The following is a 107,461-nucleotide window of genomic DNA, read 5'->3' on the forward strand; positions in this document are numbered from 1 at the left end:
GTTTATGATTATTATATATATATATATATATATATATATATATATATATATATATATATATATATTCATTCCTATATATGTTGGGATCCAACAATCATTGCTTGAACCTACTGGACACCTTATCAATGCCACCTAATTAAAATCTCATTAGTCCATTTCATGGTTTCTTGGCCTCGTAAATTCTCTTCCATGCCATCATCAGATTCACTGCCTATAGTAGAAATTCTGTAAACTGTGCTGCAGATGTTAAGTTAAACATGCTCGAAATTAATCTTTATCCTTTTTTAAAAAAAAAAATTAGCTGAGGGTCAGGGCCCAACTAATCCTAGGATGCATAAACTCTCGGGGAGGAGTTTTCTATATTAATAGAATATTTGGAAGTGTAATTATGATTGTTTTTTAAATGTTTTTTTGTATTAAAATACAGTTTTTTATTTAAAAAAATTATTTTTATCATTAGTACATCAAAATGATTTAAAAACATCTAAAAACTATTAATTTGAAGCAAAGAAAAAAATAAAAAAATTAATTTTTTTTTAAATCTTTTAAAATACAAAAATAAACAGAGTTTTCATATGCTTTTCTCACATTTAATGGCTCCATGAAATTATTTGCAGTTGATAAAAGTCGAACTTGAGATCTTGGATGGTCACTATGTTTTGAGGGAAAAAAATGCTTTCATTTTTTTTTTGAATTGTTTTAATATGTTAATATAAAAAATAAAATTTAAAAATTATTTTAATACATTTCTAAAATATATTATTTTAATATATTAAAAAAAACATTTTAAAAAATAATTTTTATGACTCTTGAAAACAACTACTTATTCACTCCATCTCGCCTATGCTTAAGGCTTTTGAATCGTACTAGTTGGCCATAAATTCCAGATATAAATCTTCTCAGCGAGAAATTTGTTCCATTCATTTACAAATGAATATTGGCACTGTTGGGAGGCTATTCTCCTTCTCCTCATTTAACTGTATCAATCTTTAAAGTCTCGTGTAGAAATATATGGTGTTTTTTCATCGGCTGAATTGTACGGAACTCCTGAACTATGAGAAATTTCATGGTGGTAGATAGGAATCATGTGAAGGTTGGTTGGCAAAATTTTAATGAAAAAAAGTCACAAATAAGTTATTTCATTCGCAATCAAACAATAATTCTATTACACCTCCTTCGCTGTTTATATAAAAAGCAAAACAAGTGCTTTTCTTTTTTTTTCTTTTAATTTTATCATTTTCCCTCAATTTTGTTTTTATAATTTTTGAATGCTAGCCCGAGTTATCTTTGAATCATCCAAGTTGGGTAGGTTATATCAAGTTAACTTTAATATGATTTAATTTTAAAATTAAGTTAGACAATGAAACGGTCGAGATTTTTTTCCTGTTAGTTTTATTATTTTTTTCTCAATTTTATCATCAGATATTTTTTAGCGGTCTATTGAGTTATATTTAGACCGGCCAAATCGACATATTATTTTTAGATATAACGAGGTTTACAATCATGCAATTTATTGCCGGTTAGATTAAAAAAAATTAAACATAAAGTTCAAACTTAAAACTTCCTAATCTAACTTCCTGAGTTTAAAATTAAATTGAATAAGAGTAGCTTCAACGTGATCTAGTAGACTTGATTGATCCAAAAGAAATCTAGTCGACTGATAAGAAAAGTATGAGGAGAAATTAAAAAAATGATGAAATTAATATAAAAATCCTCATAACCCAACTCCTTATCTAGTGCTAATTTAAAATTAAATCACTTGAAAGTTGCTATGTTGTGACATAGTTGCCTTGGGTAGTCCAAAGGCAAGCTAGTAAAAAAAATATGAGTTCAAAATTAAGAAAAAAATATGATGAAATTGATATAAAAAAGACCTCTCAATTGAACTTCCTGCTTTGTTTGAGTTTAAAAATAAACCATGTAGAAGTTAACTCAATATGATCCAACTAACTTAGTTAATTTAAAAATAACTCGAACAACTGTTTAAAAAAATATAATAATGAAATTAAAAAAAATATTAATAAAAACAGGGGTTGAATTAAAAAATAAAAAGTGGAGATTGGTTGTGAATATAAATAATAAGGCTCCCTAATAATTCTCATTTATTTTAGTATAGAATTAAATACTATTTTTATTAACAAATACTAAAAGACGTGGGGAAAATATTGTTCCCCATGTCATTACATACACAAAGATAAATCATACTGGATTGCTAGAGTGATTTGTTTTTTTATCTCTCTTTTTTTTTTCAATTCCACTTTTTATATGCATGAATTGATGGTCAATTATAACATCTTTATTTAGGAATGGCAAGGTTCAAAGAAAGATGACCAAACTATAAAGGCGGGTGAAAATGAGTGGTTGCTTCAAACTTGGGACAAAACGTTCACTTTGATCCTCAAACCTTTTAAATTATAAAGTTTTAGTTCCTCAAAATTCATATAATTCAATTGTAGTTCAAAACTTCATTTTACTTATTTTTGTTCCTTGGTTTGAGAGATGATAGAGAAAGTAGTCAGATTCTAGTGATAAAGAGAAAATGTTGCTGGATTTTGGTGGTAAAGAGATAAAGTTTCAGTTAACATCGATTTCGCTTATGAAAATTGACTATTTTAGTGTCAATGAGATTTTTTTTACGAGGGAGTTTAGCTTGGGTGTTATTTTTTCATAATATTGTCTAAAATGATAGATTTGAGCTTGAAAATAATTTTGGTTCCGGGTTGATTTTGAATTTCTAACTTGATTTTTTGGTTATTTCAGGCCATGTATATGTTTTTCATGGTGTCTAGGGTGTTTTTATGTCTTTTTGGTGTCAAAACATGGTTAATGATGGTTTTTTAAGGTGAAACACCTCAATCCTGACTTTTCAGTTACTAGAGATCATCAAAATCTAGGTAGGGCATGTCATGTGTCGATTGTTTTTATCTTTTAAAGAAATCAAGGGATAGACAATAGGTAGTCCACCCCATATAAAATGAAAAAAATAATTAAAGAGGCTCAAGCATGTAGGTTGCTCTATGCACGCTCGTCTAAGCCTTTAAAAGCCTAGGTGTGATGTGCCAACATGCCCGAACGGTCAAGCATTTTTTAATTTGTTATTTTTTAAAAAAATTGTTTGTACCAATTTGATCCATAATAATATGATTTTTTTTGGTTTTTATTGTTTTTTTTTTAATTTTTTTTGATTATTAATTAGATAATATAATTTGTTTTAGTTTGATTTTTTTTTAATTTATAACGATCTCAAAAAAAATCTGTTCCAAGGCATTTTTCAAAAAATCTCATGCATTAAATGAGTGACCTCATCGAAATATCTGTGATTTTAAAATCATGAATTCATGAAATATTTTTAATTAAATAACCATTAATCTTTTTTTAAAAGAGAAAAATACAATACATGGCAAGTTATAATGTTGTCAAATGATATTGGATATTGTTTAATAAAATAGACATAAATTATGGAGATTAAAGAGACATATCATTATATATTATATTTTAATAAAATAAAAACTTATTATAAATCTATTTTAAATACATAATTTATTTTATATTTCTGTTTTTATTTTTCTAATTAAACATGGAGATATTAATCAAATATAACCGTACTATTTTTAAACAAAATCTTAAATAAACCATTACTAATTTTATCACAAATCCTCGAAAAAAGTTTTCAAGAAAAAGATTTCCAAATTATATTTAATAAATTACATCGCTCAAAAATCTAAAAAGCAAAAGGCTTGTTTTGCTGACAAGTTAAAGAAAAAACAATATATCAAGAAAGTCTTAAAAAAAAAACACAAAACAAAAAAAAAAATCCAACTAAGCAATCAGAAAAGGAGAAAAGGAGCCAACATGGCCGGTGCCATCGTCCTTCGCGGATTTTTTTTTAGCCTTCTAAATTCTACCAGTCTCTCTCTCTCTCTCTCTCTCCATTGCCATCTCTCTCTTCTCTGCAACAAAAGGAAAAAAAAACAAAAAAACTTTCATTGTAATTTCTTTTTTAAACTCGTAGTTTTTCTTTCTTTCTTTCTTTCAATTTATCTGAAGAAACTTTATAAATGTCTGAAAAAGAAAAATAGTAATAAAATAAAGTTATAAGACAGGCAGGGAGAAAGAAACCAAATCCCCACAAATAGCAATAATTCACTTCTCTTTTCTTTTTCGTTTCTCCCTTTTCACAGTATATCTCTCTTTATTGCCAGCTCCCCCCCCTATTTCTAGCTCTCTCTCTCTCTCTCTCTAACCATCTCTGCGTTTGCGCATGCTCATCTTTTTGACGCAGAAATTTCCGGGTACGTGCGTATATTCTTTGACAGAAAGATGGACTCTGATTGTTTCTTTTTTTTTAAAAAGAAAATTATGGAATTCTGTTAGATCCCTTGTGATTTCGCATTTTATTTTATGTTTTATGATCTGGGTTTTCGTGATCTTGTTCAAATATTGGTGGGTTTCGTTTCTGTTGATGATCTCAGCTTTGATCTGATTGTAAGTTGGATTTTTTCTTGTTTTGTCTGTTTGTTGTTCTTTTGTTTTTTTGTTTGATGATCTTTCAATTTTGTTTCCTTGTATTGATTTGATTTTTTTCGATGCTTAATAGTTGATGATGATCATGTTTGTGCAACTATTTTTTTCATTTAGAAATGTTTTGATTAACTTGAGAGCATCATGATGATCTTAATCAAATATATTGGTCAATGGATAATCGATGGTTGATTGAGAAAAATCCCGGGTTTGTTATCAAATGATGTTTGCTTTTGATAGAAAACGACTAGATCATTGATTGATAAGGTTTGTGCTTTATAGTACGGCGATTCAAACTGCAGGCATTTGGTTATCGTATAGTGGATGGTGGAATGATTTGCTAAGACTGGTAGGGGTGTCATCTTTTGGAGATAGTTGCTGATCGAGGGTCTTATAGTTTTTGTTGTGATTCTATGTGAATATCTCTGATAGCGGTTGCTTAAGAATCAAAACAACCAGGGAACATCGTAGGTTGTTAGTGGATAGTATGAAAATGCTCTATATGTAGTTTTAAGAATCGGTCAGTTACAGAACTATCTGAAAACAGATGAAAGTGTGTATAAGAGAAGTGTGATTATTGCTGTTACTAGAAGGTTGATTGAAGATCCCCCAGAACTTGTGCTGACTTTGTTTTGATGCTTACGCTTTCAAGTAGAGATTGCACGGGGAGAAAAAGGTTATAGACAAGTTGAATTGATGGTCATGGTCCTTGTACAAAAGTAGTAGTTCCATGTTTTGGGTGTAACATGCAATGAGCCTGGTCAGGAAGTTTGAATTTGTCGATAACTTCTCACAGTTCATGCACTGTGAATATTGATTAATTCTGGACCAGCATTTGCAGATTTCTTAGAAGAAGAATTACAATTTCTGGTCTGAGATTATGAATAATACGTGATGCTAGGATAATAGCCACATGGTTTCTCATATCATATCTGGTAATTCAAAGTGGGTAGATGACTATCGTATGTGAAGGGCAGTGGGAAATGTAGCTCTGGATGTTGAGGGTATGGAATCTAAGGATTTTCAAGGATTATATAATGGGGGTTCTATTCATTTAATTCCTAATACTAACATTTTCTTGCTACATGAAGGATAGGTATTATGCTTCGAGCCAAGGCATGTGGGGATCCTGCACCTGCAGGACGTGCCAATAAGATGAGAGTTATTGTCAATTACTCATGTATTTCAAAACGGTCTGTCATCTTTCATAAATGGATGATGGATAATATGTAATGGAAACTGGGAGAGCAAACCATACAACCTGACTTGGAGCCTATAAGTTGATGGTTTTAGAAAAAAAATAAGAGGGGAAATCTAATGATTGTTGTGCCCATTGCTGAGGACATTATATTAATGGACAAACTTACGGATATGTGGAAAGAATTGGATGAATGCTGAGCCTTGCTGTGCAAGCTAAATGTTAAAGAAAAGAGGAGAAGATTAGCGTGATCACGTCTAACACAAAAGTTATTAAATCAGAAGTGCTAACAAGATATCCAGCAGTACACAAAAACTATAGTTAGATGCTTTTGGAAAGTACTGTATTCTTATTCTTATAATATCTATAGCACAGATACATTTTTAGCTTTTTGAATGTCATCAATGCTTGTTTGATACTTCTGGAAACATGTAGGATTCTCCTAATCTGCCCCCCTTCCACACAAAAATAAATAAAATAAGATAGAACAGGATACCCATTCAGTGTTACACTGCAGCTTTCCAATGCATTTCAGCCTGCCTCCATGAATGCTCTGGAGCCCCTGAAGTGGCTAATCACTGTGGTGTGAGCAAAGACATGCAATTGAGAAACTTTCTGCTCCTCTTAAGCGAACTCCTTCCCAAAGCAAAATAAATAAATAAAAATGATGATGATGAACAGATTAATATACCCTGTTCGTATGGTGTGGGGTAATTTTCATTTAAGATCTTTTGAAAGTATTTAGAGGGAATTCTGATCATTTAGAGTCCAAGTAGTGGAAAATAGTTTCTATTTGTCGGAGCAGTTCTTAGTTATTGACCATGAAATTTGATAGTCATGTAATTCCCCTGATTGATTTGTTCTGGATGCTGCAGTAAAATTATCTTCTTTGTTTGTGAATGGTGCAAAAAATTTGCAGCATATGTAATTTTTCCCAATTATTGATCTTTTAATCTTGCAACAGGCTCTTGTGCAATTTTCAAATAGCTAATAGCTGGGTTTCAAACATTATCCACTCAATTTTTTTTTCCATAAAAAGCAATTACAAGAAGGATTTTAGGCAATGTCTAGCTCTACAAAAGCTTTGGATCCTGCGTTTCAGGGAGTGGGCCAGAGACTGTATCCTATACAGAATAAGCAACTTCATACATGAAAATTTGTATCATGCATGTGCTATAACTTTTATCTTGTTGAATGGAGTTGTGAGTGTGTGACTTTTCTTGGTGAAATTTGTTAAAGGTTAAACATTCTCCTCCCTGTTACACTTTAACACATTTTATAGAGGGACTGAAATTTGGCGAATCGAGAATTTTCAGCCAGTTCCACTGCCAAAATCTGATCATGGAAAATTCTACATGGGGGATTCTTACATTGTTTTGCAGGTACTCTCTCTTTCTCACACTCTTTTTTAATTCTTGTGTCTGTCTTCTATTTTTCCTTAATTTGTCCTCAAATGTATCGTGAACAAAAATTTTGTTGGTGTTGCGGGTTTAATATTTTTTTTATCTATTTATTTCTTTTAGTTTCTGAACCAAAATATCTGCATTAATTGATGGAGTCTTGTAGATATCTTGCTTGAAGAGAGCATGTTAATGTATTTGGATTATTGTAACTATTATTTTGCTAAGGAGTGAATTCCTTTTGTATCCTCACTTCATCTAATGCTTGCTTGTCCCCTCTTTTTTTTGTAGACAACCCCTGGCAAAGGAGGTGCTTATCTGTACGATATCCACTTCTGGATTGGAAAAGATACAAGTCAGGTGTGTTTCTGACTTTCCGAACTTCCTCTTTAAGGACCTGGTTTTGCTATTATCTTGTCTTCACATATGATTTAAGAATTGAAATTATATTCTCACATAATGCCATAACATTATTACAGGATGAAGCTGGAACAGCAGCTATCAAAACCATCGAACTGGATGCAGTTCTTGGAGGGCGTGCGGTTCAGCACAGGGAACTTCAAGGACATGAATCTGACAAATTTTTGGCATACTTCAAACCCTGTATTATACCATTAGAGGGGGGTGTTGCAACTGGGTTTAAAAAAGTTGAGGAGGAAGCATTTGAAACACGATTGTATGTATGTAGAGGGAAACGTGTTGTCAGAATGAAGCAGGTATAACCATGTCAGATCTTGTAATGTGAAGTTCGCGAACCCACAATAAAATCTTCTCAAATGTGAATCTGCCACGAGACAGAATCATATGATTCTGGGTTTTGCTTGTGCAGGTTCCTTTTGCCCGGTCATCATTAAATCACGATGACGTGTTCATCTTGGATACTGAGAGCAAGATCTATCAATTCAATGGTGCAAACTCTAATATCCAGGAAAGAGCCAAGGCTTTGGAAGTGATTCAGTTTTTGAAAGAAAAGTATCATGATGGAACATGTGATGTTGCAATTGTTGGTAAGTCACCTGGATTTACAATTTCATATCACATTCCTCCTTTCCAGTCCTTATACTTTTCAACAGGCATACTTTATCCAGCCATGTTTTATTTGTTTTGTGCAATTCTAGTGTTAATATTTATTTGCCTGCTACTTATCTCTACATAATTGCTTTTGTGATGCTAGATGACGGGAAGTTAGACACTGAGTCAGACTCTGGTGAATTCTGGGTCCTATTTGGTGGTTTTGCTCCAATTGGCAAAAAGGTTGTCAGTGAAGATGACATCATCCCGGAGACAACTCCAGCCAAGCTTTACAGGTATTATGATCTTATATGGTTTTGTTTGTGTATCCTAGTAGAATTAAGAGATTTGAAAATTAATGTAGAGTTGTGATTTTTCCTCTTTTTATCTTTTATATTTGTTGCCTATACATGGAAATGTTTACTTCTGCTACTCATCATGTTATGAAGAAAACAAGTACTTTTAGCTGTCGTGTTTATGTTGCCCTTTGCATTCACATTCACATTCAGAACTACAGAACTCACTAATAAGCTGAAATATGACACTTAGTGAATCTGCACATGAGCTTAAAATAACAGTGTTAACTCCTTTACACACACTCCTTGTCATCCGTGTATCAATTATTGGTATGTTCTTGTTGGCATCCAATTAATTTTAATATGCTATCTATTTTTCTGGGATTTCTGGAATCTGTGGCCTAATAGTTGGCATACCATTATGTGTAGTGTATAGTTCCATGATGTCATGTTCAGTGTTATCATTGAAGAATGGAGGTATGCAGCCCTCATACAATAAATTTGTCATCTTTGTAATCTAGCTCCATATAAGCATCTCTTATTGTGCCTTCATTTATTATCTTGGTCTAGATGGTAGGGGTAGAATTTTATAGAAATAAATTATTCTACTAGAACTTCAGTGTTTCTCTTGTGGAGGGAATTGTGCTGTAAAAGACTCATCTGATTGCTATTAATTTCCATGACCTCATCAAAATTCAGTTTAACCTTGCACATTCATTTTTATTATCTTCAAAGAGTTAATTTCCTTTATTTTGGAAGAAACATGGGCACATTTAATCTGCTTCCAATGTTTTTATGATCTCTCTCACTTATCAACAGAAGCTACTCAATGCTAATTTGTAATCATTGATTCATGTAGCATTACTGATGGTGAGGTGAAGATGGTAGATGGCGAGCTGTCCAAAGGACTGTTAGAAAACAATAAATGTTATCTCCTTGACTGTGGTTCTGTGGTATTTCTTTGGGTTGGCCGTGTAACACAAGTGGAGGAGAGAAAAGCTGCTAGTCAGGCTGCTGAGGTAGAGACATGCAAATATTTCTTCATCAAAACAAGGATATGAAATCCCATCTCCAAGGCTGTTTTGCATTTCTTCTCTACACAAAATATGGGATCTCATTTCCAAACTATTTTTGCAGGAATTTGTGGTGAGCCAAAACAGGCCAAAAGCTACTCGCATAACCAGACTGATTCAAGGTTATGAGACACATTCGTTCAAGTCAAACTTTGATTCTTGGCCTGCTGGATCCGCGGCTCCTGGTGCTGAAGAGGGAAGAGGGAAAGTAGCAGGTAATGATCACATGCTGAGAGTTGAATTAAGCAACATGTTTTGGGTAACATTATTAAATTTGGTATACTGTGTAATGGTAGCTTTGCTGAAGCAACAAGGTGTTGGTCTCAAGGGTATGGCAAAAAGCGCGCCTGTAAACGAGGAAGTACCACCTTTGCTTGAAGGAGGTGGAAAGATGGAGGTTTAGTTTGGGTCCCTTAAATGTGTTTTGGGAATTTTTGAATCTTAAGCTTGTTAAAATCAATAATTCTTGGAACATTGAATTCTGTTTGGTTTGCAGGTATGGTGCATCAACGGCAGTGCAAAGACTCCATTGCCAAAGGAGGATATTGGTAAATTTTATAGTGGAGATTGCTACATCATACTCTATACCTATCACTCTGGTGATAGGAAAGAAGATTACCTTCTCTGCTGTTGGTTTGGAAACAATAGCATAGAGGTAATTTATATTGTTGAAGTTGGGTTAAGATAATTGAAAGAAGTATGGGTAGTGATGGAGATGTCTCCAAGCAAATAACATAAACGGTTGTGGAGGGTTCTTGTGCATGTAAAAACAGATACATTGTACATTCTTCCACTCCCTTGGCATCGTGCACACACTGTTTTGCTATGAATGTGAAACAAATGCAAAAATACCAACTCCTGCGCGATGTACTGCATTTTGACTTTGTTTGTTCACTATTTCACTCAAATATTTTCTTAATCACTTAAACTATGGTAGTTATCGATGTCACTTTGCCATGTCATGATTGCTGCACAGAAGAAATGCCTATAAATTTATCTGTTGATTGTATCGCCTTATATCAGTGGACTTCATTTGGCTAGTTTAATATCGAGTTCTGTGGTTGCCCAATCCAGGAGGACCAGAAGATGGCTGCTCGGCTGGCTAATACAATGTCCAACTCATTAAAGGGCAGACCTGTACAGGTACGATACAGTCTGAAGTTAAATTGTGGATATTGCTCCTATGACTTGCATATAATAGTTGCTTCTTGCAGGGTCGTATTTTTCAAGGTAAGGAGCCTCCACAATTTGTAGCACTTTTTCAGCCTTTGGTGATCCTCAAGGTGCACATTTTAAATCTTTTACAATTCCTGTGTTACAATTTAAGTCTAAATTATTATTGTAATGATGATTTTTTTTGTTTGGTTAGCTGTAAACAAATTTGCTTTGATTCCTCTTCAGGGTGGTCAGAGCTCTGGTTACAAGAATTCTCTAGCCGAGAAAGGATCGCCAGATGAAACCTACACTGCAGATTCTGTTGCACTCTTTCGGATAGGTGGAACTTCAGTTCATAACAATAAGGCAGTGCAAGTTGAAGCAGTATGTGGTCTGATCATTGAGCTTTTCTTTTCTGCTGATAGATTTTGTTTATCTTGAAGTCTACTATGAAGATATGTTAGTAATTTGGAGACCACAATTCTTCTATTCACTATGGTCAACAGTCTGTTACAGTTTTAGAAACGATCATCTTTTTTCCCATCTGAACAATTCAAAATTTCTCTAGTTTTTCTGTTAAGGTGAATAGGAAAGATCCAGCTTCACATTCCTTCAAAAGCTTTTTGAGTATAATCTTAATACCTCATTGCATCAATCACTGTTAAAAGAAAAGGAGTAGCACTAACAGTTATGTATACCCCATCAAATTATTCTCTTTCAGGTGGCAACATCATTGAACCCTGCAGAGTGCTTCCTTCTGCAATCTGGCTCGTCAATTTTCACTTGGCATGGGAATCAAAGCACCTTTGAGCAGCAGCAGCTAGCTGCAAAAATTGCTGAATTTTTGAAGGTACCATCCTTACTGGAATTGTAACCTTTCTGATTTTGTTAAAACATGTTTTCCTATTGGAAAGAATATCAATGGCTTGTTTTAAACGCTGAATTAAAAAAGTACCTATAAAACTGGAAAGTGATATAAAAATGATACCTGATATTTCAAATTTAGCCATGTTGCTTTTCATTTTATTGCACACATCAAAGGAAGTAGTGATATTTTTAAATCTGTAATATCAGATATTCTCCAATTTTTTAATGAATTCTTGATATTTGGATTTCACTAAGCAATTAGTTAATATTAAAATTTACCTTGGGAATGGGACCTATTAAATACGAATGCACATGCTTACACACAAAAATAGAGCTGCTGCACATTTAGTTAAAATTGCATTTCAATTGCCATGTGTCTCCTGTAGTTTCTCCTATTAAAGGTCTTTTTATTTGATCGTCATCTTACTATCACTTGCCTCACTAATTCAGCCAGGAGTTGCTTTGAAACATGCTAAAGAAGGAACTGAAAGCTCATCTTTCTGGTTTGCCCTTGGAGGCAAACAAAGTTACACCATCAAAAAAGTTTCTCCAGAAACTGTCAGAGATCCTCACCTGTTCGAATTCTCCTTAAATAAAGGTGACATTTCTAATTTTGAACCTTGGCTGATACTCTGCAATTTTCATTTATTTTCTTTCAAAATAAATCTGATCGAAACTGTCATCTGAGATTTTTAAGTAGCTGAAATAACATTCTAACTGGGCTTTTTTATGACCATTTTTGCTGCTATGTGGATTGCCAGGGAAATTTCAGGTGAGTTCTAGATTTTAAGTGCGGTTGAAAATTCTTGCTATACAGCTTCTTAGTGGCTTCTCATGTTCAATTGGGCAGGTTGAGGAAATTTACAACTTCTCTCAAGATGACTTGTTGACTGAGGATATCTTGATACTTGATACACATGCAGAAGTGTTTGTTTGGGTTGGCCAGTCTGTAGATCCGAAAGAAAAGCAAATTGTTTTTGATATTGGCCAGGTAGTGCTTAAACTGTTCTGCTTTTGTCAGATTTTTCCTGTCAATGTTACTGACAGTATATGTTCCTTTGCAGAAATACATTGAGATGGCTGTATCTCTGGATGGTTTGTCTCCATTTGTACCACTGTATAAAGTTACCGAAGGAAATGAAACATCATTCTTTACAACATACTTTTTGTGGGATCCCATAAAAGCCACTGTATGTACTGAATCAAGCATTATTTATCTTCTCTCAAGTCATATTATTTTGTTATCTCATTATTGAAATATTGTCATTGAGAATAGTAAAATCCAGAATGTTATGAGTGGCATATTTATGAAGGAGTTGAGGTGGGTGCTGTGCACGTGGATGAATTCCCAGGAATCCTGTTATTGGGTAGGATAATAGAAAATGTAGTTTGCATTACTTAACGAAGGCTTAGCTTGGTAGTACAAGTAGATCATTGATGGAATGCCTATATAGTCACCTCCAAACGTTTACACTAACATGATCAAGTTTGGTGAGTCTCATTAAAAACACAAAACTAAACAAGTTACGGTGGATGAAGTGAGAACTTGAGGCATCAGGAAGCTTGTGCGGAAGTTGGTCTCCTAGACAAGGGTAGAAGTTCAAGTCTTTTCACCATGTCAATGGGAATGGGATGAGAATCATTTATTATAAATAGGTTCTAGAAATAGAATCAAGGCAAAAGGATTTTTTAGTCCAATTGGATACAGTTAAGGGGACTATTCTACCTTGCCTAGAGTGTTTGTAAAAGTTTGTTGAATTCCACTTCACTCATACACTACATCTCCACAAAATCTAAGGGCTTCCCTATATTAAAAAAATCAGTAAAGGAACTTCAACACTAGCTCCTCTACTCTACTTGGGCCCGCCCATTATTAACCATTTACCACAAAAAAAAAACATTACACCACATGCCCGGAGCTTTTAACTTAAACAATGATGATCATGATTATGAAGACAAACTTGGGAGCTCAGAATCTGGATGTGTCATTTGTAAAAAAAAAAAAAGGAAAAGAAGAAAGGAAATAAAGAAACAAGCAAACGTGGTTTGATCTTAAGATTAATACTCTTGTTATTCACAAAATTCGCTTTGTTCACATATATCAAATGTTCAATAACTTGTTCTTTTGTTTGTATGTTTAAAAAGTTTGTCCTTGCATTGCAGGTTCAAGGAAACTCATTCCAAAAGAAGGTTGCATTACTCTTTGGATTAGGACATCACGCTGTGGAGGTAAATACGTCGCTTGATGCAAAAAGCTGGTACATAACTTGGCGATTGATAGATAACTGTACCATTTGTTGTTTGAATGAATTTAAACTAATTTTTTGTCTTTATAATAAAATGTCTTTATTTCTTTTACTGTTGAATGCTATGATGAGACTTTTCTGTAATCCTGTTCTCCCAAGTTTTTTCTCCACTATGTAAGTAGCTTCTCTTGGCTACTTTTCTTCTCCTCAATCCCACGAACTATGTTGACATTGTGTCTTTCGTCTTGCTGTTCTTGTTCTCCCTGTATGTGCTAATGCAGTTGAGTCAGGTCTTACATGCAATGTTGGTGTTGAAGTTGATGATGATGCAATGCATGATTATTTGTTTGCAGGACAAGTCCAATGGAAATCAAGGAGGGCCAACCCAACGGGCTTCAGCGTTAGCTGCCTTGTCTTCTGCATTTAATCCATCTTCTGGAAAGTCATCACATCTGGTAAATATTTTGTTCATGCAACTGAGTGTGTAAATTGCCTTCCATCTTTTCTCTTTGACTTTGTAGGAGTCTGCTTTCTGTCTCTTTCAATGTTAGCTGCACACTGTTAACTGAATACTGTTTTGTATGTATTCATATTTCTTTATTCAATGGGTTGCTTCTTTCTTCCCTTCTAGTAAACAAGTCATATGCTTTCCAAACAACTGACAAACCAACAGTGAGGAAGAGTATGGCTGGCCTTTTGTCCTTTCATGTTCTCAATAGGTCCATGGAGGTCACATTTTCTGGTTAATTAGAGTCTTGGTAATTTAGTAATTTTTTTTTTCATAAGTGGCATAATTCTAATTCTTTTGGTTTTCCTCTCTTTGACCGGAGTCAGCTGGAAATTTTATGGGTACAAAGCATTGTCTATTCATGTTTTGTTGCTTTTACGAGCATCTGCTGCCGATCAATGTTGTATATTTTCACCTAGAATTTGCATTTGGATGTATGGTTAGGTTTCTGACATTAGCTTCTTGCTCATATGACTTCTGTTTGTTTACATGTTTTTCTTGCAATTTCTTCGAAGCATGCTTGTATTATCGAAGCTCTCGTACCCAACAGTGATGATGTATGTGTGTGTTAAGAATTCATTTACTGAATCATTTTTTTGGCCTAATGACGTGGATGTGATTTGAGGTGCAGGATAGGTCTAATGGGTCCAGTCAAGGAGGGCCGACACAGAGAGCTTCAGCTTTAGCTGCCTTATCCTCTGCATTCAATTCATCCCCAGGATTGAAAACTACTGCTCCAAGGCCATCTGGGATTGGTCAGGGATCACAAAGAGCCGCAGCTGTTGCTGCTCTTTCATCAGTTCTTACTGCTGAAAAGAAAACACCCGAAACCTCTCCTTCTCGCAGTCCTCGCTCAGAAACTAACCTTCCTAGTAAGAAATCATCTTTTTGCGTGTTTCAGATGGCGGTATCTTAGATATGAAGAAATCACAGTTGCTTTTAAAATGTCTCTCTTATTCTGCAAGAGTATATTTTTTTCTGTTGAGAATTAAGAATCTCCAATTTAATTTGATCTCTCATATGTATATGAATTGAACAATCTAAGACATTGATGCACTTGTAGCTGAAGGGAAAAGTGAAACACAATCTGAAGTAGAGGGTTCTGAAGGAGTTGCAGAAGTCAAGGAAATGGAAGAGACTGCATCTGTATCTGAAAGCAATGGGGAGGATTCAGAAAGAAAGCAAGATACAGAACAGGAGGAGAATGATGATGGGAATGGTAAAAGTACATTCAGTTATGATCAACTGAAGGCTCACTCCGACAATCCTGTAAAAGGAATTGATTTTAAACGGAGAGAGGTTGGTCCTATTCTCAAATTTGTTACTTCACTTGAATTTGTTATCCGGATTGGAATTCAAGTTTTTCTCTGCTTGAATTTTCAGGCTTATCTATCAGACGAGGAGTTCCAAACTGTTTTTGGGGTGACAAAAGAAGCATTTTATAAAATGCCAAAATGGAAGCAGGACATGCAGAAGAAGAAATTTGATTTATTCTAGAGATCATATCAAGTCATTAAAGGGATTATTTTTCTACCCTTTTGTGCTCTAACTCAAATTTGCTCGATCATTATGGTCTCGACTGCTGTGTTGGAAAACTGTGCTTTCATTGGTGGTGAGCCATGCCTGGCTTGTTTTGTCTAGCATCTCACTAGTTACTCCTTGATGGAGTGTAGCAGTGATTAGTAAAGCGGTATTGATTGTGATTATGCATGAAGAGTGAGTTTTGCCCGTGTTTTTTTCCTTTAAATCTACCTCTGCCTCTTGTATTGATACCAGACTGTAGTCTCTGGCAGTTGGGAGGTCAAATTCTTTTATTTGGTCACAGAGTATCTCATTGGTGATTATTTGACTTTATTCTTCCCTCTTTTTAATCTTTTTTATTTGTTGAGAAAAAAGGGTGTATATGTACTGCACTTGTAATCAAATTCCAGTATACAGGAACCGAAAGTTTTTGTTTGGATGGAACAAGCATGTATGGTTGTGTGTAAAGAGTTATTCAGTAAGCTTTCATACCTTTCAGTCTTATTGCTATCATGCGATCTGTTTGTTTCCTTTCAGGTGCGCTCCCAAGTTTGTGAGATCCTTCAGTAATGGAGTTCTTAGGAGTCAGTTTTGCATGAATTTTTAGCTCTTTCCTTTTGAGTTATAATTCTTAAGTTGTTTTTCATAGATAATTTATGATAAAAATGAATATGGTAAAAAATGCTCAAAAACAATTTCTTAAAGAAGGAAGTGTAGCCTAAAATTCGTAAATTAAAAGGCTAAAAATCTCAAGTTCTTTTATTAAAGAGTCTTGTTGGCATGACTCTTGAATTTGATGTATTTCATAAATAATTTATGATAAAAATGAGTTATTTTGATTGCGTTAACATTATTCAGAAAACAAAAACCATCAGCTCGTATAAATTGATTTGTGGCGTTGGTATCTTGCTCCATGGATGGATGATCGTTGTCTTCTGATGGGTCTCCCCGTTTTTTTGGAGCTAGCCTCTACATTGGTGGGTTGATGCTTTGATGTAAATTAATTAAAAAAAATACTAAAATATCAAAACAATATTATTTAAAAAATATATATATATTTGGTTTTAACCATTTTAATCAAATATTAATACGTAGGTAAACCAAATCAATTATAAATTGATATTTTTTTAACACTTGGTTTAAAGAATTGGTTAATGGGGTCATAAATTGATCAACAAGATTTATAGTTAAAGTGTGATTTCGGTTGTTTTTTAAAGTATTTTTTACTTATAAATATATTAAAATAATATATTTTTATTTTTAAAAAATTATTTTTAATATCAGCGTATCAAAATGATCTAAGAATACTAAAAAAATATTAATTTTAAGTAAAAAAATAAAAAAAATTATAAAACTTAAAAATAAACAATACCTAATAGCATCGATTTATTCACGGGAACAAAACTTTGGGAGCTTCACGTACGTACAATCTTGTCTTTTAATTTTGAAATCCCAAGGAATGTTCTCGTTTACTTTTGTGCCCACAAAGCTAATTAGGTTTCACATGTTGCTTTATTAGGCCATAACGTTTACTTTTTTGCCCGCAGAGCTAATTAGGTTTAACATGTTGGATTATTAGGCCATAAAAGTTCTGTTAATTATTATATTTAATTAGGTTTTTAGGCAGTTTACATTGATTAAAATCTCCCCGTGACAATTAATTAATAGACTAGAACGATTATTTTGTTGATTATGTGAAGAAAGAGTCCCCTCCCAAGAGTCGTAAAGCCAACATCTGTGGGCTTAATTTTCTTCTTGTAGACATTCAATCACATGCCCACATCCTTTTGGAAAGTGATCAAACAAAATCCCCGATGATAATAACATAGAGTTGAATCATATTTAAGGTGAGTAAATAAAGCATCTATTAAGAAATTCTACTATACTCATACTCATGAAGTAATTAATAATAATCATGAGAAATGTAGCTTAATTGATCAGGTTCTGGATTTGTTCCCTAGAGATCACCAGTTCAAATCTCACAAACCTTAGAATCACTGAAAGCTTACATGATCGTTAACTTCAAGGCCCGTGGGATTAGTTGAGGTACGTACAAACTAGTCTGAACATCCACGTTAATCTAAAAAAAATTAACAATATTTATTTAATAGGAGATAGATTGATACGAGATGGAAAAAAATGAGAATTTTTTAAAAAAAAATAGATAAAAAATATTTTTATTGTCTTTTATAGAGTTGAGTATAGTTCTCTTTTTCCTTCCATTATTTATCTTATCATTTAAATTGAGTTCATAAAGTAAATATTATTAGTTATTTATTGAATGTTTCAAAAATATTTTGCCTTTAATTTGTCTAATTATTTTATCTTTTTTACTTGAAAAAAAAACCTCTCATGCTGATGATTGATGAGATGTAATGGATAAGAAACATTATAATATATCAATGTAGGTGGATCAAAAAAGAATGTAGCTCATTCTGGAGTCTGCACCACTAAGCCATCTTTATTGGTATTAAATTAATTAATTAATTAATTGCAAAGAATGTAGTTTGTGGAGGAGCGGCCTACAACCTTTCGGCCGAGTGTCATACCAAACCCTCTGTTGAAAGTAACATATCTCGAGTTTATTTCATGCTTGTTTTTGTGTTTTTAAACAAATTAATTTTTTTATTTTAAATTTTAAATTAATATTTTTAATATTTTTAAATTATTTTGATGTACTGGTATTAAAAATTATTTTTTAAAAATAAAAAATATATAATTTTAATGTATTTCCAAATTAAAAGTATTTTGAAAAGTAACCGTTATCATATTTATAAACATCTTTTTAGTGTGATTGGTATGAAAAAATATTAAATTAATATTTTTTAATTATTTTTAATAATTTTGATTTGGTAATTTTAAAAATATATTTTAATGTATTTTCAAACAAAAAGCACTTTATATGGTAACATCAAATATATTTTATTTAGTACTTTCTTTAATTTAATTTAAATTTTACCTTCATTTTTAAACTTTAAAAATAAAAAATAGGTGATCTCCCGGAAGTTGATCATATCGGAGCATGTGTGCTTCGTATTTTAGTTTTTTGAAAAAAGAAACTAATCCTTAGATTAGTTTGAAGATAACATTTGAAAAGTGAAACTATTCTAAAAATAAATGATTTTTTTAAAACTCAATTACAATACCCAAGTCTTTGGCGTGAAGAATGTGTTGGAGTAGATTGAAATTGAAAGCGATGGTGCTAATGTTCGAATAGGACCAAGTCTGATGTTTCTAGTTTCAACCCCAACGGATGCTTTAAGACCATTGATTATAGGAAATATCCAACCACCTTCTTTAACATGAATTGTCTACCTTAACTAAATCGAGAATGGACTCGTTCTTGCCCCCATGACAGCTACGAAGCCTCCTCCTAGGTTTGAATTGGACTGCACTGCACTTGAAACCCTTTTTTCCACATAGTTTAGTGATATTCTTGTGTCATTTTTAGGATATTAATATAAGTTTAATCCTGAAGGGTATAATTTAATTGGTTAAACTCTAGATTTGTTCTATAAAAATTACCAGTTCGAGTCTCATAGATCTCAAGGTCACTGGAGGTTTACATGGTCGTTAACTTCAAGGCCCATAAAATTAGTCGAGCTGCGCTCAATAAATTCAAACACTTATATTAATTAAAAAAAATAAAATAAAATAAGTCTACACTTATACCCCCCTCCCTCTCCAAAGGATGCAATTCTAAAAATTAGAAAAATAAAAGCAAAAGAGCATCCAAAGGAATGAAAACTGGCCATTCAGCAAGAATAAAGCTGCATAGTTATCATATTCAACGTGGCCTAACAAGTTAACTTGAAAACTCATTGCTTCATAGTCTAATTTGAAGGGGGTTTATCATTGAACCGAATTGAACTCAAGTGACTCAAGCAATTCAATCATGTTCGATCCATGCAATTAACTCGGCCAAACTCAATCCAGACCTGGCTTGGCCAATGATGTTATCTTTAGTATTTTTTTAATCTAAAATGATATTGTTTTAATTGGTTTAAGTTGACTAATCAACCCGCAAATCCACTCAATAAAACCACAATCCAAGCATCGAGTTGTGTCAAACTCCAAACCCGGTATCATAACTATTGCATTCAACTCACAGAGAAATTCCACAAATGGGGGGCTCCACTGAATTGTAAAATCTTTAAATTCATACAAACAATTACTACAAAAATAGTCAATATCCTGACAGTATTTCAAACAGCTAAAGTCACGAAAATGCAAGGAAACCTTCAGAAATCTAAACTTAAAGGACTAAAAATCCACAGGGCAGGAGTAGTAATCTTTAACATGTCAGCCCTTTAAGAATGGCAAAGAAAAAGGGACTAAACATACCGCACACACTTTTCCACTACCACCACGTACCCAGCAGCTCGTTAAACCCTTATCAGAATTCAGAACCTTATTTAATGCCATGTGAATACATTTACTAGCTAGCTAGGGTTTGCTTGGTTGGGCAAGAGCTGGCTATAAAAGTGAAAGCAAAGGTGCTTGATTGACACGTTTCATTGCTTTTCATGCCTTGAAATAAAACCTGAAGAAGAAGATCACAATTCAAAAGCACGTGTAGTTGCTTTACATTCTCTCCATCATCCGCTCCCTCTGACTTTAACTTCTTTCTGCAGAAATGAGCAACAATTCTAGCAATTTTTTTTTTTTAAAAAAAAACCCTATGCCTCAATTGCCGGGTTAACCCGTGATCCAGGTATTTTATCGTCTTGGTTGATTCGGATTTCAATAAAAATTAAGAGAGAATTAATTTAATAGGACTCGATCAAAAACTCAGACTGGCCTGTGACCCAGTCAACCCAAACAAAATCCAGTCAAAACTCATTAATATTATTTTTTAATATAAACCGAGTTGATCTAGATCAACTCTAACACCCAGGCCTGACCCGTTGGCATTTAAAAACTAAGAAATCAAGTGTCCAGCCTTTGCTTTCACCATTTTTTTGGTACAAAAGATCCATTCTCTACGAATGGGTGATCAAAGAGGGATCATTAGCGTGCGTAATTAAAGGTTATTTATAGCATCCTTTTTCAGAAAATCAACAATCAATTACATAAAGTAGGCAAACATTTAGGAACATAATTATAAAACGCTGACCAAAGCATCCATTTTTTTCTGTCTCCCACATTCGCATTAAACCTCTTTTTTTTTCATTATGTTTTTAAATTTAATATTTTTTTCGGTGATAAATAAAATCATGAGATCATCGTAATTAAGATTTTTTTTCAACAAACTCAAATATCATTTTAACAGTAAAGTAATCTTAATTACAATAAATCTAAGCTAAGCAATATTACAATACAGACTATTTAAAAAAAAAATACATTCAAATAATTTTTTTAATTTTTTAACATCAATATATTAAAATTATATAAAAAAAATTAATATCTTTTTAAAACAAACACAATTTTTTTAAAAAAAAAAACAGAAGCTACTTCAATCATAGTTCTAAAATTAAGGATAAATTTGTGTGGATTTAATAATTATGATATATTGTTCTTTAGGTTCTACGAGACAGAATGATGATTAATTAATATGGCCTTTTGACCATTTTCTTGTCATGCTTGCATCCTCCGGATTTGTTGCTGATTAACATTACAATTATAGAAAATTTTAAAAAATAAATAATATCTTCAACAATATCATTTACATCTAAAAACAAATATAATTGGGGATTGAGGAGAAAAACAAACAGAAGCACTTATGCAATTTTTTTCTCTAAAAATTAAATTATATTTCCTCCCTCTATAATTAATTTGCTAATTAGCAATCCATATAAGCAGAAGATTCTGCTTCGCGTGAACATATTTGTTTCATGATAATGGAGTTAATATCATGATTACTATTACCCCCACGTTGGATTATACTATAATTATTCCACAAAGACGAGTTTGAGCCAGTGAGTGAACTCATACCCGGGATTGACTCGGTCGATGTAATCAAATCAATGTTCTTCAATATATGCACATTGCCCACGAGTTGACTTAAAATCCCTGACTCGGTAACCGAGCTCTTCTTCTTGTGTTGCATCGCAACTCGAGCGATTTCTGTTAACATGGCAAGAGACAATCTTCGAATTCCCCGTGCTCCACCCATCAAAATAGCTGAGTTAACTTGAGAATGAGACTGAGCTTTCTCCGAGATTTTCCTATTATGCTTGCTTGAACCACTTTCTTGTTTTGTTCTTATATAAACTGATTCTGGACTCCGGTTCCTGACTCGGCCAAGTGGGTCGCTGAATAACACCAAATTTTTCACGTCCACTAACATTACATGCTTAAAATTTCTCCGAACTCGACCGAGTAACATTGGATAACAAGCCCACCTTCTCAAACTCATTGGCAAATGATCTAAAAACCCAGCAAGTGAGTTTTCCGGGTCAAGCTCACTCGCTTCAAAACCCACCACGGAGCCATAGCGAAACCAAGTCAACTCCCCTTCACCCTCTCCCGACTCACTGAAATTGCCATCACCATTAACTCGAATTCTCTTTCCCCACAGAGGCTCTCCCACCTGCTTCTTCTCGCTTTTCAAAAACTGACTCACATCAAAACTCGACGCCGACACGGAGTCATGACTCGTTCCGTTCAATTGTTTGTAATAATTAACGAGTTTCAAGAACGAGTCATTCTCTTCTTGGATCAGTGATTCAAATCTTGAAGCGAACATAGAAGAAGGAAAGACAAAAACAACGTCGCCTCTTGCTGTGAGACCTGACCGATGCAAGACTCTTAAAAAGAGTCTAAATTCAGCTTCATTGGTCTCTTCCATTACATGAGCAACAACAAGATCACTCATTGCCCTAGTCCCGCGCCTGTAAAGCTTGCCCATTCCTTGTAAAGCGAATAAAGAACGAAACTTTTCGCTTCCTTTATTATCTTTTGGCCTTCTTGAAAACATAGAGAAGTAACTGGCTTTGGCGGTTTTAAGCTTGTTTTGAGGCTTTTGAGTCAAAAACCTACGTGGGGTTTTGTTGATACTAATGGTGCTGGAAGGGTTGGGGATTGTGGGTTCAAAGGTTGAGAGAGTGAAGAGAAGGAGAGTGAGCAAGAGTAGAAGAGCACAGATTGAGATTGTGGATTGAGTCTTGGTGATGATGGGGTTGTTTGAGTTGGTTCTTCTAATTATTTTTGTTGAGTTGCAATTGGGGCTGGAAGTAGCTTGTGGTGGTGTCGGTGAGGAGGACGAGGAGGAGAATGGAACAGTGGAGGTGGCTGTTGGGGAGGGGGAGGAGGAGGTTTCTTCAGGGAAAAAGACGAGGAGGAAGCCCATGCCCCAATTTTCACCGCTGTTTTTGCAGCTTTTGGACTTTGCCATGATTCCCATCTCCCCTCTCTTTTTGTGGAGTCGATGAGGCTACAGTTTTGCCACACAAGCTTTGAGACCTGTTTTTAGCTATTAATTATTCTAATTTCTAAGGGCAAACCTTAAAAGTGCCTCTCGGTCTCAATTTTATACTCAAATAATTTTTATATCAAGTTTCATGAATTCTCTGCTAGATCTTTCCATCTATACTTGGTAATTGTTTCTCTACAAACTGTAATTATTATTTTCTTTGCAATAATTAATTTATTTTTGTGAGGAATTTAACCATTTTTCTATTAAGGAATTTTAATATAAGGCTGCAATTGAGAAATCAAAATTATATAGGAATAAAATTGATGTGAAAATCAGCTTCGGGTTTACATTTATGCTAACAGGCAGTCGAGAGGTATTTTTGAGGTCTTCCCTTATTATAATTAATCACTATTTGATTTGCTTGATTCAATGTATTTTTTTTTTTAGAATATAATTCAATGTATACTATTTATAGCTACAAATGATAGTCCGCGCCGCGGTACTAAAATCATAAAAAATCAAAAGGTCGAGAGTTGAATTAAATTGGACCAATAATTCAGGATCATTTTACCAATTAGCCTATTCGATAGCTGTCTTTGTTTTTTAATGTTTTTTTTTATTATTGACTAGTTTGACTGTCCGCACATCATGGGGCAGACTTTTTAAAATAAAAAAAAAATAAAAAGAAGAAGAAGATGTTAAGCGCGTTTTAAAAGGTAATAAAAATACGTGATTTGGGTTATAGATAGATTGGAATGAATAAGTTAATTTTATTTTAATTATATAATTAAAAAAATAATGATAAAAGATGAAGTAATTTTTTAAACAAAATATATTACAATAACCCGAGAAAAAAATTAAAAAAAAAACAAAAGATATAATTTAGTTCACATTCCATCAAATACAACAAGATAATATGGAATAAAAAATAACCTAAAAAAATCAGTTTTAGTTAACTAGAGTTAACATGAAAAACTTGCAATCCCAGTTTTCATATTTGAGCAAATCTAGGATATTCCATCATACATGCGATCCAATCTATGAGATCAGAATAAGTAAAAAAAAAAACGAAGTAAATTATAAAGCCTATTTTTTTTAAAAAAAATATCAACTCGTGCTGATTTTTCAAACCCGCGACCCGGGTTATTAGACCTGAAGCATCATATATAAAAAAACAATAAAACTCAATTCTCGATCAATCAGATATTAAATGATAAAAATGAGAAAAATAATTTTAATTATATAAAAGAATTAAAAAAATAAGGATTAAAATAATAAGGATTAGAATTGAAATGTAAAATATATTTTATATTTGATTGAAGAGTGAAATTAAAAATAAAAGTTAATTTAGTAAAAGATTAAAAAAAACAAAAAAACAAAAATTAAAATTGACATAAAAAAAACAATTTTTTGCATTGTTTGTGTTATTTCTTCGTCTAGGAAAAAAAAATCTTGTAATGGAATATGTATTAAAAAACTAGTTTTCTACTTTTCTATACAGGGAAATATTTTATTTGAAAAGTAATTTTCAGTTTTTATTTGAATCTAGTTTTCCAAAAACTTTACTTCGTATTTGGAAAACCCCTATTATTTATTTTTACCTTCCTTTTCAAGTAGAACATGTTTATTTTGAGCAAGTTTTATTGCCTAAAATTAAGGCCTTCAGATCACACTCTATGCAAATCTACCGTCCTCCCTCTCTGTTTTTCTATGCATTTTTTTACAGTAAAATTCACCATCCTTTATTTTAAGGGGTATTTTGCATCAAATTTATAAATAATATTTATTTCATGAAAAATAAATGCTAACAATTCCAATGATTTATTTTTCATGGATGGTGATACGAGTCTGCATGGCCCAGAGAGAGAGAGTAGCTGTTTGGGAGTGGAGTTGTAATTATTTTTTAAAGTATTTTTCACTCAAAAATATATCAAAATAATATTTTTTTTTATTTTTTAAAAATTAATTTTGATATCAACACATCAAAATAATAAAAAAACACCAAAAAATATTAACTTGAAGTAAAGTAAAAAATAAAAAAAAATAATTTTTTTCAAAAATATTTTTAAAATGCAAAAACAAACATGATATATTTATCAATTTTTTTAGGGCTAAAAATTCTACTTTTTTTTTTCAACGTCTCATAATAATCTTCATTGACTCTCATCTTTTATGGGAGACGCTTGCTATTTTAATTTTTAACTCCTTTTTCTTCTCTAAATGTTTGTCTCTTGTCCACCATGATTATTCTCTTCCTTCTTTAAATATTTATTTATTTTTTACATGATTTTCTCTTTTTTTCAATCTCCTAATTGAATCAAATAATGGAAACAAATTTTCATTATTCTCCAACCCAAAAAAATCGTAGCATTTAATTGATTATTTGATTGCTATGATCATGGAAAGCAAGTCAATTATGAATTGTTGAACTTTCTTTCTTCACCAGGAATGCAGCTTTAACCTTTGTAGATTGTTTATTAACAAAAACTCTAAACCCTTGGTAGTTTTATGGTAGCAATAAATATGGTATGTTGTAAGTTGTTATAGTGAAATTATTTTTTTATCTTTAGATGGAGAAAAAAAAAGCCAAATAAGGGTTATTTGGTCTTTTCAACATGTATATTGGTCATTAAAAATTTGTTTGGATGTGTATGTATTTTTTCCTTCTTTTTTACTCAATAAAAATACTTTTTTACCTCTCCAATCCAAAAACTTTAGAACTGTTGATCAAGAGCTTTGTAGACTTTTCACAATTCTCTTACTAGTAAAAATATTATTTTGCCTCAAAGATTAAAAAATTGTTGGGTTGTTGGGTTTATTTGGGTTATTCACTATCTATGTATGGTAAAAGTATGCATTTAACCTTTTAAAGTAAAAAAAAAGCTTTGCCTTTTAGGTATTTTTGTACTTTCATATGAATATTTTGTATAATTAATAGGATTGTGAGGTGTTTTGGTATTTTCACATTTACTTTTGAATCTTTAAATCATAAAAGTTATTGGCACGTGTTTAAGTGGCGTTCGCGCCATATAAGGAGCGCGTGAGATGTCACTTGATGGTTAAATATGGCCTTCCATTATCTTCCTGGATGCATAATCGTGTCCTCTCCCGGAGTCACCCCTGGCAGCTTATGATAGTTGTTTGTTTTTTTTTTTTCTTCTTTTTTATCTCCTAATAAATAAAGTACATCATTATCCTTTTTGTTTTTTATTTTTCAATTTCAGTCTTTTTTATTTTGTTCCTATTCTTTTTATCGAAGTTCTTTTTTTGTTTTTCAATATAGCACTTCAATTACAATTGTTCATATGTTTTTTTTACGGACCTTATTTTTTTAATTTTTTATTTCGTTCTTATTCCTTGTATAATTTAAGTCCTTATTCTTTTAGTTTCTTATTTCATTCTTATTCCTTTTATAAGAGTTTTTTTTTCAAATTTATTCATTCAATTACAATTTCTTATATGTTTTGTTTTTAATTTCAATCCTCGTTCTTTTAATTTTTTATTTCATTTTCATTCCTTTTATAAAAGCTTTTTTTTCCAATTTAGTCATTCAATTACAATTTCTCATGTGTTTTGTTTTCATATCGGTCTTTTTTTTAATTTTTAATTTTTTTCCATTGGCCATTTTATTTAATTTTTTAGCTTTTAATTTCATCATTCAATCAAGGTTTTTTTGGTTTTATTTTTTAAGTTTAACCCTTGTTCTTTTAATATGTTTTTTCTTTTATTAAAACTATTTTTCAATTCAATTTAACCCTCAAATTAAAATTTTTAATTTACCCTTTAATTATTGTTTTTTGTTCACCCTTATTTTTGTAGATCATTTTTTGTAATTGATTTTTTTTCTTGATTCATCCTTAGACATTTTATTTGTAAGGGTTTCGAATTTGTATAATTTTATCGTTTTGCAATATTTTAAAAAAAATTAGTTTTGCGATTATCTTCAATTTTTTTAGGTGAGTTTATCACCGTCTCATAGTTTAGGTCACAAGTATTGCATGCTATTTTTTAACATAATTGTTTTTAGAATCGTCTTGCTTGTGTTTTATTTTTCAATATATTATTCTAACTCGTCTATAATTTATTTTTTGTTTTATACAAATGAACTTTATTTTTCAAAATAAAAAATGTTTATTTTTAAATAATAATGTTGATGTGTTAGACCTTGCATAATTTTTTTTTAGGGCATGAGTTTATTCAATCAATTTTTTTTGTGTTTATCTTTTAGGTCATGAGTTTTTTATAGTGTGAATTTATCTTTTATTGATTTAAATAAAAAAAAATCAATAAACACAAACAGGTGATTGTATAACTTTGTGTGATTGATATTCTTTTGGTTATTGTTGATTTTTTTTGTTTATTTACATAAATGATTATCGATTTATTTAATTAGATATTTGCAGAGGATTTTTAATTTACACTTTGAATTTTTTTATGTAAAAAAAAAAATATTTAAGCAGCCCATGTACCTAGTATTTTTTTTAAAAAAGAATTTACAACCTGCGGTGGAACGCAAGTTAAATAACTAATGTATTTGAAATCATGTTTGAGCGTGTTTTAAAAGTATATTTAGCTTTAAAAAAATGTTAAATTAGTTTTTTTTTATGATTTTTACATGATCATGTAAAAAAATAAAAAATTATATTAAAAATATATTTTAAATAAAAATAAAAGTATCATACCTTGTAATATCAAACATGCTAAAGGTCCCCAAGAGGTGTAACATAATAACAAAGGGCTTGAGATCTACACAGTAGGTCTCGAGTTCGAGTCAGGGCGTGCATCTTTTATAAAAACCTGGGACATCCAAAGTTTTACTCACTAACTTAGACCTACAAAATATATTTTTCAGGGGATGAGATTTCCTCTAATCCAAAAAAAAATAAAAATCAAACATGCTAAAGTCTAAATTGTCTGCAATACTAAATTTATTGAGCCAACACCTAAAAAGTAAATTATACATATGGAAGTATATTAATTAATTTATCGTGGTCAAAGGTAAACAATAAGTTGTAGTCAAAACGTTGGAACCACGAGGAATGCAGTACTGTGACCTGCTGGGATACTTGAATTATGAATCTGTCACACGCATCTATTTACACAGTAATCGATCAATCCATCATTGGTATCTGTTCTTTCCTTTTAAGTAGCACGTGTTAATTTTAATCACGTTTTGTTACCAAAAAATCATAAGACTTGATTCAGAGATAGTCTGTGATTATATATTTATTTTATTTTTAAAAAATTATATTTTGATATTATTATATTAAAACAATTTAAAAATATTAAAAAAAATCATTTTAACCAAAAATAATTATTTTTTAAAATATAAAATTTCAAACAAACTTTTAATTTAACTCGATGACTTACTAATTTAGGATTTGGCTCGTTCTAATCGGTGGCAACACTCAAATATTTTTTAATGATATAATTTTGAAATTTTTTTAAATATCTAAATTAATCAAAGTTAACTTATCTAATTAACAATTCAAATACCCGCATTCCATTAACAACCCAAATACCAAGTGAAATAGTAATGAAGTTCTATTATTAGTTTGATTACTATAGATTATGTATTTATTTTTTTTTGCCTTCAATTTTTTTCTGAATGCATTTTTATATTTCCATTTAGATGCTCAATTTGTCAAATTTTGTTAAGGAAGGAAAAATTCAATGACAATTAACCAAAGTAAAAAACACGGAGAAACGTGATGTCCAACCTCAACCTCGGGGGAAACATTATTTTTCATCCTTTTATTTACATTTTTCAACGTTGATAGCCCATTTTTTTTTAAAAAAATCAATTTTTGTCATAGAATTCATTTTTCTTATTTTTCAATTGATGGGTTTCAAATATAAAAAAGAAGATCATTGTTGTAACATATTTTGATTATGAAAAATATCAATCTTGATATATACAAGTTTCATTCTATTAGGAGAGTTTGATTGTGGTTATTTTTGTCTATCTTTTTGGTGATTGGATTATAAACAATAAATTACTTATTATTTTCTTTTTTTCCCCATAAAAATATAGTTGTCTGCCCCTTACAGGAATTAATTTTTTTAAAAGCCAAGCTTGGCTGAAAGGTATACGCATGTTGGACCACTTTGTCTAAGCCATACACTTGACTTTTTATTTTTAAGTTTTTTAATTTTTTTCGCATTATATATATATATATATATATATATATTTTCATTAAACCCAATAAAATCATGGACCGGGAACGACTGTGAAAGTCTTGGATATTGCATATATACCTCTAACCAAGTTGTTTTCAGGGTGGATGAATTGTTAAACATGAAAGATAACTCTTTTCAAGGGCCCTGTTGACATCTCTAGACTCCATAATGTTGTTGTCATCCATCACGTCCTGATTCAAGAATTTTAACTCAATTTCTTTTCAAATCTCGCGCGCGAACGCATTGTTGGACATGCTTCCCCTCGTCTCTTAGAAATGAGTAATTCACGCGCAAGTGTCATTCGCATGAAATCTTTCCCCTCTTAGTCATCAAAGTTCTTAGTTGAATATTTGCTACCATCACTAAAATTTGCATCGACACTTGCTTCTCTTGAGCTCGCGCTCCGAGTTTTGCAGTGACTAATATACCCTCATATTTATCGGGGCTAAGAACTTGCTCCAGTGATCAGGTATAGGTTGCGTGTTTCAGCGCCGTTCATTTTTAGAGCTGGTTTATTCATTTTACTTTTTTTTTTAATTCAAGGAAGGAAAATAAAAAAAAAACGAGTTCATAATCTAAGTATAAGTTTAGTAAATTAGATTGCTAAATTAGATTGCAAAATCTAAGCCGAAATAACATATTGTCATGTGAATTATATTTTTAAAGATATCATGTTAAATTTTTTTTATTTGTTTTATTTTGTACATAGTAGCATCTTCAATTATTTTTTTAAGATCCAAAATACATTATTACTGCACGTCCAACTTTTATTTGAATCTGCGTGTTTTTGTTTTTTCTTTCATCCAAACCTTTTCTTTTCATTTGATTTTATTTTTTGTGCTCGAAATGTTTTTTTTTATCTAACCTACGTAGCGCTGGAAAATATATATTTATTATGCCAAAAGTTCTTCTAATCACACCTTGCGAAAATCTTCCATCCTCTCTCTCTCTGTTTTTTTTTTAATATAAAAGTTTTTGAAGCATTTTTTTATTGTGTAAAAGCCGTAATATTCCTTCCAAGAGGTATTTTGCATCGGATTTATAATATTTGTTTCGTGAAAACGAAAGGTTAAAAAATCAATATTCCTCGCATATTCTCAATTAATGCGCACAGTATAGTTGTTTCTCATCACATCTCCCCTAACCTTTAAGAAAACGGTAGCGGGAGAATATATAAATCCATTTACCATTTTTTTGGGTAATATTCGTTAATTCATCATTTGAACCGACCATATAAAAGCATAGGATATACAATTCATATGACTTAATTAATTCCCGTTGAAAAAAATATTGTTTTAAGAAGATACTCTGCCGACAAATTCGAATACTCGATTTAGAATATTTAAAAATAAATAAATTAAAAAATCCTCGATTTAGAATATTTTAAAAAATTAAACTAGGTTTTATTTGATTTCCCTGAGATGTCAACCATGTTTTACCTCACCAACTCCTATCTAGTTTGACATGAAATTCGGTCCCATCTAATAACAAGGCAATGAATACACGAGCTTCCTAACCGAAAACAAGATCCAGGGAGCCAAGATCGTCTCAGATCAATCAAATCATCGAATTGAATGGAGGAACCCAACGCTTGTGAAGATAGGAACGCTATTTTGACGGTGGATCTCAGGTAGAAGTTTCCATGAAACACAGACACACATGTGGTGCTCAAGGCTCTTACAGATCCATCCCTATCTCCTAAAAAAACATTAAAAAAAAAAAAAAAAAACAGAGGAAGAGGTTGTTGCCAGGAGCGCATGAATACTTCCGACAACGCACATCTACTCGACACCCTCTTAAAGATAGCCATTATAAAGCCAGTCCTGACATTGGGAACTTCAAATTTGCTGGCTGGAGTTAATTGAGCTTGCTTAAAATCTGACGCTTTTATGATCTCAGACCTTCCACTGGGCAAGGAGTAATGTGGCTGGAGCCTGTAGGACATGCCCATCTGCCCCAGCAAAGAAAGGCTCTCCGTGGTTTCAGGTAATTTTTGTTTTTATATTTTACAAATATTTTTTAAATATTTTTTATTTTTTTCTTTACATTAATATTTTTTTAATATTTTTAAATTATTTTAATACATTAATATCAAAAATATTATTTAAAATATATAAAAATATATTATTTTAATATATTTTCAAGTAAAAAATATTTTAAAAAGTAATTACAATTACACTTCCAAATACTCTCCGAAATACTCTCCGAGACTCGTCTCTCACCTTTACCTCCCAGTTAGAGCAATGGTTTGATGACTAATGACCCGATACGCTCCATGGTTATGCCGCTGGTTTGCTTACCCGATCAAGCTCGCAGTCTTGAAGAGCATTTTGCCGCCATGGATGCAAATGTCAAGCATCCGTTTGACAGTTGAATAAATGATATATGCCCATAAGCATGCATGCATATATATATATATATATATATATATTCAGTGTCATCCTCATAAACTATGCTTTCCTCTTCCCTGTAAAAGTAAGATTTGTAAATGATTTATAACACGTCCCTTTTGTTTATTAGTAATGGATGGTATTTTAAAGATTATGCACGGAATATATATAGTTGAAGGGACAGAACCCATAGCCCAGGAGTAGACCCAAGGTCAGTTGACCCATCAAGGAACTAGCCCACTTTTAAAGCTTCGCGTCTGGGCACATCGATAATGGGAGGTGCCTAACTTGGATCCGGATGTCCCTTGCCTGAAGGACAGGGACCACGTAGCGTGCAACTGGCTTTTACAAAGGGACGTTGCTTGCCATTTGTAAGAAACATGCATAGCCTCCAGGCCCTCCACCTTGTTCGGTTTGGTGGAGGCCTGGGGCCTGGCACTACACCCATCGCTTTCCCCACTCCAAAAGAATTCAGGATGTATGTGCGACTCGTTGTTGGTGTTATCAAACTCTTGGCCGTCTTGTTCAGTTTGCTTAAAATTAAAAAATCGAATCAAATCAAATAAAAAAGAAATTAAACGGAAAAAACCAAATAAAATCGAAACCAAACCCATTAAAAAATCCAAAAAATACTTCAAAAAACAATATAGTTTTTGGTTTTTAATATAAAATAATCGAACCGAAACCGAGCCAAACTACACCAAGACCGAACCGAACCAAATCCGATCAGTTGAGTTTCAGTTTTTAATATAAAATAATCGAACCAAACCAAAATAGTCAGTTTGAACTGGTTTTAGTTTTTTTTATTTTATAAAATTTCAGTTTGGTTGTTTTTACAGGTAAAAACCGAACCGAACTGAAAATGATCATCTCTAATCTCCATTAAATATATTTTTTTAATTTTTTTAAAACGATATTATTTTTATTTTTTTAAAAAAATAATACTATTTAAAAAATAATTCATCGAGTTTCATTTAGATGTAGATCAAATAATCAAAGTTTAACTAAATCAAATACATGATGCATACATAATTTTGAAGAAAAACTAGATTGGTATATGCTCAGATTGATGAGTCAGCATCAAGATGGTTTTTATAACAATAATAATGATGATAATAATGGTAACAATAAGTACGAGAATAAAAAAACATAAACGTTAAATTATTTGTGTTTTGTTATTGTAAAAGCTTATCAAAACTTCACTCATAACGGACATACAATCATCCATAAAATATGATTTATTTACCAAACCAGCCTTGAGGAGTAGCATTAACATTTTGTTTTGCTCTCTAGGAAATAATTTAACTCGTCCCTCCTCTAAAGACAAAAACATCGATCGAGAATCCCTCCTTGCATTTCTGGCTAAGTTGTTTTTTCTCTCTCCTACCCTCATTAGCTTGGTTGGAGAAAAAAGTTTCCATCCTTTTTTTAATTTACTAAATTTAAATTTTAAAATCAACACCCAATGCAATTTATTCATCTGATATATATGAAATATATAAATCTTTTTGGTTTTGGTGGTAAAAATATTTTTAAATTGGTTTGCGCATCAATTAATAATAATATTTTTTCTAGAGAATCTTAAAAATACACCAATCATGTGAATTTAATATGTTGAATATTTCTTTTCTAAACACAAATCTTAAGATTTGAAACAAAAAAAACCAATAAAAGAATTGAATCTCCCCGGCACTCAAACCAATCTCTTACCAATATATATGATTTCAATTAGAAATGGCAATTTAATATGAGTTGATAAATACTTACACTCAAACCCAGTGAAATTTATTTTTTTGAATAATTACCTTGTTGATGAGTAATGAATATGATATAAATTTTATAAAAAACATTTCAAAATCGACCCGAATCTAAACCAACACACATATATATGTAAAATATTTGTTTAAAAATCTAATATATTACATACATACATACATAATACTTGTCTTAAATAATAGTTAAAAAATAAATATCTAAAACTTGATAGATATAATATGAACATCAAAATCTCTTGCTTGACACGTAGAAGATGTTTGTTTACGCAGTAACTTTAGCTTTTAAAGTAAACCGTGTAAACTAAGTGTTTAGTAATATAAAAAAGCAATTTATTGTTTGGTGGGACCTATAATTTTTTTTTTCAAACCATCGTTTCGCACACAACAGCCGAGAGCTGCTCCTCGTGTAATTCACCTAGCAACGCGAGAACCAACAGTGCTAGATGAATTTCACGTGGCACTGTTCACGTGAACAGTGTTCACTGGACTGCGTCCGGTCTGGTAAAATAAAAATTTAATTTTTTTAAAATTGTGTTTTGCTTGAAAAACTAGTGTTTAATATTATTTAATAACACTACATAAATTAAAAGAATATCGCATGATGACTTAGCATTAATGGAATTTGATCACAATTTCAATTTTGTTTCTGATGATATTTTACCTAATTTTATTACACGCTCAAAAAATGATGGAAACTATAATCCTTATCAGATGAATTTCATACGTGATAAAATTGTAAATAAGTTAATGAAATAATAAAAAATATTTGATAAAAAATATTATTTATTTAATGGTGCAACAATAGTAATTAAATTTACAATATTTGAATTAAAAACTATCAATATTAATAAATATCTTTTTTAGTTATTTTATAACATCAATTTGAAAAAGCATATTTAACCAAATATATTAAATTATTTTTTATTCAACCACAGTTTTAATCAAATATATATAAATACCAAACTAACCTCAACCAAAAATACTTTTTATAAAATATTTTTTTTTTAAATTACAACCATAAAAATTATCACAATACCAAACAGACACGAGTATAAATACAGAATAACCCAATTCCTAATTTCAATAAATCCAATTGGGCTGGCTGCTCTCCATCAATCACCAGGCTCTAAACAAGGGCCCAACAAAACAGCATTAAAGCCCATTTTAAACCCGCCCAAATTGCATCATCTTCTCCGTTACTTCACAAAATCTAAAACCCTAAACCCTCTAACCCCTCAAAATTTAGAAACCACCACAACCACCACCCTTACAAACACGAAACCGGCAACTATGAAACATAAAAAACCTGAACCCGAACCTGAAACCCAATTGAAAAACGACACAGAAATCTGCCAACAACTACTCTCCCGATACTCCGCCTCTACAGCACCACAGCACCGCCACCTCTTGGCAACTGCCGCCGCACTCCGTTCCATTCTTACCGCCGAATCACTTCCTTTAACTCCCTCAGCTTACTTCGCTGCCGCAATCAACAATCTCTCCGATTCGAAAACTCTAGATTCCACGGCAATTGCGGCGTTACTTTCGTTTGTTTCGATTGTGGTGCCCTTGATTGAAGAGAAGGGGATTAAGGATGCGAAGGTGAAGGAGGCGGTGGCGGTGTTAGTGGAAGTTGCGGTGGAGAGAGAAGGAGTGGGAGTGGGGAGTTTGGGCTGTGTAGTGAAGTGCTTGGGTGTTATGATTTTAGGGTTTTGTGATTTGGAGAAGTGGGATTCTGTGAAAGCAGGGTTTGAAAGTTTGATTAAATTCTCCGTTGATAAGAGACCAAAGGTTGTGCCTTTTTTCTTAATCGTCAAGTAATTCAGTGATTAATGATTATTAAGTTTCTATTTTTATAAGACTGATTTGATTTCCAGTTTGAATCTTTGTTTTTTTTAAGCTGAAAATGAAGTAATTCTTTGTCTTTGATAAATTTGGCTCTTGCTTAGGTTAATTTTGTGTTGTTCCTTGAGAAAGTTGAGATTTTTATCAAAGCTATTATACTATTGTTACCGGGATAAATGCAGGGAAGTTGACGAGTTTAGGATTTTGACTTTCATTGTTTCAGGTGAGGAGGAGTGCACATGAATGTCTTGAGAAGGTTTTCAAGTCTTTTAGATCTTCTTCTGTTGTTAAGGAAGCTAGCAAATTGGTCTTTTCGTTGTTCAAAAATTACATGCCTGTAGCACTTACATTGAGTGAGTCAAGGATTTTTGATGAATCTAAAGAAGAAACATTATCAAAGCTGGAACATCTAGAGGTCATTCATATGCTAAATCTTCTGAAGGTTACGGTTCCATATCTCTCGGTTAAAATCAGTTCAAAAGTTTTGCCAGAACTAGTTAAGCTTTTGAGGTCTGATTTCTCAGTGCTGACGAGGCAGATTTTTCAAAATATTGAAGCATTTTTTGTGAGTTCAAGTGATGAAGTGATTGGTCCGCAGCAGGAGAACATTATAGACTCTCTTTCTGGGTATTTATCTCTGGGACAGAAGAATCCTGTGGACACTGTATTGTCTGCCGCCACCCTGCTAAGAACTATTTTAAATAAACTTGGAGCCGGAGGATCAAGCTCTTGGACGAGTAATGGGCATAAAATTTTTGGTTCTACAGCAGGTTTGCTTCTTGATATGTTTATTGGATCTCTGTTAACAGTGCTAGTATTTTTCTTCTTTGTTATTGTTGCAGACTTGTTGATTGCATACTATTAGGTCCCCTGACACATGTTTATACTGATTCAGGTCTTTTGACTGATGAGGCTACTGCATCACAAGCTTCAGATATAATGAAGGAGTTGATCAACCACTATATAGATCCAAAAGAAGTCGTGATTAATGAAAGTCAATCACTTGATGATTCAAGTCAAGAGAGTGAAGAAGCAAATATGATAAAATCAACGTGCGCTGTCTTGGAGAATATTCTGAATTCATGTGATGGAATTCCTAACGAACACCTTTTGGGAGTCATATCTGTTTTGTTCAAGAAGCTTGGTACATGGAATTGTTGTTCTTCTGCCATTTTAGCACAATTATATTTCTTGATTTTACACATAATTCTGTTGCTTGCTTCAAACTATTTTATGGTATCCAAATCTCTATCCTGGACAAATTTTTAAACTAGCATAACTTTAGAGGCCATATTGCCAGCTAAATTTTAAAAGAATAGCGAACTTTTATAGTTCTCCGAACAAAATGCAATGTTTTCGCACACATGTTTAATATTGTGTCTGTCATTGTCTCAGAATTATATGTTTACTTGCATTGTTTCTATGCATGATTATGTTTAATCTAATAAATGGGTAGAGCTCCTGCTCATCAACTTTGCTTTTATATTGCAGGAGATGTATCGCATATCTTCATGAAGAACATCATACTTAAGCTTGCAGACTTGATGAATGATGTTGGTCGTGATAAACCAGACACAAATCATGTAAGTGCTCATGGATGTTCTTGCAACTGTCCCAATGTTGATGGAGCGGTGGTGTCAAGTGACCTCTTAAATTTTTATTTCATCTTCTTTTGCTTGTACTATTTCTTCAGCCAGTGACAAATTTTTGGGGCTGTCAATCTGCCAATTTTGATCCATGGTTGAACTGATTTTATGTTAGCATTAATGGTACAATGTTATTTCTTTTTGGCCCTTAGTTATGGGTGTGAAGCTATGCAAAAGCTATATTCACCTTTTGAGCAGTCCTAAGAAACCAATATCTTTTGAGCTGTCAATTTGCCTAGTGCCTGTTAGATCTCTCTAAGAGATTTGACACGAGCATTGTACATTCAAGTCGTATCTCATGAGATGTTTCCTAGGAAATGTAACAAGATCATCATTTCTGTATATCTTTTGTTGTTGTAAACTCACTCCTCAATTCAGATATGCACGTTTCTTTTTAGTTGATAGTGTATAATTTCTTTAAATGACATCTACTGAATTGATTGCTGCCCTTTTTGTTGCAATTCCAGCTTCAAAATTGCATGGGATCTGCAGTGGTTGCCATTGGTCCGGAGAAGATGCTTATGCTCCTACCTATCTCTATCGATCTTGACAATTTTACATGTTCAAATATCTGGTTGGTACCCATATTGAAAGACCATGTTGTTGGAGCTTCGCTAGGGTATTATATGGAGCACATCGTGCCTCTTGCAAAATCCTTTAAGCAAGCTGGTCAGAAAGGTATGCCCTAAAAGCTTTAAGTAAATGAAAAGTTTGTCCATTCTGGCTAATTTTATAATGATGAACTCTAATGGGTGGCAGAAGTTAGGCAGTTTCAAATGATCATATTGCCCTTATTTATGATGTAGAGCTCTTGGTTTGATGATGAAGATTTGTGTTACTGGACCTTTGTGTTTTGCTGAACCTAAACTGATGCCTGCAGTCTGCAATAGAAACTATCCAGATTGATACATTAACTAGTCAGTGGTCACACAACTATAGCTGACAACTGTTTGATTTACTGATCACCTGTGGGGCTGTACTAGCTCATAACCATTCTTTAATTGTAATGCAACCGAGAGTTGTTCTTTTATCTATCATAGCTTCATCTTCATGATTTTCATTCAACAACAATTTGTTATCCTGTGAACATTTCAACTTCTGGAATATATATATTTTTAATTATTATTCCCCTTTCCCCTTTTTTTGTCCAGTTAGAAAATCTGTAATTGGTCAAGATCTGCAGGCTCATGCTCATGGCCTCTGGGGACTGCTTCCTGCCTTTTGTCGCTATCCTGTTGATACTCACAAAAAGTTTGGAGCTTTGGCTGAACTTATGATTACTTCTCTTAAGAAGTACTCCTTCATGCATCAGAATATTGCTGTTGCCTTACAGGTGCCTCTCTTTTCCCTTTATAGGTTCAAAGAGCTAATTATTTTCTTTCTTCTTTTGGTTTGGTTTTTTTTATTGGGATGCATTATTTAATTGTTTTTATTTTCTTTTATATTTGATTTTTTTATATTTATTTCTTTGGTTTTGCATAGGTTCTTGTGAATCAAAACAGAAGTGTGATGTTGTCTAAATGTGATGGTGGTGCCTCAAATGACAATGCAGTAAAAGATTCTGTTTTAGAGTGCCAAAATGTAGCCACTTATTCCAAAAAAACTGCAACCAAAAACATCAAAGCTCTGGCATCATGTTCTTCAAAGTTGCTTCATGCTCTAGCTGACTTATTTGTTGATTCACAGTCGGGGAAGCCCTCATATATAAAGGTTTCTTCCATATATAGTTTTTCTCCATCTTAATTTTTGTTCTAACATGTTTGATAGATGTATTCTTGCTGTATTTTCTCTAAGTTGAAAGTTTATTTCTTGGGATACAGAATTGACTTGACATTGATATCATGCTCCCCGTTTTCCTACTGTGCATTTTTTTCACTGTAGTTTACGAATTATCTCTGTTTCCTTTTTTCTATAGCATCTGTTTTTTGGCTTTCATCTTCTCTATAAATAGTGTTGGGTTGGGTGATGCCTATACAAAGTGCATGAATCCTAGCAATTTACCAATTGGATTTGGATTGGCTTACCTGGCTTTATGACCTGCCATGGTCACTACTGCCCCTGATTTAAGGTGGAGTGGTTCGATATTCATTTTGCTTGAGCAGTTTAAGTAAGTGTTGCTGCTCTTGTAAGTTATTTGGAGCTACTGGCATGGTTTTCTTGTCATACTAGCTAAAGATTGTACAGATATAAATCATTGTTGTATCTATAAACTTGAAGCTTACACCTCATAGACTGTAACCTTCTTTGAAAGTTTCTGGGCTCATATGATTCAGTCCCTAGGTAAGTAGGATAGCTTTTGACATATTCTGTAATCTCTGCATCTCTCTAAGTTGGTAACATTGAGTTTAGCCTTTTCAGTAATGTTTCTTAGTTGTGAAATTATAATTATGCTATTGTATACGCATGCCATTACCTTTTTGATACCAGTCAATGTCATGAGATATCACATATTGACTGATGGTATTTTCTCAGGATGCTATTGCATGCTTGGCTTCTATCAGCAATTCTTCTGTCACCCAGAAAGTTTTCATGTCACTGCTTAAGAGGTTTCGGTTTGTAACTGGTGAAGGTGAGTTTCAACAGCCCAAGAGTGACGGTGATGAATTGATTGAGGAAGAAGCACGCAGCTTGAATGTACAAGAGAAAGATGTACATAGGTAAACTGGAAAGTTAATGTCCTGCTTTAATACCAAACCAACCCACAACATCTAACACTATCTCATGAAAAAGATTTAAAAAAAAGAAACGAAAAGAAGAAATTGTGTTAAGGATGTGAAAGGAATTAATGAACTGGGTTCTCCTTGTCTTCTCCAAATTGCTATATGTTTCTTATTTGCCTGCCTCGAAAATGTATCTTATGTTTTTGGTCTTCTCCCTGACTCCCCTGAAATCTTGAAAATTGACGAGTCCAGTAAATCTACAGGTGTGTGATGATGGAGCTTGCATCTTCTCTCGTTGTTGGAGCCAAAACAGATTTCATTGATCTGATATATAACTTTGTTGTCTTCATCTTTCAGGTGACTTTTTCAACTTGAACATCTGACAACCTTCATGTACTTTTTTGTTTGTGGCCAAATAATTCTGGTCTAAAAATTCTTTTATGAATCTTTGACATTCAGGCTACTGATGTAACTGGTCATTGTGAAGCATACCACACCCTGAGCAGAATTTTACAGGTTTGGATTCGCTTCTTGGCACACTTCAATTATCATCTACAGAAGCTACTGCTTTGCAGACTTAGTAGCTTTTCTTTTTTATTTTCTGGTGCAGGAACACACATGGTTTTGTTCTTCTCGGTTTGTGGAGCTGATTGACTTATTACTTGGCCTGAAATCTCCTGATGATGTTGCAACTCTTAAAAATCGATTTGCTTGTTTCCATATCCTCATAGTTCATGCATTAGAGGTCAAGATCTCTGTTCCTACTTGTCTTCTTTTAGTTTGTCATATCTTCTTCTATTTTTATCTCTGTATTTCCAAATCTTATATTTTTTTCTCTGTAACTGGCATTATTGAATATCTCAACTCCCAAAAATTGAGCTCATTTAGAAAAGGGAATGAAATTTAATTATGAAGTGGCATGTGATTAATATCCTCTCAATGATCTCAATTTTTGAGATACATAAATTGATAGATGAAATGATACTTCATGCGCTGCTTGTTTGCTTTTCTTTTCTTTTCTTTTCATTAATATAAATTACAACATAATAATTCGAGATAAAATCCTCAAGTCATCATTTTCTTGTCAGGGCAGGATGAAAGAAGAGTTAAAAAGTCAATGTCTTGACTGTATAAGGAAGAGAAATAGTTTTACTAATTGATGGTGTTAAACACTTGAATGCCTACATTTTGAACTATGTTTCTTGAGGACCTTTGCTTGTTTCATGTAAGCCATGAAAATTTTTTCTTTGGAAAATAGCAATTGTAATTGGAAAAAACAATACAAAGCAGAATCACAAGATGAATGTAAGTAAATTAGAAGGCACTGACAATTTATGTTTCTAGCTGAAGAGCCTACATTTGAGAAGAGTTAAAAGTCAATGTCTTGACTGGATAAGGAAGAGAAATATTTTACTAATTGTTGGTGTTAAACACTTGAATGCTTGCATTGTGAACCATGTTTCTTGGGGACCCTTGCATGTTACATGTTAGCCATGAAAGTTTTTTCTTTGGAAAATAGCAATAGAAATTGGAAAAAATAATACAAAGCAGAAATCACAAGATGAATGTAAGTAAATAAGAAGACACTGACAATTTATGTTTCTAGCTGAAGTGCCTACATTTGTGGAGGGTGTCCATTCACTATCCACTGAAGCAAGGGATTGCAATGTCCCAACCTCTCATTTTTCACCTCCAACCCCTATTTTTCTTGCTTCACTGTCTTTCTTCCACACAGTGAAGAGCACCTGATGGGAAAGTGTCCATTATTAGTACTATTTAGATTGAATACAAGACGCCTTAATTATTAAATTTATTTGTATGCCTAAATTTATGTCTCAAACAAATTATTGAGAAAAGATGATTGAGAATTTCTAGAATTTGGCCTGAAGATTCTATACTATCATGCATTAGTGGCTGCTTTAAATCTAGTGTGCATGATCTTGTGAAGTCCTGTTTTTTTTTACCTTTTTCTCCTTTTGTAGTTTCTCTTATTATATTTATATCATGGACACTGGCAACTTTGGTTTGTTTAGCTAATTCACTTTCTTTGGAGGAGGCAGATGTGATAGTCATCCCACATAAATTAAATGGAATCTGAAATTCCATTAATTTCTTTAATATGCCTTTTGCAGATGAACTCAGAGGAGAAAAATACAAAGGCTTTTCTTATGCTCAATGAGATCATAGTCATCTTGAAGGATGTACGTGCTTTGCTTCTTCTTTTTTATTGTTTTGTAGTCCTGATTTCCATTTTTGAGTTAGGAATCAGAGGTAAATGAACTCTTGTGCTACTTTATCTGCTCCGTGTGTGTTATTAGCTTGCCAAAGCTTGTTAAGAGAATCTCTCTCTCTCTGCTCTTGATATATTTCATGTCTCATTCTTTTGTACAAGTAAACATGGTTAATGTGTCAAACAAAAGATGCACGTGTAGGTTAAGACATTGATTTATAGTTTTCTCGCTCTGTTTTCTTTATGTTAGTTTAAAATTCTTGGATGGATAAGTTTGCTAATGAACTTTACATAACATAAAATTAACTAACTATATATTGCACTACTTACCGCTGTTATTGGTTTATTGTCATTGAAAAAACAACTAGGTTATGTTTTGTGCTAGATTTTAAATTGGCATCCATTTCTTGTTAAATAAAATTCAAGAAGTGGTTTTTTTCCCCCCTTGTTATTCTATACTATTGCCATTGTATCAACACGTTTGATATTCAGCATGAATTATCAAAGTTAGGACACTTGTGGTTGAGAGCTAACTGCATGCATCTATTCTGTAACATGTAGGCAAGGGAAGAAGCTAGGAAAGTGGCTTACGATACACTCCTTTTTATAAGTTCCTCCTTGCGCAACTCATCTTGTGCCACTTCCAGAGAAGCTTATCAAAGACTGATCAGCATGGTTAGTGTGTCACCTGTTCTGCTTTAGTATTGTTAACGTGAAGCTTCATTTGTTGAAGGCTTTTGAATATGCTTACCATCGCTTTAGTTCATTGTTTTTCCCAGCATGAATGGCTAATATCCTGGCTGTCTATCCCTCTGCCTCCAGTTGTTTGTCTATGTTAGAAAGTCAACCTTTTAAGTGAACATTATCAATGAATTCAGGTGATCAATGTGATGCCATCATTACCACTGCAATTAAAAATGATAGTTTTGGGTGTTTAGATAACTTGTTTGCCTTCTAGATTTGTGGTGTACAACTTCCTTAGGTTCTGTATGTGGACTTCAAATTAGACAAATATTTTGGGATCCAATAAAGGGTAGATGGACGAATTACTTTGCAGGCAGGGAGTACCTTATTTAGAAATTTTAGATTGTACATTGAGTTGTTGCTGATATGCTAGTTTTCAGTGGTCTTTTGGTTGTGGTCCAATGATGAAAAATCTTGAATTTGACCATTGTCATGTTGCCATTAATAACTTAACAAGTGTCATAGCTGCTCTCTGATGAAGTCATACACTGCTCAGATAACAGGCTATCTCTCTGGTTCGTCTCCCTACATAACAAGTGGAGCAGTATCTGCACTGTCTGTACTAGTATATAATGATACAGAAATCTGTCTTAAAGTGCCCGATCTTGTTCCCTCTCTCTTATCATTGCTGCAAAACAAAGCTCTGGAAGTCATAAAAGTAAGTATTTGCTAGCTCTCTATCCAGATTGTTATTAATTTATTTAGATTTCAACAGTGTCGAAATAATTAGTAAATATTAAACAGGCTGTTTTGGGCTTCACAAAAGTATTAGTATCTTGCTTGCAAGCAAAAGACCTGCAGAATTTCCTATCTGACATCATCATTGGAGTTCTTCCCTGGTCATCTGTCTCTAGAAACCATTTCAGATCAAAGGCATGTAGCTCTGGCATTATGCTCTTATTGGTCTTCTTTGACATTCCAAATAATTACATGTTTACGTGACTTTGTTTATTGATTGTCTGTTCTGAAAGGTCCTCTTACATATATGATATATGAGTTTCCACAGGTTACAGTCATACTGGAGATTATGATACGGAAGTGTGGTTCTTCTGCAGTTGAGTTAGATATCCCAGAGAAACATAAGAGTTTTTTCAAGACTGTTTTGCAGGTTGTTTTTCTTTTCTAAAAACGTTGCCTTCTCAATTTGGTTTTATTTTAATTTCTTGAAACATTTTGATTGAGCTCAGATTCAGACCCCACATGTCAGCTTGTGCTGGCCAGATTGAAAGTTGCTATAATTATGTAAAATGTCTCATGAGCATTCAGACTAGTGGCAGGGACAGAGCAAGACTTTTGGCTCCCTTTGAGTCACCAAATGCTGTTTCAGTATGTAAATGATAATCAGTGATTTAGACCATTAATATCTGTTGCGAAATGCATCAATCATTTAACCTTCCTTGTTAAGTTAACATTTATGTGGGGACCATTTTCCCGTCTAGAGCCCTTTTTGTCCTTTATATGGTCTCAAATTTTGTTCTGGTGTTTTCAAACTATTCATTCATTTAATGAAAAAATACTCAATAAAGGTCATCATCTCCCGTATTATAGCATGACTTTAACTATCTAGAATATCTAATCCAATGTGCTTCATGCTGCTGAAATTTTTGTTTAATTTTAAATAAAGCATATTGCTTCTTTCCAATATCCATCCTTTGCAGAATCGCCATCATAAGTCAACTTCCAAGGAAGCTGGCACAAATGATACAGAAAAAACGCCTGCAGATATATCACCTAAGAGGTTTGATAAATCTCCTGTTCCTTTTGGTTTAATATTTGTTATTTCTTTTTGCTTGATTGCTGTCTGCAAGAGCCATGTCTCCCTAGTTGCTTCTCACATTCAAATCCCTGTTGACTGTGCTGCTGCATCAGGGTGGAGAAGCCAAAGAACAAGGAATCGGGTTCTGTTCCTGAGAGAACTGGTTCAGTGCATCCTGGGAAGAGAAAGAGGGAGAAGAAACACAATGAGAACCCTCCCACCTCAAGCAAGCCTGGTATATCAACTGGTGATGGTAGCGGACGTGAAGGGGCTAAAAGAGCTAGGCACTTTGAGCATGAAAAATCAATCAAGGTTCGGTCAGAGGATGGTTGGAAGAAGAGGAATTTTAACAAAGAGCAAACTGGTGATGGGAAAAGAAAGATGGAGCATAGGAACACGAACAAGAAAGGCAAAGCGTCATTTCGTGGACCTAGTTCTGCTTCAAAATTACACAAACCCCAGAAAGCATGGAAGAAACAGAAACTCAACAACTGAGCGGCACCCGATTCCATTTACACAAACTAGTGAAACTTGCGAGGCAACAGAAAATCAGCCTCTGTTGATGCCCATGGAGTCCGAACCACCCATGCTTCTTGCACTGAATAGATATTGACAGTTATCGAAGTTCCTCCTTGGGCTGCTACTTAGCTAGCGATAGTCATTTATCGAGAGGTGGCTATTGGCAAGCCATATCATTGTCCAAGGTTCGGTCTTTTTAGCTGAACCATGGACGTAAAACTTATATAGCTACTGTGCGTCCAATATACAAGCAAGATGGGTCGGATCCTTGAATTCTGCCGATAAAGGAGCTTTTGTAACTTATTTCCTTTGAAGGCATAGAAAAGAGCAGGTACTGTTGGAAAACACCCAACGCTTTTGCCCTTTGGTTTTATTTTGTATTTGTTACACACCAGTCATCACAGTGACAGCCATTTGGATGGAGATGGAGTGCCTATTTACAAATTTTGATGTATATCATATTCTCTTTTGCTAATAACGTGTTAAAACACCATTTTGTTCACATTCAAACTGGGTACTTTCCATGACTTGTTTAATATTTTTTAACCAGTGCAAATCTGACAATAACAGTGATGATGTTTTATAAATGGAAAAGTTAGCACTCAATGATTTTTTTATATATATATTTTTAGATTATTGTAATAAGTTGATATTAAAAATATTTAAATAATGCTATTTTAATATATTTTCAATAAAAAAAATTTTTAAAAATAATTTTTCATACAGATTTCAATTAAAACAATTGTATCTCAATCTATAATACAGATTTTAAACTAAGTTATTGTTGTAGCTAAGTGTAATAACTTTGATGAGATAACGTTTGTAATAATAAAAATAAAGTAATAAATGTTTATTCTCAGATAATTTTTTTTGACGAGGGCCAAAAAGGTAATTAGAAGTTGGAACTAAAATAACTGTAAACCCATTTTGAAAGGGTTTATCTATCCACGGTCCGAAGCTGTTTCTCTATCTCAACCAGAAATGGCAACCATACACCATCACCACCTCCGGCTCCTTCACAACCCAACACCACCAGCCTTCAAACCCAAAATACTATGCAAGAATTCCAAAAACGACGCAGCATTCGAGGAGAAAAAATCTGGGTTCGTGGACTACGACAAGGGCATACACCATGTGTCCACTCAAGTGAGTGGAATCAGGAAAGACCAGATTCCTCAACGCTATCGTATACGAGTCCAAGGAGACAGGTTCCAGAAGGACTGGTCTGTTTCTCAGGTTGTCCAGAAAGTTCTTGAACTCGATCACAAGTCTGATGATGTTGAAGGTCTCTTGAACCGGTGGGTTGGCCGGTTTGCTCGTAAGAATTTCCCTCTTCTTATCAAGGTAAACAAACCATTTTCCCTGCAATGCTTGTCTACATTCGTGGGACCCACTCTCATGAACCGGACCCCACGTGTGGGACTTACAATGATTTGTGAAATTGGCCCGCTGTAACTTGGACCCATAGCAGGTTCATCCAATGATCGATACGTTATTGTTATTATTTGAGAGTGTTTTTTTTGAGAGGTGATGGAAGAAAAGGGTCTTATTATTATTTTTTTTTTGGAAATGATGTAGGAGATAACGCAGAAGGGTTCAATTGAACACAGCATTTTGGTTTTTCGGTGGATGAAGAATCAGAGGAACTACTGTGCCCGTACAGATATTTATAATATGATGATTAGGCTGCATGCTAGGCATAATTGGACTGATCAAGCTCGCGGGTTGTTTTTCGAGATGCAAAAATGGAGGTAATGCTTTATTGATTTGCAGTGTTTTTACGAGGGATTTGATTGTTTTTAGGACAAAATGGAATATTATAGTTGCCAATAAGCAATTCCTGTCACAGTAGTTGTTGTGGAATAAAATTTGTTTCTTGGCACCTTTATGGCTTTATGTTTCGGGGGCATTTAGGTGCTTTAGGTGGTATTCAAAGGAACTGGACATCCCTTCTGTTTCTCTTGTGATGCTTGGCCAGTTACTTTCTAGTTTCTGTCCCTATGGAAATATCTGAAGCTTTCTACCTTGGTCGCTATATGGTTCCAAATTATTCTTTTTTCCTGCTAGGTGCAAACCAGATGCTGAGACTTGCAATGCTCTTATCAATGCGCATGGTAGATCAGGTCAATGGCGTTGGGCTATGAATATAATGGAAGACATGCTGCAGAAAGCTGTGTGTATCTGTTTTCTTCTTCTATAATTTATCTTAGTAGGTCTGACTTGATGTGAGCTTCCTTTTTTTTTTCATGTTGAATTGGAGTTGTGTAGAAATTTTTGCAATATTGCTTCATGCATTGGTCTTTAGGGATCCATCACTACAGCCATAAAAAATGACTTGAAAAATTTTGTTTTCTTCACTCTTTTTTAACTCGTTCCTTTTCTAAGTTAGATATTCAAGGAGTGGTGGGGTCTTTGATTGAAACTTATTGATGATAGCTTGATTTATGACTTATATAACACCCATGTATTTTTCAACTGGTGTGCATGAAGGTTTAGAATAGGCATTTGATTCCACTGATAGTTTGGATGAATATAATAAGCTCCCCTGAATAATTTCCATAGAAAATACTGCTGCCTTCCCTATATTTCTTAAATTTATCTATGTGTGTTAGAATAGTTTTTAAATCTGAGACCGTTGCTCAGTGCAGTGGTTAAAATCTTGTTCTTGCAACTTCAAGTCTCGAGGGAAGGTCATTTCATGTAAAAAATAGGATTATCTTTAGATTCTCCCTTCTAGGACCCACTTTGCTGAAACCTTAACTAAGTATTGATTTTTTTCCATGTACAAACCCGAAAAGGAATTGGGTAAATGACTTGTTATTACTTTCTTATGCACTTGAGTCATCTGAGATCATAAGAGATTTCTGAGTCCTTAATTGTACATCTGCAGATTCCTCCCAGTCGGTCAACATATAATAACTTGATCAATGCTTGTGGATCTAGTGGAAACTGGAGAGAAGCTCTGAAGCTCTGTAAGAAAATGACTGAAAATGGAGTTGGACCTGATCTGGTGACTCACAATATTATTTTATCTGCATATAAAACTGGTGCCCAGTATGCAAAAGCTCTATCTTATTTTGAACTAATGAAAGGTACAAATATCCGTCCTGACACAACAACCCTTAACATCATTATATATTGCTTAACAAAGCTTGGTCAATATGAGAAAGCCATTGGTATTTTCAAGTCCATGAGGGAGAAGAGAGCAGAGTGCCACCCTGACGTTGTAACATTTACAAGCATCATCCACTTATACTCTGTGAATGGGCAGATAGAAAACTGTAGGGCCGTGTTTAGTACCATGGTTGCAGAAGGTCTCAAGCCTAACACTGTTTCCTATAATACACTCATGGGAGCATATGCTTCTCATGGGATGAATAAAGAGGCATTATCAGTTTTCAATGCAATTAAAAATAGTGGACTTCGTCCAGATGTCGTATCGTATACATCTTTGCTAAACTCATATGGAAGATCACAAAAACCAAAAAAGGCAAGAGAAGTATTTGAGATGATGAAGAGAGACAAGTTGAAGCCAAATCTTGTCAGCTACAATGCAATGATTGATGCCTATGGATCTAATGGTTTGCTTGCTGAAGCTGTGGAAGTTTTGCGTGAAATGGAACAAGATGGAATCTATCCAAATGCTGTTTCAATATGCACTCTTTTGGCAGCTTGTGGCCGCTGTTCTAGGAAGGTGAATATTGATGTTGTGCTTCAAGCAGCTGAAAGGCGACACATTAAATTGAACACAATTGCATATAATTCAGCTATTGGAAGCTATATGAATGTGGGAGAGTTTGAAAAGGCTACTTCTATGTACAGATCCATGAGAAAAAGTAAAGTGATTCCTGACGCTGTTACTTTCACAGTCTTAATAAGTGGTTGCTGCAAAATGTCAAAATATTGTGAGGCACTTGAGTTTCTTTCTGAAATGATGGACTTGAAGATTCCTATGACCAGGGAAGCTTACTCTTCTGTGATCTGTGCCTATAGCAAGCAGGCAAGTACTCTGGCAAAATATGCCTTCTAACTAATCTACAGGAAATGGAAGGAGATCTCATTTCTTTTGCTTTTTGATATATGTTAGGGTAAAATCACAGAAGCAGAATCTATGTTCAACAAGATGAAGATGGCTGGCTGTTGTCCTGATGTTGTTACCTATACCATGATGCTACATGCTTATAATGCAGCAGGTCAGTTTGTATGAGACATGATTAGTGAATGGCGTGAAATAAATCATCTGCCTAGGTAAATACCTCTCTTTTGTTTCTGTCCAAGTACAGAACACTGGAAAAAGGCCTGTGCTCTTCTTCAAGAAATGGAAGAGTATAATATCCAACCAGACACTATTGCATGTTCGGCTCTGATGAGAGCTTTCAATAAGGGAGGTGATCCATCGAAGGTTCTCATTCTTGCAGAGTTTATGAGAGAGAAAGAAATCCCCTTAAGCGATGCTATTTTCTTTGAGATGGTATCAGCCTGTAGCATGTAAGTATCCACTCTATCTTGTAAATTGCCTTCATAAGCATGTTTGTCTGGACAGGATAGATATCCTTCTCTCTTGATAATACATCATTATGCTCATGTTCCCCGAGTAACTAGCACAGAAAATTTGGGTGTAGATTACGAGATTGGAGAACAACGATTGAGTTAATTAAATTGATGGAGTCTTCATTCTCTGTTGTTTCAATTGGACTTCTGAATCAGCTTCTGCATCTTCTGGGGAAAAGTGGAAAAATTGAATCTATGATGAAGGTACTCAGATATTTTTCACATGTCTATCTTATATTATGATAGTTGTATTTGCCAAGAAACACTGCATTGAAACCGTAAACAATTTAACTATCCCTTTGTTTGACCTCTTGTTAAGCTTCTTATATAATAAATAACTTAAATCTTGGGGGGTATCAGTAGTGAGAGCTAATTTACTTGCTACTTTTATTCGTTATGTTTTATAAGCTAATCTTGCTCTGCATCATCTATGAACAAATGCAGTTGTTTTACAAGATTATAGGATCAGGTGCTGAAATCAACTGCAACACTTACTCGATCTTGTTGAAGAATCTTTTGGCTGTTGGAAATTGGAGGAAATATATTGAGGTGACTTGTAATCAAATTTCTGTTGTTTCATACAAAATAAAATTTCATAACTTTTAAAAATAATAAATGTTATGGATGGTGTTCATTTCATCAATCTCCTATTGATAGATATGGTGGGTATCAACCTGGGGTTTCCTTAGGATCTTCTTACACTCATCTGAAGTGAGACCTGGGGTATCACAGGGTGTCTGTTTTCAAAGTCTTGAATCAATGTGTCCATAAGTTATATGAGGCATGCATTTGAACTCAAGCACTGGCACAACAGTATAGTGATTACATGACTGCACAAAAGTGGGTTGTTCTTTTTGAAATCCTACTATCCTAGTGAAGTTCCCTTTTCACAATTGTCCCATGAAAGGAGAGCATGCATTACTTCAATAATCAGAGTAGTGGTCAGTTATATGTTTTGAAGTTTAATGATCATAATTATAGTTAAGGAAATGTAAGTGATCAACGAGACTTAATCTGTCAGATTATGCTTCAATTTTTCTATTATGGACATGCAAGTGGCAGGAATCAGGACTAGCCACTTTGCCCCTCGCTTATATCCCTAAAAAATGGAGACCTGCTATTCTTGGGTTAAAATGCAATTCTATTTGATCAGAAAAACTTGGTGAATTCTTAATGCAGGTATTGGAATGGATGGAGGAAGCCAGAGTTCAGCCTTCAAATGGAATGTATTTTGACATACTCTCCTTTGCACAGAAAAGTGGAGCCACTTATTCTTCTATCATACAGGAAAGAGTTGGTATGCAAATACTTGTCTCCCACACAAGAGAATCATGTTTTGGAACACATGCTTCTATCTATTATAAGTGAAAAAAATATTTAAACCTAGTCATTTCATTGGGTTGCTGTTTCTTATTCTGGTCACTGATGTTTTGCAGAATTGTTGAGAAGAAAATCTGGGAATGAAGTCTCGACAAGCAAGGTGTGAGATCCTTCCTACTCTCCGCTGGTTAAATGGGGGGGGGGGGGGAATTAACCCATGCCCTGCAAGAGGAGTTTATGACATTTCCAGTAATATATCCAAACTGTGGAAAGATGATCATTTTTCACACGATGAGGAATGGAACTTTGGAGTAGGAAATGTATAACAAGAAATTAGTCACTGCAGTTGATGCTCCTGATGAAAGTTCATTGAGCTGGGTAATGCTAGAGCACTTTCTCAGTATGTCTATTGACCCCTGAGAGGTCCTTTGCTTTCAAAATGTCGTATTAGAATGCAGGTTATGTCTGTGATCAAGGATGATGCCAGAGTGTCTGATGCAATTGTAGCAGGGGATGGAAATGGCCTAATGTGAGGAACAAAAGATGATGGCAATACAAAGTCATTACTAGCGTCATTGCACCTCTGAGAATATGGAGTTCAGTAACAATGTAATGTCCAGTCCCATCAACATTGAGAATCTGGTTTACAAATGCAATCTATTGTGTTCTCAAGAACACGAGAGGGTTTCGATCCGATTTGGATTAAACCCGCCACTCAAGAGTAGACAATCCACCGTGGACAGACTGGTGATCCGGGCTGCTTTACTGGTTTAACGATGTCCTGTTTATGCCGTGATAGGTCGAAGACTATGGATACTTGTTTGCTCAGTGTAGTTTCTATCTAGTTTCTCTTTGGCGGAAAGACTGAAGCAAATGCTAGATGTCAAGTTAACTACACGACCAACACCATGGCTGGCATATGATCTAGTTCTGTAATGCATTGTGAGGCAGTCGTTGGATAATGCAGCTGGTGAAATAGTCCTGGTCTTTTGTCTTTAATATCTGTACACATAAAATCCTGAATTTGGTTTCTTTGTAATAAGAAAAGGAATATTTTTTTTATTAAAAAAATGAGTATCCCTTGATCTTTCTTTTTCTGGAATGTATTACGCATCTTGTTTTTTTCAAAAAAAAAAAATACTTATTTTCTTTCTCGTACTTATAATAGTTCCTCTCTGTTTTCTTTTCAACAAGTACCTCTCTATTTTGGTCTTGGATGAGCATTTCTATATTAAAATCTCTATATTTACGAAAAAATTATTTTCTAATAATTTTTATATTTTTTATTTGGATTTGAACCAAAATAATAATAATAAAAAATATCTATCAATTGCTATTAAAATTATAATTATAATTATTAACTCGAACTAGACGAGTATCCATCAACTTAGATTTAATGTTGTTGATCTCACCAAATCTCAAATCAGTTTTTTTATTTATTTAAAATAATATTCTTAATAAAAATTAATATAATTAAGATAAAACACTTCACCATCCTCCGAGAGAGGGGGGAAAAACATCAATCAATTGGTGCCCATTTTGCCTGAGAGGTTTACATGCTAGTCACCTAAAAAGCAGGCAAAAAAAATATTCAACCTTCGCAATAATTACGACTACGACGTCGTTTTCAAACATGACTCGAAGCACCTCCAAAACCGGACAAGTGGCAGTTGGCTTCCACATCCACCAGCAAGCATCCATATTCCACAGTCCAAACTCTTTCAAAACACTTTAAGTTACCGAATTACCCCTTTCCCCTCCTAGCCGTTATAACCCATTTCACCCTGTAACAACCCTAAAACACCATCGTCATTTCCAAACCGATCAAGGACATCTCCGTCATTTAATCTTCTCTCCCCTCTTTACTTCAGTGAAAAACCAACAGTCAAAAAGATGCTTCCTTTTCAATTCTCAATTTGTTAGTTTTTTTCTTAAAACAAATCATGGCGTCTTCTTCTGATCCGGTCCTAAAACCAGAAATCGGCGGCGGAGTATGTGGTGGCGGAAGCGGAGGATGCGGAGGTGGAGGTGGTGGAGGAGAGAGCTCAGAGGCGGCGGTGATAGCAAACGATCAGTTATTACTGTACAGAGGACTTAAGAAGCCAAGGAAGGAGAGAGGATGCACCGCTAAAGAACGTATTAGCAAAATGCCTCCTTGCACTGCTGGTAAACGTAGCTCCATTTACCGTGGCGTCACCAGGTATAAATATACGTATCCGTGGGTGTAAAGGTGCCTGTATACGTATGTACAAGGTTCTTTTTTAGGGTTTCGGTTTAAAGTGTTTATCTTTTTGTATAATTGAGAGTGATTGTGTTAGGGCAAAGTTGAAGACAGTTAGTTGCTTGTGCTATGTGTATTATGTGTTTGACAACACGTGTAAACGAGGGTTTAGAGGAAATAAATGGTTGTGGGAGAAAGTGTTGAGGTAATTCAGGAGATTTGGAAATGCTAATTTTAATAGGATATTTGATGCAAGGCTTCTGGTGGATCAATGTAGTAGAATGGGTCCTGGAAAAGAAAAGGATTGTTTTTTTTTTATTTAAATAAAATAAATGTGATTTTGGGTCATTTTGAGGGTACAGGGTGGTTTACCTTGGATTTTCAAGGGTAGTCAATAGCAACACAGAATTATGATTTGATGGCTGATCACATTTCTATTGTTTGGTTTGGTCAATAGGCATAGGTGGACTGGTCGATATGAAGCTCACCTTTGGGATAAGAGTACCTGGAACCAGAATCAGAATAAGAAGGGAAAGCAAGGTCTCTCTCTCGCTTCCTCCCTCCCTCCCTCTCCTCTTTCTTTACAATGCAATCATGGGTATATTATGAACTGACACTGGCTTTGTCTCCTTGTTGCGCTTGGAATGGTCGGCCGGGCTCGTTCTTCCAGTATACTTGGGTATGTTACTGGCTTTATACAATCTTTTTCTTGAAATATGCTCATACTTGTGCTCTTCATATTTATTGGATTCATTAAGTTCTACTCACTTGCAGGGGCATATGATGACGAGGAAGCTGCTGCTAGGGCATATGATCTAGCTGCTTTGAAATATTGGGGCCCTGGAACACTCATTAATTTTCCAGTGAGATAAAAACTCCAGTTGGACCTTTCTTAGTTTCTTGTACAGAGCTCATTCGTGTTTTTCTGTTTACTGATTAAGTTTTGTCACAATGTCCCGCAGGTTACTGATTACACGAGAGATCTTGAAGAAATGCAGAATGTCTCAAGAGAAGAGTATCTGGCATCTCTTCGGAGGTGTGTATCTAGTCTGAAAAACATACCGTTTACAGTAATCATGCTGTTTCTAATGGTGGATGTTTTCTGCAGAAAGAGTAGTGGTTTTTCAAGAGGAATCTCAAAGTACCGTGCACTATCTAGGTATGCTCTTGGAACCTTTTACTTTTTTCTGCACAAATTATCCTTTCATTTATGGTACCTTTTGCTCTTCCCTAAAGCATTCTTTTGGTATATGATTGCCTAATCACATATGCTTAAAATATTACTAATTTTTTGTTTCTGCTTTCAGTCGATGGGACTCATCTTATAGTCGTGTGCCTGGATCTGAATACTTCAGTAACGTAAACTATGGTAAGGTCTGATTTCTTAATTCAGGGATTCTCTATTTATCATTAATCAAGACACCAAATTATATTAAAGAATTCTGCAGTGTTATGTTGCCTTGCAAAATGGCCTTTTGACAATAAATTGGTGACTGAAGGCTCCTGTGAGTATTTAAATTCTCCCACCTAGTTTACCTCCAAAATTAATGCCATCTAAGGGCAATATTTCATTATAAGGTGCAGGTGATGATCAAGCAGCTGAGAGTGAATACAGTTTTTGTATTGAGAGAAAGATAGATCTGACAGGCTATATTAAATGGTGGGGTTCCAATAAAACTAGTCTGGCAGAGTCTATGACAAAGTCATCCGAGGATACAAAACATGGCTGTGCTGACGACATTGGCAGTGAACTTAAAACAACAGAACGAGAAGTGCAATGTACTGAGCCATACCAGATGCCCCGTTTAGGCTTATCTGTTGAAGGAAAAAGGCATAAAGGTTCTAAGATATCTGCTTTGAGCATTTTGTCACAGTCAGCTGCATACAAGGACTTGCAAGAGAAGGCATCAAAAAAGCAAGAAACTGTCATTGAAAATGATGAGAATGAAAACAGAAATAATATCAACAAGATGGACCGTGGCAAAGCAGTTGAGAAGTCCACAAGTCACGATAGCAACAGTGAGAGGCTTGGAGCTGCATTAGGAATGACTGGGGGATTGTCTCTTCAAAGAAATGTTCCATTGACTCCTTTCTTGTCTGCTCCTCTTCTGACCAACTACAACACAATCGATCCCTTAGTAGACCCCATCCTTTGGACATCTCTTGTTCCTGCTCTTCCTACTGGACTTTCTCGAAATCCTGAGGTAGGGTTTATTCTCGCTTAAAGCTTCTCAATATTTCTTTCTTTTTTCTTAATCTGCAATCCTCCATTTCTCTTGTGTCTATTTCCTTGCTAGAGTATAAGAATGTTTCTTTTAAAAAACTCTCAAGAAGATAAATTATTATAAATTTATGAGCAATCATAAATCAGTTTCAGAGGTCAGGAAAATTGTTGTCGTCTTGAGTGAGTTGATCGCTTCGTGTAGAATACCAGAGAAACATCATAGTGTAGAATACCAGAGAAACATCATCTATAACTAATATCCTGTCCGAAATTTGATCCCAAGAAAACTTGGTCATGTAGTTTCGCATGTCCTGGGAAGCATTAAAGCTGTGAGGTTTTCTTGGTAAAGCGTGGAATCAGACGGCTGGGTGCTCGCCTGTAGTTTTGAGATACACTAATACTACTCAGTAATCTCACCTGTCATTACAAGAGGACAAAATTGACACTATGGTAAAGCTCTGCCATGATTTATTGTCGCCTGTATAATTGCTTGATTAAATCCTTTAATGTTGTGATGCAGGTTACAAAGACTGAGACCAGTTCAACTTATAGTTTCTTTCGGCCAGAGGAGTGATGGTGTCTCAACTCTTACTCCGCCCTTTACAGGAAGGCAGATGTTCCTTCTATTTGGGAAAAGAAGAGCAGGAATTTGGGAGATTTTAGCATCAGATCCCTCAGAAAGCCAGATGTTCTTGTAACCTGAGGAAAAAAAAAGCAGATATTTGGAAGGTTTCAGTGTGAAAAATCCAAGGAAAAGTGTCCTAATTGCAATTTTTTCTTCCGAGATAAGGCTTTTACTTCTTTTTACAGGTTTGCTTACGTTTGTTTCAGAGAATATACAAAGACATCCTAATGTATATGTACATTAATCACATGTAGACTTTCTATACTCGCAGCTGATGTACACGAAGTTTCAGAATTCAGTCCCCCCAAGAAATATATATATATATATATATATATATATATATATATATATGACTGAATTTTATCTATGACTCAGAAAAGGAAGAACGACACATGTTTTGCGTAGAAATGAAAATGTTGAACTCCCGGCCATTATTGTTAAAATAGTGAGTTAACTAGTATAATTGCACGAGAAACATGAGCAAACTCAGATTAAAAACTCAGTTTGATTTTTTAAGTTTATTAAATTTATGATATAAATCAAGACATGTTCAAATTTAATTTTAAAACATCTACTAATCAGTTTTGCAAGATTGCATATATCTTTTAAACAATACATTGGATAAAACTGAAATTTTATAGAAAAATATTAAACACATGAAAATATATTGTGGTAAATTTTCAGGTTAAATGGAGTTCAGGAACATAATATTTCATAAAGTCAAAGTTAGTAGATGAATCTTGTCAAATATATCAAATTAAACATTTGTGTACTGTTTGAAACATATCTAGAGCTACCAGTGAAATTTCATTGCAATTAAAGTTAGGCTGAAAACTAGGTATCTGAAGCTTTCCAACCATATATTGTTGGTCCAGTAATTTATCCAAGTGAGAGAGAAAAGCATGTTTGAAATTAGAACTCAAATTTACCAAGAATATGCGGAAATTGAAGATTCGAAACCATATGGAGGAATTTTAACATGAAGACTTTTTTATTATTCTATTTTATTTATTTAATTTTGAATAATTATCTTTAATTTGAATTTTTTGGTATATTAGACATTGTTTGAAGATTTATTTCATTATTTAATTTATATTAGTTAATTACTAGTTTAAGTTCATTAACTTTCAACTCAAAAAAAGACTATTAGGTTCATGTGTACTTCCTATTCAGTAATTCTCATGTATTACTGAAGTTTTGTTCTAAGACTTTTTATTTCTTCATGTCATTAATTTATTAATTCATACTATCTATCTCTCTCATTTTATTTAGATTACTTATTGATTATAATATTGTTGATTAATTTTATCAGATTTTAATGTAATTTAATTTTTTAGTTAGAATTATCAATATATAATTAGTTAAAAAAACTATTTATGTTTTTATGATTTTACAATTTAAATTTACGATTCGTGTTTATATTGTATTTTTTATGTCATATAAAAAAAAAGCATCCATGACAACCTTACTCCCTGCATATAAAAAAAAATGGATTAAAAAAGAAAAAAAAATTGAATGTTCTTGTTCTAAGATTTGGTCTTGGCCAGTGGAAGACATGGTTGATCTGGACTGGTAAGATGAATAGGTTTTAAGCTGATTTACAAGCAACCTTTATCTGATAATTATCAAAAAAAAAAAACCTTCCTCTAAAAACTATACTTCTGATCTTATCGATGTCGTTGCTCTCCGTTCCTATTGGATGGATAACGCCTCCTCCCCAACTCAAAGACAATTTATTTCCCCCACAACAGAGGAGGCTTTGCCAAAATCTAAACCGCTGCCATGTGATAATTGATAGAGCTTATTATCCAACTAATCATTTTTTTTATGGCTGCGCGAGAATAGGCAGCCACGTCTATTGCGACTGCCCAAGTGTTGGTGGATTCTGCTTGCATATGGGCTGTGGTTGGCATAGTTAGGACAGTTATGGCTAGCACCAGCAGTGGTCTAAATCCATTACCTGGTTAGCCATTCAAGAGACATTATTCCATGTTTAAATTTGTAGTTCCATAGTCAGTTTTATCTTGAAAAGAGAGGTGGTATCTGCATTTTATAAATTTTCCTTAACTTTTAGTCAAAGTGGGATACTGATATTATCATAGCCCCTGGTCAACAAGCTTGGAAGCAAAGAGCATGTAACCCACATTCTCACCAATGGTGTTATTACATGGTTGGCTTCTCAGGAAGTGTTGCCTCACTAAGAAGAAAAAACAATGAGCACAGGGGCTCCCAGGAAGATGCACTGCAGAGATGATTCTATTAACATGGATTGAGGAAGCTCTTCATCACTTCATAGCAAAGCCACGTTTGCATGGAAAATCATATAAATGCCGCATTGAGAATAGTAGAGACAACTCTGACAGCCATTCTCGAGACTCAGAAGTGGTGGAAGGAAGGCTTGATTCAGCAGAATCAAGTGCTTAAGTTCCCCAAAAAAATGGGGGCATCTCAAATGGGAGATTTGGCTTTGGAACTTCCAATTTAAGAACTTCAATAGCTTGACTGATTTTAGGCCTCTGCTTGGCAGTTGGATGAACACTACACTATCCAACAATCAAATAAGGATTCCATCTCATGCTTATTGAAATCAATGTTTAACCTCTCACCAGCTGCTTCAAGAACATTCCCAGCTCCATAAAGCTCCCAAAACCATTCAACTAGGCCTAGATGTGACTCCTCATTTTTGTGTTTCCTTATCCCACAAGCTATTTCCAAAACTAAAACCCCAAAGCTATAAACATCTGCTTCTTTACCTGCCCTGCCTTGATAGTAAAATCCAGGAGCTACACAGCCAAATGTCCCCACCATCTTTCTTGTTTGAAGGGCCAGGTCAGGCTGGTCTAGAAACATGGCTGCACCAAAATCACCAAGAATGGCATTGCATTTTGAGTCCAAAATCACATTAGTTGACTTGATATCGCAATGCATAACACATTTCTTTGATTCTTCATGGAGATAAACAACGTTGACGACAAATCAAAAACTATATTGAACCTTGTCTTCCATGGTAGTTGCATGCCATTTCTAAGAAGATGATTGTTTAGACTTCCATTTGACATGTAACCATAAGCAAGCAAAAATTCACCTCCGTCAGTGCTCCAACCTATCAACAGTATAATGTTCCCATGTTCTAACTGACTCGTGATTATTAATTCAGTGGTGATTCTTCAGCATGTTTATATCCTCTGTCTATTTACAGCAACCTTATAGTTGGGATTGCTTAGCTATCCCTTGTAAACACATCCAGTACCTCCTTGTCCCAACATTCTCTTGCTTGAAAAAGTTATTGGTAGCAGAAACTAGATCGTGGAAATCCATCTCTTCTGTCAGAACTTCTCTTGCTAATTCTAAAATTGTACGAGGGCTTTTTCCATAGATTTTCTCTCTTCTTTGTCACTATAAGCCCTACTGCTATTGTCATCATTAGAAGAATACAAATAACAGTACCTAGTTTCCAGTTAACCTTACCTTCCCGTACCAAGCATTTCTGTAGATTTCTCTAGAAACCCCCAAGAGATTAGGGGGTCTATCTTGGTTACCTGAACTGGGATTCTACCGAGATGAACTTTCTTGTATGGATGTTGCTGTTGGAATGCACGAGAGACATCTCTTCGAAGTTACTTGTTTGAGGCAATTTGGGTTGACAGACGTTGTGTTGTACTCTGTTCTGTGTTTCAAGATAGAACAACATTAGTGATTGGAAGACTAGGCACGTGAAAGGAGAGGTCAGTAACTTGTTTGAAGTGTCATGAATGAAAGTTTTGCAAATGAGAAAATGGGTCTACAGAGTTTGGAAGGAGCAAGGCTTTGGATGCCTAGTATTTCAAAACATCAAGCACAGAGCAGCAGGTGGCTTGTGAAGGTCTTATTTGAGAAACATGACAGGAGAGTCGACAGCACGGCATAGATACTACCAAGAAATCTAAAAAAAATGGAGTTAGTGATGAACTGGCCAAAGATCCGAACATGGAAATGGGCACCCAGAAGTGTCCGTATCCCTTTATTTGGTTCTACGTGACAAAAACCGTTACTGAGGTAATATAAGAGAATAACTGAAACGAAGCATTATATACAAGAATTCAAGCGAACAACCAAAGAATGATTCTATCGGCAAGGAAGCAGCTTTCGCATTTCATATCATTGCCCATATATCTCCAAGTAATTAAAAGCTTTTGTTATTTCTCTACTTGGAATATCAGTGACATTTCCGAGGAAAAGCTTAGAAACTTGAGAATAGATAAAGTAATATGAAGTGGAAATCTTTGAAATGGAAGTAGATTTTGTAATCATACAAAGGTCAATAAAAACTTGACAAGCTTAATGGCCAATACTCGATGTAATGGGGGGTACATTTGAATCAGCAGGTGAAGGTACTAATATCCAGAGAGCAATACACATTCTTGTGATTCTTCATGGAGATAAAGAAATGCGAATGCAAAGTCAAAAGCTATATTGAACCTCACCTTCAGTGGAGATGTGTTTCATTTCTGAAAAGATGATTATCTACACTTCCATTTGATATATACACAAACCCGTAGACGAGTAAAAGTAAGTAGTCACCTTCATTGTCGCTCCAACCTATCAATTGTACAACATTCCAACTTAGTCATGCACTATTGATAAGTGTTGTAATTGCAAGCCGAGACAAAGAACCATATTGACTGCTGCAAGAACCTTACTAATTGTCGGATATCACAGAGATGGAGATGGAAACAAGATACTAGCAGCAGGGGGTGATTCCTGGGTACTCGTTGAAAAATTATTTGATAGAACAAATACAGCAGATCACACAATCTTTATGTCGTTGCTTATGTCAAGAAAAAATTCAAATCACCATAACAACATGAATTTCTAACCATGCGAGCTTCCTTTGAGTATCTTTTGTGCAGTTAATAGTATCGCAGGGAAAAAATCAGTGTATATGGTACAAAACTTTAGGGATGCACAGAAAACTGTGTCGTCCACTTTCTTATTACAGAAAAATCAGGCTCTTATTTCTTACAGTGAACTGTAAAAAGAAAAAAAAATCTCTTCCTGCGGTTGCCTATGGGCGATGTTTTACAACAGGTTTGCTTCTGGAACAGAACATATGAAAATTAAGCATGGAAAAAGCTCAACCGTCCGAATGCACTTGATTCAACCAAACACCAATCTCGATCTAGATGCAGTCGGCTTCATGAATTTTCTTTTACTGTTGTGTTATTTGAAATCATTTTCTCCATTGTTTGACTGCAGGCATCTGCAGTCGCCAAAATCTACCATAGCCGATCTGCATTTCCATGTATAGAGTCCAACCAGGGACGCCGTTTTCCATTTCCTGCATATTTCTTTTGTGTCAGCTGTTTTTCATTCCGGCATATTTTCTTCGTGCCAGTTGAAACATTTTTCTCCGTTGTTTGACTGTAGGCTTCCATGGTTGCCCAACTCTACCATAGCTGTTTTGCATTTCCACGCATCCAGAGTTCATCTCAGGGACACCGTTTACCATTTCCTGTATATTATGTCGATGTAAAAGGGACTTCGTCCAAGGGAGAAGGTGAGCATCCAAATCATATCCCACGGAGTTCATTCTGCATAGAAGATAAATGGCACGATCCTTTCCCATTTCACCCTTTCTACGGACAAGTTTTGTCAGTATTCGATTGGCAACCCGTCGTCTCAACAGGTAGCCTTTCTCGATGGTGTAAAGGAAAACATCAATTGCACGGTCTAGATCCCCTTCTTTCAATAGAAAATATATCAATTTCACACAACAAGGGGGTGTAATAACAACTTTGTACTCTTCAAGGATTAAGAATATCTTCAAAGCTTCACCTACCCTTCTTGTTTGACACAGCCCAATTAGCCAAATAGCATATGGACCTAAATCAAAATCTTTTAACTTGAAGTCCATCTCAAGCAAGCCTCGAACAGCCTTTTCCACTTCTTGCTTCTCAAAGTATCCTTCTATAGCTTTAATTGCTTCATCTTCCTGGCTACGAATGTTCCTGAGATACTTCAACCAGAGACTAAAAGCTCGTGGCAACTCCATTCTCCTGCACATCCAAGTCATCATTGTTCTATAAACTGCAGCATCAGGTGTACATCCATTCTTCTCCATCTGGTCAAAGACCTTGTAGGCATCCTCTTCTCGTTGAAACCGTAGAAGCCCATTGATAAGAGTTCCATACGTAACAGTATCAGGTGAGAGCCCCTTGAATTGCATTTCCCTGAAGAGTTTATAAGCACCATTAAAGTTGCCTAACTTGCAAAAACCATTGACCAGAATGTTATACGTATAAATGCCTGGTGCATCCCCGCTGTCAGCAAGTTGCATGAGAATCCTGTAGGCCTTATGAATCAAGCCTGAGTCACACAATTGCTCCACCATTTTTTGTAGGCTTGCTGAATCAAGAACGTGACTGGGCCCCTGAGAAAGACGAAGAAACAGAGAAGGATTTCTCCCTATCTCCATCTTATAAAACAGAAGGTGAGCTTTCTCGAGCTGGCCAGTTTTACAAAGTCCATCAATAAGGGAATTGAATGTAACTGCAGAAGGATAACATCCAAGCTTCTCCATCTCATTGAATATTTCTTGGGCATCCCTGGTAAGACCATTTCTACACATACCACTAATGAGAATGGAGTAAGTTTTAACATTAGGGAAGCAATCATGCCTAGAAATCTCAAGTTGTAGTGACCGAGCCTCACTCAAAAGACCCATATCACAGAAACCTTTGATCAAAACGTTATAACAAACAGTATCAGGAACCACACCACTATCTGTCATCTCATTCAACAACTCCAACGCATCCCTAACCTTCCCTGCTTCTGCTAACCCCTTCATCATTATTGTATACAAATAAACATCAGGCTTGACATTATCCTCGATCATTTTCCTATACAACAGTTGCACATCTTTATATCTCTTGGCTCTAAACAACCCACGAATCAAACAACTGTACCCGCGCACATCAAGCACATATCCGTCCTTCTCGAACAACCTTAACAGAGAAAAGGCCTCATCAACTCTATCTAACATACAAAACCCATTAAGCAAAGCATTGCAAGTAACAAAATCAGGACCGACCCCACTATCTTTCATCTTATCAAACAATCTATAAGCATCATCAACCCTCTTGGATCTACACAACCCCGAAATAACAACACAATACGTAAAGGCGTCAGGCAAAATACCTCTTTGTGTCATTTCATCAAACAAGTGAAGTGCATCCTTTACATTGCCACTCTTACACAACCCGTCAATCAAGATACTAAATGTAGCTACATTCGGCAAACAATTCAACTTCATCATTCTAGTATAAACAGTTAAAGCTAATAAAAGAAAATTCTTTTGAATCAAAACATCCAAAATCATGTTATAAGTGTAAACATCAGGCGTGCAATCAAAATCCCTCATTGACCCAAAAGTTTCCATAGCTTTATCAGTCAAACCCATCTTCAAATACACTTTAATCAACACAAAAAATGCATCGTTATGCACCTTTATGCCACCATTTTTAAGAGTTTCAAGTGTTTGACAGTACAACTCAAGCCCGTTTTGGTTAATGAGCAAGTCGGTGATTAAATCACAAGATTCCCATGCACGAAAACGCTTGAAATTTGATGCCCAGATAAAGAAACGAAAACCCAGTTGAGGGTTTGGTGGGTTTTGGATTATAGAGGTAACAATTTTTGGTGAGAGAAACGGGACCATGGGTTCTAAAGCTGGTTCCATTGGGTTCATAGTTTTAATAACGGTGAATACTTCATCGGAAATAGAAGTTTCTTGTATGGCTGAGGTGTGGAGGGATTGAACCCATGGCGGTTTTGGGTGAGAGAAATGGCGTTGAAGTAGAGAGTGGGGTTTCATGAACAGTAGAGAGTTGAGGTTCATGGTTATAGTTAGATGATTGATGGGTTTTGGGAATAATAATGCATGAAAGGGACATACCAGATTGAATTTGAGGTTGTTGTTGTTTTTCTGTTGGATTTGTATGACCAAGGTTTTAGTTTTTGCTTTCTGTTTCTTTTTCTATTTTCTGTCTGGCTAGTGAGAAAATGGTGGCAACGAGCAAACATCAAGCGTGTTTGGTTCTCTAAAACAGAGGGACTGTTGATTTCTGTCTCTCCATTTTTCCATGCCACTTTTGAGTTTCTTCTCTTGAGCAAGCAAAACAGGAAGTTAATGAGAAAATTATTTTGAAGTGTTGTCATGAAAAATAAATTTTAAAAAAATAAAAAATATATATTAGTTTAATATATTTTTAAATAAAAAATATTTAAAAAAACAATTATTGTTATAATACGAAACATTTTGTGTTTTCTAAAAATAATGTTTAATTTTTTCTTTATAACTTGCCTAGATTTTCAGATAATCAATTTTTTTTTAAGAAATATAAAAAGATAGGTAGTTTATCCCTGGATTTTCAGCAGTAAATTGATACATTGTCATCCTTGAAAAGACTGCCATATTTATTTTGGGATCAAAGTTTAGGGCATGTTCATTAATGAAAAACTATTTTTCATTTTCAATTCTAGTATTCTTTATTATTTTTTCTTTTTCAATAGAAAATTAAGAAACATGTTATTTGTTGAAAAAATTGTATTGAAAATTTGTTAAGAACATCTAAAATATGTTTTTTAAACATGGTATGAATCTAAAAAACTAGTATTTCAAAAATTTTATGAAGAAATATTGTACTTAAATATGAATATTTAAGTTCTAGTTTTTTATTGACTTTAATTTTCTAAAAAATAAATATTATTCTATTTCTGAAAAGCCTCTAGAAATTGTGGTAAAGCTTTTCTTTTTCATTTCATCACAACAAAATCATTCCCTCGGAATGGAAAGATTATATACATTTATGTAATCTTCTCCCATCCAAAGTGGATTTTTTTTCCTCATTTCCTCCCATCCTTGATTTTTTTCAAAGTCCTTTGACGAGGCTGGATCCAATGAAGTTTTTTTCTTTTCTGGTTTCGGCTGGTTTGTACGCTTTGATTAGGCCCTCGATGGATGCGGCCGTAAAGTGCTCATGCTTCGGCTGGTTAGTGTGCTTTGGGAGCCCAGTTAGCTTACTATTTCTCATTACAGTGTGTGCAGGCTCCTCCAACGGTGTTTGGAGAAGCGAGCCAAGTCTTTGCCGATGGATAGGCGTGTAGCGGTGTCAGATCACCGGTGGGATTCACGTGGATTATTTTATTTTATTTTTTTTATCTCTCATTTTCCCTCTCTTCTTTTAAAAAATACAAAAATTTCATTTTATTTCATTTTTTTTATTTAATTTAGTCCTCATTCTTTTTATTAATTAATGTTTGTTTTGCTTTTAATATTTATTTAAGTTTTTTTAAATTTCATTCCTAAACATTTAATTTTATTTTATCTAGTTTAATTCTCATTCTTTTAACTATTATTTTTTTATCTTTTTCTTAATGTATTTATGTTTTTCAACATTGTTCCTCAATATTATATTTGAATTAGCTTTTGTGTTCAGTTTTGTTTCTTATTATAAAGTATTAAATTAATATTTTTTAATAATTTTGATGTGTTGATGTTAATAATTTTAAAATATATATTTTAATAAATTTTCGATTGAAAATCACTTTTGTAAAAACACACTAAACCACTTAACTATAGAACAAACTCCCACTGTAGCAACAAAACAACAAAGCCATGCAGGTATTATATTGAGATTAGCAAGTGGGTTGATTACATTAACCTCAATTTTAAAATGAAAAAACAAACACATGCCAATGTTAACAATTCCAGTTGATTCAAAGTCAGTAATCTAAACACTCCTCCAACCCCTATTTTCACATAAAGTAGCCATGATATAACCGCGGTCAACGTTACACACCATTTAAATGCGGGTTGCCTTTTTTTATTTGGATTTCTTGAAACGCATGCACACAGTGAAAGTAATAAATTTAAATTTTTCAGGAGTCTCAAGGAGTCTCAAAGATCTTGTTGGACATATCTAAAGTTGTTTAAGGTTTATACAAAGATTATTTGGAGATTAGATATTCTTTTTAGCTTTGAATAATTACTTTAAGTCTAGGTTGTTGCAAATTATAAGCCGTTTAATTGTCCGACTTCTAACAATAATCTACATACATCATTTATCATAAATCTTTTAAACTCTTTTAGGAGAGAGAAATTGTTATATCTTTGAATACTAGCTATTTTCTTTTGTGTTTCATGTGTTTTTATACTATACTCTACTCATCTTATAAAATAAAAAATATAACTTTTAATTTATATAAAAAACTAAAAAACCCTATAAATAGCAAAATATTATTTTTCCTCTTAAATAACATCACATATATTATTATGGGCTAATTTTAAAAATTTATTCAACCAAGTCATTACTTGATTATTTTAGGTCTAAAATTGTAATTTCATGTATTAATTACATTTTAATCCTTAATTTCTAGAATTTATTTACATTTAAGTCACACTCCATTAATCATTTCATTTTAATTTTTCATTTCATGTATTAATTTCATTTTTAATCCTTAATTTGATTAATGAATCTCACTATGAACATTCAGTAATAATGTTTTGATGTAACAGAAAACTCATAATTATAACAACTTTATAGTTTTATATGCAAAATATTTTTGTTTCATGAACTTTATCTTTACTATAGATTCATTAATCAAATATTAGATTTATTAATCAAGTATAATTGAATGTTAAAGATAAAAAAGCCTATGTTAATAATAAATATGTTTTACATTAATAAAATGAGTGCTACATGTAACCAACCGATTAGCTACACAACACATCCACTAACATTTTATTCTTTAAATTTTACTTAAAAATTAGGTTGATGCAAAATATGATCAAATGTTGATTCGATTTTTATAGCAGTGGCTTTGATAACAATAAGTATCTCGCTCGCAACCCAAATTATGTCATTAGAATAAATCGATAAAAAAAAAATTATACAACCCTTTTTTATATTTTTTTTAAAAAAATCATGTTAACTTTTTTAACCCGTGACCCGAGTCATTAAAACTGAAACACCCAGTCTGTAAAAATCATGAAGTCTAATTCTCAATTAATGATATGTTGAAGGATGAAATGTTTTTTTTTTAAGAATTTCACTTATACAAAAAGATTTTTAAAAAATAGCAATTAAATAATGATAAACAAAATTAAAATACAAAATAATTTTTATATTTAATTGAAGAGTGAAATTGAAAAAAAAATCAATATAGTATAAGGCTAATAAAAATTAAAAAGGATCGGCTTAAAATTGACATAAAAAATAAAAATAATGTTGTAATTAAAAAGTAAAATTGAAAATAATGATGACTTTTACAAAGGAGCCAATAAAAAAACTAAAAATCAAAACAACAATGATCAAATTAAAAAATATAATACCATCAACTTGAATTGAATGATGAATTAAAAAACAATAAAACTTTTGCAAAACGGTCAAAGCAAACAAAAAAAATAGATATCCAAAGAATGAAGACCAAACTAGAGAATGTAATATTAGATAGATTGAAATTTAATGATGAAATTAAAAACAAATAAAACTTTTACAAAAGGATCAAGACAAAAAAAAAAGTCTGAAGTTGAAATATCAATAATCAAAATGATCAAGCTATAATTTTTAAGAAAAATAAAGAAAATAAGGGATAAAAAAGGTTCACTAGTGACAAACTAGATCACCATCAGAGACACGTATTGCACTAACAGGAAGAGAACACAGATACTCTTCCAACATCACGGCAAGAGAGCATTTTTTTAATATCGGAAGGCAACACACTTGCTGCCCAAAGGGCGCTGACACCTCCCACGCGCCCCTGGGTGTGCCATTTCCACACGCCCTTTTTTTTCGCCAAGTACAAAAGTGCTTCTAAATTATCTTTCTAATTACAAAAAAAAAACTATGAAGAAACAAAAACACCTTTTGACCTCATGCTTAATTTTTTTTAATTTTAAAGGTATTTTTATTGTTTTATTGCGCATTCTAATTGTTTATTGTTTTTAATATATAGTCAAACACTAAATTGTCCATCAATTTAAGCTGCAATAACGAAACAATATTGTAAAAATATAAAAATACCCCTTGATGCTAGATTTAAATTCTTTGTTTTCAAGGATATTCTAGTTATTTTATTGCACAATTAAAATAAAAAAAATGTTTATTTATTTCTAGTCAATTTAAAAATATCAAATGTCATTCCCAATCAATTTAAAAATAACAAATAAACAGTGTGAAATTTTTTGAAAAATATCAATATATCTATAGCTACAGTATTTTTTTATGACCAAATAGGTTTTGAAAATATCTACTTTTGGTGTGCCTGCGAAGCTTCCAAGGAATAATTCCATGGCATCATCCTCTACCCGTCGGCCACCAAAGGTGATGGAGGAAACGTGCCTTTTAATTTCTAAACCAAGGGCTAAGGAATGAGGTCCCACTCCACTCTCATACGTCAGCCAGTGCACAAAAATTTAGAAGGTCACTGAATTATTGATAGCACTAATCTTGTAAATTTCATCTTCTTCGTCTTTTATTAAAGTTCATAAAAAAGAAAAGTAAAAAACAGCCCACATACGATGCATTTGAGAAGTGGCGACCCGCGCCACAAAGAGACAAAATAATGGAAAATCGATGTTCATTAAATGGAGGATTCTATGCCCCTCAATATATGTTACTTTTCATTGCAATAATATAATGATTATTTTATTTTTTAATAAAAAATCTATAAATTTATTATTGGGATAACGAGGTTTCTTTTTCTATAGTTCGTTAATCATTATAAAATTAATTCGGAACAATTCAATTTTTTCGGTTTTAAAAATACAATATAATAACAACATTATTTTTAAAATCAAATGTTTTCAAACTAATATTGAGTAGCTCCGATTGGCTCAAAATTAATTAGGAACACTTCAATCTTTTTATTTGTTTTTTATTGGATTACACCAATATCATGAATAGATCACAAATGTAGTCTTTTAATGGGATGGGCTCGAGCTAGTGTTTTTTAAACTTTTTTATATTGTGTTTTTTGTCAATTTATTTATTATATTTATGTTTTTTTATTTGTAATATTTAAATTAAACGAGCTTATTAATATCAATTAAGTCAATGACTCATATCTTGAAGTTTCTATTTGCTTTTTTTATGAACGTCTATGCTACCTTAACATCCTTTCTAGTTTCTTCACAATGAAAAAAAAATAGAATGGCCCACGACGCACAATAAAAACTTGAATTTGAAGTTATATGTTTGTGATAGGTTCCACTATACAAGCATCCTACGGTTTATGACGGGATTATTAGCTTATGCTTGGAGTTGAAATAATTTTTTAATATAAAAAATATCAAAGCATTACTAACATGTTCTATAATAAAAAATTTAATTATTGTTTCAAAATGTAATTAATTATTGTTCAAGTCAATTAATATTATTTATCAATTTTCAATTATTTAAAGCAATGTAACAAATAAAAAGTTTTTTTTTATCGATATCATAGTTGAATTTTAATAAATAAAAATTTATTTAAATATATTTTAAAAATAAAAATTACTTTGAAAAACAACTTATATCAAACTCTCAAATAAGTTCTTAACCTAATTTGATGGTCAACTTTATTATTCTAAGCCGGTTAAAGAGTGTGATAAATTTTAATTTTCAAAGTGTTTTTTGTTTGAAAATATATTAAAATAATTTTTTTTTAAAAAATTAATTTTAATATTGGCATATTAAAACCATAAAAAATATTAAAATAATAGTTTAAAGATAAAAAATAAAAAATAAAAAAACTATTTTAAAAGAAACTCGAGAAAATTGATATAAACATATCAATAGCTTACCACTAAGTACAATCAATGCTGGGCCAGGTTAATTATTTAGCAATTCATCCCTATTCCCCTACGTTTCATCGCGTAATTGAACTCAACTGGCTACCCAAATACGACCCAGAGCAACTTGCATGACGTTGACAAGCATGCTTTAAGTCTCCTTTATTTGATTTGATTTGATTTGGTTTTTTCTTTTGTCATGACCCACCAAACATAGAAGATGGAGTAAGATATAATTTATTTATTTATTTATATATATTTTTTTCCCATGGAGTAAGATATAATTTTCACTAGATAAGACCGTGACCGTGCACACTTGTCATGTCTTGACGTGGACATATTTTATGTATTTTATTTCTTATATTTTATCATGTCGGTTTCTGGTTGGTGAAAGGAGCTCCGTGGGGAAAAAAAATTCCTTATTTTTCATATTTTTTAGTATGAAAAATAGTGTCAGGATTTCTTTATCTTTTCCATGCTTAGAAAAAGAACGAGACCTCGTTCTGCTTCGCAGCAACGAAATGTTGAGGTAATCGAACCAATTACCTTTATTTCAACGCCACTCAACATTTTTGTGAAGAAAAACCGATTGCCTTGACCTGTTTTTCACTCTTTTCTCCTCTCTCTCATTGAAGAGTGGGATATTGAACAATATTGCGACAGTATTTTGAATGTTATGTTTCTGACAATTCTTAGAAGTACTTGACAGGTTTATTTATAATCAGAGTAAGATAACTTATGTTTTCTGTCCCTTTTTTTAAAAATAATTTTTTAATATATTAATATAAAAAATAAAAAAATATTTTAATATAATTTCAAATAAAAAATATCATTTACTACAATATCAAAAACACACTTGCTACTTGTTTGGGGAAAATTTTGAAGGCTTTCACAAGCAAGAACTAGCCTTTTTGGAAGTCAATTCAAAGTGTAAAATAAAATAAAATGAATGAATGGGTTCATTTTTGTTACAAATAAAATAGTGTGTTTATTTTGAACTAGGATTACTTGCTACTTGTAAAATGTTTCTGCTACTTGCCACCTTGATCACCCTCATGGAGGCTCCTAAACAAAGCTTTATCCAAATAAAAATAATAAAAAAGGGAAATAAAGTAAGAATCCATGGCCCCTTACACTGTGCAGAACCGACCAATCCAATCAGAACACCAGTACTCTGGTGTACGAAGTAATAACTTTTATTACACCCAAAAAGATACTTAACAACTAAATAAATAAATAAACTCACTCATGCCTTAAATAAATAAAAATATTTCAATTTCGCAGCCCTTCTTTGGTGTGAGTGCAATTTTCCAGCAGTACTCTTTCTTAAAAGTATTTTTTTAATATATTAAAATAATATTTTTTTTAAATTTATTTTTATAATAACACATTAGAATAATATAAAAAGATTAAAAAATAATATAAAAAATTAAAACTAAAAAACAAAATAAAAAAATTTAAACCTCACGGACTTTTTACCAGCTACACCTTCCCTCACACTTTCCTCTCCCTCTAGTCACCTCGTCTCTCTCTCCAATAGCTGCTTCCAGTCCTTAGGGTTTTGTAGAGAGAGAAAGAGAGGAAATTGAAAGAAGAAAACTGAAGTATGGGGAATTCAACGAGGCAGTTGAAGGCTATGCTTCGTAAGAATTGGCTTCTCAAAATTCGCCATCCTTTTATCACTTCTGCTGAGGTAATTTTTATTTTTAATTTAGTTCAGGTTTAATATTTTTCAATTTGGTCTTGAATTTACTCGATTTTCTTCGAATTTGACTGAAGTGTTATTTGATTTTTCTCTTACTTTTGATTAAATTATACGATTCTTGTGATTTTCTTTGTTATTTCGCATGATTCTAATTATTGATCATCACTTATGTGCTGTTTCTTGATTTTTGTTTTTATTTTTTATTTTCCTCGTGCTTGAATCAAGCATCTGGTTTCTTTTGTTCAAATTGATGCGAGTTTTTTTTATTTTCTTCTCATTTTGTAACTGTCCGTTAATAGGATGAATTGTTTTTTTGTTTTCTTTCTTTCTTTGTTAAAATTTGCTTTTGATTTTGCAGATCTTGCTTCCTACAATTGTAATGTTACTGCTAATAGCGGTGCGGACAAGAGTTGATTTGCAAATTCACCCTGCGCAGGCGTAAGTTATCTTCAACTTTCACTGTGATTTAAATTTCAATGCTACTTCGCTGGTTATAATTCAGTGACAAAAAACGATGAAGAGTTTCGAAAATTGTTTCTACTTTGTTAGTTTAAGCCAAATACAGAGAATAAGTATAGCAAATTTTTAATTTCATGTTTATGTTGTGGAATTAGCTCTTTATGATGTCGTGGGAAGTAAATGTTTTTGTGGGGTTGTTGAATTGTTTCAGGTGTATAAAGGAAAATATGCTTGTAGAAGTAGGAAAGGGTATGTCCCCGAATTTTCAAGAAGTTTTGGAGGCATTGCTGGTGAGGGGAGAGTTTTTGGCTTTTGCACCGGATACAGAAGAAACAAGGATGATGATTAACTTAATGTCAATCAAGTTCCCTCTACTGCAGGTACCCATTGAACATCTTTTTGTGATTTTGCAGGTTCAAAACATATTTGTACCCTCCAAACAAGGATGTACTCTCAAAATGTGGGTTTGTGCATGTGTGCGTTATACTTCTATACTTTTCTGTATGACATCCATCAAAGATTTCATGGAAGTGTGGTCTATGGAGAAGTCCTAGATAGCCTCTGTTGTTGTTGTTGTTGTCGTTGCCGCCGCCGCCTCTCTTTATGATTAGGGCCTTTGTGACCGAGAGATTCATGGATTTGATTTTGTAATTTCAGCAAGTTTCTCTGATCTACAAAGATGAACTCGAGTTGGAAACATATTTAACCTCTGATCTTTATGGCACCTGCAGTCAAGTCAAGTAAGTTGTACTCTTGGCATTCTGGTAAAAGTTCATTCCTCATGGATTCAATTCATTTTTATTATGGTTTTAGGCTGCGGCATTGACATGCACGATGATCTTTCCCCCCTTTTCTTTAGGAATTGCTCAAATCCAAAAATCAAAGGAGCAGTAGTATTTCATAATCAAGGTCCTCAGCTATTTGATTACAGTATACGACTTAATCACACATGGGCTTTCTCTGGGTTTCCTGATGTTAGAACCATAATGGATGTGAATGGACCTTATCTCAATGACTTGGAACTGGGTGTTAATATAATACCGACAATGCAATACAGCTCCAGCGCTTTTTTCACTGTATGTTTACTTATTTCTTCTCACGTTAATTTTTCTCCCTGCAGTCCACAAATATTTATTTGCTTATTACAAATGCTGGTAATTTGTTTTTGCTTTGAATGTTGTCTAGGTTTGTTATAAGTTACTTCTTATTAAATTATTTTTGCTTGTCTATGAACCAAGCGTGGCTGTTGTAGTTTGAAACATTTACGGATTTCGCTTTCAAATTTCAGCTATAGCTCCTTCCATTCATGGTTATCATGCACTGCTTTTTTTTTTTGGAACTTGAAGAAGACTGGACAAAATTGTTTGGAAAGAATAATTGAAATTTCATGCCTTACTGAAATTAGCTTTACATGTTTGAAGTTCTTTGTAAATATTTGGATTAGACATTTGGCACTATTGTTATTGTTTAGTTAGATTGTATGTTATAGTCTTGATTTTGAATTTTGGAACCTCATAATTGTGGAGACAATCTTTTATGCTCAAAACTAAAAATTTCCGACTTAATTGGCTAAATATACAAGCACCTGACATTGGAGCTCTTTTATTAATCCTGTACAGATTCTCTAATTTATCCTTTTATGCTTTAGATTTATCTTTACAAATTGTGCTGGGAATGCCGTACACTTTTCAAAGAGTAAATTAACAAGGTTGAGCTTCCATGCTTTCTGCAGCTTCAGCAGGTAGTGGATTCATTCATAATATTTGCCTCTCAGCGAACTGAAACCGAGTCTTCAACTGAACATATAGAACTTCCATCGTCCAATTCATTCAACAAATCTTCCTCGCTCAAGTTGCCATGGACCAAATTTAGCCCTTCAAAAATTAGAATCGCTCCCTTTCCAACACGTGAATACACCGATGATCAATTTCAGTCAATTATCAAGAGCGTCATGGGAGTATTGTATGTGTTTTTACCCCTAAGGTTTCAAAGTTTTTCTATTATCCTTGTTAATTAAGATTGTTTTTTTGTTTTCCTGGACTTGCATGAGCAGGTATCTTTTGGGATTTCTCTACCCAATCTCTGGCCTTATCAGTTATTCTGTGTTCGAGAAGGTTTGGTAATGACTATGATAGTTAGCATTAAGTTTACTCTATATCTGTATGATTTTCTTGCTTTTGTTGTATCTTTCCTTATTTTGACATTTTTAAATAGAGAAATGCGCAGTCAGTGTTAGTGTTTGTTCTCAGTGCATCCTTGATTTTTAATGTTTCAGGAACAAAAGATAAGAGAAGGTCTCTACATGATGGGCTTGAAAGACGGGATATTCCATCTTTCTTGGTTTATTACATATGCTTTGCAGGTGAACAGGTTTTCCTTATGTCTTTGGATTGAATCACCACTATTGCATGTCCTTACTTGCTCGTTTTGAAAGATTTGGATTATAACTTGATGCAATTGATGCCATTCTATCTAATGTGAGAAAAAAAGATACTGTATGTATGCAAATTGCGTGTATGCATGCATGCATGTACACATGTTTAATTTGCAATGTTTTGCTCTTCTTTTGGTTAGCAGTCCATGATTAAATGCCATGAAAGGTTCCAATGAAGTTGGTCAACGGCTCAAGTTATGTTAACATGTTTTTAGGCTCGAGTTCTACTAGAAATTAGAAATGCTTCACCCTTGGCAAAGCTGTTTAGTATTGAATAGCCTGTTTCTCATTTTTGGTAGTTTGGTACTTTGGCAGTTTGCAATTTCATCTGGGATCATTACAGCTTGCACCTTGAATAACCTTTTCAAGTACAGCGACAAGTCAGTGGTGTTTGTGTATTTTTTTTCATTTGGACTCAGTGCAATTATGCTGTCCTTTTTGATATCTACATTCTTCACACGAGCAAAAACAGCAGTGGCAGTGGGTACCCTTTCGTTTTTTGGGGCCTTCTTTCCTTATTACACTGTCAATGACCCGGCTGTCCCTATGTAAGTAGTCATGCTATGAACAATTTTATGCTGGCAGAGTTTAACGAAGAACATTTTCTTCCTAGTTGCATTTATTGCAAGTTCTCATATTTTATAATGCAGGCAATATTTATCTAATGTTTTGTACCTATAGGATATTGAAGGTCCTCGCCTCTTTGCTATCACCTACAGCCTTTGCTCTAGGATCAATTAACTTTGCCGATTATGAGCGTGCTCATGTTGGACTTCGCTGGAGCAACATATGGCGGGTATATTCTGTATTTGGAGTTCTTCCTTTGCTTTTGATTATTTTAGAAGCCTTTTTATGTGCTTCTAAACTTTTGAGACAATATTGGTGCAGGAGTCATCTGGGGTGAATTTTTTGGTCTGTCTTCTAATGATGTTATTTGACACATTGATATACTGTGCTATTGGCCTCTACCTTGATAAGGTACATCTCTTAAACTCTTTTTCTTTCATGGCATGTTGGAAGAAGTGTTATACTCTACTCTTATGGGTATAGTTTCTTCCTTTACTGTATGTTGTACTGGCAAAAGATAGTTTCGGGACATTTATTCTGTCATTGGTAGGGTTAACATCCCTTGTCCAGCGGGGGTTTCTTGCTTGGTTACATGGAATGATCTGTTTCTGGTATATGTTGATCCTGTGAACATTGGTTTCTCTTAGATTGTAAAGTTTGTTGTGCCAGTATTGTTGACCGTTTCAGAACTGTTTTTAAGTGGGCTTCTTGTCTTTCTGTCAAGATTTGTATAATGTTGGGAATGGTGAATTATCTTGGTTGAGTATCAAGTTTTCTAGCACCGATACTGTAATTATTAACATTTTATATACATAAACATAGATTTTTTTTCACAGCTTTATATATATTGAATAAAATCATAACCATTTAAAAGTTAAGTCCCTAGTCATGTAATTTTGATAGTTTCTTTAACTAATTAGTGACACACATCAAGTGGCTTTATTGAACAGCTACGCATTGCCATAATTGAAGTTCTTCTATGCCTGTAGCGTGGAAGAAAATCATAGCAACTGAAAAGTTATGCTCCGTGTCATATAATTTTAATGCATTAATATATGCATTAAGTGGTTTTTCTCATCTGGTAGGTATTGCCGTAATTGATTATGGTTATTTCACCTATCAGAAATGGGAAACAGTTAGATTGTATCATCTATGATCCATAGAGGAGCACACACCCTGAATTCTTGTTTGTTCGCAGCTATATTTAGTTATGCTATTGCATGTGTTCTGAACCTTACTGATATCAGTCATCTTATCAGGTCCTTCCCAGGGAAAATGGGATGCGTTACCCGTGGAACTTCTTATTCCAGAAGTGCTTCTGGAGGAAGAATAATTTTGTCAAACATCATGGTTCCAGTTTAGAATCCAACTTTAACGATGAGCTTTCCAATGAAAGGGCAAGCTTTTTAGGAAATAATACCCATGAACCTGCTGTTGAAGCAATAAGCTTAGATATGAAGCAACAAGAACTTGATAAAAGGTACTCACTAAATACGAAGCTATCTCTGTTTGCACTGGATAATGAATATTCTCCTTACATTTTCTTTGTTCAATTTTTAGATGCATCCAGATTAGGAATTTGCGTAAGGTGTATGCTTCTAAAAGGGGAAACTGTTGTGCTGTCAATTCTTTGCAGCTTACCTTATATGAAAATCAGATTCTTGCTCTTCTAGGTTGGTTGTGTAATTCACTTGGTTCTCCTTCATTTCTGTTTCATGCTTGGTCTTTTGTATTTATTCTAACTCCTAGTTTGATAGCTGAAAATTAAAATGATGATTTTCTACCAATTACAGTTGTTTTTCTGATAATATGTATTCTGTTTGAGTCTGTGACACTTGCATTTCTGATATGAGCTCTGTGAATCCTACACTTCTAAAATGGCTTTATAATTGAGATCGTTCTGTGTTTTTTATCTTTTCCCCTTAATAAAATAAATAGTCGTTGCATAAAAGAAGCTTTATGAATCTGATCTCTCAAGGTTAAAACCTGAAGAATCATTGGATCGGATTTAACTGCCCTGATAGTCAATTTTTAATTTGGAAGGGCAATGAGTTACTGGTCTTGTATCACTCAAGTTAACCAGCTCCATTCTGTCCACCATATATAGGATAGCTCTCTTATTTATAGTGAAAAGATACCTCTTTTTCCCACTTAATGGGATAAATTGTAATGAGTGTAGAGTACCTTGTTCAAACAGACATTGTTCTTCTGGTCATCTTTCAAGGTACCTGCATGAGGAATCTCATTAAATAATCGACTTAACATCTGCCAGTAATAGACAATTTTTATCCTCAATGATATCCACAGACACCCCCAAACTCTTACTTGACTAGATTGTCAAGAGACTTGGTCATTTTGTGCAAGTCATAACGCTTTGAGACTCCTTTTAGGTAGATCCCTTGGAATCTAATACCCTCTCTGTGAACATTAAACTAAGCTGACAAAGTGTTGGAAGAAATTTATTTGAGAAGTGAATTTCTTATCAGTCCTAAAATACATGTATGTGCTTGGGTTTTTCTCCATGACATGCAGATGCATTGCTCTGGGTACTGTAGCTTTTTATGGAAAAGAGGTAAACCTTATTTATCATTTTGGAGGATAACAGTTTTGCTGTTCTGATATAAAATTATCATTTTCAAGGACATAATGGAGCTGGAAAAAGCACAACAATTTCAATGCTTGTTGGTCTTCTTCCTCCTACTTCTGGGGATGCTTTAGTATTTGGAAAGAATATCACAACAGACATGGTAAATTATGTTTTCTTTTTCTCAAAGTACCTTTTCCTTTTTGCCTTTGCGGCTCCTCTGTTTGAATGGGCTGCTAAGTAACCTAAATCATCATTTGCTCTGTTTATAATATTATTCAATTGGTAATCTTTCATAGGATGAGATACGGAATGGACTTGGTGTGTGCCCTCAAAATGATATCCTTTTTCCAGAATTGACTGTAAGTAAGAAGCATGCTTTGTTTTTTCAATTTGTGTTGTACAATATACCTTTAGTACTCTTTAATTCTGACAATAAGTGTTTATTTCTTCTTCATGCTACCTGGATATTACATGCAACCGAAGTTTTGGACTAGTTATTTGCATGGACACATTAAGAAAATTGAACTATACTGACCATATTTTGTCTTTAAACTTGTCAGTTACAACACTTGCCCTTTCAAGTGTAGTATAAGAAGTTTTTTTTTGTTCTTTAACCGCTTTCATATTTAGTTTGTGCTCATGATGAAATGGAATAGTTGGGATAGCTATTGTGCCTGTCGCATGCGTATTCTGGAACTTGAGAAATGTAATAGCAAATATCAGTTTCTTCAGAGATATGATTGCGGTGATGTTGCTACAATTTTTATATATGACTGGATCTCAAAGGTTATAATCCACTCATATGCATCAAGTCATCTGCTAATTGTAATATGAAGTATATACTATTTTAACTAATAAATGCTGTAGATTTGATAACAGCTGATCCATCCTTTACTATCTATATCTTCCAATTCATTTCTCATTTAATCTTTGTCTGTTGGCTGTTTTTGTCCATGATTATTAAGACACCTTCATGGCACTTTGGTTGCAAGTGAACTGAATCTTTTCTGTTAGGATTGTAATTGTAGCTGTGGATCAAGTACAATTCATTGCTGTTAGAACCATAACAGTATGAGAACCACTAAATTCATGGTACAATTTAATGCTTAATTAGGATGGAAGGATGCCAGAATTCTTACCAGCTTTTTGCATAATCTCAAAGGAAAAACTCATGCTTAAGTTTGGCTCGGTCCTTGCTGCCTATTCACCTAATAGGAACACAAATCTGAGAAATAATGTGGGTTCTTTAGTTGCATGGAAGTTCCTGTTGAGATTCCTTTAAATACTTTATGGAGGTTCACGACTCAGATTCATGGACAGTGAGGGAGGGAAAAATTCCTTGAGTTCTTATTGTGGAATTTTCAACGAAGCTACCTCTGAAAGTCATGATGCTTAATCTTATACTTGAATCAACTATTTGATCTATGGCCACAACTAGATGAACCTGTTAGTGGTTATGGCACTATCTCTATTGCTGATATCTCTGTAAAAACTCATTCTTGGACAAGTTGATAAATAACTGATTTTCTTTAGTTGCTAGCTTTCGATTTCCAATTTTTATTCCAGGATTTGTTTGACTGGTATATTAAATGGATCTCATTTTTTTTTTTTTTTGCTTGAGATGGTAGATGCTGAATTTTGGAGATTGATTAAGTTTGAATTGGTTAATTACTTTATCCAGGTGAGAGAACATTTAGAAATTTTTGCTGCATTGAAGGGTGTGAAGGAAGATATTTTGGAGAGGGTCGTAACTGATATGGTCAATGAAGTGAGTTTCTCTTCATATAATTTGGATCTGTCCTTCATATTTCACTCAATATTTTGAATTATGTCGATCAATAATGTTTATTTTGTAAGTTAGCATACATATAGCATCCCTTATTCTTAAGCCTGGATGCATATAACATTCAGTCAACCTTGAACTGATACATTCACTCCTTTGTTTGGCTTCCTTTACACATTTGATATTCTACATTTTCTTAGCTCGAGTACAAGTTTTGGTATGCAGTAGGAGCTTGGAGAATGAACTTTTTCTTAGTTAAAAATTGAAAAAAAATTGTTTTGTGGTGTTTAGGTGGGTCTGGCTGATAAGGTCAATACTGCTGTGAGGGCTCTTTCTGGTGGCATGAAGAGGAAATTATCTCTGGGAATTGCTCTGATAGGAAATAGCAAGGTGATTTAAATATGAAAGCATGTTCTTGTTTCTTGTTGTTGGAAGTGTGAGGAACCATTTCTCATTAGTCTGTCACAGGTCGTAATTCTTGACGAACCTACGAGTGGGATGGATCCATACTCAATGCGCTTGACTTGGCAGTTAATAAAAAGAATAAAGAAGGGCAGGATAATCTTACTTACAACACACTCGATGGATGAAGCTGATGAACTAGGAGATCGGATAGCTATCATGGCTAATGGATCCTTGAAATGCTGTGGAAGGTAAATTCTTTTAGACCATTATCTGATATTTTCTTGGGTCAACGAAACCTCATTATTTTCAGAAACTATTTTGTTAGTGGGCAAATACCAGTTTAAGAGTAGGACAGATGTCACATTTCTGATGCTTGATTTATATACCTTCCTCAGAAAATGGAACTAAAAACATATTCTAGAAATAAATGATTGGTTTATATTGGAGTTCAAACATGGTGAAGGTAGCATACCTTCTTTTCATTGAGTGCAGCTCACATGATGTTGTCGATGCAATGTCATGAACATTTCTTAAGCAGCTTTCTGTTTTGAAATTTTTGTTTGTATAGTAAGAGACAAATACAAGAATCCTACAGTTATGGAGAATGATTGATTAAAGTGGTGAATGAAAAGAAGTTTAGATGGTTTTGGTGATAAAATCTTGGGAACTTTGCCCCTTTTAGTGGTTAGAGATAGTATAAGGCAAGGCCCTTTTTTGTTAGTTTGGATTAATTTGATCATTTCTTAAATATATTGGCAGATCTGTTATTCTGTGGACCATACACTTCATAACATTTGTGTTCTTAGAATCTACACAACTCGTATAAAGAACGTCCTCCTGACACGTGAAAACCTGTCTAAGATGATTGCCAAATGGTTACAGAACAAAGCATAATTTACAGTCATCATTACTATTTCTATTTTTTCTCTCTTGTCTAGACTCTGTAGAGGCTAGAAAATAACTGCAATAATTAATTTTCTATATGGGAAATTCTGGTTTGTGCTGCGATTCCATAAATTCTCTTTCCAGCTAGACAACTTAAGTTTAATAGAGCCATGGAGTTCACCATTTAATCTGATTCTGATACCAGATGTAGCTTTTTGAGAAGTAATTGCCCTCTTCTTGGTGATTGTCCAATATCCCTTATGAAACTTTGACTGGTGCTTTTGTTAAAAGCTGGATCAAAGTATTCCTACTGTGACCTCTGAGAAATCATTTTTAAGCAAACTTTCCTCTGATTTTTATGTGAGCGCTTCTTTCAAGATCATGCCTTGATAAATCTTGGTTGGTTAACACTGGTAGAATAATTGGCCATTTGTGTCTTTTACAAATTGGCTTGATGTAATTGTTACTCCGGATTATGTTATATCTGGAGCATACTACACCATATCAATGTTTTTGTTCCTTTTCCCTCTTTTTTTAATTCTATGCACCTTCGATTTGATCCGAGATTCTGTAAATTGTTAAAAAAAAAATGACGGTTTGTATTATGTAGAATAATTGTTAGTTCACGATGTTTACATATCAATCTTTGTTTTTAACAGCTCCCTATTTTTGAAGCATCAGTATGGGGTTGGTTATACCCTTACATTAGTGAAGGTCAGCTCCTCAATCTGATATTTTTCAATGAAACTTCTTAATGCTCATGTATAATGGTCTTCACCAAACTATTGGATGATGCTATTTTTTCTCTTTTCTTTCAGTCGTCACCTACTGCTTCTGTGGCTTCTGATATTGTTTACCGCCATGTTCCATCTGCAACGTGTGTGAGCGAGGTATCAACTTTGACATGCATTGGACATTTCTTAAGCTGTCCTCTCTCAGGACCTATTAAGATGAACATATAAGAATAGAGTTTATGAAGAATTTTTCAAAAAACCCCTGATTGCTTCTGAGTTGTTTATGTTAATGTGTTTGGATTTAAGCTTCTGAATTTGATTTATTATTTTCTAGCACTTTCTTTTTTACTATGCATGCATGCATGTTCTAAGTTTACTTGTTTCCCAAAAGATTCCTCATGTATTCATGATGCTATTAATATGTTATCCCTGATGATCTTCCTTTTTTAATTTTCATCTGTGGTTTACTCTCTCCCCAGGTTGGAACTGAGATTTCTTTTAAGCTGCCTTTGGCATCATCGGTTTCTTTTGAAAGCATGTTTAGGGAAATCGAAAGTTGCATGAGAAGATCAATTTCTAAATCAGAAATGAGTAGTAGTGAGGACAAAAGTTATCTTGGCATTGAAAGTTATGGTATTTCAGTCACAACTCTGGAAGAGGTATTCCTGAGAGTTGCAGGATGCGGGTACGATGAAACTGATGATTTCGTGGACAGAAACAACATTCTTTCATCTAACTCTACAGTTCCTGCAGCTTATGACAATCGCCCTTCCGAAACAATTTTTGATGCAAAAAATTTGGGAAATTATAAAAAGATTATTGGATTCATATCTGCCATGGTGGGGAGAGTCTCTGGTTTAATGGCCGCCACAATCTTAAGTTTCATCAATTTCTTAGGTATGCAGTGCTGTAGCTGCTGTATCATTTCAAGATCAACATTTTGGCAGCATACTAAGGCATTATTCATAAAGAGGGCTATATCTGCTCGGAGAGATCGGAAAACAATTGTTTTCCAACTCCTAATTCCTGCCATTTTCTTGCTTTTTGGTCTTCTTTTTCTCAAGCTTAAGTCACATCCTGATCAGCAGTCTGTTACTCTAACAACTTCACATTTTAATCCTCTCTTAAGTGGTGGTGGTGGTGGTGGTCCAATTCCTTTTGATCTATCCTTGCCTATTGCAAAAGAGGTTTGTAGATCTTATTTTTTTCTTCTTCTGTCTGTTGTTATGTATGCTGTTTTCACAGCCTTTGAAGTCATAAAATATGACTGGCTGTTGAACTTCCTTTTGAGAACATTTGAGATCTTCAAAGCTGCTAAATGCAGGTTGCTGCATATATTAAAGGGGGGTGGATTCAAAACTTTAGACAAAGTGCATACAGATTCCCTGATGCAGAGAGGGAATTGGCTGATGCAATCAAGGCAGCTGGACCAACTTTGGGACCAGTTTTACTTTCTATGAGTGAATTTTTAATGTCTAGCTTTAATGAATCCTATCAGTCAAGGTGTGTTGACCTGAACTCTGAATTTCTTTCCACTCTCTTATACAGTTTTCTGAACTGCATTTAACATTTCATCATGTATTATCTGTAATCAATCTTCTTGCCAGCTTCATCATGTTTCAGTTTTTCATACCATTGTGAAACTTTTGCAGCACTAAAGTTTGCGATATCTATTCTTTTCTTTCATAAAATAAATGGTGTAAGCATCTAAATCCTTGTATATGGAGCCTATATATCTTTTTCACAAAGCCACAGGTAATAGCATAACTATTAAATGTATTTTTTTTCACTGGGTTTGGGCTGGTGTCATATATTGTCACCTTTTATGCAACCAATCTTTTAGTAGAGGCCTTTTTGTCATTCATATTAGCTATCCCCTGCTGGTCCAGAGCGTAGTTTCTCAATTGTACTTGTTTAAACAATGTGTTTAGATTTTCAATGGATAGTAAACTGATATTTCTCCTAAATTGGACTGTTAATTTGGGACACAGCCAATTTATGGGTATAACACTTTTTGCCAAGAAAAGCAGTTGGAACTTCTGGTTGATTATATCTTCCATGCATGGCTTATTGATCAGATGCTTCTTTTCATTTCATGATATATTATCATGTGCAGGTATGGGGCCGTTGTGATGGATAAACAACATGATGATGGAAGCTTGGGATATACCATTCTACACAACAGTTCCTGTCAGCATGCTGCTCCAACCTATATCAATCTAATGAATGCTGCGATTTTGAGGCTTGCTACTGGTGACCAAAATATGACAATTCAAACACGCAACCACCCTCTGCCGATGACCAAAAGCCAGCACTTACAACATCATGTATGTTTCCTTTCTCATGCTAGATGTTTTCAAGCCTTCTAATGGCTGACAGCAAAGATTGATCCATATGGATTAGACTTCTTTTTATAGATTTCTATCCCAGTTATTGAGAATACTATAAAGAAAATTATGTTGAAGGAAAGCCATTGGGGGATGGAAACTATTAAATCATCTAAAAAATCTGTGTCTGAATATGTTTATCATATTTGGAACATTTGTCATATGGACACTGGAGGTTTTAAATGTGGGGCGAGGTGGGGTGGGTATGCTGTACTAGGGAAGACATTCTACATGTTTGATTGGGGACACAATCTCTTACATTTATTATTGTGTATTTAGTTGCTATCCTGTGATACATGGCATCCAATTATGTTATGAATGGAGAACTATAGGCTTTATAATTCAATTTCAACTTGAGGGAAGAGTTATACTGAGACATTGTGAAATTTGAACAGGTTTTATTTCTAATTATAACGAAATGGATCCTTGAGATTTGTTTGATGTTATATTGTATGAAGTTCTTCACATCATGATGTAGGAGTGCCTTTGTTGGCATTTACTCTTTCTATGACTCTCTCAGAACAGTTCCATTCAGACAATGCTTGAATTTATTGCATTATCTTGTGAATATGTAGGATTTGGATGCCTTTTCTGCTGCAATTATTGTCAATATCGCCTTCTCATTCATTCCTGCTTCATTCGCAGTTGCCATTGTGAAGGTATTATTTCTGAACTCTATTGGGAAATGTTTAGTCTAAGCACTTTTCTTCACAGCTTTACTGTATCTCTCTACTGGGTGGGCATGTGGTAGTTTTGTTAGCAAGAAGATAGTTATATTTTAGTGTATTATGATTCTCGGAACAATTGTTTGTAGTCAATGAAGTTGTTGTGGATAAATTTCATTCACTTGGAATCTTGTATAAGATTTCAGCAGGGTCCAGATGTCGTTCAATTTGTTTTAGGACTCACTCATGGTAATAAGCTAAAGAGTTAGAATAAGCGTCCTATCTGATAATGTCTACAACAAAATTTCACTTATTAGCATGCAACTTCATTGTAATTCTTTTAATGAGCATTTTATTATAATTTTTTCCATGTGCTTTTGGCCTTGTTTCATTTCTGAGATTTTAGATGGCATTATAATGTGATTTGTTACTAGAATGTATATTGACAACTTCAATTTGGTGGTGACAGTAAATTTGTTGTCTTTGGAAAATTGAAGTTGAGGCCTTAATTTTTTTTTTTTTGAAAACGTGATTATTATTGATATTTCATCAGCTTGGGATGTTTCTTTACAAGTTGGTAGGTGGTCTGGTAGTGTTAAATGAATATAGGCAACAGAATATAAAATCCTTGCACCAAAGGGAATTGCATTATTCATCTTGATGGGATTATGGTCCTCCAGTCCTCTCCTGCCCCATAATATTTACCTCTTTTTTGCTTCTTTTGCAAATTCCTCCATTGCTAGTCTTACATTTCTTGTGATAAATAGATGACTCAACTCTAAAAGAGTTATTTTGGTTTAAGGAACATATTTTGTTTTTTGAAATATAGTTAAAATTCATTAAACAACCTGTAGAGATGTTATTGGTCCAATATAACGTATATACAACTCTAAATGTGGTGCCCACCCAACCTCACTTATATGTTTTGCTTTTCATATTAAAACAACTAAAAATAGTTCAAGGTTCTTTTGGCTTCCGAACATCATATGTTTGGCTTTTCACTACCACCATTATTTCTCTTGGCTTATATGACCTTGTACTTATTATAACTCTTACCAGTTATATACAGCTACTAAAATAACTGCATCTCTAGCTGAGTTTATTCTAGCTTGAAATTCATGCATTGATCGATACCAAAACTACTTCACCTAATCTATTTTTATGAGAGTCTATTTTTATGCCTAGTTACTAACATCAATGAAATAAATATTTGCATTTTTTTTGTTTTTCTTCCATGGGAAGTATTTCATATTATCTAGCTTGATGCAGGAACGTGAAGTTAAGGCAAAGCACCAACAATTGATTAGTGGGGTATGTTCATATTTTAGAGGTGTCAGCTCATGAAACTTTGCTTATTGGAAATATATTTAAAAAACTAACGTTATAATAATGTCCTTCCTCTCAGGTTTCTGTACTTTCATATTGGGTTTCTACATACATCTGGGACTTCATTAGCTTCTTAATTCCTTCATCTTTTGCTCTCTTACTGTTCTATATTTTTGGTATGTTTCCAGGCTCTCATTCCTGTCTATATACTTCTAAGGAACTTAATTTAGGTTTATGAGTTTTGCTTGGTCACATTTATGCCATTCACATTGGTTACTGACTTTATGCATATAACCAAGATGCTATTAATTTATTTTTCAATTTCTAGTTATAGATCGCAAAAAATGTTTGGCAACATACGAGTAGTTCAGATGCTTAAGTTGTCTTATTAGATGTATCAATATATGTTCATGCTATGGTATGATATGCTAATGTTACTTTTTGTAAGTACGTTGGCAATATCAATTATTGAAATGTTAAATTGTGTAACTTGGTGTTTTACTAGGATGCATGTTAGTATTAGACTGATTTCTTATGGACATGGTGTGACGTGGGGAAATTTCTTCCATATTCTTAGCATCATAATTTGTATAGCATTATTTCATTATTGATTAAGATTTTTAGGTTTTGAGGAGTTTGAGAAGAGTCCAAGACGCGGTTTGGTAAATCAAATATAACTTTTAATCTGACCGTTGGATCGAACTAAAATTTTAAAAGAAGATTTTTAAGGTTCTTTTCCCTATTGGGTTAAAATTTCACGATGATCGGAGGTCAAAGATCTTCAAATAAGGCCCAAAGTTACTGTGCGAGATTGTCTTTATTTACCTTATTGTATTTGGATTTTTTTTTTCTATTTAGTTTAGGACTTTTAATTTAATTAGTATTTTTCTATTTTGGAATCATAATGCTAGATAGATTATATTAGTTAGGTAAGTTTTAATTATGAATCATTTTCTATAAAAGATTTTAGGGCTAATATAAAAAAGGATATCTAGTTTATTTTCATATGAAGATTATTATTCGGACTTTCAATGAAACACTAGAGTTTTTTCTCTAAATTCCCATACAACTTAGGTTTGTAACTTTAGGACATGAGAACCCTAGCTTTCGTCAATGCTATACGCCGCGTCAATTGATATTAGAGTAGTCGACCTCTTTGATAGATGAAGACAGTAGCAACCTGTTTTGCGATGTGGGAGTGGAGGCCCTTCGGGGTGTTGTGCGGGCTCAAGCAGAAATTAGATTGTTGGGAACAAGGGTTTGATTGTTTGGAGCAAACCGTAGTATATCTAGCTCAGCTAATGGGTAATGTAGACAAGGATCGTGAAGAGGAGAGAAACTTGTCTGGAGACATATCTCGAGGTAGGCCAAACCCCAGACCCGTTCCTGAATTTGATGAGATTCCATTCTATGATGGGAGATTTTTGAAGAAAAGATTTATTAAGTGGTTAGCAGAGTTGGAATCTTACTTTTATTTCAACAAGGTTACTTATCATAAAAAAGTAGGACTTGTACACAATTTTCTTGTGGTGTTGAAGAATGGTGGTTTGAATTTATAGACTTTAGAACTCGTTTTGGTATGCCTTTAATTTCATCTTGGCAAAATTTGAGATGATCATTTGGAGTTTATATAAGATGATTATGAAGATATTTTACATTGGGTAGATAAAGCAAATAGTTTCTTATTATTTGTCTTATGTTCAACCTTCTCAAAAAGCAAGGAGAAAAAACGTGAAGGAGTTCAGTGAAAGCAAAATTTCAAAGTCATCTAATCATGTTGAAGATAACGTGATCAAAAAGGGTGTTGGCAAACAATTTCAGTCTTTTGACCCTAAGTTGGAGAAGCTAGTGGTAAATGATGATCTTTCAGTCATGGATGAAGATCTTGCAAATAAGGACACGGAGGACATGAATTTTTTTTGACAATTCTCTTAAAAATATTATGAAAGATTATCTTGTATTTTTCTTAGATACAAAGGTTGGAGTATTGAAAGTTATAGATGATGATGAGGTCAAGTTTGAAGAAAAAGAATGTGTGAAGGAACTCCAAGTGGACTTCATAGGAACGACAAATTATAACATTAAACATGGAGTTTTCTTTAGCAAGCTCATATCAAAAATTAAAATTTAAAGCTCACCGGTCATGGACATGCTACTTTGTGAATATGTTGGCTTCAATACTATATTCAAAATATTTGTTCATTTGGAGTGGAAAAGTTTAATTTTTGACAAATAACTTGAGGACAAGTTTTTGAGAAATAGAGGGGGTTGACGTGGGGCAATTTCTTTCGTATTCTTGGCATAAAAAATTTTATTGTGTTATTTCATAAATGTTTTAAGATTTTTAGGTTTTGAGGGGTTTGAGAAGAATCCAAAACGCAGTTTGGTAATCGAGCATAACTTATAATCCGACTGTTGGATAAAGCTGAAATTTTGACAGAAGATTCTGAAGGTCCTGTTTCCTATAGGGTTAGAACGTCATGATGATCAGAGATTGAGAGACCTTCAAATAAGGCTCAGAAGTTATTGTGTGAGATTGTATTTATTTACCTTACTGTATTTGAATTTGTTTTTCTATTTATCCTAAGACTTTTAATTTAATTAGTATTTTATTATTTAGAAATTCTAATGTTAGATGTATTCTATTAGCTAGGGAAGTTTTCATTAGGAATCCTTTCCTATAAAGGATTTTAGGACTAGTATAAATAAGGATGTGTAGTTTATTTTCGGATGAATATTATTATTCAAACTTTTAATAAAACACTAGAGAGTTTTCTTAAATTTCTCTACAGCATAGGTCTGCAATGAGCTTGAGAAGCCTAGCTTCTATCCACGCTATACGCCACAAGTTACCAAGCTAGAGAGTGCAATTGCATTTTCTTTATTTTTCAACTAATTTCAGGAGTCTATTTTTTTTGCTGAAAATCTCTTGCTAAAATAGGGTTTCTCATTTCTATAAGTACTATCGGTTAGCATATTGATTGATGCATTCGACGTTAGGCATTTTGCTGGGTGTTCATATGGACATGGCAATGGATGTATATATTTGATATTCTATTTTGAAAGAATTCTTGAATGAGTTTAAAGGGATTTTATGGGAGCATGCTATTACCATATTTTGTTACTTATTTTCTTGTTTCTACCCATTCTTTTCTAGGTTCCACCCATGCTGAGTGATGACCATTTCTTAAGCATTGTGGATAAAATATCTAATTGGGAATCTTTTTTACCTACAGGCATACTTCCATTCAAATTCCAGTTTCCATACTTTTGGGAATTAGACAGTACTGAAAATTGAATGCTGTTGTTTATAACCCTTGTGAATACTTTTCTGCATAACTATGGCAAACTAGGAGAAAAGTTTCTTTGGTTATGTTTGTTACTGAATTGGCTCTGGATGAAACACCATCCAGCCATGACTGCCTCAAATTTTCACTTTTTTTTTACAATAATATATTATGGTCAATATTACTTGCTGACAATATTATTTTGGGTCTGTAGGTCTGGATCAGTTTATTGGAAAGGATTGCTTCTTGCCAACGTTCCTCATGTTCTTAGAGTATGGACTAGCAATTGCGTCTTCAACATATTGCCTTACCTTCTGCTTTTCTGAACACTCTATGGCTCAGGTAGTGCTCTGTCCCTCCCTGATTCAGTTTTCCGGACTTCCATGCCATTAATTTCGCTCCACAGTGAATGTTGATGTTTTTACTGTACGTGCAGAATGTGGTTCTGTTGGTCCACTTTTTCACTGGGTTGATTCTCATGGTTATCTCATTTATCATGGGCCTTATACAAACAACAGCAAGTGCAAATAATTTGCTTAAGGTTGATTCCTTTCTCCAGAGTCAGATGCTTTTGTATTGACCATACATGACATTTCTCAAACCAATCAAATGTCAAGACATCTAAGCGGGCATTACAAGAGGCAGAAAGGGTTTTGTTCCATTCAGAAACTTGAACTATAAGAATCAAGCATATCCAAACTTCATTTAAGCTATCACAATGTTCTATTTCTTTAAGCCTTTTAGGACTTTTATTTATCTGATGTTATTTTGGGGTGTTGAGAGAGACAGGATGGTTTGAGTAAATGAATAGGATGTGGAACTCTTCATCCTTCACATCCTTGAGCATAAACCTATCCATCCTGCAATAGTTGCATCAGAAAAGAGAGATTTTTGAAAACTTTGCACTTCCACCCGTCTCACCACACCGAACTGGAAAAACATGGTGCATTGCATAAAATTAGAGAATTCTTCTGCAAGTGCTGCATAGCTGAAGTCATTTCCCTTATATGCTTTATCAGAACTTCTTCAGATTATCACCAGGATTTTGCTTTGCTGATGGACTCGCTTCACTGGCTCTTCTAAGACAAGGGATGAAAGATAAATCTAGTAATGCAGTTTTTGACTGGAATGTAACTGGTGCTTCCCTTTGTTATCTCGGCTTTGAGGTTAACTTTTTAATACCCCCCTCTTCTGCTATAATGTTTTTAACTTTAAAGTTACATCCTGGCAAGTTTTTGGTGGTAGAGAGATGTGCTCATTAAAAACCTTTTTTCTCTAATAATGAGAAGCTTAGCTTGTGACATTGAAGGGGATTGAAAAAAATAATTATTATCCACACCTACATTTCTGTTGAACTAGGGCTGATTCAGTTCTCCCACTTGTGACAGAGCATCGGTTACTTTCTTCTCACACTTGGGTGGGAACTGTTGCCTTTTCACAAATTGACTCCAGTAGGAATTAAGCAGTATTGGAGGAGCATCATGAATCTCCAGCATGACACTCATGATTTAGAACCACTTCTAAAATCTCCATCAGAAACTGTTGATCTCAACTTTGATGAAGACATAGATGTGCAAACAGAAAGAAATAGGGTACTTGCAGGTTCCATTGACAATGCTATCATCTACTTGCGTAACCTTAGGAAGGTATTTCCTATTTGTTTTCTATTACAGTTGTTTCATGTATACTGATACTGCAACAATCTACTACTGTATTATAGCAATTTCTTTTCCTTGTTTTAGGTATATCCTGGAGAAAAACATCGTACAAAAGTTGCTGTGCGTTCTTTGACTTTCTCAGTTCAAGCAGGAGAATGTTTTGGCTTTTTAGGAACGAATGGAGCTGGGAAGACGACTACATTGTCAATGTTAACTGGTATATTCCATTATTCTTCGTGTAATATAATCTGATGTCTTCGATAGATATCCGTGACTAGTTGTAAATGTGTTTCTTTAATTTATTCAACGAGGCTCCTTTCTTACAGAATCATTAAATCGATGCTTCATTAATTTTTTTCCTTTTCAAATTGTTGCAGGAGAGGAATCTCCAACTGATGGAAGTGCTTTTATTTTTGGTAAAGACATGCGTTCAAATCCCAAGGCTGCCCGTCGGCATGTATGCCTCAACTTCTCTGTTTCTATTCCTTTTCTTGATAGAAGTTAGATTCTTGTTGGATGATATATGGTTGACATTTATCTAACTTGCCAATGTTGTACCAATCATTTGCAGATTGGGTATTGTCCCCAATTTGATGCTCTATTGGAATTTTTAACTGTCCAAGAGCATCTCGAGCTTTATGCAAGAATAAAAGGAGTTGCAGATTACAGAATAGACGATGTATGTATATTACTCCAAGTTTAAGAGTACTGTAAACCTAAGCTGGTGGTTTATTCATGATTTCCAAATGCTATAACTAGAGTTTACAGGGTGAATAAGTGCTCCAACTTGATTTGCAAGGATTCATGTCTAGTTTACTACTGTATAAAGCAAAAGTCTGTACATACAAAAAAGTTACATGAAAAAAATCTCACCAACTGACATTGCAAGTCATTTAATCCTGTGGGCAGGTTGTAATGGAAAAGTTGTTGGAGTTTGACTTGCTGAAGCATGCCAACAAACCATCTTTCACTCTTAGTGGGGGAAACAAACGCAAATTGTCTGTTGCAATTGCAATGATTGGAGATCCACCTATTGTAATTCTTGATGAGCCATCGACAGGTAAGCGCACCAATCCCTTGCATTGAAAATTCCCACCCGGGGGAGGGGGTGCCGGTTTTTTTCCCATTAATACATTCTTGAAAAATAATGATACAGAAATCATTGTAATCATCACTTGCTTTAGATAGCTGACCTTTCGTTTTCACTTCACCATCCATATATATTCACTTCTGCTAAGTAGAGAATGAAGCTTTGAATTTGCAGTATAATTTTCTTTCTTAAACCCCCACCTCTATCCCAGTTTTTGATTTCATAGATGTTTTCATATCTAACCAGTGCAAACTCTAGTTGAATTCAATGTGCACCATATGTTGTGTGCATTTGGGATTCTGGTATCTGGATCAATTTTGTGATTTTTCTTTTGTTTCAAGGTTGTGTTAATAGTGATATTACAGAGCTTTCATCAATTTTATACTAATGCAATGGCTCATCTTACTCTCTATTATCTGGAAGCATTTTCTTCATGTACAATTTTGCAATGTTTATAGGAGCTCTGACAGAAAACAAAACATATTTAAATCTAATATCGAGACCAGCAGACCCAAGTATGTGTTGCACTGGCTCCTTTCTAAGAAAATGTAGTTTACATATTTTGACCCTGAAACCTTTTCTGAATTGCCTTTCCATGCAATATTCAAGCCATTTTTTAAAATTCAAAGAGTTCTCTTGGTGGAAACTGAGATTTTTCATCTTGTACTCATATTTGCACTAGATCTAGAATTTATCTTCTTTTTTCATTGTTTTCAAAGTGTCCTCTAGAACCAGCCTTGGGGAAATAATGTTGTTCTCAGTAGGAAATTTCTTTGATCATCGATAACTCAAGATTATTGTTCTTCTTTAGCTCAAATGAGTGTCAGATGCTAATTATTACTGATTTTAGGCATGGATCCTATTGCTAAACGATTCATGTGGGAAGTCATATCTCGTTTGTCAACCAGACAAGGGAAGACAGCAGTAATTCTTACTACCCACAGCATGAATGAAGCTCAAGCACTGTGCACCCGAATAGGAATAATGGTACCAATTCACTCAGTGCTTCACAAGCTTCAAAAACCTGGTAATGACCATTGACAGGACTTGTTTTTCTCCTGTTCTAATTTTGAAGGTTGGAGGCCGATTAAGATGCATTGGAAGTCCTCAGCATTTGAAAACACAATTTGGAAATCACCTTGAACTAGAGGTATGTCATGACTCAAAGATTAATGATCTTTATTTTGAGGGTGTTAATTTGAATGAATAAGATTCAGGAACTTACATTTACAATCCTTCTAGAGACTGGATCTAATTTTTAAATTCTCCATTTGTGCCCTCAGGTTAAGCCTACCGAAGTCAGCTCTGTAGATTTGGAAAACCTTTGCCAAACCATTCAAAGCAGACTTTTCGACATTCCTTCACATCCAAGAAGTTTACTAGATGACATTGAAGTTTGCATAGGGAGAATTGACTCCATTACATCTGAAAATGCATCAGTGATGGAGATCAGCTTGTCTCAAGAAATGATTATTTTGATTGGACGCTGGCTTGGAAATGAAGAAAGAGTGAAGACACTTGTATCTTCAACACCCATTTCTGATGGGGTCTTTGGTGAACAGTTATCAGAGCAGTTGGTTCGAGATGGTAATAATCCGTGAACATATTGATTGTCAGTCCATCTTGTTCTTCCTCTGTAATTAGGAGTTTCACATACCACCATATATTCTAATCCATTTATGCGTTTAGCACATTATGTTTCATTCCATCTTACACATAAACATTCTTCTAGTATGACGGTTATGAGTTGTCACCATATATTTTTCTTGTTAACAATGCATAAGTAAACTTTATCTATAATCTTGATAATATAGTTTTCAAAAAAAAAAAAACACTTTGGGAAATCTACAAAAGTCTCTACCTTTTTGAGTTAATTTATTGATTTCTGTGTGGCTAGTGGCTTGGTGCTTCATACTATAGTAGCCATTCTTTTCTCCAATTCTAAGTATTATGATTTGCTTTTGAGTTTCTGTAGGCGGGATACCTTTGCCAATATTTTCAGAGTGGTGGTTAGCTATAGAGAAGTTTTCTGCTATTGATTCATTTATCCTGTCATCCTTTCCTGGGGCAGCATTTCAAGGGTGCAATGGTTTGAGTGTTAAATATCAGGTAAACTTCATAATAATTTCATCTTCTTATTGAGTTTGTCCATGGAGTTTTTCACCTTTGATGTTTGAAATGGTATAATTTCACTAATCCACAGCTCACTCACTATTGACGTGCTTCTAGATGATGGAAATTGAATAAAACTGGAAATTCTTGTCCTGGTTTTGTTTTTCCATTCCAGTTCATTTCTGTTTCATTAATATTAATATCTTCGGGAATAAAATGAAATATATGGAATTTCATTCCTTTAGTTAATCAGTGGTGGAGTGTAGTTGCATGTTTTCCCATTGCGAAAAGGACCTGACACTGCTATTGTTATTTCATGGTAGAAGTCCAGGTACTTAAACCTTGTAAAACCCACTTCCATGTTAATATATCAAATTCCAAGTGGTCAGAATTAAAATACCGATGGAAGGAGAAATTAGGTGCTACTATTAAAGAAAGTAGGTGCAAGCATGAATCAATCAAAGCCAGAATAAATAAATAAAAGCCCTAGGCTCTTGGAACCAGAAGGAACCAGAAGGATGATATAAGGATGCATGGAGGTTCTGTTAATCAGGAGCTGTACACTTCATTCTTCCAATCTTATTCTTTCCCATGTAGCCTGAAACACTAAAGTGGAAAAAAATAATAAATAAAAGCCATAAGCTCGGATTTTGTTTATCAGGAGCCTTCTACTTTATTCTTTCAATCCCATTTTAGGCTTTATGAAACCCAAATAAGAATCAGGAATGTTAGGTTCCTGGTGAATGAATCATAAGTTTGAAAAGAAAATCCTTTGAATTATTTTGTGAGCCCTTGTAATTTGCTTTATATCAGTTTGATGATAGAAATTGATTGATTTAAGTTGCAAAGAATTCATTTCAATTAATCTGTTTCACTTGCAACTCAATCAGTTTCACATCAGTGTTAGAGAAAGAATAGTGATAGAAAAAACAAGTTAAGATAGCAAGCATTTTAGTTTGAAACATTAAAAATGCTTGGGTGTTTAACTACAGATTTTGGGCATTCGTAAGTAGTATAGGTCTCGCAATATTCCAACTACTAATATACCTAAGCAATTTATGCTAATGAGGATGCATTCCTTTCTTAGCATGAGGGTGAGGGGTGTGTTTCTTGTGCGTGCATGCCCACGGGCAAGCTCTCATGTGTGTGAGTTGCATCCATTTCTCTTCCAGCAGTCCAGAATGGCATCTGCAGGTACTGACCGGCTCAATTTTTATTGCAGTTGCCATATAGTAAGGACCTATCGCTTGCGGATGTTTTTGGACACATCGAACAAACTAGGTGAAGTACACCACTACATCTTAAATTAATGCTCTTTTTTCTCGGTGAGTTTAAACTCAATAGGTATTCTTTACTCCAGAAATCAACTGGGCATAGCAGAATACAGTATCAGCCAGTCAACACTTGAGACCATTTTTAATCATTTTGCAGCAAGTTCTTGAGGTAACTTCAAATTCTCAACACTGTTTTTATGCCCCTTATTTTTTTTCAGATGGGTTGTATGTATGAGCAAAGAGATGCTTCTCCTTCTGTTAAAAAAGGAATAATTTATTAATAGTTTGTAAATAATAGCAGTCGAAATTGTATGTGCATAGTTAAACCCGGAATATTAATATCCCGCTAACTCTGGTGTATGAGATTGTTTATCATAAAACAAACTAATATTGATCTGCTCGTGCAATTCACATGTTGCATGGGATACAATGGACCTGTCTCGGAGCATGTTAAGTGATATTTTGTGCTCAAGTAGTGCTTTTGGCTTTCACAATCTGAGAACTACTCCGATGATTAAAGCTGTGGTCGGCAAAACTCTGATAAAAATTTATTATGCTTTGCCGTTGAAATATGTGATCAGTGTTCGTAGCAGTCGATCAATATTGTCCTGACGTTTTTCCCTGTACTGTCACTCGTCCATCACAATCCTTTATTCTTTAGAATATCCTCTCTTTTTCAGTCAAAACCGCCGATATTTTGGGTTTTTTTCCTCAAATTCTTCTTTTGCTCATCACAAGAAGGCCCACAACATTTACAAGCTACCCAAAGAGACATGAATCTACGAACTTCGTATCTAAGCTTAAGATATTTCACTATAATATGGCAGCACATTCTTTGCCACTATTAGATGGTAATTTTATCCGCTCTGACGGACATCTGACATTTGCCTTTCTTCCAACCCAATGGTTTCGTACCCATCTTAATTTCGGTAGGTGCAAAAATATTAAGAAATCTGAAAGTAGTAAGAAAAATATGTTAATATCAAGTGTTTGTCTAATGCATGTCATCAGAGCATGTGTCAATGTTGTTTTATTTCCCACTGTTTATCGAGCGACCAGTAAATCAGTAATTTACAAGGTCAGAAATTTTTAAATTTCATTACCTGTACCCTTTAAATCGAATGCCCACTCCGATCCAACCTTGCCCTTGGAGGGTCGAAACTCGCTCATTTATTTTGGCTTGTTCTCGAAAGAATATTTTACTAGTCAACTAGAATCTATTTGGTCTGTTTATACTTTTCTTTCAGCCATCAAATTGTTTCCACAATATTTCTTTTATGATATTTTCCCTCTTGTGCATGTTGCAAAGAAATTTTTGTTTGCTGAACACATGGCATATGTCCTAACACCTCACTAGGTGCCTGACAAATGAGACTTGCAATTTAGGATGCAGAATGCATTTCCGCGCACTGCAACTTCTCAGCCGAAACACACGCGCACACAGCCCCGAAAAGTTTTATATCCCTGCACGGGCGCGCATACATACATACATATACATATATATACATACATATACATATATATACATACATATATATATATATATATACACACATTGAAAGTGAGAGCACCTAGATAGTCATTGTGTGAAAGTAAGAAGCCACTGAATTGGAACTTGACAATAATTTTGACATTGTTCTTTTCCTTTTAAGTTCATGATCAAGAATTAGTGGAAAAGGTAGATCAAGAAGAAAGGGACAAATATGAAATACCAAAAGTAAAATATCATTTTACATGCCCCACATGCACGTGAAGAGAGTGATATACACCAGTTGTTTCTTTAGAAACCTTCATGTAATACCCTGTCGGGCTGGGCCAATGACTCGGTAAGACATTGTTTTATAATATATATATATATATATATATATATATATATATATATATATATATATAAAATTGTTGACGGAGTCTCTTATTTGGGTTTTGGCTGGTAAGATCATGGATTAATTTCTTGAGTATCTGAGTTTAACTGGCTCAAACAGACGTCAATTTAATTTCAAACCCATTCTACATTAAGTTTCTAATAGATAAATCAGCTGATGATAAACTCGTAAAAACCCATAAATAGATAAATCAGCTGATGATAAACTCGTAAAAACCCATAAAATCAGGCTAGATTTGACAACTATGTTTTCATAGCTAATTACATGTAAGTTTTCAAGATAGCTACAAGTCATCAAATTAGCTAAGACTTGGTCACCAGTTAATCCTTGTATTATTATTATTATTTTTTTGGTTTTCAGTGGAAATCTCTTAGTCAATATTGATGTTCGAATATATATTAGAATTACCAAACAATATTTAATTTTTCCAACGAATTTTGGTGACTAATTTGATATCGGGTTAGGTCTTTCTTGATGAAATTTCATCAGGAATGAAACCAGAATTAGGTAGCACGTGAATGGCCAACCAGCCAGGGCTAATTTCCCGAACAATATTTTTAATCTCGTACAATATCCGTCCATTTTAATATCAAGTTCTTTCCGAATATGGTAGTAACCATTTCGATGTCAATATGCACCATCTTTCAGGAGTAGAAGAATGCTGTAATTAACACATGGTTCAAATTTTGAAGTTGTTGCCCACCAACCATGCTAGCTATGCTCACCAGTTTTTCAAACCATTGTGAAACTTTCTTGGAAAAATTAGCTGATCGTTAAGAATTGTCAACATAATGCCTTGTCCTTTCTAGAAATCAATTATTTGCTTACACATGGTAGATGTGCTTATAAATTAGCTGATTGCGCGTTTGTTATTTTATTTCAAAAGTATTTTTAAAAAATATTGAATTTTTTTTATTTTTGTTTTAAATTAATATTTTTTAGTGTTTTTAAATTATTTTAATGTGCAGATGTCAAAAATAATTTTTAAAAAATAAAAAATATATATTATTTTGATATATTTTTAAATAAAAAACACTTTAAAAAATAATAACAATTAAATTAAGCATGCACAAGAATATTCTTTTAGTGCACTGAAGAATATTTTTCTGTCTTATTCACTGTATTTATAATTTAATTTTTACAAGTGAAACGAGGAAAAGGAACATGTGTTGAACATTTTTTTTCTTCTTGGTTAATGTCAGACTTGTCATTTATTAATTTGGTAATGGGTAAACTTTTGTCGGCCATTAACATTTCTTACCATTTTGTTTCTTCTTTATTTTTTTCGGAGGTTGTAGTTTTTCAATCTCCCAACGAGACATGTCAAATCATATGGCAAGACCCCTACAAGTTGCAATTTTCCTTTTTGATCAAGTTAGGGGGCAATAACATCAATGGAAAACGATTTGTAATCGAACTTTTGATTTGATCATATATAAATTATAATGTAATTTATAAATAAATTATAATGTAATTTTTGATCAAGTTTGGCACGTGAATAGAGAGTTTTGAGTTGGGTTGTGTGAGCAATATAAATAATGTAACTTACTACTACGAACAGCAATTGCATTGCCAAGCAAACCATGTAAAATTGTATATATTATACATTTTCAACAACAAGAAACATATGTTAACTTCACTCAATCATGTAGCTAACATAAGGGGGGCTTGTGCCCGTTTTAACACCCTTAAAGATACTTGGCAATGTACAGATCGATCTTGTTCATTACTACAGCAACAACAACAGAGAATACAACTTCAAACTTTTCTGTGTCTAATTAAGCTAGCTACTTCATTTTTTTGTCTTAGTAGCTGATGACTTGTCCTTGGATTATTCTACATGGCACACATTTTATTTGCATTATTGAGATAGTAAAATGGTTGCACTTTCTCTAATCTCTGCTCTCTTCCTCTTCTTCTCCCTTTCCCCCTCGACTTCCAATCTCACACCAAACAACTTTGGCCTTTCATCTTCCTCTTCTTTCTCCAAATGTGCGTTTTTAGCTACTAAATCAAGTAGCTCCTTGCACTTTCTTTTCATGCTAGAAAGCTCAGTGCTCAAGACCCCATTTTCTTTCTTGAGTCGTCTATTTTCATCAACTAGAGAAGTGTATTCGGACGATGATAAAGTGGATGATGATCTTTGATCTTCTTCAAACTCCTGTGGTGCGACTTGATCAATTAATGGTGCAATAGGTTGTTGCTTGTTAGTCCAAGCTTTTCTTCGACGAATTTGGCGTAGTAGCTCTCTTTCTCCCTTCCGAAACATGTCATTGCAAAACTCCCACCGGCTCGTTGCAACTTTTCGAAAACCCTATTCATAACAATGACACGAAAGAAACATAGGGAATCTGTCCTTCGACTCAAAGAAGGCAAAACAAAACGTGCCTCAACAAAATGACAAAACTTTGAAAAATTCTTGATTAGCATCATTACTTTTTTAGGGTCTATCTAATTGTGGTTAATTAGTAAAGGATCGTATATTGCTCCAGGTTTAGAGTTACTTTTCTTTCCTATGAATAGTTCAAGGTTTTTTTTTTTTTCTAGTATAAAAAAGAAGATATTTGAAACTAGAAACCTTGAGAGACAAAAGAGTGCGTGTGTGTGTACTATATAATTACATTATTTTAATTAATTTACCTTTCTAACCCTCCTCCCTCCCTCCCCCCTCCTGCATTTTTTTCAACACACACACACACACACACACATATATATATATATATATATATATAACTCATGTTGAAAAAATTCACCAAAAATCATGTAGCTTCTAAAGTTTTTTCTTTTTGTAAAAAAAATATAATAATAAATTAAACGATGCAAGACATGAAACTTCTGACTCACTTTACTTGGAATTACCAAGCTCTAATCTAAAGTCTAAGTTTTACTAGAATTAATTGATTAATTAAGACAAAGTAGCAAGTTAGGTTAGACAGGGCCATTTAACCTATATTCTTTCATTCAACAACCTAGAAAAAGATTCAAGAAGGAAAAAAATAAAAACAAGAAGATGATCGATTCAAATTCTTAATTAAGAACTAAGTCAACTAAACCAAAAAAAATTAAGAATTTTGAATAGATAAGATACCATGCAGAATCAAGAACGAAAAAAAGGGTAGTATAAACTTTAATACATACATAAGTATTGAGTTGCCGGACAAAGCTAGAGAAATTGCTATGCTTGAAGAGTGTTGGTAGGAGATCACGAGAGAACTCTGCCGGCTGCCACACCACAAATCCGGTCCCCTCCCCGTTCCATGATATCACATCATCGGTCGCCAGATCCTCCACTAACATGTAGGTTTTTAATAAAAAAGGTGGCGGGGTTGATTTTCTAACATATTCTAATAAACCCTTGTCATCTGCCATGTATTTATTCAGAGAAAAAGAAGAAAGGAAAAAAAACAAAGAGAAAAGGAGATTATTGGATGATATTACAAGATTTTTAAGGAGAAGAGGCAGAGAAGAGAAGAAGGGCTGTTAAGAACTCCCAACCCCAACAATAAAAACCCAGCAAGACGACTCCACAGTTCATGAGAAATGCAAGGTCTTTTCCTTTCTCTTTTCTCTCTCTCTTTTCAAGAAGAAAGAAATGGTTGGAACGTATTTTCTAAGGCTAGACTATTCTTATAGTCAGAATAAACCATGTCATGTATTACACTATAATATGGTTTTATAGTGTGACTTTTAGTTCATGCTGTATGCGGGTCCAAATTTTACTATTTAGGAATGCATGTTGTGCACCTTTGGATCATACCACTTGTTTCTTGATCGTTGCAGTAATCAGTTTGACTGGTCAATGAAAGACAACAACAAAGATTTTCTGCTGCTACTGTGGCATACGCATATGTAGCTAAATTATTCCTTGTTCATGCTTGAGGTTTGATGAAAAACTAATCTTTTTTATTGTCTGGATTAATTTATTGAACGTTTCCTGAGAAACAATTAAATCTTTTGTTAGGGTTCTTAATTCCAACTAGATTTCACGAATTTCACTTGTATTTTATTAGGTCTCTGTGTTGGCATTTTTTGTGGAGTTTTTTTTTATTATTGATAAAAAGATTCTCACTTTGACAAAAAAAAAGGGAAAAAAAAGAGGTTTTTAATTACTTCATTAACAAGATCAAGAACCCAGAAGAACAAGAAAGTCTTTCCTTCAATTTTTTTTTAAATTTAAATCTGAAATTTATTTATCTTCTAATTTGGTGATGGGAAACATTAAGCAATGAGATCGGTGAGTGGACCGACGCGTTATGGTGGAAGAGTGAAAAGGCAAGCTGATAAAGAAAGGTGGAAATTCAGGGCATTTGGACATAATAGAAGGTTCTTATTTTGGTCGCTGAGCTTTCTTGACTTCATCTTTAAAATTCTCTCTGTTTTTTTTTTTTAATGAAAAAATTCTTCAATAGAAATATAACTCAAATCGTGTGCTACTTCCCTCACCAACCACAGCTTTTCTTTTCCCATTTGCCCACCTCCCTCATCTACCTGATCAACGTAGTGTGACCTGTGCCTAACACGCATGGCGTCGGCATAGCTATGGTTAATACTCAGCAGAGACGATACGTTATTTGTTGGACTTGGCCCGTACCAGTGGTTCAATCGGGTTTGGTCCGGACGAATCAATAAAAAAAAACTAATTTTTTTATTAAAATAATAATATTTTAATTAAATTTGTTTAAAAATTCAATTGATTCAGATTAACTTTATTTTTTATTATTAAATCAAGTTTTGAAATTATTGGTAGCGGTTGGTTTTTAAAGTGTATTTTTTACTTAAAAATACATCAAAATAATATATTTTTTATTTTTTAAAAATTATTTTTACATCATCAATTCAAACAATGATCTAAAAATATAAAAATTTTAAGCAAAAAAAAAAAATTCATGAAACATCATTTGAACCAACGTTTTCAAGTGGATACTTAAAATTGTATTTAAAGTAATTAAAATTTTCTAAATGTATCATGTGAATGTGAAGAATGCATTCTTAAAGTATATATATAGTTTGGAAAAAAATCAATATGATAAACGTATAAAATACAAAGAATACTCCTCGTGGTAGAATGGAAAAGAAGAACAGAAGAAGAAAAGCACGACACTAAAGTCCAGAGCATGTTCGGCATGGATAAGGACAATGGTACAGTAAAGGGAAGAAGAATCTTGAGTCGTCCCCATTGGGATCGATCGAGTTTCGCAGATTTCCTCTACTCTTCAAGAAAACAGGACACGTGAGATCACATCTGATAAAAATAACGTTGAATGTTTTAAACATCCAGGGCCATGTTTGTTTCTTGGAATTTATTTTTTGGGAAATCACTTTCCAAACTTTCCTGTGTTTGTTTACCATTAGAAAAGTTGGTCAACAAAAAATACTTTCCAGTCAACGGAAAACACTTTCCGGTCAACGGAAAACACTTTCCAGTCAAAGAAAAATTTGGTTTGATTTCTAGGAAAGTGTTTTCCCTTTTGGCTGTGTTTGTTTTCCGGAAAGTGGTTTCCGGGAAACCACTTTCCAAACTTTCTTGTGTTTGTTTGCTATTGGAAAAGTTGGTCAACGGAAAACACTTTCCAGTCAAAGAAAAATTTGGCTTGGTTTTCAGGAAAGTGTTTTCCTGAAAAATTTGGGCGGAAAATACTTTCCGGAAGTTGTGAAAAATTTAGAAATGTCATTATTTGCTAATTATATCAAATTTGATCCTCAAACTTTTGATTGCTATATATAATTTGTTTTGAATATTTATTTTTCAATTTCATCTCTTAAAATTTAATTTTTATATTAATTTTGGTTCTTATTTTTATAATTGCTATTTGCTTTTTTCTTATCATTTTTTATTGAAATTTTTTATCTATCAAATTTGGTCCTCATTCTTTTGATTTTTACTAATTTTATTTGAAATAATTTATGAAATGTTAATTATTATTATTTTAATTTCTTCACCTTTCATTTTTTTTAATTTTTTAGATTTGATCTCTATTATTTTGATTATTATTTATTTTATTTGAGATAATTTATGAAATTATATTTTTTTTCAATTTCATTCTCATTCAACTTTTTAATTTGTAAGATTTGTTCCTTATTATTTTAATAAACTTGAAAAAATAAAACATTAATAAGTTATTTTCCAGCTCATTTTCCATAACATAACCAACCACTGGAAAGTGTTTTCCAACTTATTTTCCATTACACTACCAAACATCGGAAAATACTTTCCCGGAATTCACTTTCCCCGGAATTCACTTTCCAAAAGGAAACTATTTTCCTGCAAACAAACGGGGCCTAGATGTCGTGTCGTTTTACATGTTCTTTTCTTCCTTTTATCTTATTTGAGAATTATGATTCAACTCGGTCTAAGATTCAGTAAGCATCAACTCAAATTTAGAAGTTCCATTTATGTTTGTTTGGTTTTGTTTTCCAGTTTATGTTTTTTTTATTTTTTTATTTAGCATTTATATCATTAGTGATTAGTGATTGAACTTTATTTTTTCTTTACTTGCCTCGTGTATGGTTTTTTGTGAGTTTTCAAAACAAACCCAGGTTATCTTAAATCTTTTTCTTTGTTGTTTTTTTGCAGGTTCTCCATTCTTTTTTTCTTTGTTTAGTTTATGTTCCGAGTTTTATTTTCTAAAATCTTTTTTGAAACATACTTTTATCGCCCGAACATCTTTTTTTATTGATAAAAAAATGTTTTGGCTTGCGATGCAGTGCGGGCCCACAAATCTAGTATAAACTAGAGTTTATGGACTTTCTAGTGTTTTCAAGAACTTTTTTTATTTATTTTCAACCAGTTTTTTTTCGTTATAATGAAGTAGATTGAGGGGAAATTTAGTAATTTAATAAAGATAAAATATTATTTTTAAAAAAGTCGTTGACACATGCAGTGTATGAGTCAGCTTGTGAGTTGATTTTGCTGTCTTTGGATAGCGCGTTGGGCATCTTGCGACTGCTAAACATTAGCTTCTTAGACAAAGTTTAATTCATCTTGGTGTCCCTCCTATCATAAGTAGCGATTCTGATCAACGAACCTCTGGTTTGTCCCGTAGCTTTTTTTTAATCTCACCTCTTTGAATTCCATGCCCGACCTTGAAAAATTTCAAAACATCCCTTCAATTTGTATTTCATTTAGATTTTATCTTTATTCTTTTGATTACTATTTATTTTGTTTGAAATAATTTATAAATTTAGAATTTATTTTCAATTTCATCCTCCTTTTTTTTTCCGGATTTGTTTCAAATTCTTTTGATTACTATTCAGTTTTTTTTAAATTAAATTGTTTTTATGATTTCATCCCTATTCAGTTTTTTTTTTCTTATTAGATTTGATTATCATTTTTTCGATTGCTATTTTTTTTACTTTGATAAATTTTTAAATTGAAATTTTTTTCAATTTCATTCTTCAATATTAAATTTGTTAGGAATTGAGTTTTTTGATTGAGTCTAGGTATATGATTTCACGGGTTATAGGTTTGGAAGATTAAACAAGTTCAGAATATTTTTTTGCGTTTGCTTGATTTTTTATTTTTTTTTAAGTTCATGATTTTTCAATTGCATCCTACATCATTTATTTAATTGGAGATTGAGCTCTGTTATTTTTTTATTTGTTTTTTGTAGGATTTTTCATGTATTTTAAAAATAACTTGGGTTATCTCGGGTTTTTTAATTTACCATTCTTTGTTAAGTTTAACTTTTTAAAAATAAATTTTGTTTTTCAATTAAATTAATTTAATTCATTAAATATAAGCATGAGATGCTGACTTCATGATATTTATTTTTTGTTTTGCTTTCCAGGCATGCCTCTAACGCGCGTGTGTGGTGTTTTTTGGAGTCATCGTAAAGCCTTTTGCAATGGCATAAGAACTGTCTCGGCTAGTTCTTTCTGGCGACGAAACGGTGTCAACAATGAAGTGACAGTGAATCTCCAACAGGCTTTTCTATAACGACCTGTAATCTAATGAATCTTTATTCATTTTATGTCATGATACACATATAAATATGATAATTTTTTATTTAAAATCTTTCTTATACTAAATTACCCCATTTATCGCACATAATACAAATTTTACATTGCATATATATATATATATATATATATATATATCCATCTTATAACAGACTTTTTTGTTTTTTTTTTATTAAAGCAATAAATCATTCAAATTTTTACAAAATTTCGACATAGTTTTCCCTGCACATGAGACTCAACCCAAAATTTTATTCAACTTCTAAAAATCTTGACTTTTCTAAACATGAGATTATAGTCTTCCCTTGCTAATAATCTCAATTTTTTTTTTATGTTTTTGAAAATATTGATGTCATCTAAACATCTTCTTTCATGATTGAAAAAATTTAAGCATGTCGCGGCCCACCAATCAAAGAAAAACTATGGTTGGTTTTTCCCTAGAAAAAATTGCACTTCCAAACAAGTTGGCCAGCAAAAGCTAACCTTCCACCATCACTCAGCACACCACATCTGACCGTAAGCAGTAATTCTAGGCAATATCATCATGCCATAATGAAAGACTCACATCATGATGTGGGAATTTTGGTATCGATGTTGATAGAAATGATTTTGAGCGAATTTTAAAAATATCACTCAAGTATATATAATCCTAACGTTATCATCTTTGTATAAATTTTACCCTTATTTTCAAAAAAAAAATGAAAAACTTTCATTTATTTTCAAAAATTCACATCAATTTTTCATCTAAATTGTATTTTTTTATAAAAAAACAATGTCATTTTACAAGGATTTATTTATTTATTTTTGTTAAGTGATTACAACCGAAATCCTTGATTTAAAAAAGCGAAATAATTCAGTGGTAATAATTTAAATATAAAATTGATAATATTCTAATAATTTGATGGTATATTTTATATCTAATTTATAAATTTTAAATAGCTAGAAATTATTTTCTTCGTGATATGTTAGCATCATAATCATGACGTGTCCCTATCCTTTCTCTTATCAATAAAATGCTTTTGTTTTTTTGAAGATGCGTGCATATCATAAGGTACTCTTACCTTTTTTTTCTTCTTCTTATTTATCATAATTAAAAACTAATATTGACTTAAAAAATTTACTTTAAAACATTAAATTAAATTTATTTTCAATTAATTCTAGATAATATATCAAGTCAAGAAATTATTATAAAGAATATAGTCAACAGAAGAAAAAGAAATCTTCCCACGCTACAAGTAAACGAAGGAGACAGGAAAAATAGAAAGAAATAAAATATCAAATAATTAAGTGCAATACGTGGCAACTTCTCGAGTTTCCCCACTAAACTACTACTATGATCACGATTATATGAATTGAAAGCCAACACCCAACAAAATGAGATTCTTCAAATATAGAAGAATCCGAACTAGAAAATGGTTCAAGAGTTTCTTTTTTCTTAGTCAAGTGTCATTATACCAAGATTTTCATACATTAAACCTAAGTTTTTTCTTCGATGATCACGCCCGGAAAGTGATTAAGTCTTGCCGGAAACTCTTTTCTTGTATTTATTTTTTTTAGAATTCAAAATCTAAATAGTAACTTATAGTCGTGTTAATTTTTGTTTTTGAAGTCTTACATCTTGCAAATTCATATTTTATTTAATTTTTTACATCCAGTCAAATATCAAATTTCTCTTAAACTGATGACATGATAATAATAAAAAAAAACCTTTAAGAAAAGATAAAAAAATCTATTGACACTGGGTTAAAAATTTTGACTTTCAAGGGTATTATGGTTATTTTACTATATTTTTATTTTTTTTTATTTTCTATATTTGGCTAGATACAAAATTACCTCTCATTTGTGAAAAAATCATTTTGAAAATACTAAATTTTCCTTTGATGCTAATATTGAATTTTTGTTTTTAAATTTCAGTCTTCTCATTATGCTTTTGAAATATAAAAAAATTTATTTATCCCTGATGAATTTAGTAATTACACTATTCCAATAGCTAGTTTTAAGACCTTAATACTCTTAGCAGCTAGTTTTAAGTTTTGGGGTGTAAAAGGCAATTACCCTGTTCCAACAAATACTATTTCTAAGTTTGCATTTGTAGTGTTTTTCTAAGGCCTTGTAGGTTCTTTTAATGTTATTCGGGATGAAAATTTAATCCAAGCTTAATAAATACCAATCCGATCCAACTCAAATAAGTCAATATGTTTTTAATAGTTATCTTACCGAATAAATAATAAATAATAGATAAAATATAAATATTTTTAAATCTGTTCTAAACCACTTGAACCTAATCTGATCTGAAATACACACACACCATTTGATGGATATTGTCTGCTCTTCTTGTACTTTATTTTAAACAATTCTACATTTATAGTAGTGGTTTGTGCAATGAGGGATGGAAATGCTTCATTGTCTGTTTATGTCCAAAAACAAACAGAGACTAGCTTCATCCATTTGGATTTTGGACACCTACTAGATTAAACATTTCAAAACTAGGTGGCCGACCGCCCATGCTCTGAAAAGGTCCGCCGGCTTCAGGGCCGAAGTCATGGTGGCCGATTAATCTCTAGAACTTTTTATTCAAGCAAAATTAATATGACCATTTCAATTTTCAAACATTG

General features: G+C 33.5%; 8 protein-coding genes and 1 long non-coding RNA gene across 15 annotated transcripts; 6 read left to right on the forward strand and 3 right to left on the reverse strand.

Moving 5' to 3' along the window:
- Positions 1–3,901: 3,901 nt before the first annotated feature.
- Positions 3,902–16,287, forward strand: LOC133688524 (villin-3-like). 2 transcript variants are annotated; one of them, XM_062108022.1, is made up of 24 exons: positions 3,902–4,292; positions 6,684–6,838; positions 7,002–7,101; positions 7,411–7,479; positions 7,599–7,835; positions 7,949–8,126; positions 8,294–8,426; positions 9,286–9,445; positions 9,564–9,714; positions 9,796–9,896; positions 9,996–10,154; positions 10,574–10,642; positions 10,714–10,782; positions 10,901–11,038; positions 11,376–11,504; positions 11,972–12,119; positions 12,283–12,293; positions 12,372–12,512; positions 12,586–12,711; positions 13,685–13,750; positions 14,121–14,222; positions 14,901–15,147; positions 15,339–15,574; positions 15,659–16,287. In XM_062108022.1, the coding sequence occupies exons 2-24, from the start codon at positions 6,783–6,785 to the stop codon at positions 15,770–15,772; spliced, it is 2,940 nt and encodes a 979-aa protein (XP_061964006.1). In that variant the 5' UTR covers positions 3,902–4,292; positions 6,684–6,782; the 3' UTR covers positions 15,773–16,287. The 2 variants fall into 2 exon arrangements, with proteins under 2 accessions (XP_061964006.1, XP_061964007.1); XM_062108023.1 differs by having other exon boundaries at positions 14,907–15,147.
- A 5,129-nt stretch (positions 16,288–21,416) lies between these two features.
- Positions 21,417–23,222, reverse strand: LOC133688905 (uncharacterized). Its single transcript, XM_062108550.1, has one exon. It carries the CDS (start codon positions 23,139–23,141, stop codon positions 21,579–21,581), a length of 1,563 nt encoding a protein of 520 aa, XP_061964534.1. The 5' UTR covers positions 23,142–23,222; the 3' UTR covers positions 21,417–21,578.
- Positions 23,223–34,697: 11,475 nt separating this feature from the next.
- On the forward strand, positions 34,698–45,408 carry LOC133689820 (uncharacterized). Its single transcript, XM_062109879.1, has 18 exons — positions 34,698–35,289; positions 35,567–36,113; positions 36,239–36,487; positions 36,835–36,926; positions 37,457–37,667; positions 38,141–38,322; positions 38,472–38,699; positions 39,462–39,646; positions 39,913–40,006; positions 40,109–40,165; positions 40,260–40,394; positions 41,782–41,850; positions 42,441–42,554; positions 43,120–43,281; positions 43,368–43,496; positions 43,630–43,731; positions 44,282–44,361; positions 44,493–45,408. The coding sequence occupies exons 1-18, from the start codon at positions 34,789–34,791 to the stop codon at positions 44,872–44,874; spliced, it is 3,519 nt and encodes a 1,172-aa protein (XP_061965863.1). The 5' UTR covers positions 34,698–34,788; the 3' UTR covers positions 44,875–45,408.
- Positions 45,409–45,810: 402 nt separating this feature from the next.
- LOC133688088 (pentatricopeptide repeat-containing protein At2g41720) lies at positions 45,811–50,935 on the forward strand. The gene is made up of 10 exons (XM_062107478.1): positions 45,811–46,242; positions 46,477–46,649; positions 46,966–47,071; positions 47,789–48,898; positions 48,986–49,091; positions 49,182–49,386; positions 49,521–49,653; positions 49,894–49,998; positions 50,629–50,746; positions 50,886–50,935. The coding sequence occupies exons 1-10, from the start codon at positions 45,880–45,882 to the stop codon at positions 50,933–50,935; spliced, it is 2,469 nt and encodes an 822-aa protein (XP_061963462.1). The 5' UTR covers positions 45,811–45,879.
- On the forward strand, positions 50,936–51,768 carry LOC133688089 (uncharacterized). Its single transcript, XR_009841104.1, has 2 exons — positions 50,936–51,147; positions 51,228–51,768. It is a non-coding gene; the product is annotated as an uncharacterized LOC133688089 (long non-coding RNA).
- A 706-nt stretch (positions 51,769–52,474) lies between these two features.
- Positions 52,475–56,133, forward strand: LOC133688618 (AP2-like ethylene-responsive transcription factor At2g41710). 5 transcript variants are annotated; one of them, XR_009841181.1, is made up of 11 exons: positions 52,475–52,969; positions 53,448–53,530; positions 53,661–53,669; positions 53,765–53,853; positions 53,953–54,026; positions 54,099–54,149; positions 54,298–54,359; positions 54,439–54,495; positions 54,569–55,194; positions 55,515–55,664; positions 55,735–56,133. XR_009841181.1 is itself a non-coding variant. In XM_062108161.1 (10 exons), exons 1-10 carry the CDS (start codon positions 52,713–52,715, stop codon positions 55,786–55,788), a joined length of 1,362 nt encoding a protein of 453 aa, XP_061964145.1. In that variant the 5' UTR covers positions 52,480–52,712; the 3' UTR covers positions 55,789–56,133. The 5 variants fall into 5 exon arrangements, 4 of the variants coding, with proteins under 4 accessions (XP_061964145.1, XP_061964146.1, XP_061964147.1 ...); XM_062108161.1 differs by lacking the exon at positions 55,515–55,664 and having other exon boundaries at positions 52,480–52,969; XM_062108162.1 differs by lacking the exon at positions 55,515–55,664 and having other exon boundaries at positions 52,481–52,969; positions 54,575–55,194.
- Positions 56,134–60,687: 4,554 nt separating this feature from the next.
- LOC133688167 (pentatricopeptide repeat-containing protein At1g79540) lies at positions 60,688–63,991 on the reverse strand. Its single transcript, XM_062107567.1, has one exon. The coding sequence runs from the start codon at positions 63,713–63,715 to the stop codon at positions 61,175–61,177; it is 2,541 nt and encodes an 846-aa protein (XP_061963551.1). The 5' UTR covers positions 63,716–63,991; the 3' UTR covers positions 60,688–61,174.
- Positions 63,992–71,122: 7,131 nt separating this feature from the next.
- On the forward strand, positions 71,123–95,437 carry LOC133689888 (ABC transporter A family member 1). 2 transcript variants are annotated; one of them, XM_062109985.1, is made up of 40 exons: positions 71,123–71,342; positions 71,713–71,792; positions 72,025–72,193; positions 72,471–72,553; positions 72,673–72,889; positions 73,546–73,775; positions 73,867–73,927; positions 74,089–74,175; positions 74,563–74,795; positions 74,929–75,043; positions 75,136–75,225; positions 76,074–76,294; positions 76,375–76,487; positions 77,455–77,561; positions 77,698–77,760; positions 79,083–79,169; positions 79,476–79,574; positions 79,653–79,837; positions 81,134–81,188; positions 81,293–81,364; positions 81,688–82,395; positions 82,533–82,711; positions 83,325–83,535; positions 84,171–84,254; positions 85,530–85,571; positions 85,666–85,762; positions 89,088–89,215; positions 89,310–89,414; positions 89,893–90,039; positions 90,262–90,519; positions 90,616–90,748; positions 90,909–90,988; positions 91,103–91,210; positions 91,441–91,591; positions 92,472–92,608; positions 92,697–92,771; positions 92,905–93,208; positions 93,597–93,730; positions 94,956–95,014; positions 95,094–95,437. In XM_062109985.1, exons 1-40 carry the CDS (start codon positions 71,256–71,258, stop codon positions 95,173–95,175), a joined length of 5,676 nt encoding a protein of 1,891 aa, XP_061965969.1. In that variant the 5' UTR covers positions 71,123–71,255; the 3' UTR covers positions 95,176–95,437. The 2 variants fall into 2 exon arrangements, with proteins under 2 accessions (XP_061965969.1, XP_061965970.1); XM_062109986.1 differs by lacking the exons at positions 71,123–71,342; positions 71,713–71,792; positions 72,025–72,193; positions 72,471–72,553; positions 72,673–72,889 and having other exon boundaries at positions 73,704–73,775; positions 73,867–73,932.
- A 2,992-nt stretch (positions 95,438–98,429) lies between these two features.
- Positions 98,430–100,280, reverse strand: LOC133689889 (heat stress transcription factor B-3). Its single transcript, XM_062109987.1, has 2 exons — positions 100,029–100,280; positions 98,430–99,204 (listed from the first exon to the last, which is right to left on the reverse strand). The coding sequence occupies exons 1-2, from the start codon at positions 100,257–100,259 to the stop codon at positions 98,752–98,754; spliced, it is 684 nt and encodes a 227-aa protein (XP_061965971.1). The 5' UTR covers positions 100,260–100,280; the 3' UTR covers positions 98,430–98,751.
- Positions 100,281–107,461: the final 7,181 nt, after the last annotated feature.

This window comes from Populus nigra, chromosome 3, assembly GCF_951802175.1.
Source record: "Populus nigra chromosome 3, ddPopNigr1.1, whole genome shotgun sequence".
Taxonomy (NCBI): domain Eukaryota; kingdom Viridiplantae; phylum Streptophyta; class Magnoliopsida; order Malpighiales; family Salicaceae; genus Populus; species Populus nigra.

What these genes read in the sequence shown, in the direction of transcription:
- LOC133688524 (XM_062108022.1), top strand. Translation starts at nt 6,783, where the DNA reads ATGTCTAGCTCTACAAAAGCTTTGGATCCTGCGTTTCAGGGAGTGGGC. An exon ending in CTGCTAGTCAGGCTGCTGAG is followed by an intron (nt 9,446 to 9,563) that starts GTAGAGACATGC and finishes CTATTTTTGCAG; the next exon opens with GAATTTGTGGTGAGCCAAAA. An exon ending in CTCAGAAACTAACCTTCCTA is followed by an intron (nt 15,148 to 15,338) that starts GTAAGAAATCAT and finishes ATGCACTTGTAG; the next exon opens with CTGAAGGGAAAAGTGAAACA.
- LOC133689820 (XM_062109879.1), top strand. Translation starts at nt 34,789, where the DNA reads ATGAAACATAAAAAACCTGAACCCGAACCTGAAACCCAATTGAAAAAC. An exon ending in CAAGAGAAAGATGTACATAG is followed by an intron (nt 39,647 to 39,912) that starts GTAAACTGGAAA and finishes GTAAATCTACAG; the next exon opens with GTGTGTGATGATGGAGCTTG. An exon ending in TTTTCAAGACTGTTTTGCAG is followed by an intron (nt 43,732 to 44,281) that starts GTTGTTTTTCTT and finishes CATCCTTTGCAG; the next exon opens with AATCGCCATCATAAGTCAAC.
- LOC133689888 (XM_062109985.1), top strand. Translation starts at nt 71,256, where the DNA reads ATGGGGAATTCAACGAGGCAGTTGAAGGCTATGCTTCGTAAGAATTGG. An exon ending in GGCACCTGCAGTCAAGTCAA is followed by an intron (nt 72,554 to 72,672) that starts GTAAGTTGTACT and finishes CCTTTTCTTTAG; the next exon opens with GAATTGCTCAAATCCAAAAA. An exon ending in GCTCCAGCGCTTTTTTCACT is followed by an intron (nt 72,890 to 73,545) that starts GTATGTTTACTT and finishes TGCTTTCTGCAG; the next exon opens with CTTCAGCAGGTAGTGGATTC.
- LOC133688167 (XM_062107567.1), bottom strand. Translation starts at nt 63,715, where the DNA reads ATGAACCTCAACTCTCTACTGTTCATGAAACCCCACTCTCTACTTCAA.
- LOC133688618 (XM_062108161.1), top strand. Translation starts at nt 52,713, where the DNA reads ATGGCGTCTTCTTCTGATCCGGTCCTAAAACCAGAAATCGGCGGCGGA. An exon ending in CTTCAGTAACGTAAACTATG is followed by an intron (nt 54,360 to 54,438) that starts GTAAGGTCTGAT and finishes AGAATTCTGCAG; the next exon opens with TGTTATGTTGCCTTGCAAAA. An exon ending in GACTTTCTCGAAATCCTGAG is followed by an intron (nt 55,195 to 55,734) that starts GTAGGGTTTATT and finishes GTTGTGATGCAG; the next exon opens with GTTACAAAGACTGAGACCAG.
- LOC133688905 (XM_062108550.1), bottom strand. Translation starts at nt 23,141, where the DNA reads ATGGGAATCATGGCAAAGTCCAAAAGCTGCAAAAACAGCGGTGAAAAT.
- LOC133688088 (XM_062107478.1), top strand. Translation starts at nt 45,880, where the DNA reads ATGGCAACCATACACCATCACCACCTCCGGCTCCTTCACAACCCAACA. An exon ending in AAGACATGCTGCAGAAAGCT is followed by an intron (nt 47,072 to 47,788) that starts GTGTGTATCTGT and finishes GTACATCTGCAG; the next exon opens with ATTCCTCCCAGTCGGTCAAC. An exon ending in TATCATACAGGAAAGAGTTG is followed by an intron (nt 50,747 to 50,885) that starts GTATGCAAATAC and finishes GATGTTTTGCAG; the next exon opens with AATTGTTGAGAAGAAAATCT.
- LOC133689889 (XM_062109987.1), bottom strand. Translation starts at nt 100,259, where the DNA reads ATGGCAGATGACAAGGGTTTATTAGAATATGTTAGAAAATCAACCCCG. An exon ending in TCCGGCAACTCAATACTTAT is followed by an intron (nt 99,205 to 100,028) that starts GTATGTATTAAA and finishes TGTTATGAATAG; the next exon opens with GGTTTTCGAAAAGTTGCAAC.